Source organism: Lygodium microphyllum, chromosome 9, assembly GCF_053477565.2.
Source record: "Lygodium microphyllum isolate KBCC chromosome 9, Lygodium_microphyllum_v1.1.10, whole genome shotgun sequence".
Taxonomy (NCBI): domain Eukaryota; kingdom Viridiplantae; phylum Streptophyta; class Polypodiopsida; order Schizaeales; family Lygodiaceae; genus Lygodium; species Lygodium microphyllum.
In genome coordinates this window covers 76011605-76155783 of record NC_141143.1, presented here as the reverse complement: position 1 = coordinate 76155783, position 144179 = coordinate 76011605, and the positions used below count along the sequence as shown (strand labels likewise).

Below are 144179 nucleotides of genomic sequence, written 5' to 3'. Positions count from 1 at the left end.
TCTTTCTTTGTCTTGAAGTACAATGAGACTGCCTCTTAGAAGTAGTTGGACTTCTTGATCGGCTCCTTTCATTGGTATGGCTTTGTCTCCTTGAAGCAGATGGGCTTCTTTCCTTGAATTCTTTGGGATTCTCAACTTTTTTTAGTTTGAGAAGTTGCTTACGAATTTGCTGATTCTCCTCTCTAAGACTTTGAATGGCTTGAAGGATAGCACTCGACTGATCCATTGAGACTCTAAGAAAAATATGCCCAAGCACTCAATGCAAGGGTTGAAAATAAACAAACTTATAATTGTAAGCACTACCAGTGTTGGGGTGAGGACCGAGCCAAAGCTCTGATACCACTGTAAACGCCCCGAACAACGTAGTATGCTTAACAATTATGATTTTCGCTTGTTTTCGAGATTTAATATAAAAGAAAATGAATACTTAAGCTGAAAATGAAAATTACTCACAAAATTACAGCCATGAAAATGTAAAAGTAATGGAGACAAGATTGAGGGTTGAAGATGGGCAACCCCTCCCCCGAAGGAATGTATTTTTGCTCAACCCAAGTCCTTTAGGGAAGAGCTCAGTTACAATCAACCTGAGAGTGAGAAGAAGTAATTCTCACTCTCACAAGATCATGCAAAGATGTACAAACACATATGCATTATCTATTTTGCAATGATAAGAACTGATTTCTTTACAGTATGAGAGAAGAAAGAGGGGAAATCAGCCTTTCTCCATCGTTGATCAACAGTACATGGATAGGGCTTGCTTCTTGTTGCTAAAATGGAAGAAAGAGCTCGAGAAGGAGATGCTGTAATGAATTTACAGGCTTGCTGTCCTGTAAAACAGTAGTGATAGAAGAGGGAATATGGAGGAATTTGATAATGGAGAAGTGGGGGATGATGATGGGGATGGATGGGCCAGTTTCTGGCTATCTGTGGGTGCTGTACATGAGTTTACAACAAAGAAAAATGATCTGAATGAAGAAAAACGAGCTCTTATTTATAGGAGAGGGAAGAGCTAGTACAAAAGGGGAAAGTGGAGTAGCACAAGACAAGTGTCCAGCCACATGTCATGAGATGTGACAAGTGGTGGGACACTTGGAAACTTGTGTGACAAGTGTCTTGACACTTATCTCTTCTCTATGGCCTTCCTTTTTGGTCTGAATACTGTCAAGAATAGAAACAAGCAAATTTAGTAAGCACAGTCAGGGTACAGATTTTACTATTTTTAGAATGACATCCCTATTTTTTAGGACTAGCATTTTTAGGCTAATTCGAGGCTCCTAAAATTTAGGGACCTCCTAAAATTTAGGGACCCCCCAATATGGGTGTCATATGAAAGCTTTTTCCGTGTACATCGCAAAAACGGTATCAGAATCTTCATGTGACTTTCCTATGCAAAGAAATGTGCATTTCAAGCTTTCAGCCCACACATGCACATTGTACAAGCATTTCATGATCATGCCATCTTGCTGATTGTAACTGTCTGTTCTGGTGGATCTAGCCCACACTTCAAGGCATCAATCCTTTCTGTGTGCGAGTCTAACCCTGATATGTGTGAGTTCTGGTCACAGGCGCCCAATCGGGCCATATAGATGGAAGTGTGAACTATCTTTTTTCTAACCCACCGCGTGGGTCCACCATAACCTGTGACCACTCATCAGTGGCCAACTCCAATGCACTTTTCTTTATATATAATTAGTGCAAATGAAACAAATTTAATAAATCATTATATAGACAAATTAATGAAAAAGGATACAAATTCTGTTTCTATAGAGTTGTAACACAATAGGTGCTGCAACAATATGTTCTGTTGGATAATTTCCCTTTGCAGGTCAACATGCTTGTGCACCCTATCACCACTTTTGTACAATTTTTAGGAAGGCTCCCATTGTGTTTTAATTCATCTTATCTGAAGCACTCAATCTTTAATGGTTATATGGAGTAGCTAGTTGACAAGTTTCTACTTGATTTCCCCACATGGAGCAGTGATTCTTTTGAGCAATTGCTCCATAACGTGCAAAGGGTTTTCAGGCATCATGGTATTAATCATGCTTCTTTTTGCAGGGAGCATTGGCATGCTGCTAAAGCAATGTTGGCATTGGTATGCTTCTTGCTAACTAATTTCCGAGATGATCCATTCAAAGTCGTGGCTAATCGTCTCCACAAGTACCTCCCTACTCTTATGCACCCTCAATATGGATTTATCAAGGGCCAAAATATCTTGCACAATGTATTGCATGTTTAACTGGCCATCGACTATGCAAAGCACTCCCAAGTAAGAAGTCGTGCTGATTCAATTGGATCTCAAAAAGGCTTTTGATTATTTGGATTGGTCTTTTTTGGTGGAGCTCATACATGTTATGGGTTTCAGTCCACACGTCTGCTTTGATACACATAGTTAGCATGGATGCCTCTTCGCGGGGTCATGTTTGTTGGTGGAGTTATTGAGCCATTCACTTTTGCGTAATTAGTCAGATAGGTTTACCTTTTGAGCCCCTTGTTCTTTGCCTTGGTGACCGATCTAGTCCTTTCCATGCTTTCTCACTTGGTGACCACGGGACAACTATTGGTCTCTCTCTTCCCTTTGGCGAATACTTTTGTGGGCCAATCGCTAGCAGATGACATGTTCATGATTCTCAAAGCAGAACAAGAGAACCTCCACAAGACATTGAATGTATGGAAACTTTTTTGGCCATGCCTTTGGTCTTCCTATTAATGCAGCCAAATCCTCCCTCATTGGTTATATTGAAACGGATCTATAGTCTTTGCAATGGCAAGGGATGGTGATCCCTTGTGGGAATGTCATGTGGCATTTGGGTCAGCCCTTGGGCATTGGTGTTCAGCCCAAGCAGTTGTTGTGATTCTTTGGAATTGGAGGCAAAGTCTTTGTACTAGAAATCCCATCTTTTCTCATTCCAGATGAGAAACACACCATCATTATATGTATTGCTTTGGTCTCATGGGCCACATTGGCCTTTTAAAGATGTTAATATACTCTCTCTCTCTCTCTCTCTCATGGCAGTAGTTGCATAGTCCAACTCTGGCTCTAACTAGCAGCGCTACGATAGTAGAGGCGACCTGCAGGCAGTTAGGGTGCAGGGTTGCACAGCTTGCAATCACGCAGGTTGCAGGTCTGTAATCTCCATGTCTGTTGCTCTGCTCTAATGTTCTCTCTCTCTCTCTCTCTCTTTCTCAGCAGCAGCCATGAGTATGTTTCAACCTCTCTCTTAAGTTATTGAAGATTCAATAAGTTTCAGCTATTGAGGATGTGTTCATAGTATGCATGGGAGTTAGGGCAGTAAATCTTCTTATCTTGGTACGGGGAATCAATTGGGTAGCTCCAAAAGTCCCTTACTAGTAGGTATAGTTGCTGATTTTAAACCAATCCTTCTTAGGACAGGTTAGAACAGCACTATGGGCCAATATATTCTCTTCTTCTTTGAGATCTAAGCATAGTTGCCTCTATATGACGTACAGTACGATCCGTACAGTACGTATCTGTATGAATTTGTACCTAAATTTGGGCCTATTTGGGCTACCTCCGCTGCGCGTCCTCAATCCCGCGTCCCATGTTTCCTGCGCCCCCGCCTTTACTCTTGCGCATTCCGCCTACTTGCGTGGCACTTTTTGGGGGGTTGGGAAGCCTTGGATACCTCATTCCACCCCCTTATCCAGCCATGACCCTCCCCCCCCCCACCCCACACAGCCCTCTTTGGATTCCTTCCAGTTGGCAGCTCTCTCGTTGACCGTTGACCCCTCTTTGACTGTTTGAACTTTGACCCTTCTCTCATCTACAAAAGGTGCTCCTCTCCTCCATGCTTCCACACCAATTCAGCAACTTACCATTCTCATCTTTCTCTCTTGGATCTTAATTCTTGAATGGACTTGTAATTTCTCATTCTCAAATCTCACCTCCCATCTCCTCTTTCCCGTGCCCTGTCGAAGCATTTGCCATTCTCAAATCTCATCTCCCATCCCGTCTATCTCGCAGGCTGCACCCTACCAAAGCATTTGCTATTCTCATCTCCCATCCCCTCTCTCTTACTCTTGCTCTTTCAACTTTATCCCAATCCTCGGGCCTCTCGAGTCTCCCTCCCTTTCAACTTTCGAGACTCAAGTTTCAAGAGTTGAGACTCAAGCATCTCTCTCTCTCTCTCTCAGAGGCCTTTTTATCCGTCATTGGCACCATGAATTGTGAGAAGCACGAGGCCTTCAATTTGCATGCGATCCATGTGGAGAGGGACACAAAGAAGTCCAACTCTCACCATTGGACATGCAAGTATTGTGAGAAGTGCTATACAAGTGGTGCAACTCGGCTTCTCCAACATCTTTCCAAGACGGGGGGGCAGGTTGCTTCATGCAAGGAGATCCCTCAAAACATTGCGGAGGAGATTATCGCCAAGATGAGAGGGGGATCCACAAGAGAAGGAGGAAGTGGCTTATTGGCACCAACTCCTATGCCTACTAACGAGAAAGTATCAAATGTGGGCGTATCTTCAACCAATGCAGGAGAGGCCTCTACCATTGGTGGTGGATGCTCCATATCCGCATCCGGCTCCGGCTCCGGTGAAAGATAAAGAATAGAGGCTCGTGCGGTGCCAGAGAGACAATCCTTTCTCTCTCAAGCTTTCAGTTATGTGCGTGGATGGGTTGCCTGTCTTATTGAAAAACAACGGCTTGTGGACATTGAAATTGCACGCATGGTGATTGAGTGCAATCTTGCATTCAATGTCCTAAAGCAAGAGCAATGGAATATGGTAAAAGCCATTGCGAATGTGGGTCCATGTGAAGAATGGACCGGTGTTATATACAATGACATGAGGACGAAAAAGATTGATGAAGAGAAGGAGAGGATTGATAGAGTCCTTGATCCTATTCAAGCCGCATGGAAAAAATATGGTTACTCCATTCTCACCGACGGATGGAGTGATTGTAAGAAACAGGGCATCATCAACATACACGTCTGATGTCTACTTGGCACTTACTTTTTGCGGGCCGTAGATACTGGCAAGAGGGGGAGGAAAACAACGGGCGCATTCATCTACCGCCACATTCGACAAGCTATCATTGAGGTATACATTGCAATTGCCTTTTAAATTTGTTTCACTTTCTTTCATTATGATAATATCATGATTCATAATTGAAATTTGATTTATGCATAACTATCTATCTCCCTATTCTAATAATTAAATTCTCTCTTTCTCTCTGGACCGCAAGGCCCCGAATCCCTGGGTCCCATCTCTCTTTATTCTTGAATCTTAAAAGTTGAAAGTTGAAAGTTGAAACTTGAAAGGCTCAAGTTTCAACTCTCTCTAGACTCTTTCTTTCTCTAACCTCCAATTTCTAAGTATTGTTAGTAATAAGTATAGTATATACTTGTAATTTGTAAATTATGGTTGTAGGTGGGTCCCTTAAATGTGGTGCAAGTTGTTACCGACAATACATCGAATTGTCGGCGCATGGGCTGTTTGCTTGTGGCCGAGTTCCCTACGATTGTGTGGACTCCATGTACAAGTCATTGTTTGGACTTGCTTATGGAGGACATTGGGAAGCTCAAGTGGTGAAGAAGGTGGTCTGCAAAGCTACATCAGTTGTCACATTCTTCAAAGTAAAGGTAAAGGTGCTTGCGATGTATCGTGAGCATAGCGCATTGGAGTTGAAGAAGCCTTCTTCAACTCGCTTTGCTTACATGTGGTTATTGTTGGACCGCCTTTATGAAGTGCGGTCCACCTTGCGCCAGACAGTGGTGTCCACTCTATGGAACGAGTGGGATAATCATGAGACAGAGGAGGCCAAAGCCATGCAGTGCTTGTGCCTTAATGAGCAGTTTTGGCAAAAAGTCCATGCCGTTGTCATTGTCATGATTCCCTTTTATAGGGTGTTATGTATAAGTGATTGCAAGGGGTCCACCATGGGTCTTCTCGTGCACTTCTTTAGATCGGCATTGGTGGAGGCACATGCTTGTACAGTGATCACAAAGACACAACGCACACATGTTTTAGAGAGAGCAGAGAGGAGATGGGCGTGGATGCATAAGTCCATCCATGGTTTTTCTGCATTGGTACATCCGGCCTACAAGTCACCAGCGGTTATGGATGATAGGGAGTTCCATTCGGACCAGTTTGCTTATTTGACTCATATGGTCCCTGTGGATGACCGTAATGCAATGCTGGAGGAGCTAGGATGCTATGCAGATCAGAGAGGGCATGTGGCTTTTGCTTCTCCCACTTGTTGGAGGAGAGAGTCACTTGTGAAGCCTTTATTTTGGTGGCAAAACTTTGAATATGCACTAGAGATCCTTTAGCCCTTAGCCATGAGAGTCCTTGCCCAATTGCTCTTAGGGTGCATGTGAGAGAAACTAGAGTGCCTATTCTCTCATTCACACAAATATTTGTAATCGGCTTAGCACATGACAGTTAGAGCGGCTAGTCTATTGCCACACTAACTTACGCATGATGAGGGCTATGATAAGCATGGGTAGTCCGAAGCAGGTAAAGTTTAAACACTTAACCATAACATTTAAAATTTGTTGTTTTAACTTTTAAGCTTTGAACTTTGAAGTTTATACTTTACAATTTAGACTTTAACATTTACAATGATCAATCTTACGTGCATCGTTGCATTGTGTAGGTGAATGTTGATACATTCAAGTTAATGGGCGACACTCTTCCGAGTATACATAAGGAGGTGGATGAGGAGGAGATGATTTTTGCAAAGCTCTATAGAGAGCTTATAGCAACAGAAACTCGTGACACTCGCAGTCAGCGTGCTCGTGGGCGAGGAGTTTGAGTAGGTGGTAGCAGGGGCATGGTCATTCAACGCTCTCCATCATCGAGGAGGGGTGGTTTGAATGGCTTGCAGACATGTAAGGTGGGGCTCTAGTAGCTCACATCTTGTGTCTCATGATGACATTCCCCCCTTGCCTACACAGCCGCCACCTAGGGAGCCATCATTTGATGATGATGGTAACCTCATCAGTGAGGATGAGTATGAGTGTGTCTCATCATCAGATGCCGAGGAGTCATCTTTAGACTCTCTTGATGAGCCCTCAGATGGTTCTGATGATGATGATGATGATGATGATAGTGATGCCTCATCATAGATTCATAGGTCTCTTTTTTTTTTGTATAAGATATACTAGATTGTAGTTGTATTGCATGTTTTGCGCAACCCATGCCACCGTGATGGCCAACCTCATGTATTCATCTTATTCTGTAATGAAATGGCTATTTCCACTTTAAACATGTATTCTATGATCTATCATTTAATGATTTATGGTTTTTGTTATTTAAAAAATCATCTTAATTTTTTTCGTACTAATATCGTACCATACCTTATAAAATCATAAGGTACCATTTAGTACCGTATTTTATCATACCGTACCGTATCGTACCTTTCGTACTTGACAACTATGGATCTAAGTAACGGTGCACTTTTTGGATATGTTGAGGAGAGTATCTTTCTCACAATTGTATTGTGAGGAATCTATTCGTGAGAGGAATGGCGTAGGGATCCATTGAGACTGTATAAGATAGATATCTGAGCAAATGCTCCAGAAGTTTGAGCTTAATTGTTGGCTGCCGTTCCTAGGGTTTGGCAGGCTGAAGTCTTTAGGTGGATTCCTTGAAAGTGTAGATTTGGTAGGAGGCTGACGTTGAAGGTGCCAAAGTCATTGAGCACCTGTTAATGAGTTCTACTGTGAGAAACTGCTGGAGATCCAGCTTTTTGTAACTAATTTGGAGCATTCTTTAGTATTCTAAATAAATATTGAAAGAGGCACCATGTGTTGGGCCCAACAAGTAAATGAGTGTGGTGTAGGAGCACTCTAGCTCCAGTCACGCGTGCATTTTTTGTATATTATGCTGAATTAAGTGTTTGCTTAATCAAGGTCTACTTCCCTTTGGAATTTCAAAGGCCATTTCATGGTTTTGTGGCCAGGAAATCACCGTTTTCCTCAAGTGCGTGAGCTTTTGGTTGTCTTGAGGAACAAACACATGTATTTGGATTTGCTGTAATCTAATTGCAGCAAGGTTTTTATTTTGTTGAAAACAGTAAAAAGAAAAGGAGGAACAATGAAAATGGTAACACAACAGTGATAATAGGAGTGTGAAATAGGAATTCTCTATTGAAAGGTACTGTTCATATGCTTTGGAGTCACTTAATGCAGGAAATGCAATTGGACAGCATGCAACTACCATGAGTATTGAGCATGCAGCCGATTCACAGGCATGACACAAGTACCACCCGTTCAGGAAGTAGATTCAATGTTTAAGGTATAGTTGCCAAGTGTTGTTATTACATTGCAATAGTTAACTCAGCAACCTCAAATTGCCGATTTTATGCATTAAATTCCTGATGATAAAGGGAAAAGTTTATTTCCCATTCTAAACAACCCAGTGATGCTGATAGGTAGACTTCACAATCGAAAACATTGCATGCACCAGCACCAGTAATGTGGAATACACGGACCCCCAGTTTAGAAGTTTATTCATCTACGAGGAAATAATGCTCAGCATTTTTCTTATGGATAGCAAACAACCAACCATCTACCCATACTGGCTATTTTGAGGTGTAGATAAATACTCCAGCATAGAAGATAAATACAAAGTGTATGACAAAACACAATGATAGAACAATAGAACTCAAAGGTGAAGAGTAAATCAGAGTGAAAGAAGAATGAATGAATGAATGCAGTAAACACACTATAGAAGAGTGAACAGAATTCCTCAAACCTCTGTGTCATAATGGACCAGGGGTAGTGATGAACTAGAGAGTATCTCAAACTCTAAATACAATGTGAATTATAGCAGACAGTCTATATGCAATCAGTTGCTGTAATTGTAGATTGGAATGAAGAGTCTATCTGGACCAAGCTGATCAATGGCAATGGCAGCAGGGCTGCCTGCTTAGGAGAGAAATGCTAGAAAGCTGCCTGAAAATGCAGGGCTGGCTGAAAATGCAGCCTTTGGCTGCAAGGTCATAGCTGCAGAGGAGTGTCTTACGTGCTGAGCGACTGCTGGAAGCAGTAAATGCAGCCCAAGTAGGTGCAGTTGACGGGTATAATGATGATGTCAGCTGCTGTATGGCAAGGACAGATATAAACACAGCTTGTATGGATGTCCTCAGCTGCTGGATGCTTTGGATAGGCAGTAGAGAGGTTGTGTGCAGCAAACACGGGCTGGAACAGATCTGACCAGGCCAGTTGGCTGTAGGAGAGGCTAGACAGCACCATGAAGTAAGATATCTACCAGCAAGGGATGTGGACAACTGTGGAATAAGGTGCTACATGATGGAGTGTATCTACAAAACAAGATAGGGCAAATAGCTGGGCAGCCTCCTATTTATAGACATGGATCTTTCCAAAGTTTGGGTGTTGGTTTATGAGATGTAGAAAATTTGTTAACTTTTGAGTTTTGAGTCTGTTGTTCAAGAGCTAATTAATATCAACCAGTAATTCACCTTGTTTAATTGGTAATTCATCTTTATAAGCTACAACCTTCTAGGCCCAAAACTGGAACCAAGGAGGGATTGCAAGCATATCTCAACTTATAATACCCCAAGGTGTCCCACCCCAAAGTAGCAAGGGCATTGGTCTCGGGGTGCACAATAACTCCAACCAAGGAGGGATTGCAAGCATAGCTCGGCCCATAATACCCCAAGGTGTCTATCCCAAAGCAGCAAGAGCATCAGCCTAGGGGTGCACAATGGCTGCCCAAGAATCTATCAAGACTATAGAGGTGATGATTTCTTACCTCGGAAGCCAAAGGGGCCATCCCAAACAAGCCAAGGTATCAGACAAAGGGTGCTCACTGATTGTCGAATGGCCTACCAAGACTTGCAATGGTGATGAAACTACTTGGAACTATCCTTTTTTCCCCCCCTAAAAGTATTTGTTTCCATGGGGAAAAGAAGGGACCGTCAGATCCAATATCACAGAACAAAAAGACTATTCCAATCATCCGTTTAGGATATCAATGAAGAGGAAATACATATCAGCATGTGCCGTATGTTGCCATAGAAGGTAATGCCATAGAGATTGTCATATGAGTTTTCATGAATATGGTGGATCCCAAGTAACCACTCTTCCATGAAGGAAAATGAAAAATATGCACATTGCACAGAGATGTTTATTTTTGGATAGACATAAATGAAAAATATGCACAAATGTATGGAGATTTTTATCCTTGGATAGACATATATCAAAAGACAAGTTTTCCCAACATCCAAAGTGCTCTAGGTGATGAAATTGCTTGGAACTATCCTTTATTCTTCTATTTTTTTTGAAAGTATCTATGTCCATGGAAAAAAGAAGGGATGGTCATATCCAACATCACAAAATAGGAAGAGTATTCCAATCACTCGTCTAGGATGTTAGTGAGGAAATATATAGAATCATGTGTTAGTAAGGTATTGCCATAGAGATTGTCATATGAGTTTTCATGAATACGACGATCCCAAGTAAACCACTCTCTGATGACGGAAAAGACAATATATACACAGATGCATAGAGACTTTCATCCTTGGATAGACATCAGTCAAAAGACAAGTTTTCCCTACATCCAAAGTGCTTCGTTCATGAAAATACAGTGTAGTTGCATGATGTGATACAAGGGTTAATGTAAAGTATCATGCCACTTGGACAATGGCCTCATAGGGGAATTGCTCGCTTGTCTAAGCGCCCTCTTACAATCATGATCAAGTTGCAAATAGATGATGATATGAAGTATGATGGAATTGATACAAATCATGATTAAATTTGGGAATCTCTAAGAGAAGAAGACACTCCCTCTCACCACACTTGTCGATGATAGAAGGAAAAGCTATGGGAAACCCCTCTCTCTCTTTATAATGTCGATGTCAAAGGGGAGGAAACATCCCCTTTGATTCATGGAAGAAGATACTATAGTATCATAGGTGGTTGACTAGCTTAGTTAAGATATCTGTAAAATTGTCGAATAAAGGTCGTCTTAGGGGCTGAAGTTTCTGCCTCTGCATCAGTGACCTTTTCACCAGGCAGAGTAGTAGCACTCTTAGTTTTCAGTGCAACCTTAGCTTCAGGCCTCTTCTTACTTCGCCTACGGCTCTTCTTCCCTATCGATGCTGCATCGAGGTTGCTAGGCCCTGGCAGTGATATGCCGGCATGCTTCGTTTGGGCACGAGTCATGACCCACAATGGGATAGATGTGGCCTCCCGATCGAGGTTCTCGATACCAAACAGCCCCAATGGGACAGATGGCACATTGGCTGAACACGAAGATGGTTTTCACTTTGGGCAGTCGACGAAGAGATGAGTGATCCCGTACTCAACACACCTTAGGTCAGCTTTGTCTTTGTTTTGTTGCTCCCTCTCAAGGCAGCGTGATAAGACATGTCTTGGGTGACCACAAGTCCAACAGATGATTGGATCTTGCGTCTGCCCTCCTAGGTCTCTACCTTGTCCTCTTTTTAATGCCATCACCGATACTAGTCGATAGTCCATAAGGACTGCGTTGCCCTCATTGTCATGCGAGATGTAAGGGTATAGGTAAGTCTCTTTTTCATTTGGCTCTTCCACATAGTGGATTGGAGCGTCACTCGATGGATGGGTCATGTAGGGACCAGGCAGTCTAGGTATGCCTGTAGGGTTTATGTTCATCCTAGGAACAACTGGCTTAATGTCATTAGACGCAAGAAGGGCGAATGGGACTCCCCTTTCGAAGAATGGTTGTGGCCTGTTTGCTAGGTAGGGCTAGTCATATGGTTGCGAGTACGGAAGTCTTCTTGGTAATCTACAAGGGACGACGTCGTGATTAAACCTATCGCAATTAGCGCAAGGTCTTGACACTCGGCTGGCAAGTGGTTTTTGCCACAGTACACGTATTGGACGTGTGGGCGCGTTGGTCATCTCAACATATCTTGCAGCTTGGCTATCTCTATCTTGACATCAGCTAAGTCTTGATTTGTCTCAATGGCTTTCCCCTTATCTTGGGTGGTTGGGCTTGATCGTTTGTTAGAGGTTGAAGCTCTCTTTGAGCTCCGTGAGTTGGTTTCTTCTGAGTTTAAGCTCCTAGAGCTTCTCTCTTTCAGTTGGTCGTCAACTCTGATGGCTTTCTCAAAAACCCTAGCTAGCGTGTCTCGCTACAAGCTTGAGTTGCCTGCCAAAGCCTTATACAGTTCCTCATTTCGAATTCCGTTGATGAATACAGTTGACACTACTCTTTCAGTTGGTCGTTCGCCCGTAGGGATTCTCTTGAAGAGACTCCTCATGTGGGTCACGTAATTGTGAATGTCCTTCTCCTTCTGCTTGACATTCATCAGTCACACTAGCAGATTGTCGGAGTATCCAGGCTTGGCAAATCTCTTGAAGAAGAGATTCTTGAGGCCGTTGAAGTTGGTTCGCTTTGCGGCATCTAAACTCGTATACTAAGTTCTACCCTTGTCACCTAAGCAGAGCCCGAATGCTTGAGAGCATTGAGTTAGGTCGGTGAGGCCGTTTGCTTCACAGACTTGCTCGAATTGCTCTACGAAACTGTATGGATCGTCGTGGGGCTGGTACTTGTCGAGCTGCTTTGCAACGATTGGGATTTTGGACTGGCTCTTAGAGCCTTGGTTTGCTCCTAATCTTGCTAACAGTGATGTCGCTAGTGCTGCGGCACTTTGCTCTGTTGCTGTGGTGTCTAGCAGTTGCTTTATGAGATGCTTGCTCAGTGTTAAGTCTCCTTCCAAGGCTCTCTCGTGATCAGTTCGGTTTCTACCGGCTAGATTTAGCACTCGTTGTACCTCGCGTAATTCTGTGCTTTGCCTTTGGTCCCTAGCATGCTGGTCTCTGTTGTACTCTACTATGCTTTGTAGTGCCTTGTGGGCTAGCTTCCTCTCCTCTTCTAAGTCTGCGATGATGGCATCTGTTGTTCTGCTGCGGTGCTCATACTGGGTGTGCACATCGTAGCTACTAATCAGCTGTCGAATCGCCTCTAGAAAGACTCCTAAGTCGAGTTCCTCGTTCGGCCTGCGGTCTAGGTTTTCTTCTACCATCGTCATGTTCTCATGCTCCACCAAGCTATCGATCAGGTTGAGTAAGCTTGTTAAATTCACCTCTTTGGTGCCGCTTGCTTGGTCCTACTCCGTGTGTCGATAGTCTGTCTACGTCTTTGGGTCTTCTTTTATTGGTGGGTTCCTTGAGTTGTTTATCTGAGTGAGTTTCTTGAATTATTAAATACAATTCTCAATTTATCTCCTCTCAGTGTGTGTGTTCCTTTCTGTGCACTTGTGCTTAATCAGGTTTTCAGTTTTCCTGAAGTGTACTTCAAGTGCGATAATTCAAGGTGAGTGCGGCAAACAATATCTAAGCGTCTTACACACTCTCGCTTCGTTTTAGGCCTGATAGGCTTGTTGATCAATTCTCTGGCCGTCTTAATAGGGTTTCGGGTTTTCCTTCTACGTTGCCTTGCTCGTTCTTGGTCTGGTTAGGGTTTATGGCTTAGCGGGTTGCCTCTAGGACTCTAGGTCTCGTGACAGCCTACGGAAGCTACTAAGCGGTTGCGCTTTACGATTTTGCCTATTCCTTGCACCAGAATTGAGTTCTGAGCATCAGGACTCGCGACAGGTTGTGTGGTTGAGCTCTAGCTGGGTCTGGTCAAATTTTTGGAAAATTTGGAAAAGTCCACACTTTGCCTAACTTGTCTGAATTGCAGGGGTCGAGTGGGTGACTTGGACGGGTCAAGGCGCACGGGCCAAGGGCCGAATGGACCACTCGGACATGGTGGACTTAAACGAGCCGAGGTGTTGACTCGGACGGGTCGAAAAGGTCCACTTGGATAGGGTCACTCCGATGGGCCGAGGGAGTCTACTCGGACAGGCCGAGGCACACGGGCCGAGGGCCAAATTAGGTTTGTTCGAGCGCTCGGACGGGCTGAGGGTCGAGGGCCGAGCGAGATGGTTGGCCAAGGGCCGAGTTTGTAAGTGGGGCCGAGTGATGTCACTCGGACGGGCCGAGTAGGGTTTTGGGCCAAGTCGGTTGAAAGAGAAAGGGCCAAGGGCCGATTCTGGGACTCGGTCCAGAAACCGGCCGCTCGAACGGGCTGAGTTGCGCACGACGAGGCAGCGCCGAGGCGATTTTGATCGAAATTGATGATTTAGCTAATCATTTTATACATTATCTTCCAGATCACAACTAGGGTGCAAGGGGAAGTGATTGATATATTTGAAGTGATCCGTAGGCTCTCCGGCGACAAGATTGAATCGATTCTCCACGGGCTCTCTCTCTCTCTCTCTCTCTCTCTCTCTCTCTCACTGCAAGGGTTGCAAATGAGCTCTCCCTTGGTCTCTTGGCTCTTAAACCCCTTCCTGGGTAAGATTTGGACGCTCCCAATCACTCACTTGCCGACATTAAGCATCCCAAGCAATCTTTTTGCCAATTTCTGCATGATTTGTGCCCTGTTTTGCAACGGTAAACCCTACCCTTTTCCGATTCGATTTCCTAATCCTAACCTACGCTAAATGCAACAAGAATCGAAAGCAAAGAACTGAAATGATTTCTCCATGTTTTTCAATCATCAAACAAACAAAATAACACAAAATACTTACTTGCTTCAAAGATAAAAAAACCAAATTTCCTACCTATCTCAAGCTCCGGTTCGGGGATGAATCCCTTACTTCGATGCTCCATATGAGGCGCGCAAGTGCTCAAGCTTGAATCCATTGGTCTCGGCAACGGAACCAAAATGTAGAGGGGAGCTCATGCTCAACTGCCAAGACCCACGGACCGCTTATTGTTTCAAGCGTTTCAAGCGATCTCTAATGGCTGTCTCTCACCTAGCCGACGCGCCGTCGATCCTACGTGTAGTGAGCTTACCTTGATGCCAAAATGAGTTGTCTCCTCTCTCGCACACGCCGGTAGCTCCACGATCCTAGATGCTAGCTCAAGCATCCTGAAGCCTTCTTCATCTCCAAGCTCCATCCACCATAGCCATGCACGTGAGAAAATAGAAGAGAAGAGAAGAGAAGAAGAGAAGAGGAGATGGTAGAGAGGTTCACCCTCTTGATCCCTCACTCCCACACACTCAGTCCCTCACACTCTCACACTCCCTCTCTCAAGAGCACACACAAGCAAGGAGAAGAGAAGAAGAAGAGAACTCTTGTTAGCCACACACCAAAGAATGAGCTCTCATTCACTTTTTGAACTTTATATACAAAACCCTAAATTCCCATGGGCGCCCATCCCTTTTTACATGACCGGCCATTGTGGCAAGGTCACTTTTTCTAATTCTCTCTTCTTGCTTCATGGCCTCAATCTATACCCGTCTATTCTTTTACAAATGGCACAAGAGGGAGCCTGGCGCTCTTTTACAAGACTTTTTAGAGCTTTTTGAGGCGCCTTTCATTTAAAATTGTGCTTTTTGCCCCAGCTTAGCTTTAGAGGCTGCCTGCATGTCTTTGCTCTTTTTCCATATTTTTTTCGCTTTTTCCTTCATTTCTCCGCCATCTTTCTCCGCTATCTCGACTTGGGGTTAACACATGCTTTGGCCTTGGCCATAGGATCTAAGTCAGAGTCGAAGGAGGATGAATCATCGAAGGAGTTTGTATCTTGCTTTTTCTTTTTCTTTTTCTTACTCAAAGCCCCCAACTCCTTACAATCCTTGCACAACTGTTTCTTTTTACCATAGTGATAGCACTGGCCTTGACTTGTTATCCCTCTTTGAAGCTGTAAATATCTCACCTTGGCCACCATGTTGGGATGGAAGCCTCCCCTGTAACGACAATGACATTGCATGCTCAAGCGGTGTCAAAGCCATATAATAAATAAGCTTTTCAATTATTTTGCAAAGTGCATGAAGTGCATATATGTGAGTATTGGCCAAAGTGAATATTTGAAATTGTCTTGAAGTATATGTCATTGATATGCCTAGATGGAGCTCCATTTCAATTGCTTGGATTCAAATTTGCACAGTTGGAGACGTGCAATAGAGGTAGGGACATCTAGAGTTGGCTCTCTTTGATACATTATACAAACATTTGAGTATCATCAAATCCCTAACTATGTGCCATTTCATTGTGGTCAAATCCCTTGACAAATAGCTCTTCTCTTGCTTCTTTGCTCTTAATCACATCAAGTATTAAAGTTTGATTTTAAGAAATCCAATGTATTATATCAAAATCCTTTGTATCTACTTACTTCAAAAACTCCTAACCACCAAATATTATGTTTAGATTGAACACTAAATGACATTGAAGCATTGCATGGGCTTGATGAAAGTGTTTTGTTTATCAACGCAATAGAGACTCTTTTAACTTTCTAAACTTTAAAGTTTTACTTCATTAAGCTTAATCGTAAGCTTGGTTGCTTTTTGTTTATATTTTAGAAACAAATCATAGAATTTGATCGTCGAATGTTGTAGGTAAGCAAGTCAAGAAAAATGTTGTTAAATTCGTTGGAAAAAACCTCTTTTTTTCACCCTTAAAGCTAGCCTTGATATGGAAACTCCAATCCAAAACTTTCATAATTTTATCATCAACTCTTTGACTGATAGTATTCACATAGATGGTCTTGGAAGCAAAAAAGTGTAGCTTAAACCTTGTTTCATTTGGATTACATTAGCTAGAAAATTTACGTATATGCATCTCAACTAATATTGATATTATCTAAAGTCTTTTGCACTAACTTAGTATTCAAAGAACGGTGCTTAATCACAGAATCCAAGCATTGTCTCAGTGCTTTTTTGAAATTTTTTCTCTTAAGAATATCGTTTGGGACTTCTAAAGGTAGAAGGTGATAATAAAATTGAGATGTCTTTAAAGTATCTCTCTTATTTACATTTTGGTAAAAAAGAGACGTAAACAAGATTAATATCACAAACCAAATATACGTATAAACAAAGTCACATTCAACATTTCTCAAATAAAAAGGTTTGCCTTATTGCTTGGATTCTTTTAGTAGAGCTATCTTCTCTTGGAAAAGAGATATGCTATTTTTAATGAGATCTTTGGGGTATAACCTTCCATTCAACCAGATTGAGATTTTTCTTTTGTTCAAATCTAACTAAATGTTTTCATGGACATTAAAGTAGTGTTTGATTTTGGTCTTTTCCTAATTGGTTCATACTAACTTTCTAGCCCTTGCCAATAAATTTGTATTCCAACCATTGTCAAGAGTCGGTTGTTGACAAAAATCCTAAATTGCCATATCTTATGGCTTTTTTGTGACCTCAAAACTTTGCTAATAAGAATTTTCTCTCTTTCATTTAGACTTTTCTTTTTCTTTTTGGACTTTTTTCCCCTTTCACTAGACCTTTCCCCCTTGGTGCTTTTTCGCATTAGCATTCACAAGCAATGTTAAGAAATATAGAGGCATATGCATTAATTGCAGAGTAAGCATATTGCTTTGAGAAACCCCATGCACCTCATACGTGCATTGGCATGGATGAATCACTACAATCAATACCATGCTTTTATCTAAACCCATGTAGCACAAGTTAAGCTTTGTACTTATCCAAAGTTTCATTAGCTTTTAATGTAATGCGAAATATCCACTTTGTTCCAATGATCTTCTTGTGGCTTGAATGATTTACTAAAATCCAAGTTTCATTTAGGTCGATATTCTTAAGTTGCTTTTCCATGGTCTCTTTCCATTGGAAATGCTTTAGAGTCTTCTTTCAAGTGTTTGGTTCAAAGTATAGTGTCTGACTTGCATAAAGATGGATGCAAATAAAGTAGTAGATGTGAGCCTAATAGACCTTTTGGATCCTTGCAGGAAATAAACCAATGGAAGCATATTCAAATTCCACATGGTTTGCTAGTATCAAAAAGGTAATGGTCAAGAGTGGAAAGTAGACTAGGATCAAATGACCATATCATCTCTAGTGACTTAGGTTGAGGAATAGGTTTGGAAGCCAATCCATTGGGTACACAATTCCCTCTTGTCAAAGACATCTCTTCTCATAGTGATATAGTTTGTTTTAGGATTAAAAACTGGCATGCTTTAGCTTTAGAAAAGTAGCCTACAAAATTCAAGAGCTTTGCTTGGGACACGAGCTTATCTATCTTGTCATCATGGAGTATACATGTACACATGACTCCCAAATAGTCTAAGGTGAGAAATGATAGGTTGAGTACCATGGAAAGCCTAAAGGGAATCTTAAGAGGGACCATTGTAGTTGTGAAAATAGTCTAAGGTGAGAAATGATAGGTTGAGTACCATGGAAAGCCTAAAGGGAATCTTAAGAGGGACCATTGTAGTTGTGACATTGATTAAGGATGTACATCAAAGTGTCATTAACCTTGTAGTCGGCACAAAGAGAGAGAGAGAGAGAGAGAGAGAGAGAGAGAGAGAGAGAGAGAGAGAGAGAGAGAGAGAGAGAGAGAGAGAGAGAGTGTGTGTGTGTATGTGTGCGTGCGTGCGTGCACACACACACACACACCCTCCCTCATATGTCATGTTTTTGCATGAGAACTAAGTGGAGAAACGAAGGTGCTTGGTGCATCAACATCTCTAAAAAAATAGGCATGTAAGTAAGAAGTCTTGCTAATATTTAAAGTTCTCTAGGTTTGGAGTTGCACATAGACTTCTTGGAAGATATATTGAGTCATCACTTTATGAGGCATCTCACTTTGTGTGGTTGATGTAAACAAAAAAGGAAATATGTTTGATACATGCTGACTGACATGTGAAAAGATTAGGATAACCATGCTATTAAGGTGTCCATTCTCCTCTTCCTCCAAGAATACACAAAGGTGGAATCCCTTTAAATCACTTGAATATCATCATAATTGCAAACTTGAGGCTTGAGCCAATATAAGTTAATTTCTAAAAATTTGAATCAATGGAAAGGGACATGCCAAGTGTTTTACTTTTGGCATAAGTTCTGCTTAAACAAGTCATTTTGATGCTTAAGAAAATATGGTGCTATTAGATGTCTTAGAAAATTCAGTACCAGACTTGAAAATTCTATCTTGAAAAATTGGACCTACCTATGTTATTAAAATGTTTCGTAGAATTTGAATTAGTGGAAGGAACATGTGAAGTGTTTTACTTTTGGCACAATTTCAGTTTAAACAAGTCATTTTGATGCTATCAAATATGCAGGAAAATTCAATACTAGGCTAGAAAGTTTTTGAAAACTACACCTATGTTATTAAAATATTTATCAACCTTAGAACTAATAACCTTGGCTTTACTACCCTTTTATTTGTAAATTAATGGCACATGAAACATAGGTTTACTTGTTGAGCCCAAAAAACATGCTTATTATCTCAATGTCCTATTGCAACTACTTTTTTATAACATATGTTGAATCTAATTATGTATACAACTTTAAGAGATTTTCTAGAATTACTAGAACTATATTAAAATCATTACTAGAAAAAAACCTTTAAAACTTTAAGAAATAGCATACTAGACACTAAGGTCATGCCACTCGTAAGAATAAGGTTGATGTGAAAACAACCTTAAAAGCTTGTTCATTTTGTCCTTGGAGGGGAGAGAGACATGATGGCAAAGAAGATATGTAGTGTTCACATTCTTAAGCTTTCATACTTGTTCTTATTTCTACTCCATGCATAATATGCAAATGCCCAATAAACATCAACATGATAGTTTCGAACTCATTACATTGGAAATTGAGTTTTCTAAATAAAAAACAATTGCCCTCTAGACTCATGCACAATTATAGTCTCCACATTTCAAACTAGAAACATTTGTAAATTTATAACACTTACAAAGAGTTCCCACTCATTAAGGAGCTACAAAGCCCTTTTGAACATTTTAATTTTTTGATGGTTATGAGTTTTTCCAATGGCTCCATAGAAATGCCAAACATCAAAAGAGCAAGCGAGCACTCATGTGTGGTTTAACAGCTTGTAATGATAAAACATGTACTTTCCCCTTGGAAAACCACTTAGCAACAAAATAATGAACAAATAAGTACTACTCTTGCAAACTTGTGTGCTAAAACATGACTTTTAAAAAGAGGTAATCATTCGACTCCAATCATGATCATGGACATTGCCTATGCTAATAAATGATAACCAAATCCCAATGCATGTTTAAACATGGATATCACCTATGTACATATATGATAACCATCATGGATGTATGTTTAACCCTATTGCATTTACAACCTCCAAACACCTTGTCACAAATGATATCATAATGGGTAGTGTAAATTTCAAAATTAAGAGGCCCAAAAAAGGTTTGATCTCTTGTGTGACAAACATAACTAAATCCCATGATGTTGTGAATAGATTATGTGCCTGTTAGCACAATCATAGAAATTTTCTTTATTGTACTACCTACTGCTTTCTTCTTTTAAAAGACAAGGAACAATATTAAGAAAGGGAAGATGTACCTTTTTCCAATTTTATACTAATGAAACTTTTCTTGCTTGCATTTTTGGTTTAGCTAGAGTGGATCTAATATCCACAAAAAGTCAAACTTACCCTTTGCAATTGGATGCGAACCTCAAGTCCCTAGCTATCCTTTTACTCACAATCCTTCAAAAGCTTAATTAGATACCTTATCAAATTTAGATTTGTTATTATATTTGGTCCAAGATCGAATATCCAACAACATTGAATGAATGATTTCTCCTCATTTGCCTTTTTGTATTCTCTGGTGACACAAAGTGTATGGGTATGAGAAGCCATGACATGACTTGAAAGCTCTATATCTGCCACCATAAAACAACCATAAAGGCACTAAATAGTGCACATGGAAATGGATTTGTTATCCTAAATACTTGAAAACATTGAAGTAGTGGTTAGGAGGATAACATCAAGATAATCATGCAAGTTAAATGTGCATGTTGGAACTTCTTAAGGAACCATTCAAGGTGACGTTAATTTAATGTACAAATGAGGAGGAAATGATACAAGAATATTTGTAGCACCTTGATGAAATTGGTTCACATTAAATTCATATTTGATTGTTGTAAGTCCCCAGTTTGGGGAGCATGTGCACATTTTAAAAACCTATGCAAACACATGTAAATGAATAAACAAAGGTTGGAACATGCACATTGACCAAGTAATAGTGTGGCAAAGAATTGAAGTGCACCCTTGCAAGTGTTTGCAAATTGTATGGATCTAACACATGGGCTTTAACGAGGAGACATGATGATGGCTTGGTAAGATGCTATGAACAAGCGTTGGCTTCAACGAAGGACGAGAACGAAAAGCAACACATTTGGAAGGCTTGGATGCAAAGGCAATGATGCATTATGAGGTATATGCGAAGCTTAAGGCTTGGGGGTTTGGTGGAGAGCCCAAAAGGTAGGGTGTAGGCTCTAGGTGTGGAGTCATCTTCAAAAAGGGAGAGAGTGGTTGGCAAGGCCACCTCATTAGTGCACAACATGATCATCCTTAATGTTTTTATAAAGAAAACCAAAGGTTTGGGGTGCTGTAAATATTGGTGTTGATACAATCGCGTTTTATTATATTTCAAATCCAAGGTTTTGTTTCTAGTGAAGGAAAACTGCATACGTGGATGGTAGCCGTAGATCCGCAGGCCACGGAGCCGGCAATCGGACGGCTAATGGCCACCGACAATGTCGTCGTGGATTCCGGTTCAAAGAAAATATCTTAATTTACTAGTCAAAAATGATTGATGTTCTTAGTACTTGCCCTTCCACCGGGAATAAAGCACACATCTTTTAATAAATACTCAATATTCGAAATACTAACTAAACATTCGAAATGAATACCAATAATCAATTCCAAAATTATTCTAATTCTAAATATTCCAAACCGACGAAAATCAACGATGCAAATTATTAGTATTATTATTCTATGTTTGAAAAAAATATGTCGAAAATCGATGATGCAGGTTATATCTCCAATAATTTATAAATATTCCCAACAATTTGATGCTATTACTTTCGCACTGAAAATGTCGAAAATCACTGGTGAAAGATATCATATTTCTTCTTCGAAAATCAAATTTGGTTTTTCGAGAAAGGCATAGTAATTCGTATTAAAAGGAAAAAGAAAAGGGAATGTTTACATATTTGGGTAATGACCAAACGCGGGCTTTCGACGTAAGCCATCATCAAGGTTATGTTCGCAATATTGATTTGGACCAGAAATCCAAATCACCTTAATCCAAGACTCCCGGTAAATCCATCAATTTAAAAAATGATTTTTCCCAAATATTGATTTGGACTAGAAAGCTAAATTACAGCTTAAAACAGTAGGCGGGGACCTACAATGAAGCTTTTTCGTCACCTAAATGTCAATCCTCAGGAGAGACCCATCTTGTAAATTTGCGTGTTTATAGTCAATCATGGTGAGGTCATGATGGCACCTAAATACCATCGTATACTAAGCTTTTGGGTCTTTTCTGGGTGCTTAATGACGAAGGAAGGAGACGAGCAATCCTGCAATTGCCCGACTGATAAATTGCAGACCAAATCATTATTTTGCATCTCCAGGACCCATCATCCACCACCATCATCATCCCATTCTCTCATTTTTTTGCCGCTGAGCTTGATCAATATGGATGGAGTGGCACCTCCCTCCCCATTTAGAACCATCAGATATACAAGCAGCAGCAGCAGCAGCAGCAGGTTCCTTTCCAAACCCATTCATTCTCTCCTTGTGCTCCTTGGTCATTTCTTTTGACCTTTCTAAGGTTCAGATGTGAAGGCGGCTTGATTGCATGCACTTTCGAGCCCAGTCTCTTCTTGTGCTGCTTGACCATTCCTTTTGCCTTTCTAGATTCAGATGTGAAAGCAACACAATTGCATGCAGCTTGATTTGTTTGAGGCAAACGCATGCCCCAATCCACTTCTGAGACTGCTTTGAGATGTAGCATTGTTTGCAGCTCGATTGCATGCCCAATCCAGTTCTGAGACTTCTTTGGGATGCAGCATTGCACTGCTCTATAAGAACGTTTTGACATTTTTCCCATTGGCGTAAGCTTCTCCTCGGGAGGAACCACATACCTAGCTAGGCGTGGCTGGGAGCAGGGGGACTGGTGGCTGCCCCCCACCCCCCAAAAAAGCTGCACCTAGCTACGTATGCATTCTCTCCTGAGCAGAAGCTTATGATGTTGACATAATTCACAATGTGGGAATAATAGTGGGAACTTGTCTAAAACTTCTTGTAATTATGATTAATTCCAGTAACACCTTACATTCCCTCGTGGAATTGTCATTTCTGTGATACCACCTAAGTCTCTCTTAATCATGAATATAATCCACACATCTCCTCGAAAAGCACTGTAGAATCATATAACAGTCCTTGTTCAATCCAAATTGCATCCTTAATTGACTAACTGCAAGATTTTCCTTCGATAATGTGGCTTTGTCAGTTGTTTCAGAGAGTCTCAAACTGGTTGTGCAGGATGATCATACTCATAGATCTACAAAGACTTCGTCCGAAGTAAGGTACTAGCCATCGAATTTCAGAAAGTCCGAGAGTGCTGGAGTTTGTCTCAACAAAGAGGAGGACAGCGTTCTCATCTCATTGACCCAACATCTGGTTTCGATAGTAAGCCAATGATTCACAGAAGAGGGGTGCATGTTGAAATTTCCAGTTCAGAGCAGCACAGTTCAACAGCTTCCATATTGAAACTGATGACGAGTGCTGCTCCCGCCCGTGACATAAGTTTTTCACGCAAACCTTTGGATGGTCTGTTTACACCAAGGCCACAGCAATGATACTTGAGGAGTTGCAAAGAAACACAGCTTACAAGTTACATCGTGCACAGGAAGCAAGCAGTGAGGTGGTAAGGCTAAAACAACAGTCTGCAACAGAGAAACTATCTGTCTTCAACATGACCAATGAGCTGCTTGTCTTGAGAACAGAGATAGAAAGTAACAAATTTGAAGCTGATCATTTCATGACCATGCATAGGGCTGTGGAAGATAGGAGGTTCATGCAACCCAAGGGATATCTAGAACTAGAAGATGCAAAGCTTACCATCCGAGAGCTGAAAGAGGAACTGGCTCATGAAAATCATGTAAGACAAAGTCTAGGGCTACAGCTTCAAAAGACCATCGAGTCGAACTCCGAACTTTTGTTGGAGATAAAGGACCTGGAAGAATTGTTGCAGGAAAGACAGAAAGTAATAGAAGAGCTTCAGGACGAAACTCACAGGTTGAAAGGTGGACGACATGGTGCCAACTTTGAGGATGCTCAAGCACATTGGATGCAGAGACTCCAGGATTCTGAAGAGGATAATCAACGTTTGAAAATGACAGTCACATCTCTGGAAAACGCTCTGAAGGAGCAAGTGACCAGCGATGCTGATAAACTTGATAGGACCATTGGTCTTTTGAGGAAGGATATGGTAAAGCTAGAAAGAGATTCACAGGATATCATGCAGGAAAATGCAAATCTTCTTGTTCAGATTCAGCAGCTACAGGTTAAAGCAGATGAAAAAGATGCTTTGGTACAACAATTGGAATCCGAATTGGTCAACATACAGGATCAGTCCTTTTTTAAGGAAAATATGCTAGAGAAAGAGGCTGAAAACCTCCAAGCACTGGTGGATGACCTCAAGGAAAAGCTGCATCTGCTGGAAGAATTGTATCAAACTGAAGTCACTAGCAGCAAAGAACACCTGGATGACCTCAAATCTTCATCATTGGCACTTCATTCTCACAATGAACAGCTGGAGATAATGTTGAAATGCTCAGAGGAAAGAAATTCTTCTCTTTTGAATGAGCTAAATAACATGAGGGAAGTTGGTCAAGAGCATGAAAAAGAGAGAGCATTACTGGCGTCCCAGAGAGGACAGCTGAAATGCTTGAGGGAAAAGTTAGCCTCAATGACTGAAGATTATGAGAAAATGGTCAAAAAAGTTAATGACCTAGAGATAGCAAATACAACATTAAGAGAAATGAACAACGAGGTAATTGCTAATTTAGATCAGGATCTGAGAACTGCCAATGAAAACCTACTCAAAGCACAGGATGAATATTTGAGTCTTAAAAAGGCATTGACTGATAGAGAGATCCAAGCTTCCAAAATGCAGGAAGAGATTGCATCACTCCTTGTCTCCAAAGAGCAAGTGGAAGCAACTTTGAGTTCTTTGCAGGTCTTGAATGCAGAGTTAGAAGAGCAGCTGACTAATGCAAGGGAAAGCAGTAATACAGCCTTGCAAGAGCTTCATGAACGTGAAGTCGAAATTGCAAGGCTTTCAAAAGATCTAGCAACAAGTCAAGGTCAGATGAAGGACATGAATGAGTCACTTTCACAGTATGAAGCCAGTAAGGAAGTGACTGTCTGTTTAAAGCAGGAGCTAAAAGATGTCATGGAAGAACTGATCCAAACAAAAGAGGACTGTTTGAATCTTCAAAATGTATTTGCCCAGAGAGAGGCTCATACTAGCCAGCTGGAGGAGCAGATAGCAACAGTTCTTGTTGAGAAAGAAAAAGCTGAAGTCTCTCTCTGGTCGCTGGAGGCCTTGAATGCAGAGTTACAACAAGAGGTGAAGCATGTACAGTTTAACAGCTCTAAAGCCTTCCAAGATCTTCAAGAGCATGAACTTAACACCACACGGCTTCTCAAAGATTTGGCAACAAGTCAGGAACAGATCAAGAACATGAAAGAGAGGATTGCAGAGGCTGAAACTGAAAGACTAACTTTGGCACAAAAGGTTCAGCAAATTGAAGAGGACCAGAAGATTAAGAAGTCTCATATAATCAGTTTGGAACAACAGCTTTTGGCAACCATAGAGGAGAAGGAGACACTGAGCAAATCATTCACTACATTTGAGAGCAAGGCTCAGAAACTACAGAGACTGAATAAGGAACTCACAAATGAGCTCCGGGATGCTCTACTACAGAATGACCAATCGAAAACTGAAACACTGGCTTTGGCAGAAAAGCTTCAGCAAATCCAAAAGGACAACAACGTTCAGGAGTCTCATATCAAAGGTTTGGAGCAACAGCTTATGGCCATTTTGGAAGAGAAAGAGTCACTGAGCAAATCATTAGTTATGTATGAAAGTAAGGCTCAGAAACTACAGACACAGAATAATGAACTGACAGACAACCTACAGGATACTTTGTTAAGGAAAGAACAATCAAAATCTGAACTTGCAGAAGCAAAGAAATGTCAAGCAGAGACAAGGAGCATACTGGAAAGCACAGTTCAGCAGCTGAAAAACTTGAAAATCGAAAGTCTACCCATTGATGGTATAGTGGCTGAATTGGAAGATAAAATTCATTCGCTTCATGGTGAGAAGGATGGATGTGCAGTTGAAGACACAAAACATGAAGCACATGAACATCAAGTGGACTTCAAAGCTTTCAAGGCCTTCCTTATAAATGAAAGGCAGCAAAAAGACACAGCAGAGGCCTCTATTAGAAACCTCAACTTAGAAAATGCAAGACTCTTTGAGGAGCTAGCAAGCTGGAAAGCAAAGGCCAAAACTAGTGATGACATAATTGGCAGATTAAAGCATGACACATCTGCTCTGCAAGACAAGGTCTTACAACTCCAAGATATGCATGCCAAAGCAAGTAAGAGAGTCAGTGAGCTTGATCAACGGAATGAACTGATTCGACTCCGAAAGCAAACAAATGACCTGAAACGCAAAATTTCAGAACATGAGGAGGACAAAGAAGAGCTTAAGAAAAAGACACTTGCAATCCAAAAGGAACTCCAGCGAAAGACAGATCTCCTTGCTCTTACAGAGAAGAGACTAAAAGAAAAAGACAGAGAAGAACGTGGGAATGGAAAATCAGCAAAATCGCAGACAAGAGCAAACAACAAGCTTATTATGTTACCAAATCTCCCAGTCTCCAATGATGCAGAAAGCTTGGCAAATCTAACAGAAAAGTTCAAGCTGCTTCAGGTATGTGATCTTGAGGTAACTCCACTGATAATCAATATGCTTAAGGCATCCACACTAATGTTTAGCCATTTTTGTATGTGCTCGTCAGGAGGAACTAAAGATCAAGACGGTTGAGCTAGAAGCAACAAAATTCATCTTAAGAGAGAGAGAAACAGTGCTTTGCAATGAAAGGGAGCACTTGGAGACTGTAAATGTGATCCAGGCACCAGATTTAACTAATTAAATCCAGGATTGGCTCCAGAAAGAGGTAAAGCAAATATTTGAAGGTTGGCTGCCCTGAAATTATTGCACGTCATAGTAAGCAATTAAAATCCTTGGCCATATTTCAATTAAGTTTGAGTGTGCTGTTGATGCTCCTGCTTAATTGTTTTACCTATTTTCAACCCTTATTCCCACATTGCTTTGTACCAATCAGTGCCATGTAGAGTAGACCATTTCTGTGCTTAAACTGAAGGAGCACTTGCTTGAAATTAGAAGAGCTACTGTATGATGAAACACTGCCAGAGCATTATGACTCCTTGTCTGGAGCTACCAACGTCACTTCGGTGGTAAAGTCGATAGCATGCTTTGAACTCATGCAAAGTTAGTGCAGTCCACAATCTTCAAGGTCCTTTCTATTAACAGGCTGGAAATGCTCAAGTCAAGCCCATACTCTCTTGTTTTCTGAAAGAAGTACATAATATGTTTTAACTGTCCCTTGAGCAGCTTTGTAACTGCCTTCTTATGTGCATATGTCTGAAATGCTTCATTCTTATTAGACATCATTTGAGCTCCTCTGTGACTGCCTTCTTGAGTGCATGAAATGCCTCTTAACTCAGTCTTTAGAATGATATTTTGTTGCCTGGCTTCAAACACCTGTTTAATAAAACTTTCAACAATTCACTGTGCATCTGGACACACACACTGTAGTCAAAGAACTCATTCTGCTACAAAGGTCAATTCACTACTAGCCGGGAAATTCTGATCAAACACAACTAGAAGATAAAGATTATAGAAAACAAGACCTGAAAATTCTATCATCCAGCCTGCACAAGGTCAGAAACAGAAAAATGCAGGGATTCCACACTTTAAATGCAGCTGTACAATAATAAAATAGTATAGAAAATCAAAATGCAGCCAGCTGTAGAAAAAACACAGGCAGCAGACGGCCGAAAACAGGCTGATTTTGATCAAGGATAGATCATCTGGGCAGCAGCAAACAGTAGAAGGCTGATGAGTGGCAGGAAGGTGTGAGGACAGACTGTCCACAGCAAAAAACAGCACCTTTGGATCGAACATGGATATCTGATACCATGTTAATAGTGAGTGCAATGATGGAAGTGAAGGAGACTGCTGTAATAGGCTGCAGAACACAAGGGAAGAAAAACAGAAGAACTCCACAAAGAGAGAACTCAAAGATATGCTTAGGAAATGGAATCGATATACCAGACAATAGATAGTCATGTACAACAATGAGTCACTAGTTGTGTGGGCACTAGCATTGGCTCCCTCTTTGTCTCACTAGCAATGCACTTGGCATTGTTGTTTCAGCTAATTTGTGAATTGGCTAGTTTATTGGCTGATCTATGTTTAAGATGTTCTAGTTAGTTTTAGAACTCAGCCCTTGGTCTTGGCATAATCTTCCATCATTTTCCTTTGATCCTTTGTCTCATTAGCAATGCACTTGGCATCACATGCAATCAGCTTTTGTACTCAAGCATTCAAACATCCCATATTTGTAAGCTCTATAGAGATATGGTGAACCTTGTGTTTTTTCGCTATCTTTTATGTGTTCTGCACTAGCTACTTCTCTATCTTGTGATTTTTAGGGCAAGTCCTACCACAACTTTTTTTTGAACTAGCAATGTCTAGACCAACATGTCTGGGTAACTTTTGCAACATAAGCACATGCCATCACATTCCCATTCTACCCTATATATTTGAGGCTCAAAAGCTGGATGTACTGAACTATCTCTTCCAAAAACTGAAAGCGGAAGATATCATTGACATGCGAACATATGACGTTCCGTAAGAAACTGAAGGCTGGAGATATCATCAATATATGAATGTATAGAGTTTGTCACCAGTTGCAAGAACATTTCTGAAGCTAGAGCAGAGTCTCTGGACGAGGTGGACCATTAAGACCAGATCAATGCTTTACCCAAAAAGTGAAGTCTACCAAAGGAGCATCTTCAGCATCTCCAAAAGCCCATCTCTTCAATAGCAATTTAGGAAGGAAACGGCAAGATAGAAAATTTATATGCATGAACACATGAGCGATGAATTTCACCATGATTTAGTGCATTCAATTATCAACACCTCTAAAAATGATCCAAGAACCACCCCAAGTTGCGCAGATCCACTGTAATATGAATGACTGCTTTGCTTTGTCTTTGCTACTAGGCTTGTGAAAATGCATTGACCTGCAGAATCTGTTTGCTATAGTGAACCTTGACAGAAGCTTATTTTGAGTTTGACAGAGCAAACGCACACCACCTGGAAGAAGGCAGGCAGCTGATGCAAGGAAGCCATTGCAAGAGGATGCAGAATCATCTGTCGTCATCGCAAGCCCAGCCTGATACAGAGGCTACGAGCACAAGCATATACATACACAAGCGTCCATTTTTTCCATTCTTTGGCTCCACAAACACAAGCACCACCAAGAAACTGCACTGCATCTTCAAAAGAATTTTTATAACCTTATCGTAAAAACGAAAGGGGGGGGGGGGATATCCTTTATCAGAAAAATGAGAGAGGCAGTTATACTTGTTTGTAAAAACTCCACATGGACTTCTTCTTGTCTATCACAAAGATCCTGAAATCCTAAAAGCTTCTTAAGTTCTGCTCGTGACTCGTAACAAGCTCTGCAGATTTTAATGGCGTAAACTGCGTGAGGGACATGAGATGAGATGCCAATATTGCGCCCGCTGGCTAAAACCTCATACCAAATTTGGACCTACATGGAGAAGAACAGCACTTGAACAGCTTCATTAATTATAGATGTTAATCAAGTTAAAAGTGTTAATTTGTTATTCTGAAAACCAAGGCTGCATTGCCCTTTTTTCCTTTCACGAGAGAGGGAGAGCAAGTGCACCCTTTTTTTTTTTCAATTTTCTAAATTAGACTCTTTCTTCTCGAAAAGCAAGATATTCACACATTTCAACGCTAAGTGGACCACTTAACTGAAGTTAACACAGTGGGTAAATTTTTTGGGACCTACACCACTTTGTCACCACACCATTGTATAAGCATATGTCTGAAGGAGTAATGCTAATAAACATGCAAAACTAATGAGAGAGTAGAAACTAGGGATTGAATTCACACACTAATATTACACGGCGCACATTCTAACCATTAGGCTACAAGCCCATTAGTTGTAAAAGCCATTCTAAGAAGTATTTCAAAATCAATTATACACAAAACATTTATATTGGGCCAATCATGTGTAGCTTTTGTTCACAAGCTCAATGTAGTGGTGCTGCACGCACCCACCATCCCTCTCAACCAAGTCTTACGTGATCTCACCATGAGACTTTTCACAAACTTTTTTCCAATTCTCTATGTAATATTAAAATTTAGAGAATATTGGGGAGAGAGAGGACAAGAGGGGGGGATGTAAAGGAGTGGGCTTTTATTTCGGTAAAGACCTTTAAAGCCTTAATAGTAACTAGTGGCCATGTCAGCCACTCTACCTAACACTTGGCCTTCCCCATGCAAATGTTTGGGGCTGGCAAGAGGAACCAAAATGGCATAGGAGAGGAAGGAGGGAGAAGCTATAAAAAGAGCCCTAAATATATTAAAACTATGGAACTTGACTATCTCTCTCTAGTGCAAAGCTCAACGATTTGGATATGGCGAAAGTGGAGAAGGCACTATAGAATGACTTCAAGTAGTTCAGTACGAAGAAGAAAAGTGTCACAAAAAAGAACAAGTCAAAAATATCCCAAGCTCCAATTGCTTTCTCATTACAAAGGATTAAGCAAATGTATTCAAGGTTTTAAATGTGTGGTATGCTTTTCATTTTCATGGGGAGAATCCCTATTGAAGAGGAGTTCGTGAGATTTGGATACTTTCCCACGAGTGTCCTATTTGGATCACTTTTCTTAGTCCACAAGACTAGTTAGATGGAGGTTGGAGTGTTTGTAGAGTTTCTAGGGAATTTAGGGAATTTACTATGCATACCTGCTTTGGCTAATAGGCTCTTGCAAATCAAGAAGAAGGCATCTATATTATGCTATCAGTAGAATGATCTCCATGATTTTTAAAAGGTATTTGATTCTTATGGTATTGAGATAGTTGTAAAAGTTAAAATGTTACCCTTTTTTATACTTATTGCATATGCCATCAAACTAGTCACTTTGCCATATATTTTATAAAACATACCCGCCCAATACGATATTGGGAGGTAATGTTTTGGTATTTGCCCAAGGGCCTATCCTAGCTAGCGCCATCACGTTCCTTAGAACTTACAAATTTAGTTGACTAGGTAGTCCTACTTGACAATGAAGCATCATGATTTCAACCCACAAGGATTGATTTGAGATTCTTAAGACTCTAGGTCTCTAATAGTAATCTAGCACCTAATTGTGAGAGGTCACTTTGCAACCAAACACAATCGAGAGCAAACTATCATTGCGCTTGGTTTAAAGCGAGAGACAAGGAGAGATGAGCATCAACCCCTCTACCTCAAGATTATCTTGCTCCAGTCCCTAAAAAAGATATTATTTGGTTCTAAGACTTGACCTTATGAAGTCAAGTGTTTGGCCCTTTCCTATAACTTAATTTAGAGAGCACTCGACTAATTGAGTGCACTCTACCATAGAGCGCTCCCATTAGGGAAGACACTCACCCACTTCCCACTTCCCACTCATGTACCTAAATCATCTTTAGTTTTCAAGCAAGTCAAGAATGTGTGGGTCCTCTCCAAGCTACCATGCCATTGTGCCTCAAAAGGCCCAATAGCTCGTGATGTATTTAGAATGTAGTGATAGGCCAATGTATCCATAGATTGTATATGTAATGACTCAAACATTGATTTGCTCTCTCTAATGAAAAGAAGGGGTTGTGTTGCACATCTTTGAATCATGATTAGCATTGATACAAAGCATTGCAAAATTAATAGTAGATTAGACAATCTATTTTGCGCCATTAAGCTATGGATTTAAGAATATTCATTTTCATGTACTCACCTTGGTGTGATAACCAACACACTAATAGAACCCACAAGAGAAGTTGTGAATAACCATTACTCAATGCACTATCTCCAAATCATAAACATGTACATAACAGTCAACCCATCCTATAGTGAAGCCCTCTGCATGCAATATTCCCCACTCTAAATAGTTAATAAACCTCTAGTAGTATGCACGACTAAAGAAGATTAAAAAACAACAAAGTTGATATTATGTAACATAGATTATCTCTAATGGAGACTATCACTAACAACCATCTAGAATCTACCAAAATAGAGGAGGCCAAATATATACCATAATGCATGTGATCCTTTGAAAGTCTATCCCAAGGGGGATGGGAAACGTCACCAAAATGTGAGCCTCCAAAGGAAGGTCCAAGAATATGAGTTGTTGCCCTTTCCACAGACTTCCCCTTTCTAGTTAATTTGCTCCAATAGGTGTATGAGCCCGCACAAACTCATGAATATTTGAGAAAACAATATTTTTCTTCCCATTTAAGAAATCCTTACCTAGAGTCATAGAGTCTAGCCAATGCAATGCATTTCTTGACTAGATTGTTAGTATTCTGAATAAGATCATGTTGCCAAATAAATAAGAATCTTATCGTCTTTTGTGCCTACACCTTTACCATATTATGTTGATTTCCTTTTTGGATATCATGTAAATGTCAACTCAAAAAGTAACAAAACACTTAAAGATGCTCCACATGCACAATTTCAAAGTTTGTAAAGTGAAGCTAGCATACCTTCATATGCGATAACCTCATCAAGAACAACTTCTTTCTCTCCATAGCCACAATTTCTTTCTTGTGCATTTGTAGGATATTATTACAACTTCAAACTATCCAATACCATACCCATAATAGTCCCAAAATAAGATAGCAAAAGGGAGAATGCAATGTGTCTACAAAGCTTCTCTATTTTCTCTACTTGAGTGTCTCTCCTCCACATCATTATGTCTATCACTCTTCATACCCAAGTAAAGATCTTTCTCTCTTTCTAATGTAACACCTTGGTCCGTATCTATCCACCAAGGGAAATGTTTCAATTTCCATAGAGAGAGGATGTGCATAGGTGGGGGATACATACAATTATCATCATTGCTTTCAACAAGGAGCCAAACCTTTGTTCTTATTGGAATCACAACAATGTGACCTTCCAACTTCAATTAACAAACAAATCTACATATGTATAAACAACCCAAAGAATAATGAACTATGGGGTGAGGCTATTATTTTTAGACACCAATATATGAAGTTCTTTGTAAACTAATATTGGAGAATAACACATGTACTTGTAAGCTAGTCTTTGAGCAGCCAACTATAGTTCAAATTCTTCAATGCTTTTAATTCATCTCCTTTCTCCCTTGACTCAACACGAACTTCTAAGGAGAACAAATGTTTCCTTCCTTCAAGCTTGATCCCCTCAAAATAGTCAAACAATGTAAAGTTTCCTGGAAAGCTCACACCCCCAAGGATTTCCACAAAGTCAAGCTAGATGCTTTGTCCCTTTTGAAATATTGTCTCCGGCATCACCTCTCTTTTTAGCCATCTACAATAACAAAAGAAAACACATCCTTAGTTTTGCACCAATGCACACAACACAATAGTTAAGACTTTGAATGCAAGTACATAGCACACACAATCAATAGCGATGATCAACTTGAGGAAGGCCAGAGGAGATTCTAATAGCTTATTTGATTCAAGAAAAGTAGTATGCCATTGTACCTGAACAAACATTGCAAAGAGCAAACATATTTAACTTCTCCAATGTGACATATTTGTCTGCATCCCACTTAAGAGAGAATAGTTTATCTCACCACTCACCTCCTAGCTTAGGATCAAGGATATTAAGAATCTGCAAATAGTATATTTAGGCAAAAAGGCATCCAAAATAACATCAATATCCTAGCAAGAAAAATATACTTAATTGAAAATACAAAAAATCTTTACATTTAATGCTCTCTTCCCATAACATGAGGCTAATTCATTAGCATGGGTCTTTTTTGCCTTCTTCAACTCACTTTGAGACAAACTAAGCCTTAGTTGATCCGTTTTCTTTATAAGGACCTCACTTATTTGAACCTTTTAAAACAAAGAAAAGACACTAAAGAAACAAGAGGATGCAAAGAATGAATTCATGGGAATGTGTGTTGCATACTCACATTGTAAGCCAATTTTGCTAGGTAATGCCTTATCAAGGGATACCATGGCTTGATACCTTTTGTGTTCTTTTTCTTGATTTGCAAAATCAAATCTCTATCTAGCAAGTCTCTCAAATAGTCATCTGCACTTGCATCACATATATTTGCACAATGGATAATTTCATCCATCAACATTGTTGAAACTAATACATGTGCATTCAAAATATTCAAACAAACAAACCTAGTGAGCCAAGAAAAATGGAAACCACAATTAGCAAAATTTAATGCATGAACCAAAGGAAAAAACACTTGTACATTCATTTTTTAGTAAACTTGAAAGAAGACTGATTTCGCTCACTTTTTTGGGATCAATCACTATGTAGAGGACTCAGCAATGTTTATCTTTCAAGTTTCTTCCATATGATTCCCTGATAGCCTCTATCCATGTGATTCTGCGATGGTTGTCCATCCGTCAGAAAAAAAAAAGTTTTCCATATAGGACAAGTTCTTACTTTTTCTAGAGCTCCTCTTGAAATTGCATGTTAACCTCTTGCCAAATGGCATCCCATGGTGCAACAATCTCCTCAGTGACTACTCTCTCCTCACTCAAACAAGTCCATATGGAGACGATGAATGCACCCTTCTCCACCATGTATCCCTCTCTTCCAAAGGCCATCTTTAAACTACTAACATAATCTTTCAAACCCTTAACCCTAGCATAGGGTATCAATCTGCAAAGAGGAATGGGAGGGCAATCAAAATAGTTGGACAATCTAGTTTTTCTCAAAATATCCTCTTCCTTATCCATGTATACGTTTATGTCCTCTTCAATATCACTAGGGGGTGCAATCTCAGGTTGTAGAATATAAGGCACAATTTACAAGCAAGCTTTTTCCCCAAGGCTACCTCCCAAACCATTGTCAAGCTAACTTTTTGTTGCTAGTCCAATGTCTACAATATCATGGATATTTGTTTCAGCCACTTTATTGACAATGTATAGTGTATCAATATGGGAACCATCAATATCCTCGAAAGGTAGAAGTAATATTCCTTGAGCCACTAGCTTTCTTCCTCCCTCTTTTAGCTCAAGGTGAGGCCTTTGAGCTTGGGTTGCAAGCACATCATTATTATATAGTAGTGTATGAAGTGAAGGAGAATGTAAGATATATCACCACAATTATATCCATACCAAGACATACCTTAGTGGAGGTTTCCTTGAAGCCTTTGGTGTTGTGACTGTTGTTACTTTTCTAATCCCTCTATGAAACTATTCCTAAAGAGCATAGAGGACAAACAATAAGTAATCCAAAACATACCTTTATACTCAATGACTTATAAAAAGTCACTAACTCTGTAAATCATGTATGTCTGCATGCATATGTTTGTATGGACAAACCCTTCACATAGACATAAAAATAATAAATTGTGAATGGGTATATACCCAACCTAGCATGTGTCTTTCTAAAACTTATTACTATATAGTATGACATCTTATAAGTGCAACATGCATGACTTTATTAAAACATTGTGCCCTCGGGCAATACAAATAAAAGCTCTCTCTCTCTCTCTCTCTCTCTCTCATAGGGCATGGCACTGTGTCTTATTTTGAGCAAAAATGGAGAGCATCGTGCCCTATTTTGAGCAAAGAGGGAAAGAGAGAAGAAGACTTCTTTGTATGATCTTGGCCCTTGAATAAAATATGATTATGTTAGCCATACTTGCCATGGTATATCACACCCCCTCCATTATTTTTACACTTGGGGAGAATAAGAAATGGGACCTACCCTAATGTATGCACATGCACTTTCCGGAAAACCCCCCCTTTCATTGCACTTATTTTATTGCATAAGTATCCCATAGTGCAAGGTTCAACACAAAATAAGACTTGAATGCAAGATGCCACCACTTCTCTCAAATCACTATTCCGCATTGAAAAACAGTTTTGGAAGAGATCATAAGGTTTCAATTCTTAAGGGTTTACATATAAGGTAGCTTGTTATAACACCCCATCTACGTGCCATGCAATTATGTAGCAATAAGCAAACAAAACATTCACTAATGTGTAGCCTATGCCATGCTACCTCCTGCTGTTTAGTCAGTGCAGGCCACCTACTTTCATGCAGTCCACTGCTCGTTCGTCATTGCATGGCCTCATCACACTAAATGCACGCCACTTTCTTCTGTGTAGTCTGCTGCACACTCAGTCCATGCAGTCGATCAATGAATGAAGGACATTAGCAGTCAGTTAGTAAAGGACATCAACACACACAGTTCCTCATTACACTCCGTGTCGGCCACCTGCTTCCATGCAGTCCGTTAGTGGAGGAGATCAACTGTCTATCTTGCATGCAGAATTAGTTAGTATCCATCATCAGTAGCGCAGTGCAAACTAGGACGATGTAGTGCAGGACGCCAATGTCAACAAGCCGAATCTTCAAATTTCAATTTTTATAAAGAAAATTTTATTATTAAATAGTAGCATAACTTATTAAACTATTTGAATTTAATAGATTAAATTACATAATTAAATAATAATTTTAATAGATAAAATATATAAACTAAATATTTAAATCATAATTATATAGTATAAATGTGCTTGTATAATAAAACTAATCATCATATTATAATATATATAATTTCAAATTTTTATTTTTACACACAAAATTTATCATCATAATCACAACTAATATATGCTTACTTGCATCTATTAATAACATTATATATGTCAACACACACACACACACACACACACACACACACACACAAGGGATTTTAAACTATCACGATATGTGCGCTACTATGCAACGCATCAAAGAGTTTCAAAAACTTCTTCAGCTTCCAAGGTGTTACGATGGTTATGTTACTTTCGAGCTCCCCCATGTGCTTTAAAGTCCTCTATGCTTGGTATGGAGCAAAAAAATGATTGCTATCATTGGACAGAATATGTTACAAGAAATCATGGGGAATTCACTATATGTATATCCTCTATATCACATGTGTTCAAGGCCTATTTATAAATATCTTTATCTGTGAATTTCCCTTAATAAAACATAACCCTTTTCTATTCAATCTTTAAGTAACCCCTTTATATGGGATCCTTGTGTATGTAGAAAATGTGTAAAAATGGTATTTAAATAATCCCTTATGTTGAATCCATGTGATGCATACATATATTTATGGTGCCTGACCTCCCTAGACAAGTAATTATGATTGATTTGATGGTATTGCGTATTTTAGTAGGTACTCTTGCTACCTAAAATGTATTAATTTAAAATATTGTTTCCATTACATAAGGCTCCAATGCCAAAATGAAACTTAGTGGAAAGGAAGGATGAAGCATAGTTGTCCAGAAGGATTGATGACTCTAGAATATGAAAACATAACTTGTAGGCATTGTGGAGAGATGCCTAAATGCATTGAGATTTTCCCTATAGTTATCTATTATTGCATTTCAAACGATCACTTTGGCTTCACTCGACACCCCAAGCCAGCATACAAGGCTAAATTAGTCGTTAAGGGTTTTAAGCAAGAGCACGTGTTGACTTTGATGATGTCTTTTTTCCTATAGTCAAGATGACTACCCTATGCTTGGTGTTGGCATTGGTTGCTTAGTTACTACATTCGTAGGTTATACTAACTTTGACTATGCAAGACATGTAGATATTAGGAAGTCCACTTTTGGTTATGCCTTCACCTTTGCTAGAGGTGCTATTTCTTGGATGTCCAAGGACAAAAATGCACATCCTTATCTAATACTGAGACAGAGTATATTGCACCCATTAAGGCTTGCAAGGATGCCCTATAGTTAGGCCAAGACTTTAGTATTACTCTTACTTTTACATTGCATTCGGATTCTATGAGTGCTATTGAGTTAGCCAAGAATTTGGTCTTCCATTAGCGAAGAAAAAGCACATGGAGGTGCACTATCGCTTCATCAAGGAGTTGGTAGAAAACAAGTGTGTTGAGCTCATTAAGAACTTGATTGATGAGAATCCTACAGATCTGCTTACCAAAAGTGTCTTAGCATAACATTTTTTCTTCCTTAGAAAGATGGTAAGAATAGGATGAGATGGCATCTCTTCCTTATCCTATTGTATTTATGTATATTTATACTTTATCAATTTTCTTATTCCCTCCTCAATCGAAGCATATTCGCCTTTCAGTGGGAGCTTGTTGGGGGGTAAAGGCACTTGTGCCTATGTCACACTATATTTACTACACACTATGATCGCATTCATGTACATTGCACATGGTAGGCGGACATCACTATCACTTGATTCTTTATTCTTTTAGTGACTATTGAATAAGGGAATGCTAGTCACACGTTGTGTTTATTGGAGTTCCCATATATGGTGTCTCTCTCTTTTGCTCTCTTACTTCATCCACCATGGCTCTTGCTTTCGCTTGTGTCCTTCCACTCAGGCTCTACCTTTCAATGTACAAAACAATAAAAATACTAAGAATGGTTGGTAAGTGCATCCTCATCATACATTAGAAGGCCAGAAGTAGTACAAAATCTTTTCCTTGTCACATACAACCTTGTTAGTGGGTCGCAATTTTAATGCCAATGGATAGGGAATATACCAATTTCATTTCACTTCAACTACATACTCTGAAAAAATTCAAGATATACACATGCAAATTTCTCTTCATGTTTGGCTTGATCATGCTCCTCCTAAGCCCAATATAAAGCTTATGTTGATGCTTTATTAAATACAGTTACCTCTTGCAATGTTTGTATAGTGAGTGATAGCTTGAGAACTAGACTTTTCAGAATTTCCACTTCTGGTGCATCCTATGCATCTCCTTTGTCTTATGCCAACCGCAAAGATATCTCTATGTTATGTAGATACCCTTATAGACTATTGATGAGGGCATGAGCCCCTTCACCTATGTATATATCACCTTTATGCAAGTCAAGGTGACGGATCACTTCAATGTGTTTTGATAGAACCAATGAATGCTTGCTTTCTAGTAGACTCGATTCTATCCAAGTCTGCAAATGAATGTGGACCAAACAATAACACCTTCTTGACTCATGCATTTCAATTATGGCAATGCCATGCCCTCCTTCAAAATCAACAACCCTTGACAATCATCAAGAATTTTGCTATGTGGAGAAGGAATGGAACACACTCCATCTTTGCTTCTTGGTGTGCAACTTAAGAGAATCCATGCATGGAGTAATATTTTATGCAAACAATGACCGATCCATCAAGCCCTTCACGTGTTCAATAGAAAACCCTTGGCAAAGGCTTTTCTAGCCTCCATGCCATAATTTCCTAATGATTCTTGATAAACTAAAGTAAACAATGTATAAACCTTAGGCCAGAATTCCACCTTTACATCCATGCACTTGACTTTATTACCCATCTTTAGCACCTCCACAAAGCACGTCAACCAGTTTGAGGTTGTGAAGTCTACCTTAGTAAGCACTTAGGGATTCTTCCGTGAGTTAGAAAATCCATACACTTCAAGGGCATGGGATTTCATCATGTAGAATACCATCTTCCGTTTGAATGGCAGTGATGGTAGGCACCAACAAAACTTTCCCTATCCAAGAAGAACAATCCTTGATCAGAACTTAAATAATAATGCAATAATAAAAAATTCATGCAGCAAATCAAATTACTAACATACATACATGCATACAACAATATCCATGGATGCACCACACCATCATGCAATACCTTTGTGCTCAGGGTATTCAAATTGGCCATGTTGCACTACTCTTATTTTAAGCACCGACCGATGAGGGTGAAGATGGAAATATTTTTTCTCTTCCATTTGGATGGGGAAGGTGTATCTAAATCACTCCCAGAAGATGTAATGGATGTTGGTGAAGAGGCTAGGGAGGGAGAGGAAGATAAATGACTATTCAAACTTTTAGAAGAATGTTGGGGCCCATTTTACATTTTCCATCCTTTTGATTCCACTATGCAAATGAATTCTTTCCCATTTGGTGGGTTTGTTATTGTTGCTTAATGTTGATGGCCCACAAAGATAGTTTTGTGGTGGCGCAAACCACTATCTTCAACCTTCAAGAGACAATGTAGTCACAACAAGCTTGTCAAGTACTAGAAATTCATTTTCTCCATTTGTAATGTTTAATGATAGCATTTGAAGGATTATCTGATATTCCCAAATGTAATATTACTTATTTCCCCCTTTAAAATTGAGTTTTTCTCTTCTCTAGAATTCACTAGCTACCACAACACTAAACCTCTTGTCACCTCACCCCGAAATAGGTAGCTAGTATATTGTCTAAACATGCATACACCCACCTCACTTTTCTTATTTATGAAATACATCCATACCTTCCTTGTATGATCATCAATTAAGATTACATAATACTTATATCTAGCCATTGATGTAGTATTTGTAGGACCCCACACACTTGAATGTACAACATTAAGTAAATGTACAACACATTTGAATGTACAACATTGATGCAGTACTTGTAGGACCCCACACATTTGAATATAGAACATTAAGTAAATTTCTACTTACATATTTATCATAAGGAAATGCTTGCCTACTCAATTTTCCAAATTGGCATGCTTCACACACTTTTGCATATAAGCCACATTGAACTAAGGCAAGCCCAAGTCACAATTTCATGTAATTGTATATTCTTCAACCATTGCATATTTACATGACCAATAGGTTTCTGTCAAATGTCAATATTGACCATGATTCTTACACCTTGTGCAAGCATAGCAACCTTTAGCTCAAGTACATTTACATACAAGGTAAACATCCTTCCACACATGCTTGCCTTTTGTAAGCAATTTACATCCATTCTTGAAATCTTCTAGAAAGTAGCCATTCTGGGTGAACTTTACTTCAATCCTTGCTCAACCATTTGCCCAATAGAAACCAAGCTATTTCTGATATTAGGCACATGTAACACATTGACCAAACACTTAACTTTTCCATTCTACATAGACAATGGAATACTCCCAAGATGAGTAATAGGATGCACCATATTATCACATGTTTTCACACAAACCAAGCATTTCAAGATTTTTTATTAAACCATTCTCCATGAGATGTCATATGGTTAGATGCACCTTAATCCACATACCATACATCATCAATCATTCTGTTGTGCTGATGCATTTGCATTCATTGCATTCGTCAGGTGTTGCAAACTAAAGAACTTCTCATTATCAACTTGATAATTGGTAGATGCATAATTGTTATGTTGCCTTCTCTCAAATTTGTTATTTCCTCCTCTTCTCTTTTCTTGATAGTCATATGTAATATAGCCTTTTTGACCAAAAATATAGAATTCTCTATTATCATAACTTATGTTTTGTTTGCCACATCCTCTATGACTCCCCCTGTATCTTGAGACCTACCTCTACTACTTGTGTGTGATTACTCCAGTGAATCATGAGATTACTCTTGGATATTTTCCATAACAACCACCATTGTGGTCTCTACCATTACGACCTCTATCTCTATATGTGTTAGAGTAGAGCACCTGCTTTGAACCGTTCTTGCTTTTTGATGATGACGATGCAACAAGACCCAAGTTTTTCTCTACTAATATCAACATAGATATTAGATTTGCAAAATCAAGGATGGTATCTCTTGTGATAATGGAGGTTCTTGCACTCCTCACATAAACCATTGAAGCATGTAGCTATTATATCATGAGTGTCAACCAAAAGACCCGAGAGCTTCAACAATGCTCTTAATCTTCAATCCATAGTCATTGATAGACAAATTTCCACACTTGATATTATTTAATTCAAACTTCAACTGTAACTTTTTAGCTTAGGGAGTTGTGTGGCTTCTTGCATCTTGTCTTCTTCACTCCACACTTTTTAGCTTAGGGAGTTGTGTGTCTTCTTGTTGCAATTTCCATGGATTTTGCACTTCTTATGTATTCTCTCTGGGGCACTTTTGGGTGAGTTGTGCCTATTTTTGAGTTTCCTCCATTAGCTTGCAACATGACTTTGGCTAAGAAATCAAAACACAATTATGAATAGGCTAATGAATAATTTGTGGAGAACCTAAAATTTTTAGGTTATGGCAATAATGAGCTAAATAATATGGGAGTTTGGGTACCTATATCTTCATATCTGTATGTAGTATCTAACCCATACCAAATTTGGGAGTTTTCTAATAGCCATTGGAACCAGCCCAACTAGCATCACCTCTACCAATGTTTGAGGACCCATGGAGAGAAAAATAATGAGGAGTCATAGGTCCATAATGAAGAAGATCCCCAAGAGACATAAGAGGAGAAAATGCTACTATTATGCACAAGAAGTATGATAAAATGATAAGGATCACAAGGGCTCAATCCTCAAACACAAAAGTTTTGAGAAGCCCCACCCCTAATTGACCTAGCTACATTAGAGAAATAGAGAGAAGACTTTAAGGAAGCTACATAGTGACTCTAGGATAAGCATTACATAGACACCACTATGGTGTTTAACTTCACTCTCTTACATGAATCAAGCCTCAATAGGATCAACCCATTTCTCACCAAAAACTCAATCATCAAGCATCTACCCACATATTTAGAAACTAGTTGGACTAGTAAGACAAAAAGGCATTTGTGGAAGAATATAAGGCTCAAAGGGTCCAAAAGTCTAATATTTGAATGAAGCCCAAGGACACTTGGAAGATGTAATCAGAGTGGCATTAATAGTCCTAGAGGTAGATTAGCAAGCCTAGTTTGCATTGCTATACACTTCTCCATAGTAGAGGGCTAAGGTGGGGACTTTTATCGAACCCCAAATGACATGGCCTTCAATGACATAAAGGATTGTGGGAGCTCATGCTCAACCACCAATGCACCTTTCTCCTTGATTTAGGACTTTTTTACACTTCTTGTGTCTCCATATTTCTCTTGGTGCGCCTTCGTCTTCCGTTTCACTTTTGCCTTGGCCTTTGTCTTCTGCTTTAGATTTTCAAAATGTTCCACCTTGTTTGTCTAAGGGTTAACATTACCCCCTCCTCTAGATGAGTGCGAGTCCCATGGCACTCACCATCGTAGATAGCACGTTTTGGCATGCATTGAAGACGTGCGTGGAAGGGACATCTGTGGGTTACCTTGGACGAGTTTTGGTGGTGGTGCGGATGAAGGGTTGGTGGCCTTGTGGTGACTTGGACATTGAATGCTTTCGGACAAAGACCTGTGTTGTCCTGCATCCACTTGACAACTCGTGAGGGTACATGCAAGTCATTTGTTCAATTATAATGAACACGTGCAACACAAAGAGACATCACTCATCAGAATCCCATGGTGTTGACTTAGATGCATATCACCTGTGCTTGATTTTTGTTAAGTCGTGAAATATATTAAAAATAGATATAGAAAGTTTGCACAATTGGAGAGTTTGCCCCTTTTAACCATCTAATGACAAAAAGTTGTGGCCAGAGAGCACTTGATAAGCATTTTATACAACATAGGGCTATTCTATTTGTATGAGGCGGTGTGAGTCCGGGTGATGAGATGATAGGGGTGATGAGGTGACGGGGTTTCCTATCAGACTGGTGGTAGGGGAGATATCAACTAGGACCCAAATGGTGTAGTCCTTGGCCGCTGCTGTTTCAAGAATGCTTTGAAATAATTCATCAAATTCCCTCTTGTTTTTAGCTTCCTTCTCTTCCTTTGAGCACCTGGTGCTTGAGCATTTGGTGAGGGCCTGCATGGCAAGGGTTGCCAACCCCCCGGGCATTCCCTTGAGCCTTCGTCCTCCTGGCTTGGGGAGTTTTCGACGTGCGTCCTAGGTGGTGTCGCTTGGGACCTCGTTTCAGTGAACACCTCTTAAGGGTAGGCGCATAGCGTTTTGGTGGTTGCACTTGTGCCATATGCTCTCTTTTGTGGTGGAGAGCTTCATTGTAGGCCAGTTGCATTGTGTGCTCCATGATGGATTCCTATGGAGGGACATGCAAAATGTGAACCAAGGGTTAGGCCCTGAGACATGATAGAGCTATTCACCTGAAAGGAATTAAACAATGGGTTATTAGGTGCATATGATGAAGAGGGGCGATGTGAGGCATGTAGTATTTGCTGTAGAGGGTCAATCCCTGTGATGATATTCGTCTTGGCTTAACTATGGGGCGGATTCCAGCAGGTAGCAAATTTTTGCCTATGCCAAGTTGCTTGGAGTGGCTGTGAAGGAGTGGGGCAAGGCTCATCCTCGAAAGGATAAATCAAAAATGGGAAAAAGTGTGTAGAAGGAGACAATGCCATGTCTACATCCTCAGAGGTGTTGGTCAGGGCTTCGCATGGTGGTGATGAGGGATGCATGCCCTCCTCGAGAGCTGGAAATGGTCACAAAACTTCTAGACGTGTGGTGAGAGGAGGACCTGAGGAGCTTGACTTGTCAAACCCAAACTTTTCTCCCTGTGCTTGACTATCATTGCTTGTGTGTGTTGGTACTATCTATGCACAGTCTCGAAACTCATTGTTTATTTACGTACAAGTTTATGAATCCATGTCACTTCATGAGGATAAAAACCAATTGTAGAACTCATGATTGTACCAGAGTGTGGCACACACATCCAGTACTCGTGGCAGCCTACTTAATAACAACAGGTATTTTGCAACATCGAGTAGCATGGTACCTTGTCCAAGTCTACTCGCAACATGTAGCTCCTCCTCAGTGAGAACCTTATCAGCCAGAGAGTTCTCTTGGCTAGTTTTGACTAAGTCCATATCCTGAATAGCAGTCAGTATTCGGAAGGAAGTTGGCGCCACATAGGTTGGGTCTCTTTGAGACTGCCATTTGCCCAATGACTCCTTTGAGACCACTAGGCTTCTACTTCGGTGATTGTAACACAGTTTTCAAACCAGCGTTCTTCAAATTGACTTTGACCCTTTGATTGTTGCTTAATTTTCTCTATCTCTAAGATATTTGGTCGGCAAAGCGCTTTGTTGAATGTCATAGTTAAGCGTAATTCGTCGGCCTCCTCGTCAGAGATGAGCTGCATGCACTTATGTAGGAGCGTGTCATAGTGCTCGTTAAGACATTGTTACTCTTCCCAAGATAGAGGACATGCCAAGTATTTCTCAAGCTGCTCTTTAGGGAATGTACCCATGTTTGTAAGGATGTAGACACATGTGAATAATTTGAGTTTAGCATCCAACTTAGTTAAGCACTCTATGACATTTCTATGTTCTATGAAGGCTTGCTTGGTTGCTATCTCATGCAAGGTTCTAGGAGTTTATCTAGGCTTTAGCATAGCTAGGGGGTCAGGCCTAGATAAGCAAGATTTGTCAATGCTAGGATTGCCTCTATCCTCAGCGTTTTCATGTTTCTCCTCATGCTTTGTTGCTATTGCTTCATGGTTCTCCTCGGATGTGACTGGTATAGTTTTGTCACCCTGTTGTGATAGTGTTGCATCCACTCTTGATTGGTCAATGCAAGTTCTGTTGTCGGTGGATTGAGTGTTGCAAGAAACCGTTGATGGTAATGGTTGCTTTGACTTATTAGAACACCCGAAAGTGTTTGAGGTTTCACCGCTGCTAGGAGAGATGGTGATGGGTTCATTGGTGGATGGACTTGACGTTTTATTCCTTAGCTCTTCAGTGCTCTTGGTCGTCTTGATCTTCTTAGAGTCTACAGCCGCTTGCAACTACTGTTGTTTTCATTGTTTTCTCCTCTTTTTCTTGGGCAATTGAGGTGTATCCCTTGAAGACTCGGGACCCTGAACTAGGTCAACTGGATGTGCTTGGTTGGGCATCAACATTCTCTTTCTCCAGTGTGTCCTCATGGGACATAGTTGCGGCATGTTGAACAGCCTCGTGAGGTTGTGAGGGTACAACTGCCTCTCTTTTTAGAGAGTTTAGTTCTTCAGCTAATTCTCCTCTGTTTAGCTCCTCTTCTGATTCCTGATTGGAATCGATAGCTGCTAGTTCGATGGATTGGCTTTTTTATATCCTCAACGATTACATATGATATTTGCTTGTTAAGCACACTAGAGGTTGAGGGTCTATCTTTCGAATAGTTCTGTTTGGTTTCTTGATTTCAATAGCGAGGGGCTCAGTCACTCCAATGTTTTTGATTCAACACTTGTTCTTTCGTTTAGATTTCCTCATGCACTTCTTTGCTCTTAATATATATTTGGCCTTCAGCTAATAGAGGTGGTTTAGCAAGGGTTTTTGGTACCCAAATCCATCGGTTACCTGCGTAATACCCTTGAGCATGTAGCAACACTTTGGATATCCATCGCAGCGTTGTGTTAGCTCTCCATCGATACCTTCGTCTATAAGATTTGGGCTTCTGTTGTGGTCTTCTACGATATTTGTAAGTCCAAAGCCTATCCTTGACGTTATCTCCTGACCTTCTTGTTTCAAGCATGGCCTCACTCTCACTGGTTCTCTCTGTTCAACATGCGCTTGTATCAACTCTTTCAACAAGTCCTTGCTCTCATCACTAGACTCGCCTAGTATGTCAGAATGTTCCTTGTCCTAGCCGAATAGGGTCCATGCTTCATAGGTCAAGATATTATAATCCACTCCTTCATCGATGAGAGGATCAACACTATGCTCTCCTTTTGTAGTGAGTTTGACCCTAAGATAAACAGGCGGTACTATGTCTTTATCTTCTTGGTCTTGGCTTATAAATTTAAGCCTTCTAACACATGCCTTTGAGTCCCCGATTGCACAACCTAATGTGGATTCTCCATTGATGTCTTGGCTCATCTGTACAGTGCCGTTCAAGGTGCATCTATTGTCAGGGGACGGTCGTGTCTAGTCACCCTCCCAGTTGTAGCTTGACGCTGTTCTGTTTCTCTTTGACTAGATGCAGTTTGAATGAAACATAGACATGCTTTTGTGGTGTGGCCTTTTTGCTCTTGTTGGCTAGATTGGCCCACTGAGGTTCTAAGGTCTCTATTTGTCTTCGTTTGGGTTTGGGCTTTTGGTTGTTATTTTGCAAGTGAGAGTCTATGCTCGTGCAGAGCCATTACTACACTAGGATCTAATTTTGAGGATGTCGCGGCGCATGTTTTCTCTCCAACCTACTTGGGGAAGGTGTGTAGAGAGGGCAGAGCCCCCTCTGCAGGGGGGAGGGGGGAGGAGAGTCCCCCTGGTCCGCAGGGCCGTTACTCTAAATACCATGCATGATAGGAAGGACCGTAAGTTTTGAACTACTTACTCTAGATCTCAGCCTAGTGATAGATCTATAATGTGCTTTTGGCTATATATGGTCTCTAGGTCGGTTTTGGGGTCTATAGGTTAAATATTTGAAAAATTTCAAATTCGGCCCAACAAGTCCAAATTACAAGGGCCGAATGTCTGATTCGGCCCGTTCGAATGGCCGAGGCCCGAATGAGGAAATGGCCAAATGCAACTGGGCCGAATGTCCGATTTGGCCAATCCAAATGTGGTTGTTTGAGGGCCGAATGGCTAGGCTGAGGGTCGAGTGGCTAAGGACTGAGCGGTTGAGGGCTGAGTCAAGTGGGCCGAATGCAAAGTTGGTTCGAATGGTGAATTCGACTAGCGGCTGAATGCCAGCTTGTTCGAGTGGGGTTGGGTTGAGCCAGCAGGGCCAAGGGTTGAATATCAAGTTGGTCCGAATAGTTAATTCGAACGGTGGGCTGAGCAGTGGGCATCCGAGTGGTAGTGGGCCGAGGGCCGATTCTAAGACTCGACCCAGGATTGTGGTCACTTGATGGGCCGAACATGGTGCGATTTTGGTCGACGTAACAATAACAATTTGGGTCACGACCTTAAACAACCCCCCCAGATCAAAGCTATGGGTGGAGGGGAAGAGTGTATATACCTAGAATAGCAAATAAACTCCAAAATGCAAACCGGCAAATGAATCAAACCCTCTTATCCTGTTATGACAGCATAAATCCTAATGCTTGTTTTTCTCTTTTTCTTTTCCTATCCTAATGCATCCAAATGACAAAGCAAATACCTACGCTACTCCAACATGCTTTTCCAAACCCAAAAAATAAAAAATCTACTTGCTAAGGAGATCGAATACCTCTTCAAACTCCCTTGCTTTCTACCTATCTACCTCAAGCACCGGTTCGGGGAAAACCCTACTTCAATACTCGATTCGAAGTGCGCAAGCATTCAAGGCTTGAATCCGTTGGTCTCGGCAACGGAACCAAAATGTGGGAGCTCACGCTCAACCACCAAGACCCACGGACTGCTTATTGTTTCAGGCGTTCCAAGCTGAGCACTAATGACTACCTCTCACATAATCGACGTGCCATCCATCTCTATGGGTGTAGTGAGCTTACCTCCATGCTCGATCGAGTTACCTCCTCTCCCGAGCACTTCGGTAGCTCCACGATCCAAGTGCAAGCTTCAAGCGAGCTCCATCCTCAAGCTCCATGCTCCAAGCTCCATTTCCGCAAGCAAGAGAAGGGAAGAAAAGAGAAGAGAAGAAGAGAGGAGAAGACAGAGAGCTTCTCCACCCCGGTCCCTCAGCCTCACCCTCACATACTCACTCCCTCACACTCCCTCTCTCAAGCACAAGCTCAAGAAAGCAAGCAAGCAAGCAAGCAAGAAGAAGAAGAAGAAGAAGAAGAAGAAGAAGAAGAAGAGGAGATCCACTTTTGTCCACACACAAGAATGTGCTCCTCATCATTCCCTTTTTGAACTTTATATACATGCCCCCTTTCCCTTGGGCAGTCATACCCTTTTCCCCACTGTCCTCCTATCTTCCTAGCTTCCTTCCTACCGCCCGTCTACCTTTACAAGTTGCACGGATGAGAGCCCGACACTCCAAAAATAAATCGGGGTGCACCTTGCACTCTTTTACAAAAGTATTGACTTGCACCTTTTCTTGTGCGCCTTTCTCATTGATTTAGGACTTTTATGCACTTCTTGTGTCTCCATATTTCTCTTGGCGTACTTTCATCTTTCGTTTCACTTTTGCCTTGGCCTTTGTCTTCTGCTTTAGATTTTCTGGATTTTCCACCTTACTAGTCTGAGGGTTAACAAGGACCACATAAGATACAACTTCCTAAATGTAACTGCCTATCAAATGCTCCCTTGATGGCACAATTTTGATATCCCATCAAGAGAGAGACCTAGACAATGCCATTAGAACTCACTTGGAGTATTGTAGACTTTGTTGCCTAGGATCGCTTAAGTCTATCTTGAAGGGGATGCTCCCCCCATTCCCACGAGGATTGACCTGTAAATAAAGTTTCTAATAATGCTAAAAATAAATTCACATATGCTTTTTTAACCATAACAATCTAGTTTTTCACCATTAGTAGAGTGACATTTTTAGCATAAAAAAATTCTATTATAGCAGGTATATCATCATCATGGACTACCTAAATACCTAAATGTGTTGCAATCTTGGTCTTCTTCACCTTACATCATAGCATGTGTCAGTTCTCCAACAAATTGTCTTTATTCAACTTGTATTCCTCAAGAACCTTTTTCAGATCAATTCCATCTCAATGTTTGACTACAATTTATACCCTTGTTTTTTCCCTTGCAACTTTGCATGTTCGTATATTTTCTCTTTTGAAACATCCTCCATGGTATGCTTAGGTGTAGGCCTAACAAGAGGTGGTCGGTGCTGATCTAAATTAGATCTTAGACTCCCTTTAGTGACCCTTTTAGGAGTACCAGGGTTTCCATAATCCCTCTTTCTATTTTCTTTCTCAATAAAATCTTTATTCTATGACCTAGTAAGTTTTGCATAGAGAAAAAAAGAATCCACTAGAGTATCCCATCTTATCATCTTTGGAATACTCTTCCATGTATCATTTTAGCTCTAGGGATCTTTCCCTTTTTTGTAGTATGCATAGCATGAGACCAAATTTTATGTTTCTTGCTAGACGTTGCAACACAACCCAACCATTTCTCAATTTGTAGACCAAAAGTAGTAGCTTTCACTACAACATAAGCATTCCATATAGCCACATCATCAACAAACTTCTACATTCCACCCTTTCCAAAATTTGGATTGAGTGGCTATCTTGCATAAGTGAATCTTGAAATACTTAAAGAAAATCAAATACTTTTCCAATGCATCCCTTTAATTCTCACAATCCTTGTGCTCATGCTTTAGTGTTGTGACATTAGATAGGTTGTCATACAAAACCTTTCTAAATCAGGGCTCTTAGTGTAGTAGATTGACCTTTATCCTCAAGATTTGCAAGCTTTAATTGTAGGTCACACAAACTTTTAACCAATTCATCCATCACATCCTCTTTTACAAGAATAGCTATAGAAATAAGTTGCTTTCATGCATACTCTATGACCGTACAAGAAGTTGAAGGCATAGACCCAACATACATTCTAACCCATCTCCTTTATCTCTTGACAAGCATAGAGACAACATCTATGACATTGTGCCACTTTGTTTTCAAACCCTATTCCATGGTCACATCCTCAAGGAGCTCTTCCAAGCTCAATTGCAAAGCAGGATCTATGACATGTAGAAACAATTCTATTTTTTCAGACTCTAGAGCATGTTGTTCTCTCGAGTATCCAATTGGTCAAATCTGTGCTCAAACTCGTGCAAAAGCTCTGTAACAACAAGATCTTTATTAGGTTTTGTAATCCACTTTATGGAAGTCCTTCTGGTGACCAAACGTATATCTTCAATGATTTTTTTTTTAAATTCTTAAATTCTTCCCATATAGCATGTTTTGCATAAATCTCGTTTATGTGTGGTTTCAACTCATGAATTGCAAGCTGCACAAGATACTGGCTCATCCTATATAGAGAAATCCCAAACAAATCCATCTTCTTTGCATAGATATTTAGGTAGTTGGAAACATTCTGACCATCAAATAATTAAATTTGCTTTTCACAACTTGCAATGCTTTGGCTACAATAGATTCATGCTTTGCAAAAGATTACAACTACTATTGTTACTACTGCTATTGAAATACCTAGTAAAAGTATGCAAAAACTACCTTACATCATCCAAAGGACCAATAGCCTCTCCCATCATACAAAACTTTTTTGTTGGCCTTTCATGTTAGGTTCACCAAAGATGTTGAGGAAATTTTTGTGTCTAGCTTAAAACCACGGGCTTTTGGCAAGAAGAGATTATAGTAGAGAGACAAGAAATTCTGTAAAGATGAAGGCAATATTCGATAGGAGCACAAGAAATAGGAGAAACCCAATTGTAGATTATATTTATCATGAAAGAGCTTTGCCTCAAATCTTGTACATCATATACATCCACTTATAGGCTATGGCTCAGAGAAGTCCCAAATTAATTTAGCCCAAAAGATTTAGTGATTATTATGTAAGTGTTCAAGTACTAAACAATGTATATATGATCCAAAATTAGGCCTTGAACATGCATAGAGTAGTAAGATCCAAAAAAATCCACATATATCAAAATACCCTGACCTGAAGCTCTTCAAAAAGACTATTTTTTCAACCCAAAAGTCCTTGTTTTGATCACCTACATAAAAGCAATAAGTAAACCTCAAATTTGTCCACAATATACCTCTAATTGAGACAATCCTAGGCAATAGAATGCACTCTAATCAAGGTAGAACTCCTTGTCAAAGTAGTAAACAGCAATATATAGCTTGTTTTCTTTGCTCAGACTAGTCCATGGAAATCTTGGAATACTCAGGTCAGTCCCTCTTCATGCATCCACACACATCTACAAGTCTTCTTCAGTCTTCACTGTGCTTTCCTAAGTTCTTTTCCTTGTGTTTGGGCTTACCAAAAACTTGCTTTCTCCCTACTAATCTACCCATGGTTTAAGTGCATGTAGACGGCGTGCAATTTGCACTGCAAATTATAGGTGCTATCATGCTTTGCTTTTCCTTTTATTCCCTTGCCCAAACTTTGTCCTAGGACTCAAATACTAACCAATGAATTGTCCATTATGGTCCTAACACTTGACACTTAATTGTGGAGTGAATTTGACTCCAACATATTGACAAATAGTTGATAGAAAATATAAAATTCAGCATGAATAATGCAATCTTGTCCCATACATACATAGATGAGATCTTGTAACTTGCAAAGATCCTATAAGCCTTCAACCTGTATACACAAAACCGCATGACAACATAGAGTAGGAGCTCATTAGTCTACTATGGTTACATAAGAATATGCAGGTCTAGAAACAACCTTTCTTGCTCAGAATTGTCCCTTTTCATGTTCTGGTCGTGGTGGATGAAGGGGTAGCTAAAATTCTTTACAATTGCAATATCCTCATAAGCATTGTTCATATTGTGGTTGCAATGACCATACTTCTTTTGATTGTTGGGCACAATAATATGATCAAGAGCATGGTATCAAAACTAAGCGACCTTGATTATCTCAAAGCTCTTTATAATGTAATTATTGAGGTAGTATAGGTCATCCTTCTCACAAATGTTTCAAAAGACAATATGATCAGGATTGTAATCATGGATACGCCACTCAACAACTCATCCATGGATAATCAAGTACATCAAGAGGTTAATTATGTTCACATTGTGATGTTTCACCTAAAAAGGTACTTCATGTTCAAGATGGATTTGTTTTTATCATTGACTCTAAAGCCACCAACAATATGACATACAAATCTCAAGGGGCACATAATCATCATGCTCTTCCTTTCAAAAAGCTTGTATCTTGTTAATGATACTACTTGTCAAGTTATAGGTGTTGGTGACTTGTATCTTGGTACTATTTCCTCTACCAAAATTTTGTGGTGTTTTACATGTACCAAAACTTCAAAGAAATCTTCTTTTAGTTGCATGACGTGTGAATCTTGGTTTATTTATGGGATTTGGTCATGCTCAATGCTTCCTTGAGAAAGATGAGGATATTATTGCAATACTCATCCACAAGGAAATATCTTTCCCCGGGGAGTCCACCTTATAGAACATGTAAGATGCCATGTGAGCTCAAAAGAAAGGATATTATATCCAGTAAAATTTACCGGATTATATTTACAAAAGGGATTTTTTAATTACAATTTGAAAAAAATCCGTAAGTTTAGCAAAGTAAAAGGGGTCATTTTAAGGCCTTATAGTATGTAAATAAAGGGTATTTCTTAATATCCTTTGAATGCACATTATATAGATGCTTTCTTATAGGAGGACTCGTCAGGTATCTTTCGAGCTACCTTTGACTGATGAAGTTACAAATGTTGTCATAGCTCTGAGTGATCTTGATTGTAAGATTTGGAATTACCACTTTGCATACTCAAATTTCTTTAACTAACAAGATCTTCAATGACATGATTTTGTTCAAGGCATGAATCTTACTTCTCATCCTCACATGGATATATGTGAGTATTGTGCCCTTGGGAAGCATAATTGATAACATTTTCCTTTATTTGCTTCTGCTCACTCCAATGCTATGCTGCTAGATATTATTCATACTCATATTTCTAGATATTTTCTGATACTTCATTTCTTTTATCAATGATTTCTCAAGTTACACAAGTCTTTTTCTATTGTAGCATAACTTGGAAGCTTTATCAACATTTAATAAGTTTCAAAAGGTTGTAAATCTTCATACAAGATGTCACATTAAAACACTCCCTAGTGATAATGGTTGAGAGTATAATTCCAATGAATTTGATGATTATTATACAACTCATGGTATTCATTATGAGCATACCGCTCCATATTCTGCTCACTTGAATGGTGTGGCAGAACATAAGAATTGAACTCTTCTCAATGTTTTGAGGTGTATGTTGATTCATTCTAGATTATCTCAAGTTTTTTGGACTAAAGCATTATTAGCAGTTGTTTGCAAAAACCACATGATCACTCAATTTTTAATCTTCACAACAAGGTGTATTGTGGTGCTCTCATTAACATCATACATGTATGTGAGGGATGAGTGATGACAACACCCAAATCTAACGGTTTACAACACTTTTTTCACCTTAAGGTGCGATATTCAAACTTTTGAAAGGAGGATGGTCACAATAAAATTTCCTTGTGTTACACATTCGAAAGACTCTAGGTTATGAATCATTAGGAACCACAAAATTACTCTTTAATGAAATTTACTTTATCATGTAATATTAAAGTTGATAAATGTGGAGAAAGATAAGCTCGAATGATTGGTACATAAGAATCTATTGTCTAGCCCCCTAAAAATGGGGAGAGTAAATATATTTACAACAACTCATTAGAAGGTTATCCCAAAAGTCTATTTACATTCCCCCGTGGCACACACACAAGCATCCAAAAAGTCTATTTACATGTGAGTAAACTTACATAACAATTCATAGGCGACCTTAAAAGTCTAGCATATTTTGCAAGCCATTAAAGGCATTCTAAAAGCTCTTTAAGAGACCTTTCCCTTGAGGGCCAACATAGCTTCACCATGGAAGGCATTCTAAATGCTCTTTAAGAGGCCTTTTCCTTGAGGCCACATACCTTTACTAGTATCATTGAAGTATGGGTAAATAGAAGGCTCCATTAATTCTAGAAGTGAAAACAAAGCCAAAAAGATGCCAAGAAATTAAGAAAGCTTTTTGATTGGTCAATTGTGTTATTTGGCTAATAATAATTTGAAGATGACTTTTTGTCTTGGGTAATAATCATTTGAAGAGGACCTTTGTCTAGGCTAGATTGGGTATGAGTATATTGGATATGCAAATAGTAGGGTGTAAGATTGATTGAGCTAGAGAGGGTTGTCTCATAAGGACGTTTAATGGCTTCAAGAAGAATTGAGCAAGGAAAACTGATGAGAGTATAAGGTTGGTTACACACCAAATGGAGGATGCCCACTTTGCAAGTATTAACCAATCAAAGTTCTTCTTTAGGGGTTGGGCGTCTATGGTCCTTTACACACCGGAGAGGATATGACTTATTGTTTACGTGCTAAATAGGTGAATTTCCCTGCCCACTTTTGATGGGGAGTCTTCCCCACCTAGTTTGTAAAGTGATGGACAAGGGTGCACGTTTTGCATTTATAGCCAGTCAAAAAAATTATAAACATATTATTGTTCACTTTTTTGCAGAATGTGTATTTTTAATGTGTAAAGGCTTTGTGCCCAGATTCGTGCCTAGTTTAAAAAATTGCATGTCCACACTCTGAGCAAGGGGGTTTGGGTGTCTATCATTTGGTATGTAACGAGCCTAACTTATAAGAATAAGGGATGATGATATCATATCATATATGTACTCCTTATATGTGATATTCATTATTTGGGAGCGTCAACATGGTAGGACACTCTGGAATTGGTGACAGCAGGCTAAAGCCAATATGGAAAGGCAATGCTTATAAAGGGAAGATGCATGCAGTTTATTATCCGGTATGGTGATGTGGGAGTTCGGGTACTTGGGGAGTGGACCTTTCCTTTGGCCGTTGGTAAAAGAAGGGGGGCGAGGGAGACAAGCGACATAGGAAAAAAGCAAACCAAAGGGCGTCGCTGCTATGACGCGGCGGGTGGTGGGCACGCTCCCTCGGAATTTTTATAACCTCGCATTCTGCCACGTGGCGCGATGTGAGTGGCCGCAAGGATGCCACGGAGGATTCCTTTAAGACTGGAAGATTCAGAAAAAGAAGGGCGGAAGAGGGGCTCTACTAACTCCTGTGTGCTACTGCCTTCCCAGCTGAGCAAAAGGCCAGTCCTTCTTTCGCCCAGCCTTTTACAAGTCAGATAACACACACACCCCAACCCCCCCCACACCCCCCGTCCCTTCTTCCTCCCCCTCCCCCCCCCCCCCTCTCTCTCTGTGTTTTTGTCTCATCGCTAGAGCAAATGTCATCAAACCATGTTGCCCCCCATTTTGAGCCGCCCTAGCTAGCCCCTTCAGCTTCTTCTGCTCACTCATCCATGGAGTCGCAGGGGAGTCGAGAGCCCGAGAGCCCCGGCTCTATGCAGGAATTGAGTGTCAGTTTTGGTTACAGATTCAATATGAGAGAACCGGACAGTGACCATACTCACAGGTTTAATGATTCCCCATCGTCCTCTTCATCATCATCGTTGTCATCCTCATATTCTCCATCATTGCCACCACCACGGCCATCATCACGGCAAGAAAATGCAAAGAGGCCAAGCTTCTCGAGGGCACGCGGTTGGTCCTTCTCTTGCTTGTCTGGAGCTGCTCTGGGTGCCAATTTCACACTTGCAAACACGCGCCTTGGGAAAGGTCTCATCGGTGAAGAGATTCTCCCTGGCCTTGACTCGCCCAAGTCCTTCAGGCCCCTGGAGAGATCCCCGTCTTTCTCCGTAATTGAGTCCCTTATTTGTTCTTCTGCTGCAGCAGCGTCCTCGTCTGTGCCTGCACCTCAACCTCATTGCAGGGACCCTAACGTTGCCGCCTCTCGTGTCACTCGGCCAAGATGGGAGCCCAGCAGTAGTAGTAGCTTCTTGACTGCCACGGATTTCCAGACTGCGGGCGGTGCTGCAGGCGAGGACCGCATACAGGCAGTCTGCTCCCAGCAGGATGAGTGGCTCTTCTGTGCCATTTATGATGGATTCAATGGCAGGGATGCAGCTGATTTTCTTGCTGGTACACTGTATGAGAAGATCACAATACTGCTAGGGTGCCATCCTCCTCCTCCTTCTAATCATCATTATGATCATCAGGGTCATCACCCTCATCAACTAGGTCACGACCTTCGCCAGCAGGAAGATGATCATCATAAAGAAGGTGAAGGCCAGCAGGAAGATGAGCATCATAAAGAAGGTGACAGCCAGAGCATAGAAATGAGGAGGGGGGATCCATCCTCAAGCAAAAGTGAAGAGGCTGGAAACCCATCATCTGAACATGCTAAACTGCAGCATTACAATGACAATCAGGACATGGCTTTCCAACAGAAAGTGCTGGATTCCCTGCAAAGGGCCCTAGAGGAGGCTGAGGCTAGCTTTCTGAGAATGGTAGAACAAGAAACAGATGACCGGCCGGAATTGGCGATGGTGGGATCATGTGTGCTTGTTGTCCTCCTGTATAGAGGCTACGTTTACACCTTGAACTTGGGAGATAGCAGGGCCATTTTAGCCACAAAAGCTGGATCACAGGAGGGCTCAAATGCCAATACATTGACATTCTTTCAGCTCACACAAGACCATGTGGTGGTCAAAAGCTCTGAGAGGGAGAGGGTGATAGCAGAGCACCCAGATGACTCCTCTGCCATTCGTGGTGGGCGTGTGAAAGGCAGGATCAAGCTGACACGTGCATTTGGAGCTGGCTACCTGAAGAAGGTATATTCTGGGACACTAATTAACACAGGACAGAATTAACAATCTTTCAACATTGTGGTTAAACACATTTGTGATGGAGCTGTTCTGATACATCTACACATGGTGCTGCGCTCTAACCGTAGCTATTGTGATGCTCTACACACACAAGACATTTTAGACATTCCCACTATAATTCCCACATTGTTAATTACAACAACATCATAAGCTTTTGCGTAGGAGGGAACGCATACCTAGCCAAGTGTGGTTGGGGACAGGAAGCTGCCATCTTGGGGTTGGGTGGGGACCTGCAGGCCCCAGGGACAGGAAGCTGCCATCTGGGGGTGGGATGGGGACCTGCAGCCCCCAGCCGTCGCTGCCCCCTCCGCCCCCCCTATCTACAGCTAGGTATGTCGTGCCTCTCGAGCAGAAGCTTATGATGTTGAACACTAGAGGGGAAAAGAACGGGAAAAGAGCCCCTCTTCCCACATGTCAAGAACTTCTTGTGACACATAAACGGTTAAAACAATGCATCAAAAAGCAATTGATGCGGGAGTTATCCAGATGCCGCCATATAATCTGAAACCATTGAAACAATGCTTAGGTTGGTGCCAAGTCCAGAAATCGAAGCACTTCGTCTTGTACTGGTAATTGGTGCTTATGCACATATAACATACGCACACACATATAGATATATGTGCGGCTAGTGTCCCTGAAATCACTATGATGCATGCTGATGATTCCGATGCAACAGGCCGAATTGAACGACAAGTTGATGGGGATGCTGCGTGTGCCCAATCTGGTGAGCCCGCCTTACATCAGCTCGAAGGCTCATGTGGGAGTGCGGAAGCTGTCGGGGCAGGATCTGTTTGTTGTGATGGGCAGCGATGGGCTCTTCGATTTCTTCAGCGACGGGGAGGTGGTGGAGCTCGTGCATGGCTTCATCAGTGCGCACCCCGACTCCAATCCCGCTAAGTTCATGCTCGACCAGTTGCTCATCCGGGCAGCCCACAACGCAGGTAGGCTTCCTACTGCTAACTCGCAACGAACTCAAGTTAACTAGGGCACAAGGAGTTCTCGACAGTTTCCCTAATAACTCTCACAATGTGCATCATGAGCTTGTGTGAGGGAGAGAGTGCATATATATTTAGGTGTGGTGTGTGACATGGTCTCTTAAGGATAGGTATTGGATTGTTATTCTAGGGAAGACTATAGAAGTACATGGACCTTGGTGGAGCTAGGGGATTGTCAACCTAGGGTGTGTGCCAACAGTCCCTTGCCCCCAATCACACCTAGCTAGACATGCAATACCTCTTGGCCAAAAGCTCATGATTGTCAACCCAGGGTGTGAGGCAACAATCCCTTGCCTTCAATCACACCTAGCTAGATATGTAGTGCCTCTCAACGAGAAGCTCACGATGCTCAATATCATAAGGAAAATCAAGGGAAAAAGACCCCTTCTCTCACATGGGAAAATGGCAAAAACTTCTTGTGAGGGCATATGCCCTAACAAGCAATGTTAACAAAGATTTTTTATGGGTTTTCCTATATATACATCATCGTTTCTTTCAACCCCTAGAACTCTCACGACATCATGAACCCATGAAAAGAGCCACCCCATATTTAGCATGTTGCACTATAGATACAATGATATTAACACTACTATACAAGAGTGATATAGAGTTTCCACCATGTCATCAAGGTCCCTTGCAAATGCTCATGGTAGTAGATGGGATTAAGAAATATTGTGGTTGTCTTTTCAATACAACATTATGTAAGGATTTTACATGCTTTTCAATAGGTAAACGAGGCTCAAAATCAAAACATAACATTTAGCCTTTTTCAAAGCATCTTTAGCATTGCCATCAAGGCATAACCTTTGGAGGATTTCCATCATCAGTCTATGCCGTGTAAGCATCTTGGCACTTGAAAATTTTCAAGCAACCAATCAAATATTTGCTTCATTGTTAAACCCAACATTGTTGAGCAACCCAATTATCTAATGATTTTCCCTAGGCCAATGTCCTCTAAGTTAAAAGCCTCTAGTAGTTTATTGTCACGATCAAAATGTAGCTTTAGAACCTTAGTTTTTTTAAAGAACTAGAAATATCACAAAAGTTATCATAGAACTGGAGTAGCATTTTGATGCTCTCATCTTCCACCAAGATTATATTCACATTCTCAATAGTGAGATTATTTTAAAGCTAAATATGGGCTTGAGGACATAGAATTCTTGCATTATGATCCCTTTATTGCAAGAGTCTACAAACATCCATCAATATCAAATCTACCATGAGTTCTAACACTTGCATTTTGAAAAAAACGTATTTGCTATATTTCCAAATTGGAAAACCCAATTTCTTCATTGATACAACACGATCCCACTTCACTTAGCCATACGCCTTATTAAGGTCAATGCTAATTATGATAAACTTTTTGTTGCATAGGATGTCACATTAGATATGTTCAATGCCCCACCCTTATAAGCTACCACGAATGAGCCATGGTGCTCAAAGTTGTAAGACCCTTATTATGAGGAGAAGCCATGTTTGAGCCCAAATATTAGTTGAATCTTGGATTGTATGTCAAATGTTCTATGTGATTGGATGGTAAAAAGTTGACATATGCAAGTCTGGCCTATGGACTAGATGGAGTATTTAAGTTGGTAGTAACTTGAGAGTTGAGAGACATTACATCAAGTTGTAGAGTATGGGAGTTATTAGCAAGAACCCCTATCTTAGGTCTCAAGGGCCAATGGAGGCAGGCCTTGTACTTGTTTGGAAATTTGAGGGGGCCCCTGATAGCAAGGGAATATTCCTTTGCCAACTAGTGAATGCTAACAATTAGGCATGTCAGTTCAGCTGACTTAACCACATTTGTAGACTATAAAAAGAAGACTCCCTCAAAATCACAATAATCTATTTTTTCTACGATTAAAGCTCATCTAGCTAGCCTTAATTGCTTCACATAGAATCTATCTATATTGCCATCGAAGCTTCGTCATGGAAGCACATGGGTGGACAAAGCCATTACCATACTAGTCTATTTGTAATTAAAGAAATCTCAATTCTTATCTAGTCTATTGTTTACTCTCTGTTTCTTTCTAAGATTTTGTTCATTGCACTATGTAATTTATACATGGCATAATCAATCAACAATAGCATATTAAGGTTGCTTCATAAATCCTTTTGATGTGAATAAAACCAAATGCCTTACTATAGATATTTTTAATTAAGAGAGATTTGGTTATCAAAGCCAAAGGTTTAGCAACATTTAACTAGCAAAATAATCTTAAAGAATGTTGAAAATTGATTGATTTTATGTCATTTAAATACTCTTACACTCATCATATGTGATATCTTACTTGATCTTTGAGCTTCATTATGTTATTAGATCGTTGTTGCAAAGCTACAAATTCTCTTGAAAAAAGTCAAATGGTAGTCTAGCCATTTGAGAATATTTGTTATTCTTCAAATTGAAAATCACATGTTTCAACTCATGCTCTATGAAAGGATGACACATTTTCCATGTGTTTTCATCCATTATCTTTCAAAGCACATATTCCATAAAGCCTAAAGTCCCAACATAGTAGCCATCATCCATTGGTAACTCAAAACATGGGATTCTTGATAGGAAATCTTTGAACATGGTAGAAACAACTTTTTCATCTTTATGTGAAGCTCCCTCTTTATCAATTATTTGAATATCCAGGGAGTCCACTTATAAGAAATCATCTATATAATATGTGTTCAAAGGATATTAAGAAATACCATTTCTTTACATGCTATAATGCCTTATAATGACATCTTTTACTTTACTAAACTTATGCTTTTTTTAAATTATAATTAAAAAATATTTTTTGTAATATAATCTTGTAAATTTTACTAAATATAATACCCTTTCTTTTGAACTCACGTGGTATCTTACATGTTCCATAAGGTGGAACCCCTGGGGTTGAATATTGGTATCCAATGCCTTATTCTACTAACTACTTTGAAGAAGGATTTGGATGGAGAGTCCCCAATCTTCAACCATTGTATTTTTGAGAGAACTCTAGTTGCATGTAGTCTAGACTTGTTCTAATTCTTCTCCAAGTATATTTTAGTTTCTTGCATGAGCTCAAACAAAATTTCATCATTAGGAAATTCATGCCCAATGTTAAGAACAATAGTATGATATTTGGTAGTAAGGGTTATGATGACTCAACTTTATCTAGAGTAATAGACTTGACTTTAGCTAAACTTGAGAAGCCATATACAACATGAAGAAGAATATCATGAGATTTACTAGTTAGAGCCTTCAATTTCACTAAGCCACGACTTCTCAACCTTAGCCTTAAAAACATCATGAATCAGAACTATTTGCACATTAAGGTAAGTGAGGTGATATTCCAATGATAAATTTTGCTTAAAGACAAGTTGAATCCTTGTGCTTATTGCTCTAAATGAAGGAGCTAAGTTCATTTACGCTTTGTATAGAAGCAAGGTCCAATAACTCAACATTAGATTGCACAAAGCAAATTCTACCATGCATATGCCTCCCTTACATACATACTCTCTATCGCATGTGAGCATTCATTAAGGCAATGTAGAGGGAGCTCATGCTCAACCGCCAAGACCTAGGGACCGCTTATTGCTTCAAGTGTTTCAAGCGACCACAAATGGCTATCTCTCACCTAGCCAACGCACCTTCGCTCTTATCGGGGTGTAGTGAGCTTACCTTGATGCCCGAATGAGTATCCTCCTCCTCCTTCAAAAAGCAAGCTGGTAGCTCCACGATTCATGATGCGAGCTCAAGCATCCTCCAGCCTCCTCAAGCATCCTCCATCCTCCACCTCCAAGCTCTATTCTCCATAGCCGCGCACGAGACAAGAGAAGAGAAGAAAAGAGAAGAAGAAGAGAGGAGATGATGGAGAGCTTCTTCTCCAAGATCCCTCACCCTCACACACTCCCTCCCTCACACTCTCACACTCCCTCTCTCAAGCATATACGAGCAAGCAAGAAGGAGAGAAGAAGGGATGAAGAAGAGTCCATTTTAGCCACACACCAAAGAATGAGCTTCGTTCTCTTTTCCCATTCCCTTCTAGTCACCCTTTTTCTTTACGTATGTTCTTCTACCTTTGACAATTTGCATTGGAGGGAGCTTGGTGCTCTTTTACAAGAGTTTTAGGGGCGCCTTGTATTTAAAAAATGTGCCTTTGCCTTTGACTTAGCTTTTGAGGCTACCCTTACACTTTTGGCTATTTCTCTTCTTGCTTCTTCCACTGTGTCTGCATTTGGAGTTTTCTTGGACTTATTTTTCTCCATCTCGAACTGGAGTTAACATTACCCCCCCTCCTAGATGAGTGCCAATCCCATGGCACTTGCGGGTCTGTGTTGACAACTCGAGTAAGTTACTCATGAATATATGTGTGCATCACGTGGGTTCAAAATAATGTATTTTTAAAATATCATTTTTATACATTTTTTACATACAGAAGGGTGTAATATAAAGGGGTTATTTATAGATTCAATAGAAAAGGGTTATACTTTATTTAGAAAAAAATCACAGATAAGGATATTTATAAATAGGCCTTGAACACACATGATGTAGGGGATATACATATAGTAACTTCCTCGAGGTTGACGAGGGTTAGGTGATTTGAAGGGTGGTAGAAGAGTGGATGATGATGGGGCCTCTTGGGGATTGGTTGTTGGAGAGAAGTTGATCAAAATGTTGAGGTGGTGGAGGCCAAGAATAGTGGGAGTGGATGACGGGGCCTTCGAAGTTGGTGGTTTGTAGCCTTTGTCTATACCTGAAAAGAAAATAAGTGCGCTATCTAGGGGGAGTGTCGACCTTACCATGTGGTACATTATGCTCATGCTAGTGGGACTGGGAGCTGGGCAAGCTTGTGTGTTGTCCCACACTTGAGGACCTAGTTCATGCATAAGGAAGGTGCAGTGGGTGCGGCTTAGGGAGACATGTCTAACCATAGGCGAGAGTGTGATCTCCCTTGGTATGTCCTGCCCTTGATGTGCCCTAAGCATGATGTGGGGAATCAAAATGGGCTAGGGAGTTAGGGATGGAGCTGGCCGATCGAAGTCACCGGATGCACCTAACTCGAGAACCCCTAGGTGCAGTAGCTGTGGCCTACATGCAGTGAGGTGATCTAATTGCTTTTTCTTGTGATTTCCTTCTCTTTTCTTTTCTTTTTTCTTTTTCCTTTGTTTTTAGTTTATTTTTATTTTTTAATTACATAAATATGACGAGAAGCTAGTCTTTGTCATCCAGTCATGAGAGGGTGGTTCTGGGGGCTTAAGAGTTATTTCAAGGAATTTCTAGCTCTGCATGTACCCCTTGAGGTTTAGACGTACTTGGAGAGTGGTGGTGGAAAGAAATGGATGATTGCAGTGGGTGAAGCGGCTATCATTCATATCTTCTAAGAGGGCTAAGCAAAATTAGGGGAGTAGAGCAGCACGCATCACTAATCTAGCCATAGCGTAGCTTCTTTGCCATTGGGATAAAAAAAGAGTGTTGGGAGGTGATGTTCTTTTGGTGTTGGATCCTACCTTAGTAGCATTCTAAGCAATCTAATATAGTTACACATTGGGATTAAAGCGGGATCAGGGCAAGAAGAGAATTCATCAATGAAGAGGACTATTGAGTTGTATAGGGCCTCTGACGTGAAGACTAGGGCTTCTTTAGGTTTAGTAGCATTCACATTATAGATCCATGGAAAGTCATATCTGCCTTGGATGCTTGGATTAAAATCCACTCCTACCCTTCTTGGATATGGCATGAAAGTCGAGTTAATATCTTTCGAAGGGTAGGGTGTTACAAAATGCCATCCAGGCATCCATGTTTACATAAAAAATGTGTCTTCACCACGTTGGTTGGCATTCATAGCTCTTCATTGCTCTGGGTATTTCAAAAACTTTGTTATGCCAAAAATCTGTGTCCTCTATCTCCCATAAGGTAGGGTTCTATGCCCTCTCCAATATCCATTTGTGTCCTAGCTTGCTTCTGACATTATTTACCTCTTTCACCACCTTGACTTGCAGTACTCTACGCAAGTTGGTGGGAAATCGAAAATTAAAGTCGAAGGGCTCACGACAGTCTCTTGTTGCTCCCAGATCATGAGTTCAACATTAAAGCTTATTGGGAAGTCATCTTGCCTTGGTGGGATAGGTGTTGTTGGCACTATTGTTGGTTGGGCATTCCATCTTCTCCGTGCTTGTTCTACCATCTATTGTCTCTTCTTCTTAAGCTTCGCTTTTCTTTCTGTAGAGGTGTCCACCTCCTGTTGTACTTCAGGTCGAGGGGAAGGGGATTGTGGGAGGAGTTCTTCCTCTTGAGGTCCCATCTCAAAACTTGTTCATGGCTCTTCCTCTTGTCTGTCCTCCTATTTTGCCCCCTCAATGAACCCTAGGGCATCCACTTCTTGTGAGGTTAAGCCTGCCTCTAGTAGATAACTCCTCTGTTCTTCGAGGCTAAGGCTGACACCCACTGGTTGCACTGGCATGTTTCTCCTCAGTTAGCCTTGCCTCCCACTTTCTTTCTTTGCCTTCCTTAGCTTTGAGCTTTACCTTCAGCTCATGTATTTCTTTCTAGCACATAGCTACTTGGCAGGTCTTCTCTAATTGGAATGCAGCCATGGACTCCTTTTTGGTTTCTAACCGAGCCATTGTTACTTTCTTATCCTCCTTTGTTTTCTCTAACTATGAGAGAAGCTCTTAGACGTACTCATCATAGTTTGCAGGTGGCGTCATTGTTGTGGGAATGGAGGTTGTGGAGGTTTTCACCCTTTGCCTCTTAGGGTCCTGTCTTGACTCATCGTCTGCTGTTGTCGGTCTCTTAGTTCCTGCCTTGGGAGTTCCTTCACTTGCCCCTTAGGCCATTTCCTTATTCACTAAGAATTGCACCCAAGCCAAGACACTGCTTGGCATCATCATTGTGGGAATGGAGGTCATGGAGGTTTCCACCCTCTGCCTCTTAGGGTCCTGTCTTGACTCGATGTCTACTATTGCCGGTCTCTTAGTTCGTGCCTCGGGAGTTCCTTCACCTGCCCCTTGGGCCATTTCCTTATTCACCAAGAATTGCACTCAGGCCAAGATGTTGCTGGCATCGACTTTAGGCATGGAGCCTTAGGTGGTTTTGATTGTAGGGGTGGTGGTGGGTACTAGGAGAGTAGGGATGGGATCAATTAGGCCCTTGCCCTTACCTTCTTTCACCGAAGGTGACGTGATCTCTAGAACTTGGGCACTTGAGCCTAGGCCTTCATCTCGTGGTGAGCTCATAACACCCATCTCGTCCTATTTGCATTGTTGTTCCATTGACATGCACGTTGCTAGCGTGATGTCCTCTTCTTGCTTCCTCTTCAATTCTTCCTCTTTTTCAGCTGTTTTCCTCCTTTCTTCTTCATCTCTTATTGATTCCTCATATAATCTCTCACACTCTTTTTTTTTTCTTCCTTTCTTCCTCTTCTTTTTTAGACTCTCTTCGAGCCTTTTGCAAACCTACTTTCTCCTTTTTCCTCCATTCTTCTTCTTGCTTCTCCTATGAAGTCTTTTTCTTTGCTTTCTTAGCCCCTCCATGGCTAGATTGTGTTTCCTTTTCCTCCTCTTTGTCACTTAGTATTCTCTCATTGGATTGTTCTCGTTCTTGGTAGGGAGGCGACCTGTTAGGTCTTTCATCAACTCCTTCTCTTGCTCCCTGTCCTTCCCCTGTTGCTTCCCTGATGATAACAATTAAAACCCCACCAAACGTGATGGCCGAGGCCTTTGAGGATGATGCCTTTCTTGTTGCCTTAGAATCATGGGACTCTCCTCCTGCAAGTCTTCCTCTTGTTGCCAATGCCTTTGCTGAAGACTCAATGGTCTTCCACACAAAACCGTTGAGGTTTACTTCATCTAGAGATCTAGCGGCGATGCTCTCTAGCATAGACACATTGATTCGACTCATTATCGAGTTGTACCTTTGGCTAGAGAATAGTGGCTGCGCCATTTTGTTATGCAACTAGATTTTTGGATCAGGAATATTAGCCAAGCTGATATCATTGCTAGTGTGGACCATCACTTTATCCATTCCTAGCATGGCATACACATCTCTATTTGGTCGTCTTTCCATCTTGTTGGCTAGGCCCAATGCTTTCTCCACCGACTCGGGTGTCAACTCAATCTGTACCTTGTGTGTTTTCTCTCCTTTTCGCATGGTCATAGTGCTGCGGTTCCTATTGAAGGTCCAAAGGAACACTGCACACTAGTTATAGTTCAATTGCCTCCACGTACTTTTGCAAATTGCATTGCTGCACAAATTGTTTTATGGCTTGCTTCTCCATGGCTATATCATCCAAGTTCAAGACATGCCTTAACTTGAACTGATTAAAGGCCCTAGTTTCAACTGAGAGATCGTACTTTGCCTGCTCTTCCTTTGAGAATGGCAATTTGCTGGTCTTTTCCTGTCCTGCCATAGTGGGTGCCTTTCATTAAGCCATGCTCATGATTAATTATCTTAAAACAATTTATTACGGAAAGAAAAAGATTATGTGCCTATGGACGATTGAAATGCTTAAGTATAGAAGGAGACTTTTTCTTCAAGTAGTTCTATCCATTTCCAAAAATTTTATGACACTTTTTCTCAATCACAAGTTGATTTTTAATCATTTTTTTCTTTTGGACATTGATTGAGGCTTTGTTTTTTCCTTGCATATTTCATTCACCTTACGTGTTTGATTCATCTTACCCCCTTTCTCTTGGAATTGAGAAGAATCTTTCTTAGGATTAAGGGTTGAGAGGTCAAGGGCATTCAATGCGTGCTCTTGGTGTTTTATTTTCACATGAGCCAAGCATAGAAGTTTGGATTGTATTCGATTAGCATAGCGGTCCATGTCAAAAGGACAGATGTCTACTTGAGTGATGTAGGTGAGAACATCCATGATGAAGTCATCGGAGTCTATTCGATTGGCAATGTGTAACTCCTCCTCAATCAGAATTTGATCTAAATACGAGTGGGTCAGGAGGTGCTCTTCTAGGGGTCGGTTATGAATGGTGGTCAACACCCTATAGGAGGTTGGAGCTACATAAGTGGGGTCATACTCTGAGGTTTTGAAGGCACAATGTTGCTCATCGTTAGTCATGATTTGGTAGCCCTCTAGCTCCCATTGAAATAAGAGAGTATACTATTTCCTCAAGAAAGAGGAGTCATTGTTAGCAAGTTGCTTAAACTCCTTAATTTTCTGGTTGGGAGCAAGGACCATGTTCTTGTTGTAATACGTAATGAGGCGTTTGCACGCTTGGTCTCGGGAAATCTCAGTGGCAATTAGTTCCTCAGCTACTTGGAGAGCTTTAACGAATACGAACTCGAATTCTTCCCATGAGAAAGGTAGAGTATGTACCTCCGTTGCTAAAGACTCATCCAAAAGACCTAGGTCTAGTTGATCATAGCTTTTAGCAAGTGTGGTAAATGTGGTGTCCAACCATTGAAGGCAAGCAACCAAGTCATCTTCTATATTGTCTGCTAAATTTGCGGCCAAAGTGAGAATTAATCTTCACTCGTAAGAGGGTCCAAGGCCTACATGTGGTTGGGGTTTGGTTGTGAGCTAGATAACTCGGTAGCTGATTGTTGTGGCTTTGGTTGCTCTTGAGGGTGTGGTTGGGCCTCTTGTGCGATGGGTTTGGTTGGAGTTGCGGGTGTCATGCTACTAGATGCTTGTGAGGTCTTAGGGACACTAGTAGGACTAGATTGAGGCAGTTTGTTAGTAGCAAGCTGTGGTTTCAGTCGATGGATCTGTTTAGGCTCTGCTAGCCTATGCATTTGAGGCTCTATGGGTTTCACAGAGCTGTGAGATGGAAGGATCGAGGTGCAGCTGAGAGTTCAGTAGACAGTGTGAGAGTGAGAGAGATAGAGTGAAGCAGACGCCCAAGAGAATAGACTGAAAGAGTGTAACCAGAAAGTACAAAGTACAACCCTTAAACCTTAGGGTTGTAGGGGGTGTTCACACCCGACACACACTAAGTGCCCATAAGTGTGTAACATAAGCACATACGACAATAAGACTATAAGTCTGGGAGAAAAAACCTCTCCTACCGAGGGTAAAAAGTGCCCCAGTGTCCTACTGATCACCAACACTCCCATATGAGCGTAGGCGTAAGTGAGGCGTGAGTCAAATACCCAACAAACCCCCCTGGAGTGAAGAGTGATCAAGAGTACAAGGATCATCCGCCATCAAAGGATATCAAATTTAAAGCATCATGAAATGCTTCAAATTTGTCACGAGGAAGAGCTTTGGTGAAGATGTCTGCCACATTACTGGTGGTAGGACAATAGACAAGGCTGATATCACCTGCATGTAGCCTCTCTCTGACAAAGTGATAATGGATCTCAATGTGTTTCGTGCGGGCATGAAACACTGGGTTTCGTGCCACTGCAATGGCACTCTGACTGTCAGTGAACAAAGGAGTAGGCTCCGTAACAGATACATCCAGATCAGCTAGCAAGCGTCCAAGCCATATGCATTCAACTGTGGTAATGAAAGTTGCCTTGTATTCAGCTTCACATGACAATGTGGCAACAGTGGGTTGTTTCTTGCTAAGCCAAGAAATGCAAGAAGAGCCAAGAAAGAAACAATTGCCACTAGTGGAGTGACGTGTATCATAATCACCAGCCCAATCAGAATCACTGTAAGCATGTAATTGCAGTGGTCCCCCCTTGGCATAAAGCAACCCAAGAGATCGAGTACCTTGCAAGTAACGAAAAACACGCTTGACAGCTTGCCAATGTGACATACGTGGCTGATGCATATACCTGCTCAAAGCTGAAACTGCAAACTGTATGTCCGGCCTAGTGTTGCATAGATAGATAAGACATCCAATTGCAGGAGCATATGTATGTATATCAAACAAATCACTATCATCATGTAATGACAGTTTCAGTCCAGGTTCCATGGTGGTACAAACTGGCTTGCAATCCTATAAGCCAAACTTCTCAAGAAGCTGCCCAATATACCTTGACTGTGATAGCCCAATACCTCGAGCATCATGTATGAACTGGATGCCCAAGTAGTAATGCAAAACTCCCAAGTCAGACATGTCAAAAGTTTGCTGCAAATTTTGTTTGAATGCTGAAATCTGATCAGCATGTGTTCCAGTGAGCAAAATGTCATCAACATAAAGACATATAATCAGCATAGATCCCCCTTCTTTACATACGTAAAGGGTAGACTCAGATGAGCTGTTTAGAAACCTTTGACCAAGCAAGAAAGCATCTATTTTTGCATATCAAGCTCTAGGAGCTTGTTTCAAACCATATAGTGCCTTTTTGAGCTTGCATACCAAATGTTCAGAGCCTTCAATTGCAAAACCAATGGGCTGCTGTATACATAAATTTCCTCTTGAAGTTCCCCATGTAAAAATGCAGTCTTGATATCTAGCTGATGCACTGTCCAACCATAATGTGCAGCCAAAGCAATCATAGACCTGATGGTCGTCATACGGGAAGTAGGAGCAAATGTCTCCTCATAATCAATGCCCTTTTTCTATGCGTAGCCTTTAGCTACAAGCCGTGCCTTATATTTATCAATGGATCCATCTGCTTTCCTTTTCAGTTTGTAGACCCATTTCGTTCCAACGGCTTTCTTCCCAAATGGCAAGGACACCAAATCCCAAGTTTGATTCTTAGTAATAGAATCTAATTCAGCTTGCATTGCTGCCATCCAATGCACACTGTGTTGTGCATCCTCAAAACATTTAGGCTCTTCATTATCAAAAGTACTTGCTGCCATAACAAACTCCATGGTATGTGCTGAATTATGCAAACGAGTTTGCCTTCTAGTACGACCAGCCATGGGTGCATCCAAAGGACTATCTTGCATAGTCTACAAATACCATCTAGGTAACTGTCTAGTTTCTTGACTGTGTGCAAGCTCTTGCTGAATTTCAGTTTCAGCATTATGCTGAATATTCTGATCAGCCAATGGCTGAATTTCTGCACTTTCCATAGGAGCAGCTCGTTGAACATTAGGTTCATTTCCTGAAGCTCCAGCTGAATCACCAAAAGTAATGGGCAGCATCCCTTCAAAAACATCACAGGCAGCCTAATATGTGTCCAAACCAGCCAAGGATAATTCTGATTTTTCATAAAAAACAACATCCCTGTTGACAAAAACCTTCTTTATAACGGGATCATAGAGTTTGTAGCCTTTGCTCTCATTGCTATATCCCATAAAAATGCACTTAACAGCCTTGTTGTCCAACTTTTTTCTAAGTACCTATGGAATATGGGCATAGGCAAGACACCCAAAGGTAGGAAAGTGACCAACAGAAGGTTTATGGCTGTTCCAAGCCTCAAAAGGTGTGATGGTTTTCAAGGCTTTGGTAGGGCATCTGTTCAAAATATGGCAAGCACACATGACTGCTTCCATCCAAAAACTATGAGGCAAGCTCTTTGCCTTCAGCATACATCTGGCCATCTCCATGAGTGACCGATTCTTCCTCTCTGCTACCCCATTCTGCTGTGGAGTATAGGCAGTAGTGTACTGATGGACTATGCCTTTTTGCTTCAAAAAAGAATTCAGCATAGAGGACATGTATTCCCCCCCTCGGTCCGAACGGAGAGTCTTAATTTTGCACCCAAATTGATTTTCAACAAGTGCATTGAAAGCCAAAAATGCATCATACACTTCTGACTTCTTTTTCAAACAGTAGACCCAACAAAAACGTGTAAAATCATCAATGAATGTCACAAAATAATAACAACCGCCCAATGACATGGTTTGCATAGGCCCACAAACATCTGAATGCACCAACTGCAATCTGGTTGTTGCTCTGAAAGCAACATCACGAGGAAATGAGAAACGATGCATTTTCCCTAAAATGCATCCCTTGCATAAGTGCTCAGGAGGTCTCTCCAAGAGAGGTAAGCCATCCTGCATCTGAGTACCCTGCAAAAGCATCAAGCTGCCAAAGTTTACATGCCCCAAACGAGCATGCCATAACTTCGCCTATATCATAGCAGGAGTAAGAGTGGATGTCAAGTATGCCGTTTGATCTACTGAAAGAGCATCCAACTCATATAAACCAGGACACAAAGATCCTGTCAAGACCAAAGTCGTGCGTTCTTTGTCTCTAACCATGCAACGGTCATCATCAAATGTGACCTGCAAACCACAACATGCCAAAGAAGAAATAGAAAGCAAATTCTTCTTGATTCCATGCACAAACAAAGCATCTTGCAGGCGGAGAATAGAGCCATCAATGGCTGTGAGCTGAATCTCCCCAATACCACAAACAGGGTATGATGCATTATTGGCACACTGTATAGATTTCCTAATGGGAGGTGCACTAACTGAAGCAAACAGATCTCTACGAGATGTAATATGTCTAGAAGCACCATTGTCAAAGAACCAAGTGTCAGCATCCTCTGTAGAGCTAAGAGCTCTATCGGCCCAATAGATGTCATAATTGCAAGTGTAAAAACAATAGTCCCTGTCCACAACAAAGGACGCGGACTCACTAGCAGTGGAAGGAGTAGTAGAAACAGACATTCCTGACTCCTTCTTCTTCTCTTTGGCAATGCGCTTCCTGCACTCAGTGATATAGTGGCCTAGCTTCTTACAATAATGACATTTTCCCTTTTTAGCTTGCGTCCCCCCTTGTGTCTGATTCTGCGATGTGCCCAAAGTGCCGGAACTCTGGAGCATTTTTCAACTTGCTGTTTTTGCCTTTCTGTCTTGCCACAAAGCCTGCTCAGAGACTATAGCATCCACACCACTATTTTTCCTTGTTTGCTCCTCCTCTAGAAGCAAACTAACCAGCTGAATAAAAGTGAGTGGGTGCTCGGCAATCCTCATGGTGAGGTTGAATGTAGTATGAAAAGACAAGTACGAAGGAGGTAAGGAATTCAAGGTGGTGGATATCAACTGTGCATTCGAAAAGTACTCATCTACATTCATGAGCTGCTCCCTCAAGTCCTGAATCTTATTCAAGTGATCCTGCATAGAATCACCCTCATTCATCTTCAAAGTCTCTAACTCTTTCTTCAAGAAAGAGATCCGAGTCTCATTCTTTCCTGCAAACATATGCTCCAAAGTCAACCATGTATCTCGTGAAGAAGATACTGAACGAATGTGACAGATGATGGACCCTTGAACTGCTAGAGCAATCAGCGACAAGGCCTGTGCATCACGTGTATCCCAAGCTTTTTGAGTTGCAGTTCTTGGAGGAAGTGGCTGAGGTGGAGCGGGCTGAGGTCCCCGTTGTCGACGTGCTCCTTGAGGAGGAGGAGTAACGGGAGCTACAACTCCCGGTTGAGTTTCCTCTCCACTGACATAATCCCATAAATTCTTGGCCACTAATACATTCTTCATCATGAATGACCATAGCGAGTAAATTTTTCCATCCAATCTGTCTTCCTTGGATACATACGTAAAGACATCACCTCCCTGATTTGCCATGATGACAAATTTCCAAAGACAAATGAGCAATGTCAAAGCAGTAAGGACTGGAAATCTGCAAATTTCCAGAAATTGCAGCAAACACACTTCTGCAATTAATGTGCAAGGGCGTACTCTGTCGGAAACTGTCTTTTAATGCATGCTTCCCAAGGTGCAAACAGTGCTCAGCAACACTATTATATCAAAATCCCCGAAATTTCTGCCAAAATTTATGTCAAAACAGTCTTTCTATTACTGTAACAGCAGTTCATATGCAACTGTCCTCAAAATACATAAAAGCCCCAAAATTTCTGATGAACAAGTCTAGAAATTTGCATCAAATTTATCCCACACTTGTATTCTGTATGCTGTGCGTGCTGCGTATGAACCTCCTCTTCCAGAACTTTGTTCTGGACTAAAGGGATAATTTTTTTTTGTTAAAAAATACCTGACGTGGTTAGGGCGGACGTCGGTCAACAAACGATTGGTTGACGTGGACTGCAGGCGGACGAGCATAGTGGCAGGTCGCTGGTCAGACGGGAGTCGGGCGGGCTATCGGAGCGGGCGAATAGGACGGCATGTTGCTGACGTGCCACAGGCAGGCGGCGTGCCACAGTCAGGTGGCGCTTTAGTCAGGTGGCACTGGAGCTGGCAGAGCTTGCCAGCAGGATCAGGCAGGGCTAGCGACAGGTGGCGCTGGAGACAGACGGTGTACCACAGGCAGACGAGCTGGAGGCAGACGATGCCCAGGCCTGCTGGCGACTGCACAGGCAGGTGAGGGTGACGAGCTACAGGTCTTGCCTGACGAACAGGAGCTGTCGAGCAGGGCGGGTGGACCTGACAAACAGGAGTAGGCAGATGAGTTCCTTCCAATTAGAGTGAACACACAGATCATCAACGAATACTTGTAGCTCTTTCCTGAGCATGCCTCTGAATATGGCACACATGAGCCTTTGGAATGTGGCTAGTGCATTTGTCAACCCAAAGGGCATGACTATGTGGGAAAGACCCTCCACTCAGTGACAAATGCAGTCTTGTGCCTATCGTCAGGATGCACTTGCACCTGATTGTACCCTGAGAAGCCGTCCCAAAAACTGTAGGTTCCTTTACCACCTACTCGCTCGAGCATATGCTCAGTGTACGGTAATGGGTAATTGTCTCTCTTGGTAGTAGTGTTGACTTTCTTGTAGTTGATGCACACTTCGATCTTTCCGTTTTTCTTCAGTACATTCTATTGGTTCACTTGCTTGCCCTTGTCATTTGGCTCCTAGCAAGATCTCTACCCTATCACCTTTCTTAAACTTTGTGAATTGTTTCAGCAGGTTTTGCGGCTTTCTTTGCTCCTCAGCCTTGCGGTTCCTTAGGTTAGTTCTTTTGTTCTTTCTTCAACCTTTGGCACCTTAGGTGGATTAGTAAGTCTCCTTTAGTGCATTTGGTCTTAGATGGGTCAAGATGTTTCGGGATCACTGTCTGAGATTACTTCCGACTTAGAATCAAACTCTCCGCCTTTGCTAGAAGAGGGGGTCTCTCCTTGCGGTCGTAGCTGAGAGGGTGAATCTGTCTTGAATAATGGTGCAACACTCGGTTGGACCATGCATGCTTGCTCATAGTCAATTGCTCCTATATGCTCCAACCATGTGTGATCGTAATCCATGCGCATGACTCCTCTCTCAATTCTAAAAGTGTTCTTCTTTTGAGATTTGGAGTCTAATCGTATTTGCTCAATTACATGTCCCTTAGTGCCGTATTCTATCGTATTGATCTCTCCTTCACTCTCGTCACACTGAAGGAGTAGCATTCCTCGTATTTGTCGTTAGAACTATCCTCATTCGACTGCTCGTCATCTCCTAAGTCTTGATACAGTGTTTCCTTTTCATCAGTGACTAAGGCCCAATTGTACATTAAGTTTTGGTCGTGCACCTTAGTCCACCACCACTTGGGTCCATCCAAGAGATCCTTGAGTGGCTTGAGATTGGTTGCTGGGTTGCCAGCTAGCTTGTTCGTCAGATGCTCTAAGATCTCAAGGAGTTCTCGCTTGTTTTTTGGTATGTGGAATATGACAGGGTCGGGTTGTCTATGTGAGCTCCTAGCCATCATGAAGACTGGTACTGAGGGCGTGGCACTAGGCTTACCAATTGCCTTGGCGACTTGTTCGTACTTCTCATTATCTGAGAATGGAAGATCGATTGTGGCTAGCATATGCATCCAATCTTGCTCATCCTTAGGACAAGGGATATACTTGGTGAGCGGCCCGTACAATTTTCTAACTTGCACGTCACCCTTCAGCATGGCTGAGATGACATCTAAGTCAACTGGCGTAGTCTTCCAAGTATCCATCTCTCTACTCTCACTGCTTCCATACAATTGCCTAGGAAGATTAGACCATTGCCCTAGTTCTCTATGACTCGTGCATTGCACATCCAAGGTCGGCCTATCAGAATGTCGTAGTCTACTTTCTTCATGACTATGAAGTCTACAGAGAATTGGACTCCTGCAATCTTCACTGGCCAATTCTTTGGCACTCCAAATGGCTTCATTTTCATTCCATTAGCCAATGTGACATTAAATCTAGCATTCTCAACAGGCGGGTTACCCCAAGCCTGGAGCACTATGTGGCTAAGCACATTGACTCGTACCCCTTTGTCTACAATTCCCTTTCTCATGGTATCACCTAGAGCTAGGACTGGTAAGACTGCATGCATCCCTATGCCTTCCCAGAAAGCATTCACGTGCATAGACTTGGGCACTGAGTGCAGTGTCAAACTTGGTATCTGTGTTACTACGTCATGCTCGTGTAAGTCAGCTCTGCAGCCTTAGCTGCAGCCTACTCTATTGATCCTTCCACCCACTGCTTCAGTTCTTGCCATAGTGTCGGATGCTACCTAAGTAGGTCTCCTAAGTTTAAGTCATCGAAGTGGTTACTAGCATTGTGAGAAGATTTCTAAATAGTTTTTTTTCTCTATGTTTCTTGGTCAATGGCTTTGGCTAATTTGCTGGCCCATAGCATTTAAACTCCATCTAAGCGGCACTGCTTGTGGTGCAGTTGCATCTCTCAATTTTGGTCGTGGAGGCAAAACTGATATGCTTACGCTTGAGAGATCATTGATCTCATCCTCCAAGATGGGCTCAACGTCCTTTAGGTGTTCTTGGGCTTCTCTCACCCACTCCTTCACCTTTTTTATGGCTTCTAGTTGGGGCTTTGGATTGGGGTACTTTCCTACCTTAGCACTCCCCTTCTCAATAGTCTTTGGAGCGGATGTCTTTGCTTCTGCGTCAGTCACATTCTTTCCAACAAGCAATGTTGTGGCACTCTCGGTTTTAAGTGTGACCTTTGCATCGGTTTTCTTTTTTCTTTGCCTATGGCTCTTCTTTTCGATTGAGGTTGTGTCTAAGTTGCTAGGCCCTGGCAATGATATGTTGGCTTGCTTTATCTACACTCAGGTCATGATATGCAACGGGATGGACATGGCCTCACCATTGTGTGTTTCAATACCAAACAACCCGCAATGGGATTGATGGCACGATTGTTGAGCTAGTGGATGGCTTCTGTCTAGGGCAATTGGCAAAGAGATGTGTGATTCCACACTCAATGTATCTAAATTCAACATTGTCTCGATTGGCTTGTTCCCTTTCAGGGCAGCATGAGGAGATGTGTCTTGGGTGACCGCAAGTCCAACATGAGATTGGCTCTTGGATGTCTACCCTCCTAAGTCTCTGCCTCTACCTCTACCTAGCGCCTCCACTAGTACTGATCGATAATCTACGAGGATTGGATTGCCCTCTTCATCATATGAGACGTAGGGTTCACGTAGGGCTCGTCGTCATCATTTGGCTTCTCCACATAGTTGACTAGAGTGTCGCTTGGTGGATGGGTTACAAAAGGTCTAGGTAGCCAGGTTATGCCTGTGGGTTTTATCTCATCCTAGGAATGGCTGGTTTAGTGTCATTAGGTGCAGGGAGAGCCAATGGGGATCCCCTCCCGAAGAAATTTGGCGACCTATTCCCTAGGTAAGGCTGGTTGTAAGGTTGTGAGTATAGGAGTTTCCTTGACAGTTTGCAATGAATGGCACAGTGGCCGAACCTACCGCAATTGGCGCATGGTCGAGACCTAGGGTCTTGACACTTAGCTAGCAGGTGGTTTCTACCACAATACAAGCATTGGACGTGTGGGGCCATAGGTCTCCTCATCATCTCTTGTAGTCTCGCTAGCTCCATCTTCATTTCTGCTAGCTTATGGCTCTAGTTAGCACTCTTTCCCTTATCTTGGCTACTTGAGACTGATCGTTCGCTAGATATGGTTTTCCTTTTTGAGGTTCTAGAGCTAGTCTCGTCTTGGTTTGAGCCCTTGGAGCTCCTCTCCTTGAGCTGGTCATGCACTCGAATGGCCTCTTCAAAGACCCTAGTCAGCGTGTCTCGTTGCAAGCTTGAGTTGCCTCTGCCAAGGCATTGTAAAGCTCTTCATTGTGTATTCCATTGATAAAGACAGTGGACACTGTTCTATGAGTCGGTCATTTGTTTGTCGGAATTCTCTTAAAGAGACTCCGCACGTGGGTAACATAGTCTCGTATGTCCTCCTTGCCTTTCTACTTTACGTTCATTAGCCACACTATCAGATTGTCTGAGTACCCAGCCTGCAAGAATCTCTTAATAAAGAGATTCTTGAGGTTATTGAAATTATTACGCTCTATAGCATCTAAGCTCGTGTACTAGGCCCTACCCTTTTGCCTAGGCACAGACGGAAAGCTTGCAAGTGCTGAATGAGATCAATGAGGCCATTGGCCTTGCAGACATGCTCGAATTGCTCCATGAAACTATACGGGATCGTCATTTGGCTAGTACTTATCTAACTTCTTAGGAAAAACATGGATTTTCAATTGGCACTTAGAGCTTTAAGTGACTCCTAATTCTGCAAGCAATGAAGTTGCTAGTGCTGCTGCGCTTTGCTCTACCAATGTGTTATCCAATAGTTTCTTCATGAGAAGCTCGTTCAGCGTAAGGTCTCCCTCTAGTGCTCTCTCTTTCTCTGTGTCAGGTCTTTCTCAATTTTTGTTTGCTAAGGCTAATACTCACTAGATCTCTAGCATTTCTACATTCTATCGTAAGCTTTTAGCTTGTCGTTCTTGATTGTATGCCACTATGCCTTGCAAAGCTTTCCATGCTAGTTTCGTGTCCTCTTCAAGGTCTGCTAAGATATCCTCAGATGGCCTACCATGGTGGTCCATCTAGGTTTGTAAATCGTACTTGGTTACTATTTATTGGAGTTCATTTGGGAAATCCCCTAAATCAAGCTCTTCGTTGCATTTGCGGTTCGAGCTGGTCTCTGCCATGTCTACGGTCTCTTGTTCCACTAGGTTGTCGATGAGATTGATCAAGTCGGGTAGATTCAATTCCCCAATGATATTGGTCCTTAATGCATTTGACTTCTCTGTTGTGTCTTCCTCTTGGTCCTACAACTTGGGTTTCTTGATTACTTGTCTAAGTCTCAAGTCTTCTCCTATTGGTGGGTTCATTCAGTTTCTTAAGTCTGAGTGAATTCCTTGTTATTTACAGACAATCCTCAATTTACCATTACTCTGCGTGTGTGTGTGTGCTCTTTTTCGTGCACTGTGCGAAATCAGGCTTTTAGCTTTTCTCAAGTGCACTTCAAGTGTCGAAAACAATGTGGGGTGCAATGCCTAATGGTAAATGCAGATTTAGCACTTCCGTCTATGTTCTTGGTCTAAGAGGGCTTTAATCTTGGCCATTGACTGCTCTTGTTGGTCTCTAGGGTCTGTGCTGTGTCCTTCCACTTAGTCAAGGTCTAATTGAGGGTCTATGGCTCAGTTTGGCACTCTTAGCGGGGTGGACATCTAGCAAGTTTGGCTAACGTCGTTGCTAGATCTGCAATTCACTGGTTCTCTCATTTCTTGTGCCAAAAATGTGTTCTATTCATCTGTATCGCTCTCGGGGGTTTATCCGTGGCTATGGTCCAGGTGAGTCAGGATTAGAAAGTGTCCATTCAAGAAAAATCTAAATTCGTCCAGGTTGGTTTGAATTGTAGGGTCAGAGTGTTAGATTCAGCCCATTCGAGGCCGATCTGAATGGCCGAATGACGTGTTCGAATGCCTGGGACGAATGCCATGTGGCAAGGTGGGCCAAGTGTCCAAACATTTGATTCGAATGGGCTGAATACTGAAATGATTCCTCCTACTTGCCTAATCATCGAAAAACCGAAATACTTGTTGCAAAGATTAAAATCCCAAAATCTCCTACTTATCTCAAGCTTTGGTTTGAGGATGAAACCCTTACTTCGTTGCTCGATTTGAGGCACGCAAGTGCTCAAGCTTGAATTCGTTGGTCCCGACAATGGAACCAAAATGGAGAGGGAGCTCACACTCAACCACCAAGACCCATAGACCGCTTATTGCTTCAAGCATTTCAAGTGAGCACAAATGGCTATTTCTCACCTAGTTGATAGGCCTTCGATCCTAACAAGGTGTAGTGAGCTTACCTTGATGCTCGAATGAGTAGCCTCCTCATTCAAGCAAGCTAGTAGCTCCACGATTTGTGATGTGAGCTCAAGCATCCTTAAGCCTCCACCTCCAAGCTCCATCTTCCATAGCCGCGCACGAGAGAAGAGAAGAGAAGAGAAGAGAAGAGAAGAGAAGAGAAGAGAAGAGAAGGAGAAGGAGAAGGAGAAGGAGAAGGAGAAGGAGAAGGAGAAGGAGAAGGAGAAGGAGAAGGAGAAGGAGAAAGAAAAGGAGAAGGAGAATGAGAAGGAGAAGAAGAAGAAGAGAGGAGATGATGGAGAGCTTCTTCTCCAAGATCCCTCACCTTCACACACTCACTCCCTCACACTCTCACGCTTCCTCTCTCAAGCACACACAAGCAAGCAAGAAGGAGAGAAGAAGGGAAGAAGAAGAGTCCACTTTAGCCATACACAAAGAATGAGCTTCTCATTCACTTTTTGAGTCTATATACAAAACCCTTATCGCTTTGGGCACCCAATCCCCTTTTTTACATGACCGCTCATTGCAGCAAGGTCCTCTTTTCCCATTCCTTCTAGTTTCCCTTTCTCTTTACCTATGCCCTTCTACCTTTTACAATTTGTACCGAAGGGAGCCTGGCGCTCTTTTGCAAGAGTTTTAGGGGCGACCTGCATTTAAAAATTGTGCCTTTGCCTTTGATTTAGCTTTTGAGGTCGCCCTTGCGCTATTGGCAGTTTCCCTTCTTGCTCCTTCCATTGTGTCTGCATTTGGAGTTTCTTAGACTTCTTTTTCTCCATCTCGAACTTGGGTTACCAGGCACTCAACCAAGTTATAGTTCTCCTACCAAAAGATTAGCCTCCAAATCACTATATCTTCAAGCCTTGACTAGAGATCTATATGTGCATAACTAGTATTATGGGCATAGACATTGATAGCAACAAATCTACTCCCATTTTGAACAATTGGAATCCTCACATCCTGTTTGGTATAGCTTACATAATCGATTCTTGATTGCATCCATCTTTTCCAAAGTGTGAGGGTACTACCACTTTCCCTCATAGTACATCAACATGCATCTCATAGTTGGGAAATTTGAGAATTGAATCGAGTCCACATTTAATCTTTTGTAACCAAGACAAGGTCATGCTTATAATGTTTAATAAGAATGTCCAAAACCTCATTTCTACCTTTGGAGCACAAGCAAGATCACATGCCCCTAACATGAAAGATAATTAGCAATTGTTTTTACATAGCAATCATCTTTGTCTTGTGAAGCTATTTTCCTTCATTGTAATGTTGTTTTTTGGTGTCACTTGTTCCATTCTACGCCTTTTAGAATATTAAAATGTAACTTTTTCTTGCTCTTTACCCTTGTATTAACTCTCTTTAGAACAATCCTTCTCAAAATGCCATGATTCCTAACATATGAAGCGTGCATCAAGGAAGGGGGAATAATCATACCTTACATAGGCACTCAAAACCTCTAGGATCCTAATTTCTAACACTCTAAGGGGTTGCATGCATATTTTCCACATGATAAAAGCTATCAACTCTTGGGTTCATCAGAATTGGTGGCACATATAAGGCATGATTGAGTGCATTAGTAATCGACTTAATTTTAGCATCAAATAGGGAGTGGAGCTTGGGGAACGAAACCCAATATAGTAGCAATCGATTTGGGGAAAACTTTGCATACCATTGTACGATGCAGGCAAGGTTTCCCTTGAATCCCATTCAGTGTGATAATGTCAAATGTTCCTTTGCTTGAGTATCCACCAAAACCTTAAAAAATCCCTTTTTATAAACATGTGTTATAATATATTGCATTTTTCCTAGAATGTTGTAGTAAACCATCTCAAGAATCTGCCTTCTAGTGAAATATGTCCCAAAAAGTATAGTAGATAGTATGAAAATGCAAAATCATAGTATCTAGTACATAAGGACTCCACAAGAAAAGCCAGAGTAGCTTGTGGATTCTCCTTGGATTAGATAACAAGGTTTCTTTCCTTGGCATGTTCATATTATATATATGTATGTTAGATATACTCAATGCCCTACCCTTGCGAGGTGCCACCAATGATCCATGGTGCTCAAAGTTGTGCAGTCCTCATTTTCATGTGAGACGAGTTCTATGTGATTAGATAGTAAAGGGTTGCTTATGTGGATCTAGTCTATAGGTTAGATAGAGTAGTTAATTTACTAGGAAATTTAGGCATACTTAATCGAGTTGCAAGGGTGTGCATGATCAAGGAAGCAAAAATTGGGTTTGAAGGGCCATTGACATGTTTCTTGTTTGGGGCAATCTGAGGGGGGCTAGTGGCCCCTTGCTAAGGGTTAAGCAGTATCATCTTGTCTTGATTAAAAATGAAATATTCCTTGGTTGAGTAGTGAAGTTAAGAATATGGTATATCGGTTAAGATGAATTAATACCTGCTTGGGCTATAAAAAGGTAGCCTTGCTAGAACCATTATCATATGTTTGCCAATCTAAGATTATTTAGCAAGCTTTAACCTCTTAGAATCTACCTAGATGGACATCTAAACTTCATTGAGGAAAAGAGGCAACATGTTTGGCCTTGAGATGAGGTGAATAGTTGTCAAGTTCCATAGAGGCATTCTCTTAATTCTTTGTAGTTTGGCTATGCTCTTGCCATCTCTCTTCTACACCTCCACATATTGCTTCGCCTAGCTTATTATGTAACTTTCTAGAGAGCACTATGAGCCTAGACTTGTCCTAATTCTCCAAGTAAGTTTCAATCTCTCACATGAGCTCAATCCTAGTTTCATCATCAAGAAACTTAGGCCCAATGTCGTGAACATCATCATGAGATTTATAGTAGGATGCAAGACAACTCAACTTCAACTAGAATAAGGGACATGACTTTAGCTAAAGTTTGGAAGTCATGCACAACATCATGATATTTTGCACTAAGGGTGTTCAATTTCATTCAGCCATGAAATCTTAAATGTAGGCTTTGAAACATCATAAATAAACTAACACATTAATGGATGTGATACAAAAGCTCACATTCTAAAGATCATAAGTGACACATTACGTCAAGTAATCAATACATGATATTCCAATGACACATTAAGCCAAATAATCAACAGATGGTGTTTCAGTTTTATGAATTTTCTTCAAAAGCATTGTTGAATCCACCACCAATCAGTGTGTGAAGCATACATCCAATCAACCCTTATTGGATGCTAGTTGTCATCCTTGTGGTTATTTCTTTGAGTGAAGGATGTAAACTTAGTTCCCCTTTCTATAGAAGAAAGGTCCACAACTTAACATTAGCTTGCAAGTTCTACAATACTTGTGCCTCTCGTCCATGCGTACTCTCTCCCCCATGTGAGTGTTCAATAGGGGTCTCAACCATATTCTAGTCTCCTATCAAAAGAATAACTTCCAAATCACCATAATCTACTCGCATTAATTAGAGATCTATATACACATAACTAATAACACAAGTGTAAATATAGAATGTATAAAAAATTTTCCCTTTTTGATCAAGTGGAATCCCCACATTCTCTTTGGTAGAGCATACACATTTAAGTTTTGGTTTCATCCATCTTTTGTAAAGGCTAAGGATTCCACCACTCCTCTCCAAATGTGCATCAACATACATCTCATAATTTTGGGAAATTTGAGATTTGAATTCACTCCATGATTAATCACGTACAAGTAAACAAACTTATGCTTACATTGTTTAATAATCACAACCAAAACTTTCTTTCTACTTTGTAGCAAAAGCCCTAACACTTGAGGTAATGAGCAAATAATTTTGCATAATGAGAACTATTAAGATAATGCCATGATAATAGTCTATTCAATAGAGCTTATATGTTCATAAATCCCTACCTAAGACTAGTAGCCACCATATACAAAGTCTTATAGACCCACTAGGCTAGTGGAAGTTTGGTATCCCAATCCTTTCGACGATATTCCACCAACTTGGTTAGAATTTTGCACAAAGTCTTATTGGTGGATTCTACTAATCCATTTGGCATGGGGATAATAGGGTGAGGACTTCTTATGAATAATAAGAAAAACCATTATGAGCTTCTTAATGACCTTGTTGATGAAATGACCACCATGGTCACTCACCAGTTCCATTGGGCATCCATATCAATTCAAGTTATCTTTAAATAGACATGCAACGATCGAGTTGGCCAAAATATTTTTTAAGGGAAAGGCTTCAACCCACTTAGTGCGATGATCAATAGTAGTTAGGATATACATATTCTTGGTCTTGGAAGTTGTTGGCTTAATTGGCCCCACAAATCAAGGCTTCACTCCTAGAAAGGCTCCAATGATAGGATCATATGTAAAGGGAACTAAATTTAAAGCCAGGAGTTGTCCCAAGCATTGGCAGGAATCACACTGCCGAACCCATTTTTGCACATCACCATGCATTGTCGGCCCCCATAGGTCTGCTTATGCTAAATCTTTTGGATGGTGATGTATAGAGAGAAGTGTCCACCCACCACCCCTTGGTGGGCTTCTTCCATGACTGTAGCTTGTTCCATAGGGAGAACAACTCATTGTAAGACTCCTGTGAGTGTCTAATGATACAATTGGACCAAAATGCACTCGAATTGCCTGCTTCACAATGCCAAACGCTTGTGATGATCTGTAAGTAGATGATTTGGTGCCTCACTAGTGGTAAAAAAGACTAACATCTCATCATACTAGGTCTAGGGTGGGTTAGTCAGAGTGGAATCCAGATTAGCCTTTGTTGCAAAGCGTTGAGTATCGAGAAAGTCATCCTCTATGCCGACCAGAACCTCTCGTGAATCTAGTTGGGACAATAAATCTACCCCCAGGCCTATTCACCACCTTGAAATCAAACTCCTCAAGTAAAAATATTCAGTGAACTAGGTAGCTAGTGGTATTCTGTTGCTTCACTAAATAGACCAAAGTTGAATGGTCAACATGAAAGACAAAAGGATTCCCCAATAAGTAATTCTGAAATTTCTTAACAAATTAGATAATTTCTAGACACTTTTATTTGGTGACAAAATAATTTTTCTCTACTGCCAAGAGCTATTGGATAGCATAATAAATGGGTTGAAACCAACCTTTTGCATCCTTTTGCATTAAAACACTTCCAATTGCATTGTCGGAAGCATTAATGAACACATGAAAAGGCTTATTCTAATCTAAAGGGGTCAAGACTAGGGCTTTGGAAAACATTAATTGAAGGCATCAAAGGGATAAATCTACATTCGCATCACAGTTGAAGGCAGACTTTGATACATGGGCTAGCCGATTCAAAGGAATGGCCACATTGGCCAAAAGGCCCAGATACCGACCATGCCAATGAACCTAAGAAACTGTAGCATAGTAAAGAGGGAGGTTGATATCATGGTCTACATAACCATCGTTACCTTTTGAGGGTCAAGAACAATGCCATGTCCCGAAATAACATGTCATAATAACATTCGCACGTTGATCAAGAACACACTTTTCATGGGAATAAGACTCAGGTTGACCTCTCGACATAGTGTGAGACATACTTGGAGATGTAACAGGTTAAGAAGAATCATTCTGAAGACATTAAAGTCATAAAGAAAAACCCTCATGAAATCAGTCAAGTAGGGGTTGAGAATCCCCTGCATATCACATTGGAAGGAGGTGGGAGCATTTTTAAGGCTGAACCACATTGCAATAGAAATAAACACTCCCCATATGTGATAATTATAGCTGTCCTTGGTTTATCTTTTAGGGCTAATCAAACTTGGTTGTATTCACTAAATCTACCCAGAAAAGAATACATCTCATGCCCTACCACTTCATCCAGTGTGCTATCCAAGTAAGGTAAGGGAAAGGGATCAAGATTGGTAGCCTCGTTAAGCTTTCAATAATCCAGAGATTTGGAGCTTCTTATTCTTGTTGGGCCTAATCATGATCAGGGATAGCTTCTCTACTTGATCTACTAGGGTAGTGAATCTGACCTTGAGGAGGTGGTCCAACTCTTCTTTAACTAACTTGGCCATATGCGGATTCATTCGGTATAGTTGCATCCAAACACGTACAACATCCAACTTAAGTGGAATGCCATGTTAATAGAACCAAGAGTCAAGGACCTTCATATCCAGGTAATCCTAGGCAAATACATCTTTAAATTCGTTTAGAAGCTCGATCAACTAAGTCGAGAAATCCAAATCTAGAGATATGTTAATCTTGACTCGCTTGGAATCATCCTCCATGACTAGGGTGACCTTTTGAAGTCTAGCTTCAAATTTCCTTTCTTGTCATAGGACTTCTGCCACGTCCGATGTTGCTGCGGTTGCAATTGCTTCCCCATCATTGGCTTCACCCTCCGGATTCTCCTCTAGAGTAGATTTGCTGGTTCACCATTCAGACCAAAAAAGGTGCAGGATCGCATTCCATTTGCTTGAATTACTTGCATGTGGGTGAAAGTGATAATTACTACTGATCCGGATTCACTATCCAACAATACATCATTGAGGACTTTGCATTAACATTAGATCGAGATGACCGGTATCGTCGTTTCGAAAATGGGACCTAGTGGAGCGGTACGCCTTCTGTACTTTCTTCTTTAGGGTTGCTGCAGTCATGGCGGCTACCTCCAGACTACTCGATTGGGTTGAATCATCTAGAGATCTAGAAATATTCCAGTTGTTGCTGGCAGGTGGGTTCCCTTCCATCCCTTACCATCCTCCAGTACGCGCCACCGAAGTCCGAGTATTATACCAGCACACCTCAGTATTATGAGAGTAGCAACTTTACAAATACCACACCATCGCTGATTTAAAACTGCATTTAGTAGCTAGATGGCCCAAATTATTGCATTTAGTACACGAGATTTTTGGTGGAAAATTTGTGAGTGTCCTCTAAGGATTTGCTACGCATGTCCTTCTTCTTGCCAGACTTTTTGGGCTTCTTATCGCCCAGCTCCTCAAAGCCCTCATCATCATTGCTACTATCTTCCTCTATGGCTACCTCTGACTCTAAGTCGCTAGACTCAGAACCATGATTTTTGGTTGCAAACTTGGTGGTATTCTTGCTTTTTCCTTTCTTATATTCCCCTACGACCATGGCGACCTTGAGATGCAGCTAGATCTTTCGTTGCCAAGGCTTTTTGAAGCGTCTCAATTTAGACGATGGACGTACATAGCATGAAGTATCTCTCTATTTGGCTACTGTGCTTGCGTAATATGCTTGAACCTTGAATTGGGCGGTAGAAGCCTACACAGTAGACTCACCTTGCTTGAATCGCACAACCATTCCAGGTTCTCGATCTTGCTGGAATTGCTTTGCAAAGGCTACTTGAGCTACAGCCCAAGTAGCCCAACCATGCTTTTCTGCCAACCATGGTACATCCTTCCTCCGTAGGGTAAGATTCAGACCCATTGAATGTCAGGAAAATAAGACAACTTGGCATGGCTTGAGCCACCATCCAAGTGGTAACTAGAATGCTTTGAGGTGGGATGGGCAAGACCACAATGGGTATTGCAGAAGAGAAATACTTCCCCACTAATTTGAGTAGGGTAGAGAGAGCAGTCGATTGAGAAGCTGAAGGGGAAGCACGGTCTGATCTCGGCAGAATCGATCATGATTGAGTTCGCAAGACAAGACCGCGGAGGGGTATACTTTGCATCGATCAGTTCCTCATCACAGAATAAGGTAGGAAGCCAGGAACTTCAGGAGGTGCTTCCCATCGCTGCTACCTCTACCTAGAACATCGCCCACACGAAGGGGTAGTAGGAGGCAATGATGGCCCCTTAGAGCATGTGCACATGCAGACGTACTCAAATCAATGATCATCGTGGTTGCCAAGTGTAATCGGGTACAAACATCGCCACAGAAAACAATAGCCATAGATATTCGGACCCTACACAAAGAAACACCAACATGGAAAATACTTCATATTGCAGAAAACAAAGAATATAATACAGATCAAAATGCACTTCCATTTCTCGGAGCACATAAGTCCGAATACAAAAATGTACATTGTTTATCCATAAGTTGAGTACACTGAATAAGATATATCCATATAGTAGTGTAGTTGCACAACAAGCCAATTGGCAAATATAAATGGCACAACTATATGCCTCTTGACCTTTCAACACTCCACCATCCAAAACATCTAGTCATCACTATGTCTGCCCAACAGTCTATTTCTCTTTGGGAATTTCTAGGTGTTCATGAGGAATATGTTATTATCTCTACATCTATTATTAGGTGAGAAGAAAGTGAATTCTTACTATTGGATTCCAATGATAATGCTAGCCCCTTTGACTATCTAGGGCGTTTAAATAATATTGGAAAAGGATATGTCATCAAATGCTTGGGTGGTGTTGCAGATTTGGGTGTCACTATGGTACAAAGTTTTGAATGGTTAATGACTGAGTTTAGGAAGAAGCTTGTAAAGGAGAAGGCATTTCATGCTTGGTCTATCTAGTACGATCATTGTGAAGAAAGCTGGTTATGATGTTGATTCAGCTTTTTAATACTATTGTTTCCCCTTCTCGAATAGTTGTTGAAATGGGAATCTTTTATTTAACTGCTTTAGCTAGTCTTTTGCGGGTAATAAAGTTCAATTGGCCATATCTTGGGATCATCTTACTACCCGTTGAAGTAAAGTAGATGTGATACTTGAGGCATTGCATGAGAAGGTTGTTAGATTGGCCTATCAACCCATCAAAAGATAGGATTTTGATTAGCCTTGAGACATTTTGATGTGAGAATAATTTTATAACAATAGAATTTTGTGTGGTAAATTGAAGGGCATTGATTGTTGGGATCTTCATTAATAGGAGAAGATTAACCAGTCTTAGCTTGCTTAGTATCTTGTAAGTACTTGGAAAAAAGTGTTGGATGAGCTCAAGTGGTTGAGTGACAAAGATCAGAAGGGTGATAGTTCACTTACACAAGTTATTTGGCTTTAGATAGAGGCCTTCAATTAAGATTATTTTCCTATTGATGCTAATCATAAACTCTCAACAACCTTAATGCTTGTACGTGGAAGGATGCTTGGAATATGGCATCCTTAGTTCGTAAGTCGGTTGAGCAATTGGCCTTATATTATAGGCTAGCTAAATCTAAAAGTAATTCGTTATAATTAATTGTGTTGAAGAAAAAAGAAATATCCTATTGCTATTTGGGATATAGAAATCATGCATTGAAATGGTGGGTATCAAATACTAGCAATCCTATTAGTCTTCTTAAATATAAAATATATAATATTCTATGATGATAGGTGAGCTTAGTTGAAGAAGAAAAGATTCATGAGAGAGTTTGATAATCTTATGTTTCAGATAATCGTAATAGCAAGCAAATTGTCTACAAAAGATAGAAAGTTTTTGGACACCTCCAGTTTGTCCTTTCTATAAGAGGCATTTTGTCCTTTCTACAAGAGAGTTGAAGAAATTGTTAAAATTTTGATATGGGATAATGGATTGCCTCAAGTTTGCCTCAATTTTGCCAAGATTTAAATATTCTTGGAACATGTTAATGAAAATGATGGAAAAAACTAGTTTATATGTCAATCTGAGCTAGAAGCCTTGCCTTTGTGATCTAGGAAACATGAACTGACTCATGTAGGATTGGGCCATTCTAAGAGCATTATTGTGTAGAGAAGTGTGGCTATGCAAGACTAAGACTCTATTTGGAAAGTGAAGTAATAGGATTAGAGTTTGAGATTCGTTATGTCCTAAGTGAATGATGAGATATATGCCCTTTTTGATATTTTGCGAAAAACACTAGCTCTTCCAAGATGGTCAAAAAGTTGCTTGTAAAAATATCATTATTTCTTTAGACATATTATAGAACATATGCTAATATCTCCTATCATACAAAAAAATGGATTTACAATCATGGCTAAATCCATGAAAAAGACTTTACAAATTATGCCTCTTTGTCCCCATAGCAAAATAAGAAAGTATTAGTAGTTGTGACACTTGAATTTTCTAGAGCTCTTAAAAGTTAGTCAAAATTAGCTTGAATATTTGAGTGACTAGTGCCCTAAATTGTGAAGCTAAGAGAGAGAGAAAGTAACACTTCCTTATACCTACACACTAATGAGAGCTCCAATCCATTGCAAAACACAATACACCTCAAGGTAAGAGAGATATAGAATAGGCTAGTGCTCATCTTGAGCTCATATACTAAAACACATATATACAACTTCAAGAAATCTTGTAGCTCAAAATCCAAGGTGTAGCATCATACTTTTATGGCCAATACTCAATGGTACATGACAAATAGAGGATGTGTCCACTGACAATTGTTATTGGATGAAGTTGATAGCCAACACACCAAGAGGATAACTCCTAGGAAGAGACAAACACATTTGAAACTGCAAACACAAAGACACTCAATGAGCACTCAACATCATGAATAATTGCACCTTTATATTCATAGTCTTCATAAAGGAATACCAAATTGTTCGTCCATAGTTTACAAACCAATAGAATAAGCATTACAAGCATTCACAACTCTACAACACATAAGTAGGTAGATCTCCAAGAAGAACGAAAGGAATTACACTCAATGGGTAGCTTTGATACCTCCATAAGCATGCTTAGTCTATGCCAAACTACAACAAATGCAACCTTAGTTTCAACAATACTTCTTCACATAGTGGAGAGTCAACTCTTGACTTCTTTCCGCATAGACATAGCCAACAAAAAGGAGCACCTTCATGGGGACCTTAAATCTTCAACCCGTAAAGAATTATGCTCAATGAGTAGCCTCCACACCTATACAAGCATGCTTAATCTTGGTCAAACTCTAATGAACACAACCTTAGCTTTAGCAGTACTTCTAGCCTCTGTAGTGGAGAGTCAACTCCACCTTCTTCATAAGTAGGATGAAGGCGACACACATGGCCACCTCCACAATCAGCAACACTCACTTTAGAGTGGTGGCAATAGCAACAATAGCATGGTCTACACCACGATCTTTACTTTAGGAGGGTGACAACCTATTCTCTCTATTATGGTCACCTCATGACCAAAGCAACCTTTATAGGCCCGAGGTGAAACAATATTTAAATAAAAGTGGCCCAAGGCCTACTTTAAATTATGTTGTTGCAACCATAGAATTCATCACCAATGATGTTGGAAACATCACCAAAATACATAAACTTTTCATTGTAAATCATAAGCTTCTCTTACTACCTTAACATTAAAGGTTAACATAAAAGCTGGGTCTCCATTTCACATTCATATCACTTCATGATATCAATACATTGTCCATGTAAGTTTTTGAAGCTTGAAATCTTGTACCTTGTTCCCATACTATCTCATCCCTTAGGACATCCATTTATCTTGTCCTCATCAAAACGAGGATGAAAACTCTTAGTCTTGTATCTCCAATGACTTGAAATCTTATATGCTAGTAGATTGTACCCTTATGTGATCTTGTTTAGCTTCATAATGATACACCTATCCTTGAACTTAACTCATTGAAGCTCAAGGTCTTGCATTGACCATAGTATTATTCTCTACTCAAAACTCATGTGTGAGGTGTTCTTTATTAGAATCTCTACATGGGACTATGGATATGTGACAAACCCATGGATTAGTCATGGTGAGAGTAGAAAAACTTGGTTTTTTGCCTTTCAATAGGCAATCCCTGAATGGTTCTAACAATAACTTTTATTACATGTCCCAGGGTACTGTTCTAGGGTTTTTTCCTTATGATTAGTAGGATTTTTCCTTGGAGATGTGAATAGCTAAGTTTGAGATAGCCTATTTGAGGTGTGAATAGCACGAGGCGTTTTCTAGATTTTAGCCTATTTGGATCCTAGGTGGATGTTTTTTGAGTTGATACCCATGTTGAAGATGATCTCACAATGTTTTCCTTTCATACCATGACCTAAGGATGATGATTGCTTTGATGCCAATGGTAAAGATGATCCCATGATGTTTTCCTTTCATGCCACAATGGCGCATCCATAACCTAACTATGATTATTGATGCTAGGCAATGCTTTGTTGGAGCTATGTGGTAGCACAACACCATTCATGTTGGAGGGTAGGCTAATGAGATGACTAGTTTTCTATGGCTAAGACTCTATTGGCTATGTGTTGTACTTTTTGGAGGTGGCCACCATGAAAAGACACAACACAATGAGGATAGGCTGCCACCTTGTTGACTTGGATTTTGAGGATGATTTTGTGGTAGTCATGGAAGGTGTTTCCACTATCCATTGATTGGTTGTCACTATACAAGTAGAGTACATGTGTATGTTTGCCTTTCTACTTGTGAAATAAGTGGTGGTGTTGGTTCTTCTCATGTGTGGGTTGAAGCCAAGGGTTGACTCTCTAGTAGGAGGCTTGGAGCTTTGAGTTGGAGATTGTGTATGTGGAGATTTGAAGATGAAGGAATCTTGTGTAGGTGTGGAAGCTACAAGTTGAGTGTAAGTCCATGCAGATTGAAGTTAAAGATCTCATCAAGGGTGCTACTTGGAGATCTACTTGCTTGAGTTAGCAATGCTTATGCTTCTACTTTGTGAATGATGGGTGGATATTTTGGTATTTCTTGATAAGGGCTACAAGTGCAAAGGCATAATTATGTATGCTATTAAAGAGTCCTTTTGTCTTTATAGTTCCTTGTGTGTTGTATGTGCTTATGAAGCATCCTCATGGTGTGTTAGCAGTCAAGTGCATCAAAGAACAATTGTAAGTGGACATTCCCTCTATATACAACATACCACAAAGTGTTGGCCATAAAAGCATGTGATGTTATACCCTTTTATTTGGGCTAAAGGGGTCTTGGAGTTGTATCTATGTGTTTATATATATATATATATAATGGCATTTTTGTATGTCTCCTTTGCTTTGAGAAGTCATTGTGTCTTACATTGGAATACTTTCCTTGAGAAATACAAGAAAACTTGCTACTAGAATCATCAAATTTTCACCTACAAAATGGCACAAAACTATCTCCGCATCTCTCATCATGACTAATCCATGATTGGTCTCATATCCATAGCCCATCTCAAGGTTAGAAAAAAGGTTCCTTTCTATATAATAATAAGTCATCAAAGTCATACAATTTATACTTGGAAGTACTTGTTCATATGCTTCAAATTAGACTTAACAAATTTGCATTGTTAGGCATAATTAGAGGACTTACAATCCACATTTAATGATATCCAACCATATAGGTGCTCATAACATAACTTCCCCTACAATTAGCGAGGCTTTTAAATGCAGATCATGTCATCTCAAGGCATTCACTCGTACTAAATATGCTCCCTATTTAGGACATCTATAGAGGTACACCCACACACATGCACATAGGTAAGAAAGCTATATTAACATCCTCTAAGACACCTCAAAAGACATGCTATTAGTGTAAACAAAAGATGTAAGAATTGTAGTTATGGTTGATATTAAGGGTGCCATTGGTACAAAATGCAAAAATATATGCTAAAGTTACTCGAGTTACTATGTATATTTTCACACTAAAGTATGGTTCTACTGTGATGGTTTTAGCACCTCGATAAAGTACCAATTTGTGCTATTCTATAGTCACATTCATTTTAGCAATTTTATTTGTCATGCTTTTGTTTATGTCTGTGTGATTTAATTGCTTTATAATGTGCCATGGGATCATCTAATGAAAGTCATTCTTTTCCTTCAATGGTTTTTCAAATTCCACGTGTTTCTTTGTGCCACTTGGTTTGGAGGCCTTCTAGTTGTTTAGGGGATTGAATATTCTATTGTAATGTAGCTTCATTTACTACTAAGAAAATGATGGATAAAATACATTGCTTATTTATCTTCTTGTGAGTCACACACACACACACACACACACACACACGCACGCACGCACGCACGCACGCACGCACGCACGCACGCACGCACGCACGCATGCATAGAGTGTGTGTGTATGTATTAGATAGGATGCAAATTTAAATTTTTTGAAGGTCTACAGGAACTTTTTATAGTAATTTACTTTTTTTTTGGCTAGGCATTACGTTAGAAGATTTGAAGACTATACCTATTGGAAGGAGGAGAACATACCATGATGATGTGACGATCATGGTGGTCACTCTTGGTATTGAGCAAAAGACTTCATCAGCATCGATAGGCTCATGAGTTAAGCCCTCTATAAGATCATATCCAAAGAATAGATATAGCAATTACTTTAAACTTGATTGCCGATGTTTCACAGAGAATGAGTATACAATTTTCAAAATGTGAGGTGTTGTGACACCTCATTACACAACAAAAGTTGTGATTTTACTATAGTTTTAGAAGAAAGTATATGATTCAAAATTCTTGTCTTCTTTCTTTAGCTCTATATGTACATATATTAGAATCCATTTTATTACAATTTTGACAACTTGGTAGTTGTCTTCATCTTGCTTTGATGCTACATTGATTGAAAGGAAAGGGCTGTCATCTTCTCCCTTTTGTTGTAGGATTTTGGAATATAAATTTGATGCATCATGTAATTTTCATGAGACATTGATAAATGATTATATACATGTGCTCCACAATTTGAGATTAGATGTGATGTAAATAATGCATTTGTGGCCATTTTGAAGTGACATGATAAAAATTGGGACTATATCTCTTGTAAGTAGTGTCTAAAGACAAATGTTTTGGTACTTCTTAATAAAAAGTACCTTGAAAATCTATCTAATGACGCACCATGACTTTATGGATTTCAATTTGGACTATATTTGGTGTTGGTAATTTTTGATAGAAAGAAGTACCTTGAAAAATATCTAATGAAGCACCACAACTTTGTGAAATTCAATTTGGGCTATATTTGTTGTAAGTAGTATCTAAAGATAATTGTATTGGTACTTCTTGATAAGAAGTATTGTGAGAAAAATATAATGAAGTACCATGACTCTGGATTTCAAAGGTGTAAGGCTTTTAAGACTTGGAAACTAGAGAAGAATTGGGGGGGGGGGAGCTTTTGTAGATAATATAACCCTAATATTGCATATGCTGATTAGATGCCTCCAATGACAAACTAATGGTAGTTGTGTAAATTGTTAAAGCCTTTTTAGGTGTTAATGTTTATTGTGAGGATATGCTTTGATGAGTCTTTTTTAAGAAAGCATCTAGAAGCTAGGTTAGGTTGGGAAGTTTAGTCATGAAGTGAATTTATTTGGAGCCCTTTGGGTAACTTAGTAGTATATCAATTTGTTATAACAAATAAAATGAAATGTAGGTAAAGTTAGTTGAAAAGTGGAAATGTCATGCCGCATCTTGGATGGACATGTTGTAGGTTTCTCAAATCCCCACCTCTACCTCCAACTGCCCAATGCTGTAAGGCCCCCAAATGATGGGAAGTCATAATTTGAGGATAGGATTTCCAATATAGACATAAGTATTAAGAAGGGGTCTACCCTTATGAGATGGCCTATGTGGACTAGAACATTTGGGCAAATGGGAAACCTGGGGGGTCCACTTATATGAAATCATTTAAATAACATGCATTCAAAGGGTAATAAGAATACCCTTTCTTTACATGCTATAAGGCCTTAAAATGACCCCCTTTTACTTTACTAAACTTACGGACTTTTTTCAAATTGTAATTAAAAAATGCCTTTTGTAAATATAATCCTATAAATTTTACTGAGTATATTACACTTTCTTTCAACTCATGTTCCGTATCTTACATGTTCTATAATGTGGACCCCCCCACCCCCTGGATGGGAATTAACATTTAAGGTTAGTGCACACTCATGGAGGCTAGGATATCAGCCTCACTCAGGGGTCCCACGAGACCTAATAGCCCCCTTTGTGAGCATTTTGAAGGATGGATCCTTAGCTTGATGATATACCATATATTCATTGGATTAATACATGTCAATTTAGGCAAGCAATCATTGGAAGATTAGTTAGCACTAGTAAGATTTAACACAAGTAGTTTGGCCACATTCAATTTGCTATAGTCAAAGAGATGTAGATGACTAGGATTATAGTACAATTACCTAAGTAAGGAAGCATTGTAAGCATGTGAAGCTTGTCTAATGGACAAGTAACAAAGAATGTCAATTCCAATGAAGAGTAATAAGACTCCACCAAAGGTGCTATGTATTGCTTTCTCAATGTGGGTTTAAGCTTTTGGCAAGTTTGAATAGGCTTGTGGAGAATGAAAGAAACAAGGAGGTGAATAAATTATGTACCAATGGATGAGGATAATTAAAATCCAACAAGATGATTGTGTATTACAATATAGAATTAATTTTAAGGATAATGACATCAAGCACCACCTATATGCCAATGTAAAATGGAGACATGGATCAATGAAATGCATTATCATGGAGATTGCATAGTGTATTCTGAAGGATTGCCAACAAATTTTTGGGTTGAAGTAATCCACATGGCTATATATATCCTCCATTGGAACTATGCTAAGGTGTTGCAAGGAGAAACACATCAATAATCTAGTCTAGTAAGATGTGATTGAGGTTAAGAATATTATTTCTAGTCCTAAGATGTTCTTTGTGAAATAGTCACATGTAGTGAAGCAAGAAGCACATTATCAATAATTATCAAAGTTATAGACCCTATTCTTAAACGAACTACTAAAGTTCTTATAAAGGAGGGAGGGAAGGGGGGGGGATCTCATAGATGTTCAAGTTCCTCAACCACTACATCTTCATTTGTTGCTTCAAGGGTGATCACTTTCCATGTGGGAACAGTAACTCTTTGATGACAATAATCTTGGTCCAACAATGGAGGATCCATCTCAATGGGCTTGGGAGGCCAACAATGATAGAGGAGCAAATAATAACTTTTGAACACAATATAGTTAACATTTTGTTCAATATTTCATCTTGGGAGAAACATTTAATTTTTTTTCAAAGAATCCCTAAAAGTTACCTATTTTTCATATGAATTTTCAAAACCATATGTTTTTAGTCCATTTTCAAAAGTTTGTATTAAAAGGGATTAATTGTCTCCATTCTATTAGAATGGTCCTCCTCAAAAGTAGCCTAATTTTGAAAGGCAATATTAAAAAACTATAAGAAGAATATAATTGTTATCAATCATATGAAACTTAGTAATTACTATGAGATTCCTCATCATTGTAAGATATTAATTTGTCTTCATTTTTCTATTATGTTGCACCATTTGTTCATTGGCTTTTATCCATTCACTTGTTGAACTAGATGATGCATGTCCTCTCTACTATCAACAACATTACTTTCATCTAAATGTGGGCATTGCTATTCTAAGGCTAACTTTACTTCTAGTGCATCTTCTTTCCCTATGTTCATCATGATCAATGTCACTATTGTCATTTTCCAAACTAGAGATTTTATCCTTTAAAATTGGGGCAATTGACTTTCTAAGATGTCCAATATTTGTAAGGGTAATCATACTTATATATTCACCTCATAGGGTTTCAATGTTCCTCTATGTGGACTTTGCTTGCTTTCATTTGGTTTTGGTATTTTCTATTGACTTCATGGTTGGTGTATACCTTCATGCTATATTAAAAACAATGAACCTTTATAGAGCAAATATTCACTACAAACATGATAGTATATAAGATAAATATCAAGACTTTAAGTCCTCTTAAACACAAGCACTCATTTAAAATGAATTTCTTACCATATAGACAACTAATTTTAGTGTACAATGCTTTTGTATGATACATAGCATTTCAGGCCATGTAAAAGCAGTATGTTCAGATAAATGCTTAGGAAATGTGCTAAACTTTTGATCAAATTTAGTTTTACTTTTTGCAACACTCCCATGTGTATAAGCATATCAAATAACAATATGATCTTTATCCTCCAATGGCAAATAAAGAATAGGCACCAAAGCACCATCCTAGTTGGAGTATACAATATCGAGAATTGTGATTCTAAGATTAGGATCACTATGAACATCTGGATTATTGAAAAAGAGTTTAGAATGGACTCTTCCATTGAATAGAAGGAAGCCCACTTAAGTATATTTGAATAAAGTTACTTCACATAGATCCTTTAGAAGATCAGTATCAAGTAAGATAACCACATCACTCCATGATTACTATTTTCAATGAGTTTGTAGTGTTTCCTTTGTCCTTACAAATTTCTTTCAATCCCTTTATTCTTTTGTTGGACTTTTAGATTTGCATAGATGTTGTATACTCCCATTCTAAATTTCCTTCATTATATGTAGTAAAGATTCCATCACTAGTTTTGTGATAGTATGGTGGTGTTTTTCACATGATTGGTAACTTTGCATTGAAATGTGTTAGAATGTCCTTGACATGAATTTAAGAATGTCCATTGATATGCATTGACATATTTTGATGCAAACATCAAAATATGTTCTGATAATATACCAATGCAAATCCAACAAACATTTTGATGCTAATATTGATGCATAATCCAACATTGTGCAAAATAAAAATGGTGAAAACTTTCTATCTTTATTCATTTCTACAACTATAGTAACCAAGAAAGTGTGTGCAACATGCTGAGATAAGTGTCCTTCTTTCCTCCATTTTCATTCGTGTTTCCTTCTTTTTCTTGATTATCTCTTCCACACATTTTTAAAAACCATGGCTTCAAGGTCTTGTTTATCTTCTTCACACACACACACACACACACACACACACACACACACACACACACACACACACACACACACACACACACACACACACACACACACACACACACACACACACACACACACACACACACACACACACACACACACACACACACACACACACACACACACACACACACACACACACACACACACACACACACACACACACACACACACACACACACACACACACACACACACACACACACACACACACACACACACACACACACACACACACACACACACACACACACATGCACGCACGCACGCGCATGCACATGCACACGCACACACACACGCACATAGAGAGAGAGAGAGAGAGAGAGAGAGAGAGAGAGAGAGAGAGAGAGAGAGAGAGAGAGAGAGAGAGAGAGAGAGAGAGAGAGAGAGAGAGAGAGAGAGAGAGAGAGAGAGAGAGAGAGAATCATCCAATGTAGGTTGCTTTGGTTGATTTTTAGCTATTTTTTTCATTGTTATTATGAAAATTGTATGAAAGAGAGAGGGAGGGAGAGGAAAGAGTGAGGTGAAGATAAAAAGAATTAAACTTTAGCAATGTATCTTGTGTACAAGTATTGCATGTTGCTTTCCTCTCTTCTATTTTGTTCCTTTGGTTTTAGAAGAGAAAAGAAGGGTGGGAGAGAGTGGGGGCAAAGAGAAAACAAATGATATTTGTGAATGTATATTGCATAGGTGGTTAAACTAGAGAAACCCCATTTTTAAATGTCAAATCAAGATGAATGGAGGGAGAACAAGGGTGAGAGAAGAAAAGTCCATTTGTTGATGAAAAAGGGGTTCTATTTTCTAAAATCCTACTCTCTTTTTTGTACAAAAATTAAGAAGAATATTGGGGGGAGGAGGAGGTAGGCAAGGTGAAAACTTGGTGAAAAACCTATTCTTTTGTTAGAAATTTAGACATCTTGGTTTCATGGTTGCCTATATGCTAGAGCACATGATATTTGAACAAGATTGCATGGAAGTACCATCATGAGAAATTTGTGCCCGAGCTTGTTCTCGAGCCTATAGTGGGTATGTGTCCTATTTTTCATTATATATCTCTATTTTTGAAGTATATATAATGAGACATTTCAATATATAAGTATGTAGGGTCAAAACTAGGAATTATAAATCTATTCTATAAAAAGTACAAAAAGTTAAAAAAAGAGAGTAGGATAAAAGATAAAGGGAGCGTGTAGGATTAAATGTATACCAACTGTTATAAGGTAGAATTATTGTAACATACCCGCCTTTATTACGTGATGCGTAACGTTTTAGTAGTCACCCAAAGTTTACCTTCTAGCTATCGCCATCATACTCTAACTATAATGATTAGATTTTGTCCAACTCTATAACCCTAGGTCTATCCTGTAGGGAAAGCATCCTGCCATTACCCACAAAGGACCCACCTAAAGGTTCCTAATTGACCTAACAGTCACCTGTCAACAACTAGCTCACATCCGAAGGTGTCCTTTGAGAGGCTTCTTGTCCGAGCAAAGACTACTATTACCCTTGGTTCATGGAGTACAACACTTTTTTCCAGTAGCAAACTAAGGATTTATGAAATCCCTCGTAGTGCTGTGGCACAGCCACCGTACCTTTCCCCTAAGATAATTTATAGTTCGGGCTCTGAGACCAAACCCTAGGTAAGTTAGCGAATTAGCCCTTCCTAGAGTTTCTTCCTAGCGTTTGTTTTTGGGGAAACCTCTTGGCTAACCATGGATGGCGATGGCTAGAAGGTAAACTCTAGGCAACTACTACAATGTTACTCGTCATGTAATAAAGGCGGTACATTACAACTGGTATCAAAGCCAAAAGAGATAAAAAACTTGGTAATTGTAGCCTGAGATATGAGTTGTTTTTCCCTTCCCTTTCTAATATGTGTTTTTATCCTACCCAGAGAGACAAAGATTGGGAGCAGTTCCTAGTCTTTCGAGCAATGTTTACATAGGCAATGCATTCTCCGAATTATGGATGGAGAATGCAAGTAATGTGGATTCTGGATCACATCTATGATCCTTCTCCACTATACAAGGAAAGATTCTAGATGATAAGTGGTGGATATTGTTATATCGATGCAAACTGTCTTGCCTTCCTTCAGACCAAATTGAAGAGGATAAGATGGATGGAAAATCTCAAAGTCGTAAAGGTTTATTTATTCCATGAAGCCAAAGTGGATTCAACTTTATTCACTAGAGTCCGTGAGGTTAAACTAAATTGATATATTTACGAGGAAGACACAAAGATCATCCCAGCGGATCGAATTATAGTTGTTGGTTGCTCTAAATGTTGCAACTACGTCAAAGATGGACTTCCTGATCTTCCTTTAAAGTACTGATTTTTAGATATTCATTCTTCAAAGCCCGATTATTACCTAATGGATGTATCCAAATGCCATGCTTAGATTCTATTAAGGAAAATTTCTCTCCCAAATAACCAGCCATCCCAAAATAAACCATGTATTTTTCCCCTTCAACAAAAGAAATTATTTTGTCTATCCATTGAATATGAAATTGGTTACCATTCTAGCAATTAAGAATTATGAGTCACTAAATATATGTGAAATCCATGGTTAGATTCCTTAAGTTAATTTGAAAAACTCTATCATGATGTAACCTTCTATGAAAATTTAATATAAAGTATTTCTATCCTTCTGAAATGATTTCTCCTTTTGAAAAGATACGATAAATTGTATGATAACATTCGTAGAGGTGATTAGAGAAAATCTTACGATACCACAGGAAGGTGTTCCTACCTTTAATGCTGCTGAGATCCAAGAAAAGAAGTTCTTGCTTAAGCAAATCAAACCACCTGAGTTTGATGACCAAGGCAAAAACATTGAGGTTGAAGCAAAAATATGGGTTGAGTCCATGGAAGATTATTTCATTGCTGGTGGAATTACCCTAGCTAATCAAGCAATGATTGGAAAGTTAAAGCTAACAAGAGAAGCCCGAATTTGGTGGAAACAATGGTGTAAAGAACAAGGAATCTCCAAAGCATCTATCAGTTGGGATGTATTAAAGGATGCAGTGCGAGGCCTGTATCTCCCACCAGCATACTGCACACAAAAGATGAATGAATTCTTTGGTCTAAATCGACTTGGAATAACACTGAAAGCCTATTACTCAAAGTTTGTAACACTTCTCAAGTATGCACCGTCTATGGATATTGTGCAGCAAGTATCCAAGTTTTGCCACAGATTGAATGATCCCCTCCTGAATAGATAGCTTGAAGCAATGCATCCATCGGACCTCTAAGACACATTGATAAGGGCAAGACCAATTGTACAGGAGCTCCAGTCCAAACCAAGAAACAATAAGCCTTGGAATAATAAGTTCCAAAACAGAAATATAACTAGAGGCTATGCAAAAAGAGCCCAAGGTCAATTCCAATCTGCTAATAGCAAGAAGGCGAAGACATCAGCGGTGGAGAACTTTACTGGTGGTAATAAGGATACCTTTAGGTGCTATTATTGTAACAAACCTGGCCACATACAAAGGTGATGCCCAAAACTCAGACAGAACGAATGCCAAAGCAAGTTCCGTAATGACTAGAGTCGACAACCACAATAGAGGAAGAGTTTTTGGCATAACCCTCAAGGAAGTAGAAGATAATGAAGGTCCCACTTTGGAAACCAACATGGAGAGAGAAAAAATTCACACCTCTCTCAACAAGAAGGGACCAAATTGTTCTCAGTGATTTAAACACCATCAACCTATAACGGTAAACCCTTTAAAATTTTGATTGATTGTGGAAGCACACAGTCATTCATATCACCAAGGTGTGCCGGAAAACTAGGCATAGACCCAATGCATGCACCTAGGCTAATAGTTAAGTTAGCTAATGGAAAAGAAGTTTCCTCAACACAACAGACAAGTAAGGTGGAGTTTAATCTGGGTGCCAATCAAACCAACATGCAATTCAGAGTGATGAACTTGGGAGCCCATGAGTGCCTATTAGGAATGGACTGGTTAATTCCCAATGACACTCATATTCATTGTGGAAAGGACCAAGTCAAATTCTTGAATCTTGTAGGACAACAAGTAACCACACAAGGAGAAGCAAGGAAACCAAAGATTCAATTAGCGAAAGCTCCTCAAATCGCTAAAGGTTTAAGAAAAGGGTCACCTGTATACTTAATCAAATTAAATAAGACTGAATAGGATACAGAAGCCAAATATAAATTGTTGTGGCTTAGGAAATATGCTGACGTATTTCCTGAAGAATTAACTAAACTTCCACCACAAAGAGAATTCGACCACGAAATCAAGCTAGTACCAGGAGCTGCACCAGTTGTTGCAAAGTGACCATATCGAATGTCTACTCTAGAAGCCATAGAACTAAAGGAACAACTCAAATAGCTCTTAGATCAGGGATACATTAGACCCAGTAACTCACCCTAGGGAGCTCCAGTGTTATTTCAGAAAAAGAAGGATGGGACTCTCCATCTCTGCATTTATTATCGAGGGCTAAATTAAGTAACGATCAAGAAAAGTATCCGATCTCTTCTAGCAGTCCTTTGTAATATGAACATACTTCCAGTAGTAATGACAATCCTTATCCTTATTCGGATTGTCAAATGGGCACTGCTAATGCCAAGACCCTCTATCGTGAGAGCTAGATCTCCCCCTGCCTCTAAAGTTTCCACTTCCTCTTGCATTTGATCCCTGCTGGTTATTATTGACATAGGATGCATTTTGTTGGCCTCCTCTGCTAGAACCAGAGCCTCTACCACGACTGCCACAGCCCCATTGATTGGAATAAAAAACTGCATCATTGCTTTTTGTACTACTAGAGCCTATACCCAAGCCAAGTTTTTTGTACTAATAGAGCCTATACCTAAGCCAAGTTTAACCTCCTCATGGATAAGCAATGCAATCAGCTCGTTGAAATCTAGCATTTCAACCCGCACAGACACAGAAGTATCAAAAGACTAATAGAGCCTATACCCAAGCCAAGACAAGTTTAACCTCCTCATGGATAAGCAATGCAATCAGCTCGTTGAAATCTAGCATTTCAGTCCGCACAGACACAGAAGTATCAAAAGACTTATACTCTTGACCCAAGCCATTTAAAGTCATAGCAACCATATCTTCATCTTCAACCTGAGTACCAATAGATGCCGACTGATCCACAATGGTCTTGATCTCTGCCAAATAGTCTTGTATGGGACTGTCCTTTCTCTCCATGTCGTTAAATTTTTGCTTTAATTGTATCTTCCTGGAACTTATAGTGGTGCCATAGTACCTGATCAAAATGTCCCATGCATCCTTAGGAGAGCTGCAATTCATTATTTGCATTACCATTGCATCTGGTATACATAGGGATAGCCAATGTAAAACCCTGCATGCTCTCTCCGTCCATGCTCGATGAGCTCGCAGAGCTGGTCTTGTGTTGGATACCTTCACATGTTGGGTTCAGCCTCAACTCCAATCACTAGCTCCCAATTGCATGTCCCTATCAAGAAATTCTCCATGCGGAACTTCCATATGGCATAATTGTTGTTGTCGAGCTTTTCCCCCACAATCTGGGTAATGTTGTCCATTCTGTCTGCATTTGCCCTTGCAAATTCTGCTTGACTCCTTGCAAACCAAGGCTTTTTGTGACTGATTTGTTTCAGCCTTCCAATATAATGACAGTTCTCAACAACAGTTTGGTCAAAACAATTATTCTATTCACTATATGTTTAGGACAGCTTTAGTCCTTCTGTTTTCAACAGTAAATTCACTACAATATACACATTATCTAAGCTTTCAAACTTGTCCAAACGTGTTCCAACATGTATACTCTTAGTTGAGCATCAACACTTAAGCATTGTGATCATAATAGTAACACAAGCTTCTTGTATTCATGTAAAAAAAACTTTTAGCAATCTGAAATTGCAGAGAATTGCAGTATTCAACACAACCTTATTTCATAGTTTGTGCTCATAGCAACTCAAATAGCAAGGCATAATCATATAGCAGAATTCATGCATGTATGAACATCAAGGAATGCTACATTGAGCTATTTCCAGTAAAAAAAACAACAACCTATCCAGACTTCTTTACAACATATGACATGCAACTATTCTTTCAAGTTGTTTGCCCAAATATTCAACCACATAAGTTGCATGACAAGTTCAATGCCAACATTTGTGCTTAGCTTCCAAGTTCTATTCCTTCTTGCATTAATCACTGAATATGGATGGACATTTTAGATTCTAATCATGTCACTCTCTTGAATTGTAGCCATTAAGCTCTAATAGGCTTACAACGATGCCAACCAACTATTGACACATATACCCATTGTAGACAAAGAGAACCTTGATTTATTGACAGCAGTGCTGCCCATACATTGGAGACAACACAAGCACTACCTCCATGATGCAAACACTGTATTCTTAGAAGGTATTCAGCCCTCAGGATGATTCATAAACTCCAAGCAATCATTCTTTTATAGCTCACAACTTGATCACTGACTTAGCATTCCATTAATAAACATGGGCTCTCAATCTCATGCCAAAGGACTCCATGAACCAGTGCCTTATGCTCCCAAGGCATAGTACCATTCATACTCCAGTCAAATTTAGCTATGAAAACATATACATTTCAGTCCATAACCTTGGTCAATGCATGTGACATACCACTCAAGCATTCTTGCTTGACAAGCATTGTACTTTCACCGCTCACCAAGAATCTCATACATTGCAGATCTGGATTACTTCTGAACTAGGTGTCAAACCAGACCATGAAGCACAGATTTTCCCTTGCTTGGCCTTGACTTTGACAAGCATACACAAGTGCTTATATTCAACCATTAGATTCTCTTTAGAAGATCACAAGATGCAATCAAGCATTATCACAATTCAGTGTTATTGCTGTCCACATTGGTAAACAGGAGAAAGAATAGGCACCATCTTTGCATTTAGATCATGCAATGAACCAAAAAACAGGCGCACTATATGCAGTCTAGACTGGTCACGCTTATGCAGTCCACGCTGATGTCTCTTTGCTCTAGACTGGTCACGCTTCTGTAGTCCATGCTAATCCTAACTGCCCATGTTGCTGTCCATGCTGATCTCACTGGCCAGGAATGCCAGGTTGGTGCTTAACTAGTCAACACTCAACACTGTGGACTCCCTTGAATACCTCACATGCCCTGATGAGAAAATATCTCAACTACATACCACTTACTTGAGATTTCCATTGACTGCAATCCATATTCAGCTCCCGGTTATACTTGCTCTCAGCCAAAACCACAATCACCATGATGCAAGTGTGAGAAGATTTGGAGCCAATAGTGTAGAGCAGAGAGCTCTCACACACACTCTATCATTATTGTCAGTCATAACTCAACAGAGTACAACCTAAGGTCACACTAGGACCATTCACACCAAAGACAGCTAACTGGAGCTTGAAGTTTAATAGTAATGCCGAGCCAAGGCTTACTTGAACTTGAACTTGGATGTAAAAGAAAGAATCCTTAGGAATAGGACCCTTAGAGAATATCTCATCCAGTGGAAGGATTATCCTAAAGAGGATGCCACTTGGGTCGATGAGGTAACCCTTATGAAAGAATACCCCTAGTTTCTCTCGAGATGAGGATATCTTGATTTCTCTAAGGAGGGAAGAATGTAATGTCCCCATTACTTAGTTTATTTTGATGTGCATATACATTCCAAAGAAAATTGATTCATGAAAGTGACTCTCATTATGAAGATAATAATTATTATTAATGAGGTATTGTATGCTAGTTCATGAAAGAAAAGACTTGGGAGACCCACCTAAGACTAGCTTATTAAAACTATGTTTGTAGTATAGAACAACAAAAAGAACTAGCCTATTGGATAGTCACTTGGCAGTTAACTACACTTGGGTGACGACATTGGACGGATGGGTGACCTCCCAAGAAGATTTTCCTACAAGCTAGTGGGAGCTTCTCGTACATAGCCAACAGTGCCAATGAAGCCTTCATAGCCCGTTTCCAAGTATGTCAAGGTCTATGCCTTAGTCACCGCCTTGGTCGTAAGCATTGGAGTGATGGCCGCCTAACGATGCGCCATGTGGTGCTCGCCCATAGATTCATAAATTTTTATCTTCACGCTACAAAACTGGAACTCCCACTCTGATGTCATCAATGATGTAATTAGAAGAGATAAAAGAAAGCATTCTCTCTTTGTCATCGATGATGCCATCGAAAAAAGCTAAAAAGCAAGCGTTCTTTCTTTTATCCCCCTTGCAAAACTATAAATTGAGGGCTTGGGGATGACCAGGAAGGGGGACAAGACCAATCTTGATGAGGACAAGACACTAATTGAGAAGGAGGAGACTGTATTCCACGAGATGAAGAGACATCATTCCATTCAACCCAAGGAGGAGGATATGTAGAAGGTCTCTCAGCCTCTTCTACTCTAATCCGAGAAGAGAAGATAATGAAGAACTTTATCCTATTCTATCCATCCGGTTAGAAGTCATACCTCTACTCTCGTCCCTATTCTGTCCACTAGAGAGAGAGAAGTATTGCTCTCCACGAGGCAAGAAGAACCATCCGCGAGGCCTACATCATTGAATCCTACCATAATCATCATCATCATTGAGAGTCTTACACCCTTGCCAATCGGTATTAGTGTTGTGTTCTTCCTCTTCTACGAATCACATTTCTATTATGGCCTTGAAGAAAAAGAATTCAAAAGTAGAAATCATGAATGGCCCCAACAATTGGAGTTGCGAGCACGGGAGTCACTAAGGAGTCACGGGCGCGGATAACAACCCTTTATCGGTTCTTTTTCTAAAAATTTCTATCCGAATTCAATAGAAATAAGATAAGTCTCTTAAGAAATACTGTAATCTTAGAGTATTCACTTGGTAAATTATTAGAACATCTTATAGGCTAGAAACTGTTAGGGAAACTCAAGAGAAATCATGAGGAATTTTTCAAGACGGATTTATTAAGAACGAATCTTAAGCAATTAGTCAAGGATATAGTTTAATGTAGAAGCTTTGATAGAAGATTTTAAGATCGAAAATATCTCTATATTAAAGAAATTGACTTAAGGCCAAGAAACTTGGTTACAAGAATAAACCTTAAACTAGGAAGTTAGAGACCCCAAAATCTAGGTACCCTTAGTTCAATTCCAAGGGAAAGAGTTCATTATGTGAAATTCAAGTATTGATTGCTACTAGATTAATCATCACTTGAAAGTTACATGATTAATTGAAGTCATAACTGTTTGAAGACATCAATCTTGTTTGTGATTTTCTAGATTAGATCTTGATTGAATTAAATATTGGAACATATATAAATTGAGGAGCCCTATACCTCCCCCAAGGATAGGTGCTGAATCCCCATACCAAGAGGGGATGGTTTTACTGCCGTGGAAGCATGGACTAACTCCGATGGCGAGCGGTCTCCAAGTAGGGATCACATTAAGTAGGAGGTGGTTAGGGTGCAAGGGGGGCTTTGGCTAGTAAATCATTTACGCACCTAGGAACTACTTGGTCCCCTGTATGGCCCAAGTTTTACTTGGGACACCTAAAAATGCTAGCTATAGGTGGATTTGATCTTGGTGACGTGTAGATGCGCCGAATGAGGCAGCACATGAAATGGTAAATTTTCTCCTCTATGGGTAGGAGAACACATATTATGGAACATAATCAATGAATTTGTTTTATTCTGATTGTATTTTCGTGAGTAAATTACACAAACAAACACCTATGCATAAAAGGATTCTTTTAAATTAATGAAGCTATTTTTATATGTTTCATGTAATGTGGTAGGTAATTAGATAATTGAGAACTTCCATAGAGGGAAGTGGGTGAATGGATTCCTAATGAATCGAGTCCTATGGCAGGGTGGTCTCAGTTAGTCGAGAGGTTTCCTAAAAAACAAATGCTAGGAAGAAACTTTAGGAAGGGCCGATTCGCTGACTTACCTAGAGATTGGTCTCAGAATCCAAACTGTAAATTATCTTAGGGGAAAGATACAACATCTATGCTAGAGCACTGTGAGGGATTTCATAAATCCTTAGTTTGCTACTGGAAAAAATCATTGTAATCCATGAACCAAGGGTAATGGCAGTTGCTCCTTCTGGATAAGAAGCCTCTCAAAGGACACCTTCGGATGTGAGATAGTTATTAATAGGTGATGCTTAGGCCAATTAGGAACCTTCAGGTTGGTCCTTCGTGGGTAATGGTAGGACACTTTCCCTATGGGATAGACCTAGGGTGATTAGAGTACGGATGGCAATGGCAAGGAGGTAAAATCTAGGCGACTACTAAAACGTTACTCATCACGTAATAAAGGTGGGTACATTACACATATACCTCCCCTAAGGATAGGTTTTGAATCCCCATACCAAGAGGGGATATTTTTATTGCCCCAGAAGCATGGACCAACTCCGATGGCAAGAGGTCTCCTAGCAAGGATCATATTAAGTAGGATGTGGTTAAGGTGCCAAGGGGGATCTAGCTAGTAAATCCTTTACGCACTTAGGAACTACTTGGTCCCTTGTATGGCCCAAGTTCTACTTGGGACACCTAAAAATGCTAGCTATAGGTGGATTTGATCTTGGTGATGTACAGATGCACCGAATGAGGTAGCACACAAAAGTTTAAATTTTCTCCTATATGGACGGGAGAACACACATTATGGAACATAATCAATGAATTTGTTTTATTTTGATTGTATATCTGTGAGTATACAAACAAAAAACTGTGCATAAAAGGATTCTTTTTAATTAATGAAGTTGTTTTTATATGTTTCACGTAATGTGGTAGGTAATTAGATAACTAAGAACTTCCATAGAGGGAAGCGGGTGGATCGATTTCCGTCGAATTGAGTCCTATGGCAGGGTGATCTCGGTTAGCTGAGAGGTTTCCCCAAGAACAAACGCTAGGAAGAAACTCTAAGAAGGGTCAATTCGCTGACTTACCTAGGGTTTGGTCTAAGAACCCAAACTGTAAATTATCTTAGGGGAAAGGTATGGAGGCTGTGCCAAAGCACCGCGAGGGATTTCATAAATCCTTAGTCTACTACTGAAAAAAAGCATTGTACTCCATGAACCAAGGGTAATGGCAATCACTCCTTCCGAACAAGAAGCATCTCGAAGGATACCTCCGGATGTGAGCTAGTTGTTGATAGGTGACTGTTAGGTCAATTAGAAACCTTTAGGTCGGTCCTCCGTGGTAACAACAAGATGCTTCCCTTGCGGGGTAGACCTAGCGTTATAGAGCTGGCGGACAAAATCCAATCATTCTGGTTAGAGCATAGATGGCGATGACTGGAAGATAAACTCTGGGCAACTACTAAAACGCTACTCATCATGTAATAAAGGCGGGTACATTACAACTAGTATCAGAGCCAAAAGAAATCAAAAACTTGGTAATTGTAGCTTGAGATATGAGTTGTTTTTCCCTTCCTTTACTAATATGTGTTTTTATCCTACCCAAAGAGATGAAGATTGGGAGTGGTCCCTAGTCTTCCAAGCATTGTTTACATCGGAAATGCATTCTGCGGATTATGGATGGAGAATGCAAGTAATGCGGATTCTGGGTCACATCTATGATCCTTCTCCACCATGCTAGGAAAGATGTTGGATGATAGGCGGTGCATATTGTTATATCGATGCAAACTGTCTTGCCTTCCTTCAGACTAATTTGAAGAGGATAAGATGGATGGAAAACCTCAAATTCGTAAAGGTTTACTTATTCCATGAAGCCAGAGTGAATTCAACTTTATTCACTAAAGGCCGAGAGGCTAAACTAAATTGATATATTTATGATGAAGTGATAAAGGTCATCCTAGTGGACTGAATTATAGTTGTTGGTCGCTCTAAATGCTACAACTACGCCAAAGATGGCCTTCCTGGTTTTCCTTTAAAGTACTAATTTTTAGATATCCATTCTTCAAAGCCCGATTATTACACAATGGATGTATCCAAATGCCATGCTTAGATTGTATTAAGGAAATTTTCTCTCCCAAATAACTAGCCATCCCAAAATAAACCATGTATTTTTTCCCTTCAACAAAATAAATTATTTTGTCTATCCATTGAATATGAAATTGGTTACCATTCCAGCAATTAAGAATTACAAGTCAATAGATATGTCTGAAATCCATGGTTAGATTCCTTAAGTTAATTAAGAAAACTCTATCATGATGTAACCTTCTTTGAAAATTTAATATAAAGTATTTCTATCCTTTTGAAATGATTTCTCTTGTTGAAAAGATATGAGCAAATTATATGATAGCATTCGTAGAGCTGACTAGAGAAAATCTTACGATACCACATGAAGGTGTTCCTATCCTTAATGCTGTTGAGATCCAAGAAAAGAAGTTCCTGCTTAAGCAAATCAAACCACTTGAATTTGATGGCCAAGGAAAAAGCATTGAGGTTGAAGTAGAAATATGGGTTGAGTCCATGGAAGATTATTTCATTGCTGCTGGAATTACCCCGGCTAATCAAGCAATGATTGACAAGTCAAAGCTAACAGGAGAAGCCCGAATTTGGTAGAAACAATGGTGTAAAGACCAATGAATCTCCGAAGCATATGTTAGTTGGGACATATTAAAGGATGTAGTGCGAGGCAGGTATCTCCCATGAGCATACCGCATGCAAAAGATGAATGAATTCTTTGGTCCAAAGAAACTTGGAATGACATTGAAAGCTTGTTACTCGAAGCTTGTAACACTTCTCAAGTATGCACCATCTATGGATATTGCGAATCAAGTATCCAAGTTTTGCCACAGATTGGATGATCCCCCTGAATACACGACTTGAAGTAATGCATCCATTCGACCTCCAAGATGCATTGATAAGGGCAAGACTGATTGTACAAAAGCTCCAAACCAAACCAAGAAACAATAAGCCTTAGAATAATAAGTTCCAAAATAGAAATCTAACTAGGGGCTATGTGAAAAGAGCCCATGGTCAATTCCAATCTACTAATAGCAAGAAGGCTAAGATGTCAGTGGTGGAGATTTTTATTGGTGGTAATAATTTCAGATGCTATTATTATAATGAACCTGGCCACATCCAAAGGCGATGCCCAAAACTCAAACAGAACGAACGCCAAAGAAAGTTCCATAATGACCAGAGTTGACAGCCGTAGCTAGAGAAAGAATTGCACTTTGGAGAGAGCAAGAAACGGATATGGAGAGAGCAAGAATTCACACCTCTCTCAATAAGAAGGGACCAAATTGATAGTTCTTTGACACTCATATTCATTGTGAAAAGGGCCAAGTCACATTCTTGAATCTTGTAGGACAACAAGTGACCACACAAGGAGAAGCAGGGAAACCAAAGATTCAATTAGTGAAAGCTTCTCAAATCACTAAAGGTTTAAGAAAAGGGTCACCTATATACCTAATCCAATTAAATAAGACTGAACAAGATAAAGAAGCCAAAGACGAATCGTCATGGCTTAGGGAATATGGTAATGTATTTCCTAAAGAATTAACTAAACTTCCACTACAAACAGAAGTCGACCATGAAATCAAGCTAGTACCAGGAGCTGCACGACCTGCAAAAAGTGACCATATCGAATGTCCATTTTGGAAGCCATAGAACTAACATAACAACTCAAAAAACTCTTAGATCAGGGATACACTAGACCCAGTAACTCACCCTAGGGAGCTCTGCTGCTATTTCAAAAAAAGAAGGATGGGACTCTTTGTCTCTGCATTGAGTATTGAGGGCTAAATCATGTAACAATCAAGAATAAGTATCCGATTCCAAGGATCGATGAACTACTTGATTGACTACAAGGAGCCTCGTGACATTCCATGGGAGTGCTGGGTGGTGTCGCTTAGACGATAGACCTCTAAAAATGTGCTTGGACAACCAATAGGTGGACATGTTACAATCAACCACGACAAAAATACTATTCCAGCCAATAGATGGGCATGTTACAATCAACCACAACAAAAATGCTATTCTAGCCCTTTTTCGTGGTAGGAAGTCCTATAATAAATTCCATGCTAATATCAGTCCATTTACCATGTGGGATAGGCAAAGGCTGAAGTAGACCACTAGGCAATAAATTTGAATCTTTATTCTGCTAGCATGGTAAGCACTACATCACATACTCCTTGACATCTTTCCAAAGTCCCTTCCAATAGAAACATTTATGGATCTTGTGAAAGGTTTTAAACAATCCAATATGTCCTACCAAAGGAGAATAATGCATCTCTTGTAAAATTCGAGACCGAAAGGATGACTAAGGGGTCAAGTATACTCTCCATTCTTTAAACTAAAAAAGTTAAATTTTCCATTTGAAATTGGAAATTTTAGATCCATCATCTTGTTGTAATTTCTTCATAATATTGATAGTGTGCTCATGTAAAAGATATTCTTCTTGAATGTCCTGGATCCAATCCTTATGTATGGTAGAGATGGTAGAAACCTATGACATCGATGGCCCATTTAACATCACCTCTTGCTTCTCCTTAGCTACAATATCCTTGACCAAGACGTCTAGCCCTATTTTCCTTTTCTTTGATGAGAAACTAAGCAGCACTACCATTTACCATCCCCTCCACAATCTAGCAACATCAGCCATGCAATGCTAACCACTAGGTTGCAAAGTGCTATGGGACTAGCATATGTCTAGGGGTTATGAAGACAAAGACAAGGGCAAGGTGAGCATGAGACCCCCAAGTTTCTAGGAACATGTTAGTCCCTTCGAGTGCATATTTTCTTATTTATTACACATTATAGATGTCATCAATATCAATTTCATAATCCTATAATTCCAACTAGGAAGAGATGATGATAGAGATGCATGCTTACTTTGGACATGCCCCCAAACCATGAGGAGATATCTGACTATATGTCAAACCTTAGAATATCTTTTACCCCTCAACATCTCGACTTTGTCAAATTTTGGGCTATTAATATCAAGGACGAAAACATGTGGCAGGTTTCTATGTGACCGATGATTGAATATCTCATGAGATCATTGGGTGTACGGGGAGGTACAATGTGAAAAGAGCCAAGGGGAAGTGATCTCAGTTGAAAACTTACCCATGGATTAGGGGTTATGCTGGTGCATGATTACTATTTGCATGCTTCACATTCATATGTTTGGGATATTGATAAGATTTCACTTTAAAATTGTACTTAACTTGGCCTACGTTGAATCACACACACAATATTCACTTCCAATCTTTTGTGCACTTGGGATTTACACTATAATAATTCAAATCAAGGGACAATTGTGGGTTTAAGTTTGTAAAATTTTGGCTTTCAAAACTTTATATACACCCTTGTATTTTGTGATAATGCAACAAGGTCTACTATCAAACATTCTAAATTCTCCTTATATACTTGGAGTGTACATTTCCTCTTTCTTCTCTTATATTGTACATTCCATATGTTAGGCAATATTCTTGCTTATACTTTATTTTAGTGGATTCAGTTCATATAAGTGATACAAAGAAGAAGGGAGAGAGAGAGAGAGAGAGAGAGAGAGAGAGAGAGAGAGAGAGAGAGAGAGAGAGAGAGAGAGAGAGAGAGAGAGAGAGAGAGAGAGAGAGAGAGAGAGAGAGAGAGAGAGAGAGAGAGAGAGAGAGAGAGAGAGAGAGAGAGAGAGAGAGAGAGAGAGAGAGAGCTAGTTCCAAAACTATTATAGTTTTAGAACTCTACAACAATACTACACATGGGTCTTCTAACACATGTTTAAACATAGTTGTAGAGTGCTCATACGTTTTTTTGCTAAATGCAAAATATGCATCAATAAGGCAGTCTATAGACCTAATCCCTTGTAGTTGAGGCACACAGTCTTAGGTTGTAGTTGTTCTAGTTTGTAATGCAAATCTAAATGACTTTGAAATTTATGTGTGTGCCAATGGTTATTTGTAATGTAATAAATGATATTATTTGGTAGCTTTGAGTTCTCTTGTCTTATGATTCACATATATTAGCTTCCAAAGCTTTATCTACACCCTTGTATATTGAAAATACAACAAGGAATATGATTTGGTGGTTCTCGTTCTTCTTTTGTATTCGCATTCTACATTTGTTGTGTTAAGCTATTTTTTTGCTTGTGACTTTTTATTAGTGGGTTTGATTCCTATAAACAAAGCTCAATGTATATGTAGGAAGGGATAAAAAGAAACCAAGGAGCTACTAGCCACAGTTCTGCAACCACATCTCCATGGTTTCTTTTGCCTTAGATCCCATGTTTCCAACACTCAATTTTCTAATTCATAACACAACCCAAGAGGTGTCTTGGAGTTAATTCAATTAACCATAAGAGATCCTATGTGCTAGTGTAGTTTATTAATTATAATTGCTATATGTACACTCACAAAGTCACTTTAGAGTTAATCCAGTAGACAAGATATGAGTGCTAAGCAATTGTGGAGGCCATTTTGGATATGCAGTCATGTCAAAGAAATTTTTTTATATAGTCCTTGAGATCACAACACTTGAAAGATGCGGATATGCTATGCAACACTACTATATTGCAATGATAATCACAAGCAAGTAGATTAAAATGCAAATGTGATACCTTGCAATCCTTTGATGGTGCAAGGGGTGTAGACATGGTCTAGGAATTGTATGAATGGTCTCTACCAATAGTTGTGGAGATGTTGAATTTGGCAATCCTAGAGAGGACAATCCGATGGTCCAAGAGAGTGTGGTCATGTGCATGCATAGAGAAAGACAAATCTTCATAGGGAAATGCATAATTAAAGTAGACCATGTAGAAAGGGGGGAGTAAAGGTTAAAAGGTGAGTGTCATGAAAAACAATGGACTTCCTTATGGTTTGATTTCTTTTCATTTTGGAAAGGAACTTACTCGTCTTCATTATGTTCCTTTCTTTCTTTTGCATTTTGAAAGAATGAAAAGTATTTTCTTCTACTACCACCCATGCCAAAACAAATAAGAACTTGATGAATGGTCGAAAGTGTAGCTTGTTATGTGTGATTGCAAGCACATCTATTCTATTATTAAGAGGAGGTTGGGGAGGTGGCATGTGGCCCTTAGTGAGCCTAGCCCCAAACCTCTCCTCCCCCTGCCACGTGGAGTCTAGTCCCCCAACCCTCTCCTTCTCTCTCTCAATATATCACCCCCACCTCCCATGGTAGCTTTGAGTTCTCTTGTCTTGTGATTCACGTATATTAGCTTCCAAAGCTTTATCTACACCCTTATACATTGAAAGTACAACAAGGAATATTATTTGGTGGTTCTCGTTCTTCTTTTGTATTTGCATTCTACATTTTGTTGTGTTAAGCTATTTTTTTGCTTGTGACTTGTTATTACTGGGTTTGATTTCTATAAACAAAGCTCAACGTATATGTAGGAAGGGATAAAAAGAAACCAAGGAGCTGCTAGCCATAGTTCTGCAATCCACATCTCCATGGTTTCTTTTGCCTTAGATCCCATGTTTCCAACACTCAATTTTCTAATTCATACACAACCCAAGAGGTGTCTTGGAGTTAATCCAATTAACCTTACCTAGTTCTTGAGAAATAAGAGATCCTATGTACTAGTGTAGTATACTAATTATAATTTCTATATGTACACTCACAAAGTAACTTGGAGGGGAGCTACCGAGCTCTACCCCGAGACCTACAGACTACTTATTGATCAAGCGTTTCAAGCCGAGCGGCCATGGCTACCTCTCACATAGCCGACGTGCAATGCCTACCTTATGGGTATAGTGAGCTTACCTTGATGCTCGATTGAGTTTCCTCCTCTCTCTTGCACTCCTATAGCTCCACGATCCTTGTGGCAAGCTCAAGCAACCTCAAGCCCCCTCCGTCAAGCTCCATCCTCCATAGCCGTGCAAGAGAAGAGAAGAGAAGAGAAGAAGAGAACATGAAGAGAGAAGATAGGGACCTTCTTCTCCATGATCCCTCACTCTCACACACTCACTCCCTCACTCAAGCACAAGCAAGAAGGCAAGAAACAAGAGAGGAAGAAGAAGAAGCTTTGGCCACACACAAGAATGAGCTTCTCATTCACTTTTCAGCTTTATATACAAAACCCTAAATCCCTTTTGGGCGGTCATCCCCTTATCCCCTTGTTTACATGGCCGGCCGTGGCCTAGGCCCTTTTTCCCATTGTCCTTCTATCTTCCTAGCTTCCTTTTCACCACCCGTCTACATTTACAAATTGCAGGGTGAGAGCCCGGCGCTCCTTAAATTAAATCATGATGCGCTTGCGCTCTTTTACAAAAGTATTGCCTTGCGCTTTTCCTTGTGCGCCTTTTTCCCTTATTTGGGAATTTTCTGCGCTTTTTGTGTTTCCAGATTTTCCTTGTGTGCCTTTGTCTTCCGTTTCACTTTTCGTTGGCCTTTTTCTTCTGCTTTAGCTTTTCCAAAATTTCCACCTTGTTCGTTTGACGGTTAACATCACTTTAGAGTTAATCCAATAGACAAGATATGAGTGCTAAGCAATTGTGGAGGCCATTTTGGATATGCAATCATGCTAAATAAAAATTTTTATATAGTTCTTGAGATCACAACACTTGAAAGTTGCAGATATGTTATGCAACACTGCTATATTGCAATGATGATCACAAGCAAGTAGATTAAAATGCAAATGTGATACCTTGCAATCCTGATGGTGCAAGGGGTGTAGACATGGTCTAGGAATTGTGCGAATGGTCTCTACCAATAGTTGTGGAGATATTGAATTTGGAAATCCTAGAGAGAAAAATCAAATGGTCCAAGAGAGGGTGGTCATGTGCATGTATATTGCAAGACAAATCTTCATAGGGAAATGTATCATTAAAGTAGACCATGTAGAAAGGGGGGAGTAAAGGTTAAAAGGTGAGTGTCATGAAAAAATAATGGACTTCCTTATGGTTTGATTTCTTTTAATTTTGGAAAGGAACTTACTCATGTTCATAATGTTCCTTTCTTTCTTTTGCATTTTGAAAGTATGGAAATTATTTTCTTCTACAGTCACACATGCCAAAACAAGTAAGAACTTGATGAATGGTCGAAAGTGTAGCTTATTATGTGTGATTGCAAGCACATCTATTCTATTATTAAGAGGGGGTTGGGGGAGGTGCCATGTGGCCCTCAGTCGACATGGCCCCAAACCTCTCCTCCCCCCACCACATGGAGTCTAGCCTGCAACCCTCTCCTTCTCTCTCTCAATATGCAACCCCCCATGCAACACTACACCCAAAACAAGCCACGAAGTATATAGGCTCTCCTAAGTTTCCCAAAAACTTTACAGTTTTTTAAAATCTACATGTGCTTAATCATGACATCTTAGATTAAGTCCCTAGCCCATGGGAGCATAAGGCAATAGGGGATAGAGACAGTTATGCCAAAAGAGAAAGAGACACACATCCATAGAGAGAGAGAGAGAGAGAGAGAGAGAGAGAGCATTGATCTCAGGGAAGTTACTATATGCATATCCTCTACATCACGTGCATTCAAGGCCTATTTATAAATATCCTTATCTGTGAATTTTTTAAAAATAAAATAAAATATTTTTCTATTTAATCTGTAAATAATCCCTTTATACGTTAAAAATGTATAAAAATCATAATTTAAAAATACCTTATTTTGAATCCACGTGATGCACATATATATTCATGAGTAACATACCTGAGGCATTGATATAAGGTCCATTTTCATTTGTGTACTATGTCTATCATCCTTAACTATATGAAGATTTTTGCCACAAAGTCATCAATATTCTTGCTACACCAAAGCACGCTTTGTTTTTGTGAATCTATTCTATTATTAAGAGGAGGTTGGGAGGAGATGCCATGTGGCACTCAACCACCCTTCCCCCTAACCTCTTCTCCCCCTACCATGTGGAGTCTGTCCCCAACCCTCTCTCTCTCTCTCTCTCTCTCTCTCTCTCTCTCTCTCTCTGTGTCAGACACCCCCCCACACACATACACACTCTAGGCTCTCTCTATCTGTTTCTTCTCTTCTCATGGGTGCAAGAAAGGAGCCATCTCTCTCTCTCTCTCTCTCTCTCTCTCTCTCTCTCTCTCTCTCTCTCTCTCTCTCTCTCTCTCTCTCTCTCTCTCTCTCTCTATGTCTCTCTCTCTCAGTCTCTCGTCAAAAGGTGTGGATCTAGAGCATGGCATGAGCTATGGAGGATGGAAGTTGTAGACAGGACACATGTAGACATAGACACAGACAAGATCAACTATCACACAAGTGAATTAGGTTCCAAGATTGAGACTTGGACTCATAAACACAATCTTGTGTATAAGATAATGACACATAAACTTGATTGAAGGACAAAATTACTATGACATTGCATTGAAAAGTGAACCAAGTACATCATTTTATAGTCTCTGATCTTTCTCCACTCTCCTCACTATGCATGCGGGATTCAAGACATCTCTTCATGGAGCATACATAATTTGTCATTTCTCAACACCCCCTCAAATGACGAGTTCCTACACTTTTTGGCTTTTGCCCCCTCTACATGATGACATGGCTTAGGAGACTAGCTCATAGGCAGCCTAGTTAAGTTAAAGCTTGAAACTTTACATCTTTGGCAAGGGTTTTGTTTTACAAAGAAACACTATAAGGATACGGAGACATAGCAATGGCACTTTTTGACACACAATAGTAGCATCGCTATTTGCGTCGCAAATGCGACGCAAATAGCGACGGTGCTCAGACGAAAAAATGCAGGTTGAAACCCAAGCACGTTATTTTGTGCGAATAAACAAAAGAGAGAGCAAAAGCGAGAGCAAACTCCAACTTGCATTTGAGAGGGAGAGGGAGAGAAAGAGAGAAAGAGGGAGAAGAAAAGCTTCTCACCACCGCCGCCACCGCCATTCATGAAGAAGAGGAGGAAGTGTACAGAGCGAAGAGGAGCCACCGAATCCATCCTCGGGCCTTTACGATGAGTGCACTATTCCTTCTTTCTTTGTTTTTGTTTTTTCTCTTTTTCTTTTACTTGTTTTTGTTAACAATCATGTGTATTAAGAGAGGGAGAGAAAATGGGAGAGGGAGAGGAAGAGAGAAAAGGAAAGAAAGAACGAGAGAGAGAGGGAGAAAACATTAAACATAATAGGGAAAGAGAGAAAGAAAGGAAGAGGGAGAGGGAGGGAGGAAGGGAGAGAGAGAGAGAGAGAGGGAGGGAGAGGTTGTTATTGTTGTTGTTGTTTTATTTCTTCTTTTCTTGTTTGTTGTGGTAGTGGTAGTGGTAGTGGTAGTGGTAGCAGTAGCAGTAGCGATAGTGCTAGTGGTAGTTGTTGTTTAATTTATTATTTTCTTGTTTGTTGTTGTTGTGGTAGTCATAATAGTGATAGCGGTAGTGGTAGCAGTAGCGGTAGTGGTAGTTGTTGTTTAATTTCTTATTTTCTTGTTTGTTGTTGTTGTGGTAGTCATAGTAGTGGTAGTGGTAGTGGTAGTGGTAATGGTAGTGGTAGTGGTAGTAGCAGTAGTGGTAGTTATTGTTTAATTTCTTATTTTCTTATTTGTTGTTATTGTGGTAGTAGTAGTGGTAGTGGTAGTGGTACTGGTAGTGATATTAGTAGTTGTTGTTTAATTTTTTCTCTTCTTGTTTGTTGTTGTTGTGGTAATCATAGTCGTGGTTGTAGTCGTCATAGTTGTGATTGTAGTTAGTGGTAGTGGTAGTGGTAGTGGTAGTGGTAGTGGTAGTGGTAGTGGTAGTGGTGATGGTGGTGGTGGTGGTAGTGGTGGTGGTGGTGGTGGTGGTGGTGCACCCAATCTTCTTGTATATGGTATTCAATTAGCTTGCGAGTACAATGAATGATTGATATTAAATTTTCTTACCGTTTGCTGAAAATCCAAGATCGCCTGATCAATGATCTCAGATTGAAACTCGTCGAAGCGTCATACGTATTCTATAGACAATCAACGTTTTCGTCTAATTGCTAGCTTGCATTGAGAGCACGGACATGGGACATGCTGATTAAGATACGCCTTGTGGTCTTGAACAACAAGACCTTCATCGTTTTCCATTTTGTCTATGTTACGACAAACAATTTGTTTTTGTTATCATTCTTTTTTTCTTTCTTAAATTGTTTGAGAAAGGATTTCTTCTCTTGTAACTCAGCAAAAATTAACGTATGTAAAGTCTCCACCCACCCACCTACAAATTAATGTATATATGTCGAAGTGTTTCCCATCAAATAGTGTTGCACCGGACCTCGCCACCACTCTCTCTTTGTTTTTTATCCATTCATTATTTCCTCTCCTTCCATCTCTCTCTCTTTTTCTCTTTCTTTATTATGCTGTATGTTTATTCCCTCTCTCTCGTTCCTTCTTTTTTCTCTTCCTTCCCCTCTCTCATTTTCTTTAACGATCACGATCACGACCATGACCACGACCACGACTATGACTACGATGACGACCATGATGACGACCACGACTATGACTACGACCACGACCACGACCACGACCACGACTATGACTACGACTATGACTACGACCATGACCATGACCACGACCACGACTACGACTGCGACTACGACTGCAACCACGACCACGACCATGACCACGACTACCACTACCACTACCACTACCACTACCAATATAATAAACAAGAAAAGAAGAAAAAACAATGACCATGACCACAACCACGACTACCACTACCACTACCACTACCACTACGATGACAACCATGACTACAACTACGATCACGACCATGATCACGACTACTACTACGACGATGATGATGACCATGACTACGACCACGACCATGACTACGATGACCATGACCATGACCATGACTACGACTACGACTACAACCACGACCAAGACCACGACCACGACTACCACTACCACTACCACTACCACTACCACTACCAGTATAATAAACAGGAAAAAAAAGAACAAACAATGACCATGACCACAACTACGACTACTATCACTACCACTATAATAAACAAGAAAAGAAGAAAAAAAATAACAACAACAACTATTACTATTACTACTACAACAACAACAATAAATAAGAAAAGAAGAAAAAACTACTACTACTACTACTACTACTACAAAAAACAAGGAAACTAAACAACAATAAACAAGAAAAGAAAAAAAAAACTACTACTACTACAACAACAACAAACAACAACAATTTCCTTTTCTCTCTTCCTCTCCCTCTCTCATTTCCTCTCCCTCCCTCACCCTCTCCCTCTCTTTCTCTCTTTCCCTATCAGGCTTAATATTTTTTCTCTCTTTTTCTCTCTCCTTTCACTCTCTCACTTTTTTCTCTCTCCTCTCTCTCTCTCATTTCCTCTCCCTCCCTTACCCTTTCCCTCTCTTTCTCTCTTTCCCTATTATGTTTAATGTTTTTTCTCTCTCCTCTCCCTCTCTCATTTCCTTTTCTCTCTTCCTCTCCCTCTCTCATTTTCTCTCCCTCCCTCTCCCTCTCCCTCTATTTCTCTCTTTCCCTATTAGGTTTAATATTTTTTCTCTCTTTTTCTATCTCCTCTCCCTCTCTCATTTCCTTTTCTCTCTTCCTCTCCCTCTCTCATTTCCTCTCCCTTCCTCACCCTCACCCTCTCTTTCTCTCTTTCCCTATCAAGTTTAATGTTTTTTCTATCTTTTTCTCTCTCCTCTCCCTCTCTCATTTTTTCTCTCTCCTCTCTCTCTCTCATTTCCTTTTCTCTATTTCTCTCCCTCCCTCACCTTCTCCCTCTCATTCTCTCTTTCCCTATTATGTTTAATGTTTTTCTCTCTCCTCTCCCTCTCTCATTTCCTTTTCTCTCTTCCTCTGTTATTTCCTTCCTCTCCCTCTCTCATTTCCTCTCCCTTCCTCTCTCTCTTTCCCTATTATGTTTAATGTTTTTTCTCTCTTCCTCTCCCTCTCTCTTTCCATGTTGTGTTGAATGTTTCCCTGTCTTTCCTCTCCCTCCCTCTCTCTCTTCCTCTCCCTCTCTCATTTCCTCTCCCTCCCTCTCCCTCTCCCTCTCTTTCTCTCTCCCTCCCTCTCCCTCTCCCTCTTCCTCTCCCTCTCTCATTTCCTCTCCCTCCCCCTCCCCCTCCCTCTCCCTTTCTTTCTCACTCATTTCCTCTCCCTCTCTCAATACATACGAATTATACCAAAAACAAGTAAAAGAGAGAGAGAAAATACAAAAGCAAAGCAAGAATGGACAACGCACTCACCGTAAAGACTCGAAGAAGGGTTTGGCGGCTCCTCTTCGTGATGGCAGCTCCTCTTCGCCCTTAGTACATCTCCTCCTCTTCTTCGCGAACGGTGGCGGCGGCGGCAGTGAGAAGCCTTCTTTCTCCCTCTTTCTCTCCCTCTCAAATGCAAGATGTTCGCTCTTCCTCTCGCTCTCCCTTTCTCTCTCTCTTTCGTGAATGTGCGCAAAATAACACGCTCGGGTTTCGGCCTGCGCTTTTTCATCTGAGTACCGTTGCTATTTGTGTCACTATTTGCGACACTAATAGCAACGCAAATAGCAACGCCACTGTTTATCGTCGCAAATCACCGTCACTATACCCTCATATCCTTGTAGTGGTCGTAGTCGTAGTAGTAGTAGTAGTTTTTTGTTTGTTATTGTTGTTGTTGTTGTTGTAGTAATAGTTTTTTTTTTGTTTTTTTGTTTTTTTGTTTATTATTATTTAGTTTTCTTGTTTATTGTTGTTGTTGTTGTACTGGTAATAGTGGTAGTTTTTTCTTCTTTTCTTGTTTGTTGTAGTAGTAGCAGCAGCAACAGCAGCAGCAGTAGTAGTAGTTGTTGTTTTTTCTTCTTTTCTTGTTTATTGTAGTGGTAGTGGTAGTGGTAGAGAGAGAGAGATGTTTCATTAAAGGAAATCGATAGTAAAGAGAGGGAGAGAGATGTTTTGTTAAAGGAAATGAGAGAGGAATAGGAAGAGAAAAAGGAATAAGGAACAAAAGAGAGGGAATAAACATACAACATAATAAAGAAAGAGAAAAAGAGAGAGAGATGGAAGGAGAGAAGAGAATGAATGGATAAAAAACAAAGAGAGAGTGGTGGCGAGGTCCGGTGCAATACCATGAGACGGGAAACACTTCGACATACGTTAATTTGTGGGTGGGTGGAGACTTTATATACATTATTTTTGCTAAGTTACAAGAGAAGAAATCCCTTCTCAAACAATTTAAGAAAGAAAAAAAGATTGATAACAAAAATAAATTGTTTGTCATAACGTAGACAAAATGGAAAACGATGAAGGTCGTGATGTTCAAGATCGCGAGGCGTATCTTAACCAGCGTGTCCCATGTCCTTGCTCTCAATGTAAGTTGGCAATTAGACGAAAACGTCGATTGTCTATAGAACACATACAACGCTTTGGCGAGTTTCAATCTGAGATAATTGATCAGGCGATCTCAAATTTTGAGCAAATGGTAAGAAAAGTGTATATCAATCATGCATTGTATTCGCAAGCTAATTGAATACCATATACAAAAACATTGGGTGTGACTGGCAAATTTTCTATCCAGGGAGGTGACGTCTCGTCCCAAGAAGGAGTGCACCCTTTGCGGACAGTTAGAAGAGTTCGTGGGCATGCGATGGATGGAGTGCCTAAGCCAATCCACCACTTGGAAGATATTACCCAATCTATACCGTCAATACCATAGAAGACAGGCAGCCTTCCAGACTTACCTACAATCTTGGAGCTTGAGATGGAGGCAATGATCGATGCATTGATGCCAATGGATGTCGAGACTTTTGATCTGCTTTAGAGCGGAAGCATCCATACCATTATATGATGGGTGCCGAGTATCTCACCTGAAGACACTGCTTATACTCCTAAGTGTGCAAGCAAAATACGGGTGGAGCGATGCGAGTGTGACCGAGTTGTTCGGGTACCTTGTATGTACACTTTGTTGATTTCTTTTCGACACTATCATTAAAAACGTTTGTGATTTTTTAAGGTGTTTTATGATTTTTTTCAGGTTACTAAAGTATCATATATTACCACTTGCAAATACCATGCCTGAGTCTTGTGATGATGCACAGCATGTTTTACGAAAGCTTGGCATGGACTACAACAGCATCCATGCATGTATCAACGATTGCATACTATTTCAAGGAGAATATGAGACTATGGAGACATGTCCAAAGTGTGGTGCTTACAGATATCGACACGATTTGCAAGCGCAAACCATCCCTCAAAAAGTTCTTAGATACTTTTCACTTATCCCCTACATAAACCACATGTTTCGTACGTCCGACATGGCGAGCTTGACAATGTGGCATATGTAGAATAGGTCCACAGATGAAGTTCAACGAATATCAGCGGATTCATGCGCATGGAGCCACATTGACTCTACCTTCCTAGGCTTTGCCGGAGAGCCAAGGAATCTTCGGCTTGATCTTGCTATGAATGGCGTGAACCCATTTGTTCTGCGCTCAACTTCTTACAGTGTGTGGCCTATAGTCCTTAACTACAATATCCCTCCATGACTTTCTACGAAGAAAGGACATCTCATCCTTAGCTTACTCATTCCCGGCCGCTACAAAGTCAAAAATATGAACGTGTATCTTAGTTCATTAGTCAACGAGCTTAAGATTTTGTGGGAGGAGGGGGTCACCGTGCAAGATATGAGCAAGCGTGATGGTTGATGGTCCGCCAATATTCAAGCCATTCTCATGTGGATGACGCATGACTTTCCGGGATTCGGAGACTGCTCAAGTAAGTAAGCTTCCATTCTCATTGGTAATATCTATCATAGCTCATTCAAGTTTGTATTCACTGGATAGAGGTATTGGGACAGGTCTAGTTATCTCAAGTTATCATGCATGTCCATTGTGCGGGCCACAGTTAGACTCCCGAAGGTCACGAACCATGAAGAAGATGGTATATCAAGGACAAGCCGCTTTCTTGCCAGAGGGTCATGAACTTAGGGAAGGTTTTCTTGGACGACCTCTAGCACGTATGAATGCCCAAAGCTTGTATGAGCTGAAAATGGTCCACATGGAGTCACATCCAAATGGAATTTGATGGTTCTCAGTTTTCTACAAGTTGCCATATTGGACCCACTTATAGATCAACTACTTGTTGGATCCCATGCATATTTTCAAGAACGTGGGCAGCTTGCTATGGGACCACATCACAGGAAAGAGAGACATTGTAGGGGCACGAATGGATTTGAATGAGGTAGGTAAGATGGAGGCACTTTGGCCGCAGTCGAGTGTTGATAGTCGCTTGTAGCTACCTCACGCTCCTTGGGTTTTGTCCACTAAAGAAGAGCACATTGTGAAGCAAATAGTCAAGTCTATCTGCACTACTCCGACGGGTATGATGCATTCTCTCAGGTCTGCGTTTTCTAAAGACGATCAATTATCAGGGCTAAAATCCCATGATTGGCATAAGATATGTCAGGTTTGTACTACAAATGGATTGTAAGTGACCTACGTATTTTGCTATTTGGAGTGTAGTCATTGTTCATAATGCTTTCTCGTTTGTGGCAGTTTGTACTACTGATCACGATCGCAGGATGCCTTACTCCAGAAATACGCGAGGCGATTTACAAGTTGTCTACTTTAGTGCAATGGATCTCACAAAAGGATATTAAGACGTCCTTTATTGAATCCGCGAGGTGGGGATCAGTGGGGACGGTCTGTCTCTTTGAGAAATACTTGCCTATCAGCATGCTCACGATACAAATCCACCTTCTTGTGCATCTTGTAGATGAAGTGGAGATTGTTGGATCTATCCATACGCGATGGATGTTCTTCTTGGAGCGCTTCATGAAAACCCTGAAAGGCTTTGTGCGACAATGAGCTTGGCTAGAAGGTAGCATGGCTGAAGGTTGGTTGGTGTATGAGGCGCTAGTGCATATTTCACAATGGTTACCAATGGTAGATTCAGACAACAGCGTGCTATGGTAGCTGAAGGACGACGATAGACTGACCGGAGATGTGGTGGTTGGAAATGGGGTAGAAAAGAGAATGGATGCTGCAATGGAGGAGAAAGTGAATAGCTTTTTTTTGTTGCACCATGCCTCTATGGAGACGTGGCTTGCTAGGTACCAGCAAGCTAGGAAAGATCAAGAGGAAGCGCGATCTGAATTTTGACGTAGTACGCACCATCAACCGATTCGATATCCCGAGGGCATGGAGGAGATACTGCGGTTTATGTTAACGTGATGGTTGCATGGAGCTTTGACTGTAGCATCTCACGAAGGGGCATAGGTCTCAACCGAGGAGTGGGAATTCTCGAGGGAATGTAGTCCAAAGGTGATGACGTATTTAGGATTTGTCGTATCTATATTATATATGTGACAACTAATTGAGTGTTTCAATGTACTATACAAAATATATAGTACAGCGTGGTCGTGTGTACGGCATTTTCGTGTGGAGCGTATTGACAAAATGCACTCCACAACAGATTGTGGTATCATGGCAAGGTTCGAGCAAGAGAGCCAACGACGAGCAACGGATCCAAACACAGTTATAGATAATATGGAGTATTTTGGAAACTTGAAAAGTATTATCATGGTGGATTACCGTAGCTTCTCCATGATCATATTCGATGTGCAGTGGTACTTGAAGGAGTTGAAGCAATAGTTCGACGAGGTCCATCTAGATTTCTCGAAATAAATTCCGAAAAACATGGAAGGATTTGCCCGACACATTTGTGTTACTAGCCCATTGTGAACAGGTGCATGAACTCGTGTGTTTTTTAATTCTGTTACGACATGGTACATGTCACAATAGTTAAATCTCTCTTGTACGTGTGAACATGTAATTTTCTATCCAAACCCTCGACAACCTCAATGGTGGTATGTTATACCTTCAGCTCCCCAAAGTGTGAGAGTATATGATCAAAGTGATGTTCCGAGCATAGATGAGGATAATATGCAAATAGAGGGATCGATATTGCAAGGGGTAGAGGCCACCGAAAGCTTGGAGTATGTAGAGGAGTCAGCATCAAGTAACAATGATGGAAATACAAGAGTCCAAGAATTCTTTGAGAACGACGTGGACTCATCCTTTTGTAGTGACATGTCTATTGACCTTCTAGTGTATGCAGAGTTGTGTTAGGAGATTGACATGGGACCATAGGGTACTTCATACTTGGAGCATCCACCTACTCAATTCGTTGACAAATCACTTATAAGGATACATAAGATACGCATTTTAAGTAATATTATTTTTTAAAGATTTATATTATCATGCTTTGTATGATTTATATTGATTATGCTAACATCTTTTTTTGTCTGTGCAGCTGACCTTTGTGGATATTTAGATCATCAAGATGAGTCGAGGGATGAGCGACGAGGAGCTACATGAGATCTTCACGTGTATGTCTCCAGATCAGATGGCGAGATTCAGAGAGACGGACCAGGAGTTGTCTCGGACACCGTCAGGCCGCTCTATTAGATCTACTTCAGTGCGCTTTGATGCTTTAGTTTCTAGCAGATGAGGTCGACACTCCAGATTGGGCCAGACAGAGAGAGTGGTTCAGGGGAATGCTGTAGAGATTCGGATGCAGTGAGCCCGTGGTTGGCTTGGGATACAGGTGCTACTCCTCACTCTCGTGGTGGTTTGAGAGAGCGTGGCTTAGATGGTTGCTGTGGAGGTACAGGCGCGGTGTCTCCGTCTCGTCGTTCTGCTGGAGTTGTGTCACCTCCGGGATTTGTCACACCTGTGGGAATGTCTACTCCACTCACTCTAGCTTTTGCTCAGTCGTCTGCAAAAGTGGCATCCCTATGGGTGCTACTCCGATAGATACTACCCCGGTAGGTACACCAGATGTACACGGGTCTCCTGGATATTCCACGAGCGTGGTCGTAGGTGGGAGAGGACCCATCTTAGGCATACCCCAGAGGGGTATGCCTACCTTGTAGATGATAGGTTAGGAGCCATCATCATGAATGATGAGGAGAGGAGGGTGATGGCTCGCATGAGAGAGTTGTGCCAATAAGTTTTTTGGCACAACGTCTTGGATCATTGGAAAAATATACCGGAGGGGAGCAAGGACCACATAGTAGCATCCTTGCATGAGGAGTTTCTAGTACCAGCCACAGCAGATAGGTTTTCTACAGGCTGAATGATGGAGTGCATGCGTGTATATATGTCACACAGATGATCGGACGCACATAAGACACTCAAGAGTGGGGCTTCAAAGCCTAAGTGGCTAGATATGGACAACTGGCGCCGACTCAAGGAGGAGGCTATAGATTCTCCAGAACATTGGAGACAGCAGCGCGAGGCGGCGAGGGCATGACTAGAGGCCGGAGTGGTCCATCATCTTGGGAGTGGCAGCCACAGGACATATTTGGAGGACTTTGTAAGTTTTTATTTTTATTTTTTGCTTTTTTTTGCAATATCCTTTGTACAGAAAATCATGTTTATAACTGTCATATTTTGTTTTCTTTGCAGTACTCCATTACAAATCGCGATCCCACCAGTCTTGAGACTCGATATGCAGAGAGGCACGGTCTCACTACATTGATTGACCGATTGTATGGACACGGTGGCCCTGTAAGTCACTCATCTTTCTTATACATAGTTACCATGTTTAATTAGAATGCATTATTGTATGGTGTTCTGATGTGTAGTTGTTTCTTTTTTTGCAGAGTCCGTTCGATGCTCCTTTGTAGCGGGACAAGGTTTCGGATGGCAACGATCTATAGCTCGCCCTAGAGGTCACATACCCTTCTTTTTTGGTTACGTGATCTGCGTAGAAATTTTCTATGTAGTAGTAGTATCTTGCCATGATTGTACCGGTCGCTTTCATTATGCGATGATGTATTTATTTCATGTATTAGTATTATGATTTAAGTTCACTTTGCCTTTATTTACATGAGCATTGTACACATTACTGAAATTATTTTGTATGGCCCAAATAAAGCACATAGTGCTATATGTGGTAGGCCAGCTTGCTGCCCTACCACAAATTTTTTTTCCCTGTTACCGTCGCTATTAGCGTCGCAAATTTCCACACACGTCACTATTAGCGTCGTAAAATGCGTCGCAAAGCGTCATTATTAGCGTCGTTATTTGCTTCGGTATGCAACGCGCACACAAATAGCGACGATGATACCGGTTGTTCTATGGCGTCGCCAATAACAACGCTTTTTACAATGACAGGGGAAAATTTCTTTATGAATATTTTTGTCATTTTTAACATCGGTATAAGGCCTATATCTTGTAGTGAAAATCCACTAAGGGAAACAAAATCCACTATGGGAAAGATAATTTCTTCGAAACAATCTGTTAGAGTTGTTGATGGCAGAAGCATCTTCTTCTTCTTCTCTTTCATTCATGAACTGATTTGATGGAGATCATCTTGCACCTATTGGGCTCTTTTCTTGTGAAAACATTCACTGGCTACATGGCTAGTCTTACCACAATAATGGCATATAATCCAATCCTTGTTGTTGTTGTTGATAAATCCTCGACCTCTTCCTTTAGGTCCAACAATTCCTTTGGTGTATAAGAGGTTTTCCCTGGATGATGGGACACCATCTTTTACATTCTTATTCTTTTGTTTATTCTCTTCATCAAGAAGAGAGTGCTTAATATCTTTTTTTGACAAATTAGGTATATTGCTGAGAGTAGAGACAAGATTTTCATAAGGATCCTAGTTTACACTAGCAAGGAATACAACAATGGCTAAATCTTCATCTAGTGTTTTCTTCAAAGTGGCAAGTTGAGTTTTTAGACTTTCGAATTTGTTAATATGCATAGTCATTCGAGTGCTATATTTTATGTCAAGCTTATAGAACTGCATTAACAACTTGACCTTAGAACTTTTTGCTTGACTTCCAAATATCCTATCAAGCTCATCCCGAGCCATTTTAGCATCTTTGATGCTAGAGATATGGTACAATACATCGTCAAAAAATCCTCAGGCAATGATACCTAGAGCTTTATTATTCACATTTTTTCACTCTTTGGACTTTGGTTCTTCAAAATTTGGTTGGATCCTTCCAAGGATTTTTCCATCTTTACGTTCTTCTTCTTCCTTCTCTTGAAAGGTGAGAAGGATCGAAGCTTGCACTTGAGAGCTATGGCAGGAGAGCAAGAGCAAGAAAGAGAGAGACAAGAAATGGGAACTCCAACACTCACAACGTGTGACCGGGCCTTCCTTTATTCAAACTATCACTAAAAGAATAAAGAATAAAGTGATGGTGACGGCTGCAGTGTGCAGTGGCGGTGACTGTCAGCGTAGTAAGACACGGGCGACTAGACGGAGGCGCCTTTACCCCCAATAACCTCCCACTTAAAGACGAATCTGCCCTAGTAAAGAGTGAAAAAGAAGAAGAAAAAAGACAGTACAACATGTACACATGTACAACAGGATGAGGAAAGACGTCATCTTATCTCATCCCACGCCCATCAACCTCCTGAGGAAGGCAAAGCGCTTTGTAGAGAGGCTTTTCATGAGCAGATCTACAAGATTCTAGTCAGTCGAGATCTTGACAAGATCAATAGACTTGTCCTCAACGACCCCACGTATGAAGTGATATCTCACCTAATGTGTTTTGTCTTCGCAGGGAAAACAGAATTCTTAGCTAACTAAATAACACTCATAGAATCCGAATGTAGTGTAGGGATAGCATCAGTACCAAGGTCAGCAACCAAATGACCCAACCAAATGGCCTCCTTGCAAGCCTCAGTGGCTGCAACATACTTGGCCTCTGTAGTAGAAAGGGCCTTGCATTTCTGCACCCTGGATATCCAAGAAACAACACCTCCAGCATATGTGAATACATAGTCAGAAGTGGACTTCCTACTATCTGCATGTCCTACATAATCAGAGTCAATGTACCCCACGACTCCTGTATCCTGGCTACCATAGCATATGCACATATCTGCAGTGCCCTTCAGATACCTCATGATACCCTTCACAGCATCCCAATGTTTTTTTCTAGGTGTAGCCATATAGCATGCCACAACACCAACTGCAAAGGTAATATCTGGACGAGTGGCTATCATGGCATACATAAGACTGCCCACTGCAGATGCATAGGGAATCTTGGCCATCTCGGCCCTTTGCTCATCTGTTTATGGATAATCAGCCTGTGATACCTTCACATAAGAAGACAATGGACAGCCAATAGGCTTTAGATCTTGCATGCAGAAGCGCTCAAGGACTTTATGAATGTACTCCCTCTGTGACAAGTAGAGGAGTCCCTGATGCCTGTCGTGTCTATAATGTGCATACCAAGTATGTGAGAGGGTTGTCCCAAATCTTTCATCTCAAAGCTCTTTTTGAGCTGAGCCTTAAGAGCATCTAGCTCATCATGAGCTTTCCTTGCTATTAGTATATCATCCACATAGAGTACCAAAATCAATAAAGAACCATCATGGGCTTTCTTCTTGTAAAGACACGGATCCATAGCACTCCTGTTGTAGCCCTGTGAGTGCATAAAGGCATCAAACTTATGATACCACTCCCTAGGTGTCTGTTTCAAGCCATAAATACTTTTCTTCAATTTGCACACTAGGTGCTCCCTGCCAAGTTCTGCAAAGCCCTTAGGATGCTCCATATAAATATCATCATGTAAGTCCCCATATAAGAAAGCCGTCTTGGCATCCATCTGGTATAAATCCAAGTCAGGTGAGCAACCAAAGCCAAGACTAAGCGCAGGGTGGTTATCTTAACCACAGGAGAAAAGACCTCATCAAAGTCCACACCATGCTCCTGCTTAAAACCCTTTGCTACCAATTTAGCCTTGTATGCTGGCTTGGGGTGTCCAGGGGTACTTTTCAGCTTGTACACCCACTTACATGGCAAAGCCTTCTTGCCCGTAGGTAAGGAAACCAAATCCCAAGTGTCATTCTTATGCAAGGAGTCTATCTCAGACTGTATAGCCCTCTCCCAGGAGTGACTGTCACCCCTGCACATAGCCTCATCATAAGTGAAGGGCTCTCCACATGCGTATAAGAGGGAGGTTTTCCAGTCCATATCTTCTTTGTAACTTGGAAATCCAAACCACTAGAAGGTGATTTGTTTATGACATGCACAACTATACTAATAACTGCCTCAGTCCAAAAGCTCTGTGGTAGGCCTGCATGGCTAAGCATACTGCGTACACGCTCCTGGATGGTTCTATTCATCCGCTCAACCAAACCATTCTGTGGGGGGTTGTAGGGGGTGGTCAACTGACACTTAATACCCCTCTCATCACATAACTACTCAAAAGTACGTGAGACATACTCACCCCCATTATCTGTTCTTAGGAATTTTAGCCTATACCCAGACTGGTTCTCAACCAATGCAAGCCATCTCTGAAACACATCTAAGACATCGGATTTCAGCTTAATGGAATAAGCCCAAACTTTCTGTGAAAAATCATCTATGAACGTAATAAAATACTTTGCGCCACCTATAGACTGACAAGGCATGGGCCCACAGACATCAGAATGTACCAATGCCAAGGGCTCACTCATGTGTGGCCTACCAGACTTCTTATGCGTAGACCTAGTCTGCCTGCCGTAAAGATAATGCTCACATGAATCAAAACATGCATAATCAAGGGGCGGTAAGTACTGCAAATCAGAAAGTATTTTCATTCCCTTCAAAGACATATGGCCCAAACAGGCATGCCAAAGAGATACATGTGGAAAATAATCCACAGACAAAACATGATCAAGGGAAGAAGCGGATACAATCAAGGGATAGAGGCTGCCAGCCTTGGCACCTCTCGCAATCACAAGTCTATCACGAGTGATCTTCCATGTAGAGTCTCCAAAAGATACATGATAACCTGCATCATCAAGCTGTCTAGCTGACATGAGACTGCGTGTCAAAGCAGGTACATGACGTACATCATCCTGCTTAACAAAACTGCTGCCAGAAGGAAACTACAGTCTAACGTCACCAATGCCCACAATATCAAGAGAGCTGTCATCACCCAAGCGCACAGAATTCAAAATAGTATAGTATGAAGGAAACCACTCTCTCGGCAAGGTGTCACATGAAAGGACGCACCTGAGTCCAAGAGCCAACACTATGCATACATAGAGTGTATCTCTGTCTTCTGCGAAGCACTAGAAGAAGCTGCAAGGGTGTAATCATCATCATCAACATCCTCAGGCTGCATAACATTGATCTCTTCAATTTTAACACTGGACTTTGCAAGCACTATGCTGCGATCAGAAGACTTATCCTGCACTTTGTCTTTCCCCTTATCTTTGCGCCTTTCATTGCGCAGTTCATGGCATTGTGGCCTAATATGACCCTTTTTTCTACAATGGTGACAAGTAACATTTGCATTCCTGCCACGGGATTTGCTACCTGACTTTCCACGAGACTTGGACTAAGATTTCTGAGAATCCCGTCCTCGACCACTGCCACTACCATGCTTTCCGTATCCATCATTTCTGCCTCTAACTGTCATAGCATGGGGCACACGAGAGGCATCCAAATTCTTACATTTAACCTCTTCCTGTAGAAGAGCACTCTCAACATCAAATAATTTCAAGGTAGCAATAGAGGAACATAATATAGTGCGGAATACATCCCATGACTCATTAAGAGTACCGAACAAGAAAAGAGGAGTGACATCCTCTGCAAAAGTGATGTCCTGCGAAGTCAAGTTCTTAAGTATAGCATGGAACTAGCTCAAGTGAGTAGATATAGTTGCATTCTCCTTCATGCGCAGATCCATAAGCTGCTTCAGCCAATACATCTGACTCGTTGGACTTTTCTTGTTATAGAGATTCTTGATTTTATCCCACCACTGCCATGCACTCTGTTCATCCTCAAATACATTGTAATGAACCTATTCTGTGAGAGATAATACAATAGTGGACTTGCATAAGTCATCAAGCTCAAGCCTTTCCTCATCTGGCATAGTTGCAGGCAAATGCCCGCTCAACCTCAAAGGTTTGATCTGCGATTTCTACACCAACAGCTGCCAAATCTGGCTCTTTCAATAAGAGTAATTCGTACCATCAAGCTTAGTAATGTTTCAAATACCATGATGAATGGACAAACTCACCATAACGCAGGCTGGAAGACTGTAGATAGTTCAAAACTGCTTGCTGTTTACTGCAGAAAATGACAAAAAAATCACCAAAATCGAGAGAAAATGGCGAGTAAAGTGTAACCAAAGCTGATGCCCACCAAGCACTAGTGAAAGTACATCATTTCAGAATATTTCAACAGGAAAAATCCATGTCAGTCCGGAGTTATATGCTTGCTGTAATAAATGACAACAGGGTACTGTGAGAGGCAATTACTGATCAAATCACTGCACCAAGTCAAGAAATGACAGCCAAGACATGACCAATCATAAACGGGCATAAATCAGCACCAAACAATCATCAAGACCCTGAGCAAACACCAAAACATGTCACCAAAGCATCTATCAGTAAAGTAGGCATACCCCTTGGACAATAGGGCAAAGTATACATAACACTAACAAGACCTGACACCAGTAGGTGTATGCTCACAAGAGTGCAAAGCCCAAGCTCAGGTCAAAAGCAACTCCAAGATATCAGTGCATGAACCATGCAACATTTAAGTGTAAGAGATCCCAAAGTCTCAAGTATCTGCAAAATACTCAAAATAGTATAAACCTCCTGATCAATGTCGTTCAAGCATACAAGATGCTCCCACTGGCTCAAAAGGCGGATAAACGAGCTCAACAGCTCAAGCATACCAAATCAAAGTACCAAAGACATATAACCAAGACAATGCCTCAATAGCATCCAAGGTCGTAATGGAAAAAGCCAAGTCGTAACGGAAAAATCCAAGTCAATGCCCAACTGCTCAAGGGAATACTTAAATGAATATCGAGACGAGCTCAAACAGCTGTTATCCACAGCCAAAGCATAGCATTCACCAAGACATCATAACACGTATTGGGTAGCCTAGGCATAAACCATATCATAGATGAAATGCCAGCTGCAAAGAAGTGACAGTCAAAGCCAAATCGAGCTCTAATCTCAGCTAAAAGCATTCCGAAGCATAAACAAGACATGTGGCATAGTCCAAATACATCATGACATCATACCGAGTAGTCGGGAGCACCCCGTGATAGGCATAACCTAACTGTAGCATAAATAGCTTCAACCCTGAAGTTTCTAGTAGCATATAACCTCTGTAAACTGAGCAAATAAGTGCTCAATCCAAGCTCAAATCCATAGGCAAACCATAGGCATACATTCCTGTATGTATAGGCACCAACCGGGCATAATCGGGCATCAAATGCCAAGATCTGTAAGCATAAAATTGAAGTAACAGGTGGATGCCCTATTTTGGACAGATCTGGGATTGTTCAAAATAGTCAATGATTGAGCTAATCAGCTCCAAATGCGTCTCACATAAGCATAACATCCACAAGTGATCTGGTATCAATAGACATCAGTAGAAGCATCACATAAGCCATAGGCATACAAATACATGCTGTCTCAGACCTTAAATCTATTGCAGAATATTTTGTCATTAGAATTTGGCAAATCCGATATCACCATCGCGTTCGGAGCATGCCAAAACCCTAACTTGGACTCTTATCTTGCCTGAATTGGATTCCGAATGCCCGAGATATAACAAAAAGAGTGATTTTTGGGCCAGATTTTGAAACAGGCGCAAAAAAAACGTGAGCTGGCTGGGGGGTCTGCTATCCCACGTGTCAAAAATAGGGCCCAAAGGGGGCACAAATGGGGGCCAAAGAAGGCCTACACCACGCCTCAGCAAGCCTTGATAGGCTGGAAGCAAGATCCAGGTGAAGGAAGCTCCAAGAGGTGTGAGCTATGGCTGCCCACAACCTTTGAAAACCCTGTTTACCTAGACATGTGGACTGAAGTAATACTCTAAAATAATGAAGCAATACCTCAATGTCAATGCCTTGATGGTGCCTCAATAGGCCGGGAAGAAGCTCGGGAAGTCGGGGAGTGACGGGAGCTCAAGAGAATGAGCTATGGCTGCCGAGAAGGAGACCCAATGCGAGTGGGGAGTCAATGGGAAGCTCAGAATGCCACGAGCCAAGCTCAAGAGTCGAGAAACCATGCTCTAATACTAGTTGAAAGGTGAGAAGGATCGAAGCTTGCACTCGAGAGCTATGGCGAGAGAGCAAGAGCAAGAAAGAGAGAGACAAGAAATGGAAACTCCAACAGTCACAATGTGTGACCGGGCCTTCCTTTATTCAAACTGTCACTAAAAGAATAAAGAATAAAGTGACGGTGATGGGCGTCCGCCACCTGCAGTGTGCAGTGGTGGTGACTGTCAGTGTAGTAATACACGGGCGGCTAGGTAGAGGCGCCTTTACCCCCAACATCTCTTACTTAAACATGTCCCACAAGTCCTTTCGAATAAGGTGGTACATGGTCTTCTCCTTCCATGCATGAAAGCCTTGTCCATTGAACTTGGCTATTTTCTCAAGCTTTGCCATATTGATCAACTTCAAATAACTAGTAAAAGAGTTGTAGTTCAATGTGTCATGAGACACAAGAAGATCAATGTCAAATTGACACTAATTGAGTATCAATGGATATTATTCTTTGAGCTTAGTGTTAGGTGTTGGTGCTTGATCTATTTGTTGATTTGAAGTGTTGCTCTTGTTGGGAACTGAGTTCAGGCTCAAATCAGAGTGGCATAGACTTCAGTGAGTTGGAATGAAGTGAAAAAACTGAAGACTTGAGCTTGGTGTTGAAATGGCTATGGCTCCCCTTTAGGGTTTGCACACAGGGGCCTGATTTTTTTTAAATTGTAGCTCATAGAGGTGATCATTTGGGAAACCCTCTCAGTGGGAGAGAGCTTAGGTATGGCTCTTTAAAAGCCCTATAGTTGCAAAGCAAATCATTTAGTGCAGGAGATAAATTGGCACACATATTGGAATTGGTGTAGTTCTGAACGACGACTGTAAAAAAATGTAATGCTAGACTCTAGCTACTCTAGCTGGGACAATGTTACTGTTTGACGTGTCCCTATGCTAAAGCAATTGATGTAGCATCATATAAGAGAGATATTAGGATGAGGTGGATTCTAAGGATTTCTTTAATGAGACATCATCTTATTCATACCACATGTTCTAGTGTCATAGTTCATTTTGCCTTTTGTAGACATATATATATATATGTGTGTGTGTGTGTGTGTGTGTCCCACCCCCTTGTTTGCAACCTAGTATACTTCTCCAAACTCATGGAGCCCAAGGCTCTCCCACATGGTAGAAATACACAATAGTGTGCATACATGTGAAGGATGTGTGTATTTACGTGCTTCTTAACAAAATTATAGTAGAAGTGTAGCAGTTACATATTCGAAGATTTGGAACGTGAAGCTACAGCTGAATGGGATTATTCATCTAGGTGAAAGAAAGACAAATTGATTGGGAGGTTTCTAAAAGACCCTTTGCAGTTGATATACATGTTTGTAAGTGCGTTTATAGGGAGATGAGCTACCTTGGTCCAGAAAGGTCCATGGTCATGGTTTCTTCAAATGTATGTTCATCAGATGGGTAAGTAGCTCGCATACTAGTGAAAACACCTGTTCCATAAACCCTAGTAGTTGGGACCTGCACATAAATGGCCATAGGCCTAGATACGGGCACCTCGGGGAAGTTCATGTCTCCTCTCAAGATTTGCAACACTTGTGCTGCCGTGAGCCTGGACTTGGGGTCTGGATGGGCACATAAGAGCCCTGTATATATCACACATCTCAATTCATCCGCATCAAAAGCCCCTCGAAGACGCTTGTCTGCCACATCTATCAGATTCCCCTCCTCGTGCTTCCTCCACACGTAGTCCACGAGTGATTCTTGGACAGTTGGGTTCGGGAGTGGCCGCCGCCCACATGCAATCTCTAGTGCAAGAACCCCAAAACTGTAGATATCAGACTCCATGGTGACCCTTCCAGACATGGCATACTCAGGCGCCATGTAACCCCATGTGCCGGCTACCCCAGTGGCCGAAGACTCAGTGGCATATTGATCATGATCAAAGAACCTGGCAAGGCCGAAATCCCCAAGCCTTGCGTTCAGGTTGGAGTCCAACATGACATTGCTGGCTTTGATGTCTCTATGTATGATCCTCTTCTCCCAATCAACATGCAGATAAACCAAAGCTGAAGCCACCCCTTTGAGAATGCTGAACCTCATAGGCCAACTCAAAACATCCGTATCGGTGGTTGGATACAGCAGCTTATCCAGGCTACCGTTTGGCATGAACTGATACACGAGTAGGAGCTCTCCCTTTTCGCTGCACCAGCCATACAAGTGCACAAGATTCCTGTGTCTAATTCTCCCAATGGTGAGAACCTCCGATTTGAATTCTTTCTCCCCATGCTTAGAAGTTTTGGAGATCTTCTTCACCGCGACATGCTCGACGCCAAAATTGCTGGTGGTGATAAGTCCTTTGTAGACCTCGCCTGATCCCCCACGGCCTAGTATCTGATTGAAGTCGCCTGTGGCCAACCTGAGCTCTTTGTAGGTGAACTTGCGCGGGGCAGTCATGAGGTCGACGTCCAAGAGAAGGCCTGTGCGTGCCAAACGCTTGTTGATGTAAACAAGGAGGCTAGCTACGATGAGGAGCAGGATTCCCAGGCCTATCGTGAGGCCGATAAGCAGTTTCGTCCTGATGGATGATGAGGGAGACACGGGTGATGGGGGGGGAACGGGGATGGAGACCATGCGGCAGGAGAAATTCCAGGAGTGGATGGAGTTGCGCTCTTGGAAGAGGCCGGTGGATGCGGCGAAGCCGACGTAGGAGGAGGGGAGGGCGTAGTCCCAGAGGCGGAGGGGGGAGTAAGAGAGGACTTTGGTGGCGGAGGACTTGTCGGCGGGGGAGAGGGCGAGGTAGACGTCGAGGTGCTGGAGGGGGGCGTCGTAGTCGATCCAGGTGACGAGGCGGCGGGAGAGGTTGGTGGTCTTCAGGGTGAGGGCCGGGGGCAGGCTGCCCGTGACGACGGAGGTGAGGGAGTTGATGTCCAGGCCGACGTGGTGGTCGTCCGGGTCGTGGAAGTCCGTGTTCACGAACGTGTCGTACTCCACCGCCACTAAGTGCAGCCCCGACGCGTTGCCCGCCAAGTAGGAGCTCGTGTCGTAGAGGCCCAGCGACCCCGCCGAGGCCCCCGGCCCGGTGGGCATCTGCGTGTCCGGGGCGATCACGAAGGCGAGGCCGTCGCCCGTGATGGACGTGTCGTTGTCCATGGCGGCGATGGCGAAGGTGAAGGAGGTGTTGAAGGAGCAGGCCAGGCCCCGGCTCAGGTCGTAGAGGGGTATCGCCGACGAGTGCAGCACGCGCGAGATGAAGTAAGGCCCCGTCGCCCCGCTGCTGTTGTAGGTGAGGTCCAGCGAGCCGCCGCTGGCGTTCACCACTGTCTGCCCCAGGACGAGAAGGTCCGCGGCAGAAGCGGAGAAATTCATTATCGAGAAGTTCACCTGCTGCGCCTGCGCCATCGCGCCCATGCCGCCCACGGCCAGAATGATAAGCATGGCCATAGCCATGGCTACCGCCATCGCCATGCGCGCCATAGGCATGCGAGGTATCAGGCCCACAAATCTGAGACGTGCCACAGATCTGAGACGTGCAGGGTTGAAGTAGGTGCAGCCTGCACTGCGCAGAGCCTTACGACTTGCGGACTTGACGTAAGACCCGACGAATTTCTTTTCGCTGGGTCCAAAATTCAAACGTCTAACGACATAAGTTTGAACTTTGACTCTCCAATGCGGAGGTCCTGTTCACCGAAAGATTTATCTAAGAGTCTAGAGTCATCTCTCCCAACTCATTTCATATTTTTCTTCCAACGCTTCACACCGGTATTCTCCGAGTACTTCACATTGGGGTTTGAATTTTGCAAAGCTCTAAGAGTCAGTATTGAACACGAACATTCTGCTTAATACATTTCATAGATGTTGAAACCTCTCTCTCTCTCTATATATATATATCTACATATATATACACACACACCTAGGCACGCACACAAAAATCTAGATTAAGTTATAAAACATAGTTAACATGAAAGGGTGGGACAAACTATCTTTGTCCATGTCCAATGAGATTTTTAGTTAATGTCAATGTGATATCTACCAAAGACAGGCCCCACTTGGATCAATGAAAATTAAATATTCCACCAAATAATCAAAGTGTGTAAAAGCTCACATAATTTATTACCTTTTGAAGCTCACTTTGAAACTATTAGTGAGCTTTCCTAGAGCTCATGTACTCAAAGAGAGAGAGAGAGAGAGAGAGAGAGAGTGTGTGTGTGTGTGTGTATGTGTGTGTGTGCCAAAAGATATTTCAAACTTGTTCATGAAAAAGGGAGAGGGGGAGAGAGGGTTTCATAAGCAAACTATGCATGAAAGGATCAATCCTTGACTTGCTCATTGGGTGAACCAACCAAGGAGGCATCATGATTGCAAAAAGTAGTATTTTCTCTCTCAGTTCCTCTCTTAAGCCTCTCTTAAGTTCTTGAGAAATTCTGCTGACGCATGAGTAATGTTATCAGTGTAAGGACATATTTATTTGTATCAATCTTCGGATAGTAAAAAGTGTTCCATCATGGTCTATTAAGATAAAGTCAAGGTTTGATCATGAAGAGATAAATGCTTAGAATAATAGACGAGAGAAATCTTAGAATGCCAATAATGGAGTATTAATTGGTTGAATCAAAAGCAATTTCCATGACGTCTTTTTTCTACTTTGAATATGTTGGCAATATCATATAGCTCTTATGAAATGTTTCAAAGGTAGTAAATTTAAATCTACACATGAAATGCTCAAGAAAACTATGTAAATTTGGCCCAATAGCCTATTATCCTTTTCTATAGAAGTTGTATGGTATGCTATATAAGTGTTGTAATTGTATATATTGCTACATAAGTGTAATAATGGTGGGGTAATCGGTATGCTATCCTTGTGAAGGTGCATAGGCACATTGAGAGGGAGGGAGTGTGTGTGTGTGTGTGTGTGTGTGTGTGTGTGAGGAAAGGTGGAATGATTTGACGAACAACACATTGTTTCCAAATTATTTGTTGATGTGACTATATACATATATAAGTTTGTGGGAGATACATGGTTATTTGCATGTGTGACATTGCTTAGTAATGGTGGTGTGTATGTATGTGTATGTTGTATTTATGGACATGGGTTTGGGTGTGCAACACTGGGTTCCCAACTTTAATACACATACGCATATGTAAGCACATACAAAACAATTAGGTTCCTTTCTTTCTTTTAGGGGTTTGTGGGAAAGTGAAGAGTATTTATGCATGGCATACGTTATGATCAGTCGTGTCGTGGGAGGACTTGCTTGAGCTGTTGCACCAAACACATACCATACACATGAGGAAGCTCACTCAAGAATACAATAAGAGAGATGGAGGCCAAAATATTTTTTACTAATTTTTTATTCTTTTTTCATACACAATACAATGTACATAAAGTATAGATAAGATTCAACATAAAAGAAAGTGGCCAACTAAGTCAAATGGTGCATAACTAACTATACTAATCGACTCTAACACTACAACTACACTAGTTATAAGTAGGTGCAACAAACCAAAACACAATATTAGTAAGTTTGGAAATCTCCCAATTCCCATTTTTTGAATACTAAAAAGATGACACCCGGATAATATGCCCATAAGTTCCTCAAAACCATATGATGTGACCTATCATTGGAAAGTGCTTGAAAAATGGAATCTATTGAGCTATAGAGTGCTTGATTTGGAGTTATAGTATTCAAATTATGTCAAATCCAAAGATTTGACCATGTGTCCCAAACTTATGGGAAATTCCCATATCCTCCAATATGGTGTTCCAAATATAATAAGTAATAAATCAATGACAATGTGAGGATTATAATGACCATCGGTGTGCTAAGTGTAGACATGCAAACCTATCTAAACAAGTGGTCCATTATCAATGACCATACGTGTTGAACTTGCTATCTCAACATATGCCATGTGAATGCAATTGTGCATGCATATATGTGTGATACATGCTTCTACTTTGGGGAGATATGCATATACATGCTTTGATACACGTGTTCCTATAGGTGTTGAGCTTGCTATCTTAACATTGTTGAGATATTTGCAATCACACCTACTTCAGTCTCTTTGTAAGGAGAAGTGAGGGCTCAGGACCAAAATCCCATATGCACAGTAGGAGAAGTGCTACCATTCAATTTCTATAAAGCATTGTACTTGCACTCTTTTCTAATGTAATGATAATACTCTTTTATTTCCAGTAAAGTGTCTATATCAATGTCCACACGCGAGATTGTGTTTATGAGCCCAAGTCTCAATCTTGGAATCTAATTCACTTGTGTGACAATTTGTCTTGTCAGGGCCAATGTCTTCATGAGTTTTCTTTTCCTCTTTCAACCTCCATAGCTTCTACATCTACCATGCTCAAGATCCCACATATTTAACATGGTATCAGAGCTCAGTCGGCCTCTCTAGCCTCTCATTGTCTGTCTCAATCTCTGCCCAGCTCACATCCAGCTTAGGATCAGTATATGACTTTATTTTTTCAACTTCATCTTTAGAGTACCTTGTGGCAGCCATAGCTAGCATGCACATCCCCGCCTTTGAGCTTCCATAACTTCCTGCAAAGGGCATATCTCTCCAAGCTCTCTTCTGGAGATTTATTCCTTGACTTCCAAGGGTTCTTTTTATCATATAAGATCCTGACAGTGCCCTATCTGGAGCTTAGCATTGTCACTTCTGTCAGTTGCTGCCATAACCTTAATATGTGGCCTGCAGAACATACCCACCTTGGAGCTCCTGGATCTCTCAACAGAAGCCATATCTCTCTTTCTCTGACTCATAAGGCTTCTTTATGGCACATCAAAGACCAACATTATTGCTCAATCAGCCCAACATTATGAAAAATCATGATCGTTGCCAAAACTACGCCCATTCACGTTCTCCAGCTCTGCGCGTCACAAAACAGCAGCAGCGGATTGGTCGATTAGCATAGGTCTTTGATAGAGCATGAAGAGAGATTCATTTCCATTAAAAAAGTTTTCAAAATGATCCACTGTAGCTCCCACAATCACTGAAAAAACAGGGCTGGGTCAAAACCCTAATCCAGGAAGCCATAGCCAAACTTCACTAAAGCTCAAAAATCTCATCTTTTTCTCTCTCCTACCACCCGGAACAACACTTTATAATTTGCTCTTCCCCTGATAAAATCTGAGAATTCGGAAGTTGATTTGCTGCTGCTCCAACGATCTAGCATGGGCAAAGACTATTCATCAGCTCCCTTCAAAGGAGTCGGATTTCACACCTATCAAACTCGCATCAAACTCATCTTTATGAAGAAGGGCCTCTGGGCCATTACCACTAGAAAAGAAAAGAAGCCTCGTGATACGGACCTTGCTGTCACTTGGCAAAATAATGATGATAAGGCTCATGCCATTATCAAACTGGAGCTAGATGACAGCTATATCCACCATGTGGATAATTGTGATACTTTACAAGATACATGGAAGAGACTTGACACTTTGTTTGGTGCATAGTCTAAGTCATCAAAGTATGGTCTCTTGATTGAGATACATTATTATCTAAATCAACTTGCAGGCATCTAAATTACATGGAAGGACTTCTAACCCAATCAAGAGACCATACATATAATAATGTATCAACAACTCTAATCAATATGCCAAACCTTGGGCTTGTTGATATCCAAGCATTACTGTTAGAGGAGGAAAAGAAGCTAAAAACTAAGGAAGAACCAAGCACCTCTAGATATGAACATGCATTATATGTTGGCAGCATGTACAAAGGCAAGAAGGACTAGCTTTTCTATGATTTTTGTAGAAGGACCGGACACACCGAGAAGTTCTGCCACACCAGAAAGAGGTCCCAAAAGGCCTATCTTGCTGCAGTTAAAGAAGAAGAAGAAAATGGAGCAAAAGAAGAAGAAGAAGAAGAAGACTACTAGGAGAAGGACAAACCTCATCACTCATTCTATTCAAATAGACTTTTTTAGCCTTGTATTGCCTAGCCCTAATGCTTTAGATATAAACTTGTAAACTCCTCATGTATCCTTGTACTATAGCCTCTGTACACTTTGTGAGGCCCTTGCTACAGCCTCTGGATGTCCATCATGTTTGTGGTACCCACACTTAGCCTTTTTGCGACGGCCTCTGGAGTTTTGCCATGTTTATGGTGTGCCCACACTTTGCAGGAGTTGCTCTCACTAAAGCCTCTACAGACTTTGTACTTTTGGTTGTAATTGTGGAGGGGTGTTGAGATATTTGCAATCACACCTACTTCAGTCTCTTTGTAAGGAGCAGTGAGGGCTCAGGACCAAAATCCCATATGCATAGTAGGAGAAGTGCTACCATTCAATTCCTATAAAGCATTGTACTTGCAATCCTTTCTAATGCAATGATAGTACTCTTTTCTTTCCAGTAAAGTGTCTATGTCACTGTCCATACACAAGATTGTGTTTATGAGTCCAAGTCTCAATCTTGGAACCTAATTCACTTGTGTGACAATTTGTCTCTCAGGTTCAATGTCTTCATGAGTTTTTTCTTCCTCTTTTAACCTCCATAGATTCCGCGTCTTCCATGCTCTAGATCCCGCATATTTAACAAACATATGCCATGTGAATGTAATTGTATATGCATATATGTGTGATATGTGTCTCTACTTTGAGGAGATATGCATATACATGCTTTGATACACATGTGTTCTTAGGTATGTATAGATATGTATAGAGAGGTGTGTGCATTTCAATGTGCATGTGTTTTACTATAAATTTGGATCAAAACTATATTTATTATCTCTCTCTCTCTCTCTCTCTCTCTCTCTCTCTCTCAAGCTCAC

The 144179-nt window shown here is 40.7% G+C and overlaps 3 protein-coding genes across 5 annotated transcripts; 2 read left to right on the top strand and 1 right to left on the bottom strand.

Annotated features, from left to right (window-relative positions):
• The first annotated feature begins 22239 nt into the window (after positions 1-22239).
• On the top strand, positions 22240-29812 carry LOC148031200 (uncharacterized). 2 transcript variants are annotated; one of them, XM_087684735.1, is made up of 4 exons: positions 22240-22526; positions 23305-26767; positions 26856-27014; positions 29227-29812. In XM_087684735.1, the coding sequence occupies exons 2-3, from the start codon at positions 23618-23620 to the stop codon at positions 26988-26990; spliced, it is 3285 nt and encodes a 1094-aa protein (XP_087540861.1). In that variant the 5' UTR covers positions 22240-22526; positions 23305-23617; the 3' UTR covers positions 26991-27014; positions 29227-29812. The 2 variants fall into 2 exon arrangements, with proteins under 2 accessions (XP_087540861.1, XP_087540862.1); XM_087684736.1 differs by having other exon boundaries at positions 23282-26767.
• A 25855-nt stretch (positions 29813-55667) lies between these two features.
• On the top strand, positions 55668-93478 carry LOC148031199 (putative protein phosphatase 2C 40). Of its 2 annotated transcripts, none has more exons than XM_087684733.1 (3): positions 55668-57167; positions 57898-58162; positions 87350-87800. In XM_087684733.1, exons 1-3 carry the CDS (start codon positions 55797-55799, stop codon positions 87445-87447), a joined length of 1734 nt encoding a protein of 577 aa, XP_087540859.1. In that variant the 5' UTR covers positions 55668-55796; the 3' UTR covers positions 87448-87800. The 2 variants fall into 2 exon arrangements, with proteins under 2 accessions (XP_087540859.1, XP_087540858.1); XM_087684732.1 differs by lacking the exon at positions 87350-87800 and adding an exon at positions 92969-93478 and having other exon boundaries at positions 55673-57167.
• Positions 93479-136369: 42891 nt separating this feature from the next.
• LOC148031198 (L-type lectin-domain containing receptor kinase S.4-like) lies at positions 136370-138979 on the bottom strand. Its single transcript, XM_087685694.1, has one exon. It carries the CDS (start codon positions 138876-138878, stop codon positions 136800-136802), a length of 2079 nt encoding a protein of 692 aa, XP_087541820.1. The 5' UTR covers positions 138879-138979; the 3' UTR covers positions 136370-136799.
• Between the last annotated feature and the right edge of the window lie 5200 nt (positions 138980-144179).

What these genes read in the sequence shown, in the direction of transcription:
- LOC148031200 (XM_087684735.1), top strand. Translation starts at nt 23,618, where the DNA reads ATGATACTTGAGGAGTTGCAAAGAAACACAGCTTACAAGTTACATCGT. An exon ending in AAAAGTTCAAGCTGCTTCAG is followed by an intron (nt 26,768 to 26,855) that starts GTATGTGATCTT and finishes TGTGCTCGTCAG; the next exon opens with GAGGAACTAAAGATCAAGAC.
- LOC148031199 (XM_087684732.1), top strand. Translation starts at nt 55,797, where the DNA reads ATGGAGTCGCAGGGGAGTCGAGAGCCCGAGAGCCCCGGCTCTATGCAG. An exon ending in GAGCTGGCTACCTGAAGAAG is followed by an intron (nt 57,168 to 57,897) that starts GTATATTCTGGG and finishes CCGATGCAACAG; the next exon opens with GCCGAATTGAACGACAAGTT. An exon ending in CCGGGCAGCCCACAACGCAG is followed by an intron (nt 58,163 to 92,968) that starts GTAGGCTTCCTA and finishes TTTTTTGGCTAG; the next exon opens with GCATTACGTTAGAAGATTTG.
- LOC148031198 (XM_087685694.1), bottom strand. Translation starts at nt 138,878, where the DNA reads ATGCCTATGGCGCGCATGGCGATGGCGGTAGCCATGGCTATGGCCATG.